The sequence below is a fragment of the Simochromis diagramma genome, unplaced genomic scaffold (assembly GCF_900408965.1).
Source record: "Simochromis diagramma unplaced genomic scaffold, fSimDia1.1 OVJJ01000483.1, whole genome shotgun sequence".
NCBI lineage: Eukaryota > Metazoa > Chordata > Actinopteri > Cichliformes > Cichlidae > Simochromis > Simochromis diagramma.
The window spans coordinates 7200916-7341126 of NW_024386835.1; the positions used below are offsets into that span (position 1 = coordinate 7200916).

The window sequence follows — 140211 nt, forward strand, 5'->3', positions numbered from 1 at the left end:
AGGACAATACTCGGTGTATAAATGCTCAATCAACAATTCTTTATTCCCATACAATTCAACACTTATGAGCACAAGCCATCCGGATGGGGAGACATGCATGAAGAGGGTCACAGCAAATCTCAAACTGGTGGAGGGTTACTCAAGTTCTTATAGCCTTTAGTGGCCCCCACCTAGTCGTAAAAGCCTAAACATTCACATTCTTTCTCTCACACGGCGCCTAAGTTATGACCTCGGCTCCTTATTTTTCTGCTCTCTGTAAAGGTGGGGGTATGGAATGTGGTCTGTTTCTTCTATTATCGGCACAAGGTCCTCTGCACACAACATTCTCTTCATGATTTAGCAGTCTGACATGTCAAGAAAGAGTGTAACACCTTCACCGCAGATCAAGGGTACAGGGTAATGCACACCTGTCTAACAAATCCAAAAATGGTCACATTCTTTTAACCCAAAAATATAATGGAAACTAAGCTACATACACAGCACACAATCTAGACTAAAGGATATTATATGACCTACAGCAGTTAACATAATTCAACTACTTTAACTACAGATATAAGATAACATATGATAAGAGAATAATCTCACACTACCTAATGCCAAATGTGTATGATTTAAAGTGGGTCATGTATTTGTTCTCACTGATGTGAGCTCATGGAAGAGCTATGGATAGGACCATGTGTTCAGCTTGAATGTGTTCCATTAAAACTGCATCTGGTAGAGCAATTACATCCATATGCTTGAACTTTTGCTTACTTGTCTCTTATTCTGCAAACTGGTGAGATCCCCACTCCAAGTCGATCAGGGCTCCAAAAAATCAAGCTTAATTTGAATAAATGAACACTTCCATCGTTCACCAGCCCAGATGGTTTGAATATGGATAAAGAGGTTGTCTGTTTAAATGTAATTTCCGAGCTAGCTCTGCAGACTAAACCTGACGGCTTTTTCTCCTCTTACAAATCTCCAAAGTTTATAGAGAGACGATAACAAAAGCTAGACAGTGCAAGGAAGAAAAAACAAAACAACTCCTCTTCCGATATAAGATTAAACCACGTGCTTGGATAGTTGAATCATAACACGCCTACTTAAAGCGGTGAGAGGTGGGAAAGCAGTCTATTTCTTTCCCGCGGACGTTAGACTCATCGGCAGGATGATGGCTTGGCTGGGTTTCTTCTATCACCCATTCTGGGCTGTTTCGACGGCGCTACTGGCTGCTGTTGTGCGCCTGCAGATGCGAAACCGCTGGAATCCACAAGCCTGCGCCGTGCGGCTGACAGGGAAGACGGCCATAGTGACGGGAGCCAATACTGGTTGGTTGAATATTAAGAGCCACTAACACAGAGCTGCAGGCGAATTTTGCTGTTAAAATTCTGAATTCTTGAGGTCTTTTTGTTGTTTGTTTGTTTGTTTGTTTGTTTGGGGGGCTTGGGGGTTATTTTATTTGTATTTTTTTATTTATTGTGTGTGTGTGTGTGTGTGTGTGTGTGTGTGTGTGTGTGTGTGTGTGTGTGTGTGTATGTTGGGGGGGGGGCTTCACATTCCATGGCTATGAAGGTTTATCCGCCAATTGTTGTGATCCCAGGGTGTGTCATCACTAAATTGAGGGTCTCATTTACAGGAATTACAGGAAATAACAAGGTAGCAGCAAGAACATGAAGAGAGGCTGTATTTGTTGCACTTCAAAAAAAATAAAAAAAAATATTACACTGAAAAGCGGCCGACATGCTTTGATGTTTAAGATCGTGTAAAAATCTGTCAGAGATTCTGCATGACCGCGACTTAAATCGAGGCAAAACTCTGTGGTAAAATGGAGTGGTTCTAACTCCAGCTTTCATTCCTCTCAGCTCTCAGACACTTACATGTGTGCATTCAGTATCCCTGCTGTTTAAAGTTATTAGGAGGTTTTTGTGGTCTTAGAATATAGTTCCCATTGCTGTTCATTATGACCAGTACCATGATCTATGCATCTATCTATATGCATCTATTTTAAAGTCATTCTAAACCTAAAATGCTAAATCTCATTCTTCGGGAGTTGCAGTGCTGCACTAATATAGATAAGGTGACCTTGAAGCATGTTAATTGTTTACTTGGAAGTTTAAAAAAAAAAATCGAAAAATTCCTTTTATTACTCCAGATCAAAGGGTGTTCAACAAAGTGTCATCTAAAATTTCACCTACATTAAACATTTATTCAAGGACTAACAATCTAACCTATGAGTTCTTGCGCCTTTATTAAATCTAAAGGTAACAGAGTTGTTTAGAGAATAGGAGAAGCACTAAAACCAGTATAGTAAAAATGTAGGAGGTAGAGGCAACAATGATTAGGAAGGAGACATTCAATGTTAGCTACACACCTTTTATGTGCCGTCAAAATGTTTGATGCTTTGGATTTTCATGCCCAGCACATCACCTAATATTTGAGATGATGATGAGATGAGATAGCCTTTATTTGTCAGCTGCAGGTCTTTTGCTCACAACCGAGATGACAGACCTTGCCGACCGTACATACACTCAACAAAAATATAAACGCAACACCTTTGTTACTGCTCCCATTCCCCATGGGATGGACGTAGAGACCTAAAATTCATTCCAGATACACAATATAACCATCCCTCCCAAACAGTGGTCACAAATCAGTCCAAATGTGTGGTAGTGGGCACATCTGCTATATTGAGATAATCCATCCCACCTCACAGGTGTGCCACATCAGGATGCTGATCTGACATCATGAGTAGTGCACAGGTGTACCTCAGACTGCCCACAACAAAAGGCCACCCTGGAATGTGCAGTTTTGTCTCACAGCAAAATGCCACAGATGCCACAAGCAATGAGGGAGCGTGCAATTGGCATGCTGACAGCAGGAATGTCAACCAGATCTGTCGCCCGTGCATTGAATGTTCATTTCTCAACCATAAGCCGTCTCCACAGGCGTTTCAGAGAATATGGCAGCACATCCAACCGACCTCACAACCGCAGACCTCGTGTAACCACACCAGCCCAGGACCTCCACATCCAGCAGGTTCACCTCCAAGATCGTCTGAGACCAGCCACCCAGACAGCTGCTGGAACAATTGGTTTGCACAACCAAACAATTTCTGCACAAACTGTCAGAAACCGTCTCAGGGACGCTCAACTGCATGCCCGTCGTCCTCATCGGGGTCTTGACCTGACTCCAGCTCGTCGCCGTAACAGACTTGTGTGGGCAAATGCTCACATTAGATGGCGTCTGGCACGTTGGAGAGGTGTGCGCTTCACGGATGAATCATGGTTCACATTGTTCAGGGCAGATGGCAGCTGAGAATGTCCCAGTTCTTGCATGGCCAGCATACTCACCGGACATGTCACCCATTGAGCATGTTCGGGATGTGCTTGACCGGCGTATACGACAGCGTGTACCAGTTCCCACGAATATCCAACAACCTCGCACAGCCATTGAAGTGGAGTGGACCAACATTCCACAGGCCACAATTGACAATCTGATAGACTCCATGCGACGATGTGTTGCACTGCATGAGGCAAATGGTGGTCACACCAGATACTGACCGGTTCTGGGTCCCCAGACCCCCAATAGCGCAAAAAACTGCACATTCCAGGGTGGCCTTTTGTTGTGGGCAGTCTGAGGTACACCTGTGCACTACTCATGATGTCAGATCAGCATCCTGATGTGGCACACCTGTGAGGTGGGATGGATTATCTCAATATAGCAGATGTGCCCACTACCACACATTTGGACTGATTTGTGACCACTGTTTGGGAGGGATGGTTATATTGTGTATCTGGAATGAATTTTAGGTCTCTACGTCCATCCCATGGGGAATGGGAGCAGTAACAAAGGTGTTGCGTTTATATTTTTGTTGAGTGTACAATACAAACATCACATTGGGGAAACAGGTCAGGCCAGGTAGCGAGGAAAAAAAAGATTGAAATGTGCAACACAAAAGGATAATACAGGAATGCACAGGTATCAACACACCATAACACAATAAACACAGACAAGCAACATGGGAAAGAGTTCCAGTGTGTACATCTGATCTGGGACCGCTGCAATCTTTCGACTGCGCCTCCAGCTGACCCGATGTCCACATCATGGGGGAGGTAAGCGTTGGAGGTGGCGTTGGATCCGGGGTAGGGAGGGTGATGCGTCAGTGAGTGCTTATCAGTATCAGTATACAGGGAGTGCAGAATTATTAGGCAAGTTGTATTTTTGAGGAATAATTTTATTATTGAACAACAACCATGTTCTCAATGAACCCAAAAAACTCATTAATATCAAAGCTGAATGTTTTTGGAAGTAGTTTTTAGTTTGTTTTTAGTTTTAGCTATTTTAGGGGGATATCTGTGTGTGCAGGTGACTATTACTGTGCATAATTATTAGGCAACTTAACAAAAAACAAATATATACCCATTTCAATCATTTATTTTTACCAGTGAAACCAATATAACATCTCCACATTCACAAATATACATTTCTGACATTCAAAAACAAAACAAAAACAAATCAGCAACCAATATAGCCACCTTTCTTTGCAAGGACACTCAAAAGCCTGCCATCCATGGATTCTGTCAGTGTTTTGATCTGTTCACCATCAACATTGCGTGCAGCAGCAACCACAGCCTCCCAGACACTGTTCAGAGGGCAGTGACCCAGGGCATTGTGTTTTGAGTTCAAAATCCTGGATCAGTAACCCAGAGGCCATGACACGTCCAAATGTTTTATGACTTTGTCAGTCTGGAGTGATCACATCACTGTTTTCTGTGTTTTTAAAAAAAATACAAATATCATGGGGTCCCTGAGGACCTCAGTCAAAAGTATCCATATTCCTACGCAGTCTTAAGATGGATTTCTTCACTTAATGTTTGGCATGGATGTTAAACTAAAGCATCACACAGTATCAAGGGGAGTACAGTCATTTTAAAAGAAAACACTATTATATATTATTTGCTATTGTTCTTAAGGTAATTTATTCTGATGTCCCAAGGAAGTTTATGCAGTTGGTAGTCTATGCCTGTTAAATATTTCAGTAGGATGAGGGTTAAATTGTAACTTTATCCACTTTGTTACTAGGAGCCATATAATCTGTTACCATTTCTTTGGTTAAATGGATGCAAAAAAATGCCAAATTCAGCACAGTCTGTCAGGCATAAATGTGTATGTGTGCAACAACAAGATTATTCCACAAAGAGCTAAAAAAATTCTGGGAAATGTCTGATTATCAACAGCCTCATTTTTTACCATTACCCAAATATGTTTTGGGTTTTTTTTAGAATACAGTCAAAGAAACACAATAGAACACTTTCAAAGTAGAAAGAGAGTAGAAACACAGAAAAGACTGCAACCATTTCAGTCTAACACACTGGATTATCTCTGTGTATATAAATATACAAATATGTGTATACTTAAACACCCATCTTCCAGCTTCTGAGGAATTAAAACACATTTTCCAGTTATGCGGGAATAAGAGCGTGGGAATAAGTGAAAGCACTGAAAACAGTAATACTCGCTTTGTGAACTGGGAGATGTGATATAAATAACCTGCTTATTGAGTCTATCCAACAGTTTTACTCTGAATTTGCACTTACAAAGTGACCCAAAGACAACGCCACTGTTAAAGGTGCTTTCGTAGCTCTTTGGAATGCTCGAATGCTACTGTGACCACAATAAAAGACTGAGGTAGAATATTTAGTTCAGTGCAGTAAAGGTAATAATACCGGACTGTCAGATAAACAATCAGACACAGTGGGAAAGACTCACTGTATTAATTGTGGTTTTTGTAATTTTGGTCATTATAGGAGTCTCTAAATCAAAGTTACTGATGACAATTATTACCTGATGTAGCGTTGCTTATGACTTATTTAATAAAAAACTTAGCAACATATTTCTGACTAAAGTGTGTTTAATTAAATTTAAACAAACTGATTCCACACAATGTAAATATGAAGCTAGCAAAGAAGTCTCTCCCGTGTGTGTGTGTGTGTATGTGTGTGTCTGCTACACTGATACACTCTCTATGATGGATAATTGAAAGAAAATGACAATTAGTGGAAATGTGGAAGTGTTTGTGGTTTAGATTTGTCTTTTGGAAGTTTTCCTTGCTGCTAATTTAAATGACTTCAAAGGAAGATAACTCACTGAGTGTGTACCTTTTTAAAAATCCTCTCAGCACACGTGTTCAGCATATGTGGTGTCAAAATTGAGGCCCGTTTGTAAATTATCCCAGATGATAACATGTGCATGAAGATGACAAAAAAAATGTTGCTTAATAAAACAAGTTTGCCCATAAGCTGCAGTGGATCATCCAGCAAAAGAAAAGATAATTCAGCTCCACAGTTCCTGACCGGAACATCAAAGTCATCCACCAACCAGACGTTCGTGGAAAGTGAGAGTTGTGGGAAACCGTAAGAATTGGGACTTGATTAAAACGTGATTTAGAGTGTGTAAAGCGAAGACCCAAAATGCAGAATGCAAAGACCAAATCTAAAACAAAACGCAAGCCACATATCTCAGTTGAAGATCGTCTGAACAAAAACCCAGAATAGAAACTAAAATGTCCCATTTACATAGTAACAGTATTCAGGCAATACAGTGAAACACATGTGGCTGTTTATACGAAGACACATTGAGGGTAGTAATGGGAAACAGGTGGGGAATGTGAAACAGCTTGAATTAATTATGTATAAAAAGACAAAGAGCACAACCAGTTACCAAAATAAAATAGGACGCCATCACTGAAATAGACAGATGTGACACTAAGACTTGACATAGAATGACATGGGGGGAAGAAAGCTGAGGGGGGGGGGGTAAAGACCTCTACTGTGAAACCAATTGCAAGTTTGCATTTGAGAAATAGACGCTCTATCTGCTTTTACAATTATGCTTAAAACTTTTCTTTTTGATAAAGTTTATCGTTAGGGCTTGATCAGGCGACCTTGAACTCTATAACCTCCTCTTCCATGGTTTACCTTTTAGCTCTTTCTCTCTGCTCTCTCCTCTTTCCTTTCCCCCCTTAACGTGATGCAGCAGCTAGCTCTCAGAACCTGGTTAATAATAAAACAAGGTTTTTCCTTCCCACTGTTGCCAACGTCTTGCTCGGAGGTGGTTGTGTTATTGTTGGGGATTCTTTCGACACTCCAGGATCAGTTCAAATTGCCTTGAGATGACTGTTGTTGTGAAATGGCACTATAGAAATAATAAAGTTGAATTTAGTTGCAACAAAAACCTGACATGATGCTCTCAAATAAAACTGTTTCCCTCTAAGGTTTAGGAGAGGAAATATTTTCCTTTCAGTTCTAAATGTTAAAGGGGTTTGGTTGTAATGGAGAACTGTTTAAAGATTGCATCATTTCATGATATCAGTTAACCTTCCCTCAGTGAGTGAGATAAGAACAACTATCTTTTAGTAGTTTGTCCTCACTTTCATCCTCGCTTTTTTTTTTTTTTTAGAAAGATTCGGGTCTTCACCTATTTGGGTATATGTTTTAAAACCACTAATATGCGATATACATACATATATGTGTGTATAAAACATGTCACAGTTTCTGAGCAATAAAGATCTGCTTCAGTCTGCTTAAGCTGCATATCTGCAAGCAAACACAGAACAAATGCCCAGATAATGTGAAAACTCCTTAAACTTAGAATAAAATCATAATGTTTGTTTTAGGTTTTAGACCTTATGTAAATCTGTCTTTTGATTAATCTGTTATTTAAGCATATTTCAACAAGTAATATTTTGTTTTGTTCCACTCTGCTAGGGATTGGAAAGTTCATTGCCCTGGACTTTGCACGTCGTGGGGCTCGTGTTATCTTGGCTTGTCGGAGCGAGGCAAGGGGCACAGCAGCACTTAACGAAATTAGGGAAAAAACAGGAAACTTGGATGTACATCTGCGTCTGGTGGACCTTTCCAGTATGGACTCTGTCCGAGCATTTGCTGAGAGGATTCTTAAAGAGGAGAAGGCGCTGCACATCCTCGTCAACAATGCTGGAGTATCAGGTGATACAAGCAGAGCCGGTCCGAGGATTTCAACACAACCACCAAATCACGCTCACTGCTCATAACTAAAGGAAGATGAGCACATACACACAAACTAGAAATAGGCAAATGAATTACATTTCTTATTTTATTTGAAACTGTTTGGGGAAAATATATTCAAATATGGAAAAAAAATCAAAATTTTAAATATTAATGGCAACATTTTTACAAGATAAAAGCAACACTGTTGTACATCACAAGGTCAAACCTGGAAGAATTTGGAACAATTTGAGCGTTTCATTTGGACATTTTGTGTTAAAATAGTAATCTAACACACAATGTTGTGAGATGTAGCAAAAAAAGCTAGCTATTATAAATTATCAATGAAAACGCAGTTCTACTAAAGTTGGCGAGCAAACAGCAAGTAAGGCTTGTTCTAATGTAAAACACATCAGCTGGCCAGGGACTATATTCAATTTAATTTGTCGAAAATTAAAAGCCAGCTCTAATATGCATAACAACAAAAACAAAAACACACAAAAACATGTCTGTTTGGGTTTTTTTGTTTAGTGAGTGAATCATTGAACAACAGTTTCATCTAGCATGACAGCAGGGATTGAGGAGATGCACACAGAAATCAGGGGCCTAAACAAATGGATCATTGTTGTGACTGGATACAGAAAGCAACGTTTCGCAATAGCTAAACAATCTAGAACAGGGTGCCAAAATCAGCCTAATAAAGACTTCAACCAGGTCTGCTGGATGTCTTTGGAAAATTTGAAGGATGGCATATATTTTGCACCTGAACTGTATTTTCATCAATTTGACACATTTATACACATCTCCCCCACAGCCATTCATACCACACCAAAGTAATAAAGTAATAGATAAACAATAAACCACAGAAAAGCTCCTGTTTCTTTTTCACAGCTATACAATTTTGTGTGTCCGCATTAAAATAGATAAATAGATAAATAAAATATGACAAATGTCTGTGAATTAACAAAAACTTTCTGCTTTATAATTACTGGACAGTTTAGACAATGGGCTACCAGAGCTTTTTCTGTAATTTTACACATTACTTTACATTACAACTCTACAGATTTCTTTCTTTTACTACAGTAGGATTTCTTTTTTATGTAAAGCAAACTGAGACATGCTGTTTAAATAGCACTTCTTTATCTTATATTGCCATATTTCAGAGATTAAATGTGCAGTTGAACTACTTTACACTGACATAAAGGGGAATTTTGATGGTCGCTTACGATTAAAGTGGCACATATGTGTCCCACGATCTAAAATCAATTTGACATTTCCGATCTCGAATTTGTATGGCAGACTTTGCAGGGCAGCAACACAAATATTTACAAGTACAATTCTGAAAAAGTTGGAATGCTGTGTAAAATGTAAATAAAACAGAGTGCAATGATTTGCAAATCTCATAAACCAATATTTTATTTTAGAAGATAGAAGACGTAAACATTTAAAGTATGGGGGGGTACCATCCACTCTTCTTTTAACAACAGTCTATAAATGTCTGGGGACATCGAATGCATCAAACTGCGGAGCTGCTAGACTTATTGGCAAGGAATGTTATCCCATTCTTGTCTGATAAAGTATTCTAGCTGCTAATTTCATGATATGCCAAATATTTTCAACACTTCCCATCTTTACTTCTGAGAAACTCTGCCTCTTTAAGATGCTATTTTTATTCCCGTTCATGTTACCATGTTCCTTCATCTGTTTCTTTTTAGCACCACTATGTTCTATGTTCCATTGCCAAACAAAGCAGAGATTTGTAAATCATTGCATTATGTAAGCAGTGTTCCAACTTTCTGAAGTTGTCTTGTACTAAAACACCACACAGAGTACCAGAGAGTGGTACACGGTGTGCTAGCCTTGTGTTAAACATCAAGCTTAGAAAACCTAGTCTGATTTATGACGTCAACTTTTAGATCAACTTTTAATTCTAGGGATTTAACTTTTTATCAATCAGGTTTACCAAGGAACATAACCAAAGATGGATTTGAGGAATCTTTTGCTACTAACCACCTGGGACCTTTTCTTCTCACCAACCTGCTGCTGGGTAAGACTGTGGGGTCTATTTAACACAGGGGATGTACTGTGTTGAGAAAACGAAATGCATAATACACTACTGCCTGCAATTGTCAGGTCATCCTAAATATCTGCCATTTTTTTGGTGTCTCCTCTTCTCATCGTATCCTTGCTGCCACAACGTGTTTCATATTCTTTCCAGACCTGATGAAGAGTTCGTCTCCATCCCGTATCGTCAGCGTCAGCTCAGTCAACCACAAGAGGGGTAAAGTGGACTTTTCTCATTTTCACGGCAAGAACCTGAGCTATTGCATGGATCAAGTCTACAACAACACTAAGCTGCACAATATCATCTGTACCAACGAGCTAGCACGCAGACTAAAAGGCACAGGTAGGCTACAGGAAAGCAAATATTATGAATGTACAGGAGGGATCTCTGCCATTGGAAGAGCACTGAAAGAAAATAAATGACAAAATAAGAAGCAGTAACAAAAGATGGATGATGATCACATTCAGATTTAAAAATACACATAAGCCATGGCTTTATGTGATTTAAATAATAATGCACTCTGATGATGATCAGTCTTTAAAATTATTCTCATAGGATCATTGTTTGTTGGGCTTCCTGCTCCTCTCTGTATTTGTATTGTTTGCCCCATACATTATACAGTAGTTTGTCTGTTTTTCTAAGAAATCTGAAAGATGAAACTGGCCTTGAATATTCATAAAATATGCTGGTAAAATACTGAGAGATTCTAGATTCTAGAAAGTATTAAACTTTCATTTTCAGTTTTTGCATCATGCTGAAAGTCAATCTCTAGCAATCATTAGAGGCTGAACGGTGACTTGTTGGATGATGTTATTTGATTACAGAAAAAGTCTCATATAGGTCCGCATCTGAACTTCAGTTTGTACCATCAAAAGCAGGCCAGCTCCACCTGCTTCACCCACTCCAGCCTCTAATACTTAGGATAAAATTAATTTCTCAACATCCTATCAAACCCTCAGTGCTTACCTTTTCAGTGACCATCTCAGTGTTGTTTTTTGTTGTACTTTTATCATTACATAGATGTAACTGCAAACTCCGTCCACCCCGGTATTGTGATGACAGAAGTAATGAGACACTATTCGTTTTGGGTCCGTTGGATTTTCAACCTTATTGGGTTTTTCTTTTTCAAGGTAAGTTGAAACAGGCAACCAAACTAAAATAAGATACCAAATCCAGACTGGTTTCAATGATGGCACAAACCAAACTGCTAAAACTAGAATAACAAGTTCAAGCGCTAAAACATTTCACATATCTGTGGTTAAGTATAAAATGAAGCTTTCCTGCTGTAGGAATCTTAGGAATCCTTTGTTCTTATTCTTTGCTTTTTTCCCCTTGTGGTTGTATCCTCATCTCTTTCATTTTTAGCCTTGTCTCTCAGATGTATACATCTGTTCTCGCATTTATATTGACATTTTAAACATGGGATAATCTGCTGCAAAGTGGGAAAAGAAACCTACAGTTAGGTCCACAACTTTTTGAACAGTGACACCAATTTTGTAACTTTACCTCTCTCAATCGCCAAAATAGATTTCATATTAAACAACTGAAGTGATTGAAGTGCAGACTTTTACATTTTCCTATCATTGTCAAAGTCTACAATCAAGAGACACCTGGAATGGAAATACAGAACGTTTACAGCACAATACAAACCACTGGTAGCTTTTAGCAAGGCCAAATGCGGCTTTGCCAGAAAACCTCTAAAGAGCCTACCCAGTGCAGTATTTGGTGCATTTGGTAATGTCCAAGGATTTTCACCCCCTTGAATTAATACTTCAGTCGGACATTGACTTAGCATTCACTGTGGTGGTGTGTAGAGGCAGAATTATTATATACTTGCACCCCCTAACATTACCTTACAATATATTGTAAGGGAAAGTTATTCATCTGTGACTTGTATCTGTAGTGTCATCCAGTGCTCAACAACTGGCTCTACTAGGCACAAAACAGGGCTGGGAATACATGTTTTCCAGCTGCATATTTGTAGCTCTAAGGATGTTTGTTGACCTTAATTTTCATGTTTCCTCTCCACCTTCCTAATCTCCCTTTCAGTCACCAGAAGCAGGGGCAGTGAGCACAATCTATTGTGCTGTAGCAGAGGAGCTGGAGGGTGTAACCGGAAAGTATGTTGATAGCGACTGTTCCCTGACTCTGCCTATCCCTTTAGCTCGGGATGCTGCCCTCGCGGTCAAGGACTTTGAATTCTGCGAAAGACTGACATCAAAGCTCTGAAACCACTAGCTGGGAGGGTTAGATAACAAGAGGGGTCAAATTCCAAAGTCATTCACACTGCACCTACTGCCTATGCAATTCTGCCACCACAATGTCTGATTTTTACTATTTTGCCTTAATTTGCATGCACATTTTCTTTAAATAACTGTATTTTTATTAATAAAGTTTACCCAACAGTGACCACTCAGTGCAATTCTTTCTTTTTAAAGGAACATTTAGTGAAATCTTACAAGTTGTGTCTGTGTCCCTTGGGATCATTGCTAAATAGCTTGAATGATTTTTCAGAATATGCATTACGTCTGTGTAACCGTCATGCTATAAAGGGTTATGAATTTCCTTGAGGTTTGAGAGAAATCAGTTTCTCCTGGGAAAGAGTCTGACACCCTGTGGCCAACAAGCCAACATGCTTTCACAGAAATTACAGCGCAAACTAGAATGAGTGACACAATCACTTCCCTTTATTGATTAATTCAGTAAGACACAATCATTCTGTGCTTTTCGAAGAATTTATACAGCGTTCATTCCCTCATGCTATCAGCCTTGTTACTTTGCTGCAGAGACAGACAGTGAGAGAACATTATGATTAACAAAGATTTGCATGCATGTATTAAGGTTCTTTAGATAAGATCATATTGTGGCTTTTTCAAAAATGTGACTTATCACCAATTATCTTGCACCAATCAAATACCTTTCTGACGCTCCTGGGTTATTTCATGGATGATCTCTTCGAGCACTGGAGTCACGTGATCCAGCTGTTTTGGTGAAAGACGGACAGAAATCTCCACGGTCTTCTCCTGGGCAGAATATGCACACATAAGTGTTAATGTCTGAAACAGGTCTCGCTTATAAATGAGACACTGAGTCTCAATTGGACTACCCGTATAAATAAAGGTTAAATAAAACATAAAAATAATGCCTTATGTTGAATTAAAAAAGTGTTTTAACTGTGACTGGATTGAAAATATTACACTAGTTGTGAAGGCAATTTGTTTGTCTGTGTGCGCAAGCGCTCACAGGATTTCCACCACGTTCTGTCTGAGGAACCTGTTGGACGGTGACTTCTTCAAACTGGCCATCCTCTGATCGAGGCTCCATGTCCTTTCTCCCTTCTCGCTCCTGCAGCACGGACACATGCACGCATAGATGAACAAAATGAGACAAGCTGCTCTTTTTAATTTCTTAAGAAGCTTTGTCTTCTGTCTTTAAGTCACAGTTTAAAATAACCTTTATTCATCTTGTGAAACAAATCGCAGTTCATTTCAATCTAAATTTTGTTTTATATCTTTCCTGAGGGTCAAGAACTACAAAACTGAAAAATTCTAGAGAAGAGTGAAAAATGACAGTCAAAATGCAGTAAAGTGATGCCATAAACTATACATAAGCTCAGTGAGTGAGCAAATTCTCCACTTGGACTGTTTCTCTACCGTGTGAGGTTCCACAAGGTGCAATCCTGGATCCATGATTATTTTCCTTTTCCATCCTTCCTTTAGCATGCATCGATCTTTGATTCAATTTTTTTCTGGAATTCATTTCTATGCTAATGATATTCAGATGTCCACCCTAGCTGACTGTTCATCACAGATTAGTCACTGGCTTTGGTAATTGCCTTGTTTTAAACTAACAAGACTGAGGCCATGATTATGGCTCTTCTTGAAATACATTCAAGAATCAGTCAAGTGATTGCTTCCTTTCGCTCATCTGCGAAGACCAGTGTTCGTTATCATGGTGTAACATTCGACTCCTCAGACTTTGAGTCACACATAAAATCTATCTCACATTCCTGTTACTTTCACTTAAGGAGCATTTCTAAATCGCAAAGTATGGTCCACACCTTTGAACTAGAGAAAATTGTTCATGCATTTGTGTCACCACACCTAGATTATTGTAACACCTTATTTACCGGGTTAGATAAATTACCCGAATTTTATTCTCTTTATGTTGGCTTCCAGTTGAGTCGAGAATTTGTTTTAAAATTCCCACACTTACATGCAACTTCTTGTTAAACGCCCTTCTGCTTGCTGTCTTCACTCACAAGCTCTACCAGTTGGTCCCCATACTAGACTAAAGACTAGGAAGAGACACAGCCTTTCAGCCTGTGGCACTAAAGCTCTTGAAGAGTTTACCACTCCAGCTCTGTTTACCCAACTCTGTGGAGTCCTTTAAAACAGGTAAAAACTTTTCTGTTTAGTGAGGCCTTTTGTTGACTTTCTTTAGTTATTTATGCTTTTATCTATTTTTATTCTGTTTTAATATGCTTCTCCATTGATTTTAATTTTAACTTTTAAATGTTGTTCATCCTTTGTGACTCTTGTCACTAAAAAGCATTACACAAATAGACTGTACTTACTCTGTTATTTGCTAGGGAAAAAAACAACAACAAAAACTTAATAGGCCAATTCTTTATTTGCTACATTAAAAAGTCTGTAGGCAATATTCCACAATATTTTCAGTTATTTCACAGAGCCTTTTGGTTTTTCAGGAACAGTAGTAATCAGTTTACCAGTATGTAAAAGGAACTAATCCTAACCTTCAGAAAAGTTTGGGATCATACACCAATGAGCTAAACGGCTGATTCATGACTGAAAATCATGACTGATTTTGTGGTCTGGATTGACCAATTCTTTCAGCTCTAGTTTAGCCCCAGCTGTGCACACATGCTGCTTACCTTCATCAGCATCAACTCTTTTGGGCTAAAGAACGTGATGTGTCCCTCCGTCCTCTGAACCAGCAGCGCCATCAGGCACACCAGCACCACACAACCAGCAACTGCTCCACGCATGCTCAATTTTCTCTGTCCCTTAGAAACATACACATTGGTATATACAGAGCAGAAAGTTCACACACAATACAGTCTGAAGGTGGCCAAGGGGCTCTATTTTGCTGTGGTCGACATCTGACATGACATGCAGCACGTAACCAAGAGCGGACAAAGAAACACAAGGAATCTCATGCTTATGTAATACAGATTTTGGGAAATACAGTAGAGATAGGGAGGGAGAAGACTGGGGGGGGGGGGGGGGGTTGGGGTAGAACAACAAACTCCTCCAGAAGCAAGATAGATAAGAGATAGATAAGAGGTTGGAGTCATATTTACAACCAGCAAGACAGGTCTGTGCACAAATGTGAGTAGATGAAAACAGAACATCAAAGAGAAAGACAAACGAGAAAGACCTAGAGGCAGAGAGAGACAGGAGCACAAGAAGCCATGAGTTACTCACGTGTTGTGTCAGCGTTGGTTAGTTGCTTGAGGAAGTGTGCTTTAAAATGAGCAGAGCTCCAGTGGTCTGAGTGTCAGCTTGTCGCTGTCAGCCTTTATATCAAGCCCTCTCCTGATCCCTAAGCTTTTTACTGTCCTCCCTCACATCCGCTCCTCAACAAGCTCCTTCAAGCATAGTCCTGGAAACACAAATATTGCTCAGGAACGGTTGGCTCATTTTTTTTTTTTTTTTTTTTTTTTATTTATTAGGTTAGTATGCTCACCTAATCTTCACTGGTATGTATAAATTATAAGATGAATGTATACTGTGCAAAGTTTTAAAAAAAATCTAAGTAGTCATTTAATCATTTATTTTTACTCATTTCAGGAAGTAGAATTAACTCATGTATGTATATAACACATCCTACAAAAGACAAACTGCAAACTGAGAAGTAAAGCTCAATTTTTACGTGACTTTCGTTTGAGGCACTGAGTTAAATATAGAAACAATTTCGACAGTCTATTCAAAGAAGTCAGTCATATATCCTTGGCTCCAAGTAATTATCTAACACATTCTGACATTTATGACCTGCTACTAATTTGTGTTTGTGCACATACAGAACCACATGCATCTGTGCCTTGGAAACCTCATGACTTATTTCCTGCACGATGGCGAAATGTTACTGCAATTTATTTTTATTTTGTTGTCAGAATACTCAGCAAGAGTGTTTATTACAGGCATTGCTATTGTTCTGTGTGGTTTATTACATTTTAGATGCATAGATGAAGCTCTGTATGCCTTCTCTAGCACTTTATATAACACCAGCACTATGACACACACTATGACTCTTACATTTTTCTAACACCTAGAGTATGTATTTTAAAGTAACATTTAGAGATTTAGAGTCTTCGGGATAAATTATGGAAATTGTATAACCTTTATATTATAATACTAGTAAAGAATATGTATAAACAGTTTTTTTTTTTTTTCATCATTGTTTTTATTGCAGATTTTCCTTTAACAAGACAGTGTCTCGACATTAGACACAGAACAACAAAACAGTACAAACACAAAACGTACACAACAGCTCTTAAATAAGGCATAATACAAGATACAAAATACAAAATATAACATACAAGAGGTGGTGAGTCAGTCTTACAGCGCCCGGGTGATGATCACGTGCGTAGTAGTCCTTTGAATAAGATAGCGGAAAGGTCCGGTCCAATATAGTCCAAAAAGGGGTGCCACATCCCGTAGAACTGACCCACACTGTGGTGTATAACGTGTGTGAGGTATTCCAGAGGAATCAGTTCAAAAATTATTTTGCGCCAGCCACAGACAGTGGGAGTCCTATCGTTGATCCATTGTAAGAGGATATTTTTCCTGGCTGCAAATGTTAGAGTGTTATACAATCTTTTGTTGGCCGCCGCTTTCAGGCGGTCACTTGGAAGACCTAGAATCAGGGATAAAGGATCCATCTCTATATCAACGTGGAAGATTTTCCCCAGTTCACCTGTAATGTCAGCCCAATATTCTTGAAGCTTGTAACAGGACCAAAAAACAGTGAGTTAAAGTCCCTACATCAGTTTTGCACTTAAGACACACAGGGGAAAGAGAGCGGTTGAAGAGGTGCCTGCGGTGAGGGGATACGTGTAATCTGTGTAAAATCTTAAGTTGGATTGCTCTTGTCCGAGTACAAATTGAAATCCTTTTTGCGAGAGACCAAACGGTATCCCACTTATCTTCATCTATGGTTACCGACAGTTCCCTCTCCCACACACCTCTAATCCCCTGCGCATCAGTGGTAGTCAAAGCATTAAGCACATGGTAAAATGAACTCAGAGACACCTTCAGCTGCTGCCTAAACAAAATTTTCTCAACATCAGATACTTCAGGGTGCTCAGCAAGGGTTGTACTGTGAGTGATATAGTGTCGTATTTGCAAAAAACGAAAGAAATCCTGTCTAGGCAAGCCGTAACTGTTGGTAAGTTGTTCAAACGACATGAGTTCACCACCCGAGAAAAGGTCACCAAGAGACTTAATATTCTTATCAGACCATCGTTGAAAGCCGGGGTCCGAGGAACCCGGAGGGAAAGCAGAGTTATTCATTATAGGGGTAAAGGTTGATGTTATTCTCGATCTTCCCTCAAGACGGCGGACAATTCGCCACGCTTTTAGGGTGTTGATTGTTACAGGATTTGTACAAAGGGCCTTAATTCCGTTAAAATCATTACAAAATAATAGATCGCTCAGTTTGCATTGTGACAGAGCTGTCTCAATATCCGACCAGATTGAGGTTTTACCCCTAACCCAGTCGCTCACAAATCTTAAATGGGCAGAAAGCTGATACAATCTAATATTAGGTAGATCCAAGCCGCCCCTGGAGCTTGGCAGATGCAACACTGCCATCTTGAGCCTGGGTCTGCGCTTGTTCCAGATGAAAGAGGTAAGCCAACCATTTATGTCCTTCAGTACTCTCTTAGAGAACAAGACGGGGATCATTTGGATAGGATACAATAGCCTGGGCAGCACATTCATTTTGATCAGGGCAATGCGTCCTAGCCAGGAGACAGGAAGTGACGCCCACCGCTCTAGGTCCTGTTTGAGTTTGCCAAATAGGGTGTGAAGTTGGCTTTGTACAATTGGTCAAGAGACGGGGTAATAAAGATCCCCAAATACACAAATCCATTAGGAGACCATTTAAAAGGAAAAGAAGGAACAGTAGCCGGCATTGTGAAAAGAGTACCGAGAGGCATGGCCTCTGACTTAGCCAAATTGATTCTATAACCAGAGAAACGGCTAAACCTGTCAATCACCTCAATGAGACTGGGTACGGATGTTACAGGGTTAGTCAAAAGAATCAAGATGTCGTCCGCGTATAAGGTTATTTTATGACACAGCTGTCCAATCTCTAAACTACGTATTGTGGGTGTCGCCCTTATGGCCTCAGCAAGAGGCTCTATGGCCAGAGCGAATAGAAGGGGCGATAAGGGGCAGCCCTGCATAACTCCCCTATGAGTGTTGAAGTAATCAGACCTAAGTCCATTAGTCAGGACTGCTGCCTGTGGATTATTGTAGATAACTTTGACCCATTTTATAAAATTCTCCCCTAAGCCGAATTTGCCTAGAGTATACAACAAATAAGACCACTCAATTCTGTCAAATGCTTTCTCCGCATCGAGAGAAAGCACCAGGCCGTCAATAGATTTTTGCTTGAAAGCTACAATAGCGTTCAGTAAGCGTCTAACATTGGTGGCTGAGTTTCGACCCTTTATAAAGCCTGTCTGGTCCTCCCTTATCAGCACAGGTAAAAAATTTTCTAAGCGGGAGGCCAGAATTTTAGAAAGCAGTTTCCTATCCACATTCAAGAGGGCTATAGGTCTATAGGATCCGCACAAATCAGGACACTTCCCTTTCTTTAGAATTAGGGAAATGTTGGCTTCCTTCAGTGTCTGCGGGAATTCACCCATAATGAAGGAGTGGTTGAACATATCAAGAAGCGGTTCCACAATAATATCCCGAAACTGTTTATAAAATTCACAACAGAAGCCGTCAGGCCCTGGTGACTTTCCACTTCGTAGTGATTTAATAGCCTTAATCACTTCGGTCTTAGTTATAGGGCTATTAAGGGCAGTCTTCTGTTCCTCTGACAAATTTGGTAAGTCGAATTGGGTAAAGAAATTATGCATCAGCTGCTCCCCCTCCGGGACTTGTTGAGAAGAGTACAAGGCTTTGTAGAACTTCTTAACACAGTCGTTTATCAGTTTGTTTTCATATATCTTGTGGCCACCTTCATCAGATATCGCTGCAATGGTATTAGATTCTGCGCGCTTCTTAACATAGTACGCCAGACATTTACCGGCCTTATCTCCATGCTCGTAGAACCTCTGTCTGGTGTATTTAAGTTTCTTCTCTGCATCTCTGGTAAGAAGGCAATTCAGCGCTGACCTGAGTGCAGTTATTTCTTGCCATAATGGTGGTGATGGGGAGGCAATATATGTTTTCTCCTTATCCATCAATTCGCTCTCTAAAGATTTTTGTTCCTCCATCCGTTGTCGCTTCTTTGTCGCAGAATACGAAATAATTAGGCCCCTCGCATAAGCTTTGCATGTTTCCCACAAAACAGAGGCAGTACTAGCTGAGGGGGTGTTGATATCCAAAAACGCTTTAAATTCGGCAGAGAAGTGAGAGGTAAATTCCTCATCCTTAAGAATAATGGTATTAAGCCTCCAGTGACGGGACCTATGAAGCGCAGCGATCGAGATCCATGATTACTCTAGCGTGATCTGAGATGATTATACTTGTTATGTCGCACGATACTACTGAACCCAAGTCAGTTTTCGGGAGAAAAAAGTAATCAATTCTAGTTTGGGACCTATGCGGAGCCGAAAAAAAATGTGTATTGCTTATCGGAGGGGTGAGTATATCTCCAAGCATCAACAAGTCCAAACTCGTCGCATAGAGCGTGAAGCGCTTTGGCCTGAGGAGAGGGAGTTGCAATGCTATGTGGAAATCTGTCCATAAGCGGATTTAACATTAAGTTGAAATCACCACCAATAATAACGGTAGAGTTAGGAAGAAATGGGGCTAATTCCAGAAACATTTTGGTAAGAAAGGTAGTCGGGTGGGCAGGTGGAAAATAAACATTCAGTAACAAAATATTTTGGCCTTGCAAAATCCCTTTGACTATCACGTAGCGGCCCTTCAGATCCTTAACGCAATCAGTTACTACAAAAGGTACATTTTTCCTAATCAACACTGCCACTCCTCTACTTCTTGTAGTGAAGGATGAAAAAAACCACTTGTCCATATAATCCTTGTTGCAACTTCAAGTGCTCATTATTATCAAGATGTGTCTCTTGTAACATAGCAACATCTACACCGTCCTTTCTTAGACAAGTAAATATCTTCCTCCTCTTAATAGGGCTGTGAACCCCTCGTACATATTCGCAGCCTACTCATTATTAGACTTATTCATGTATCATACAAAGCATATTGAGCCAAAGGGTTCACCACACCCTGGTTGAAAATAAAACAGCAAAAAAAAAAAAAAAAAAAAAAAAAGGCAAGAAAGAGCTGTGTGACGGAACATTGATTTGGCAACAGCCCTACTAAACATGTAGGGAAAAACCAATCTCCTCCTGCCCGTCGGGAAAGCCGAAGGGCAATGCACGCACGTAACTCACGCCTACCCATAGACGAAAACACAGTCCGTTCGGTGCCCGATGGGGTGGAAGATTTCACCTGGTCGCTTATAAGCAGCGAGGACGAAAAAAAAAAAGAGTCACATACGCCTAGATTCGGCAAGTACTCACACCGGTTCATAAGGCATAGTGTGAAGAAAAGGAGTACTCCGGTGGTTACGGGGATTCAGGGCAGCGAGTCCGCGTAGGACGCAGCTGCCTCCGGTGTGTTAAATCTCTTCTCCTTGCCGTTGGCAAACAGCCTCAGTGTGGCGGGGTAGAGAAGCGCATAATCCACATTCTTCTTCCTCAGGCAGCTTTTCACCTCGTCGAAAGCCTTGCGTTTCTTGGCTACCGCCGCTGAATAATCATTAAAGAAGGAGACTTTGATCTGACCTGTTGGTTGGTTCGGCTGCGTAGCCAGGCGCCGAGCTGCGGCCATCACACGTTGTTTATCAGCAAAGTTGTGAAGCTTCATAATGATGGGTCTGGCGCGCTGGCTGGGGCCCGGCCTCGGTGCTAGAGAGCGGTGAGCGCGGTCTAGTTTGATCTTCCCATTTTTAGTTGTGAGCTCGAGATAGGAGGGGAGCCATGACTCCACGAAGGCGACAACATCATTTCCCTCCGTGCCCTCGGGAAGCCCGACCAGGCGAAGATTACCTCTGCGGCTGCGGTTCTCTAAATCATCCATGTGGTCTGCCATGTCAGTTACTTGTTTTTCGAGTCGAGCCACTTTCGCCTGCAATACACCTGCCGTGTCTTCCACGCCTGAAATCCGTATCTCGGCGTCTCCCACCCGTGTCGCCAGAGCCTGGATCCGAGACGTCTGTTCACGGATTGCGGCCAGCACAGTATCAACTTTAACATCCAACAAAGTTGTAATGCTGTCAGTTATCTTACTCAGAGCCGCAAGGATATTCGGGTCGATATCACTCCCAGTTTCCTCAGCGTCAGCGGAGATTTCTGTGTCGCTGGCGTTAGCTTCTTCAGGCTCAGCCGCCATAGGACCCACAATGTCGCTAGCTTGCACAACCGGAGCTGTCTTTTTCTTAGACCTGACGTTAGGCATTTTAGAAAAATAGTCGTCCAGACTCATTATAGAGTTACTCCCACGCACATTTGTAACATTTCACCAGGTGAACACGTATTTTAGACGGATAATCGAGGGACCTCACCGGAGCACAGCGAGATGGGTGTTCACGCTAGGACGCCATCTTGCCACCTGCTTGTATAAACAGTTTAAAATAAACCATGCTGTATATTTTCAAATCTACATTTTAAACTTTGGCGTACAGAATCAAAAACCACAGCAAATGTTTCAAGACATCACTCACTGGGTACTGAATTTGGGATTTTCCCTTTAAAAGGGGAAAATCTCACTTCCAGTGCCATGTTTTTACTCTTGATTGATTGATTGATTGATTCCAACCATCACTAATGATTAAGAGAACAGCTTAAGACTCACTCTCCCAGAATTGAGGTGGGGGGCACACTGTGGGGGGACTAGGAAATTCAGGGGGTGCATTGCATTAACTTTTTAGGAATTACAGTCATTGATATCTAAAGTCCCCCATTTTCAAAGGATCAAAGGTAACTGGACAGGTCCCTAACAAGCAATTTTCTGCTCCCTTGTTTCATAACAAATAAAGCAGCTGGAAACATTTGGCGTTAATTCAAGTGCTTTTGACAGTTAATCTCAATAAGAGGTGTTGATGCAACTGAAGGAGTTAAAAAAACATTCACAAAAACACTTGACTTGGTTAGATTTGGTAACCATGTCATTGTAACAAGTCTACGATCAAGAGAGCTGTTCATGGATAAAAATAAGGTGCAAACCACTAGGTACACTCAGGAACAATGCCATTAAACATATAAAAAAACCTGCAAAGTTGAGTAAGTGTTGTAAATGTTGACTAATTATAGCACAATGACAAGAAGAGAAAAATATGGAGAGAAATACCTAATGATTATTAAAGACGTAATTCTGTAGTGCACAGGGTGGTATTCTGTTCATATTCAGCCAAATACTCCAAAACTGATTAGTCAGCACTTCACAGTGCAAATATATAATGACCCAAGGGATAATGCAAAAGCAACCAGTGAGCAGTGTTGGTCAAGTTACTTGAAAAAAGTAATCAGTAACTAATTACTGATTACTTCCCCCAAAAAGTAATCCCGTTACCCTACTGATTACTTATTTTCAAACGTAATTACTTAGTTACTTAGTTACTTTTTAAAAACATGATTTACAACCTGAATAGGTGATAAAGCGATAGATCTTTCAGCCCAATTCTACTTTTTCTACATAATCCATCATACAAAATGTAATCAAATGGAAAGGTCCCTTTTTAAAACTTGTTTTATTAGTTTTAATCTTTTAACTTTATGCATCAAGCAAAAATTTAATTATATGCAACATTCTCTGACTGGAAGAAATTTGTTTAATATTTAAACCTAATTTCTGCACATTCCAGCACATAATTTTTTGTGTGTGTGTTTACACTCACTCTTTCAAATAGATGGAAGTAAAACACAGCAGAAAATAAATAAAATCAAAGACTAGCGGTCCTTTTGCTCTATTTTCACCTGTAAAGCAGGAGTAGGGTAGGCGGAGGTTTACCCTGGTGCAGGTGTGCCGCAGCGGTCAGTGGAAGAATCCGGGAGTTTTCTGTAAGTTTCCCATTACGTCGTTGCGCACTCGGTGCTTGCTTGGAAGTTTAGGGGTTTTTTTTCGCTGTAAAAAGAAGTTTTCTTCCCACGCACAACAGACGCTAATGTTTTTGTCACTTTTTCTGGAATCAAACTTAAAGTAAGGTCAGTACTTCCACGCTTTAAACGCTGCACGCTCATACTCTCTCCCGCACTCGATATATGATCCACTGTTGATCTGCAGACAGCTGTTGTCACGAACGTCGCACTTGCTTACGTCACTGTCATGAGACATTCTCGCAAAAAAAAAATCAAGGTTTTAGTAACGCAGCGTTCCTACGCAGTGGCGTGTCCAGCGGGGTGGCCTGGGGGGGGGCACAGGCCACCCCCCAACCAGACTGGCCACCCCAGGTGCCACCCCAAAGGCAAAACAATAAAATTCAATCAAATATCAAATGTACGATTATGTTTTCACGGTGAAGCTCAGATATCCGAGTGTAAGTGAATGGAGCATCGGCTTCTGCGTTATCACGTTAGCAAAGGTAGGAGAGCCAAGCACGAAAGACGGCACTACAGGAAACAATTTTTCGGTGAAAGAAAATGAGGACAGAATAAATGTCCCGGTAAGTAATATTAAGTTTGTTGAGTTTAGTAAACTTCGGTGAAATTAGAATACCAAGGAAAAAATAACACTTAAAGAATTATTGCAGCCGTGGAATATATCAGACAGTATGCTACTGAGGGCAGCTAACATAAGAGTTATGAGTTATAAGATATAATCTAAGTCGTAACATTGCTGTATGGAGCTGCAGATTTGGTTGCAGGTTAACATAGCTGGACTGGCCATCGGGCATACCGGGCATATGCCCGGTGACTTATTTTTTATTTTTTTTGTAATCGCATGAACAATGAGAGGTGGTGGATTGGCCAGATGCAGGTCGATGTGTAAAAATAACTCAGTTGTTTGGTGGTGGCTATGGCGGGGCTTCCACAGAGGCCAGCAGGTGGATGAGGGAAGGGGAGGCAGGAGGAGAGACCCGAGGCAGCCGCCGATCCGAGTGTCAGGTGAACTGAACTTCAGGTAAGAAGTTATGACCTGCAGTCTATCTGGGTCAGATATAAACCAAGTTTAGGTGGAGTTTGTTTTCGATGTGCTGACTTTTTACCGTCAGTTACAATAACTCGTACTGCGTTCTAGCCAGCTTGATGGAGTTTTTATACAGTACAGCTGGGTGGGTGCTATGATGTTACTGATAGTGAACTTTACTTTATTCATAAGGTTAGTTAGTAGAGTTGCCAACGGCTCCTTAAAAAAAATGGAATGGTCCCTCATTCAGAGAAAATATTACGGGTTTCGTATTGAGCTGAGAAGAGACGCAGTTTGTCCCGTACTTTCGCTATAATGAAAAAAAGACACAAAGCTGGATTTATTCTGTCGTTACGCTGCACAGCTGCCTCTTCTTTTCTCATTCTCTCCCCTGCCTCTCCTGTTGCTACTTCAATCATGAAACTGATCAATGATCAGCTGATCGGCTTTTCTCTCTTGTTTGTTTATCGCTCACTTTGCGCCAGAAAGAGGAAACCAGCAGATGTCGCGCTAAACAACAGCTGCACGTTTAAGCTTGATCAGCTGTTGTTAGAATTTATTTAATATTAATTTCTAATATCAGCTGATGTTTGCTGGAGCCACAGCTGTAAAGCTGCTGGTCATGATGTCGGTTTGGATATGTGGTGAGAGGGAAACATGAAGATGAAACCATGAGATGTCCTTACTGGATCATCAGAGCTGAACAGGTGATGGAGAAACAGGTTTACCTTTTAGGTGACATGAATGAGTTGAAGGGAAGTTATGAACTGTTTCTGAGAGACAAATAACACCAGGATCCTTTTCTAAGTAGCTGACAGCTGGTAACTGTGCAGGGGCGGGTCTAGCAAAGTTTTGCCAGGGGGCAGGTAGGGCATTAACAGGGAGAGGGGGGCACAAAGAAATACTTTTCTTTCTTATTCTCATTTAAAATATCTAGCTTTTATTAAATAATTATCTAAATCTTACAACCAAAGTTTTTATCTGACGTAAAATGTATAGAAATCATACATATACCAACAAGACTGTACATCACTGTCACAACAGGGTTTGTTTTCAGTCAAAGTCTTTATGGCTTTAATACCTGGTGGGCCGGTCTCTAGTCAAAATGCCCAATTTTTTGTCCCAGTCCAGTCCTGCAGGTTAATACTGGCAGTGTCACCATGCCAGCAGACTGTATTTCATCATCAGCCAGTGTTGTTCTTTATACATCAATATTACCAAAGTTTACCATAAGGCAGCATAGAAAGTATTTACTTGCTTTCAGGTTTTATTCAAATGTTAGTCTTTTCATTTGTTTCCCCACTTTTTTCCTGTTTCAAAATCAAACACCAGTTTGTGAGAAGATTATCTTCTTTTTTTTAACAGGCACATAAAGTTTTACATTGGAATTGGCTAATTTGTCAATTGTTTGTTACAAATGTTCGTATTTTAATATTCAAAAATGTTTTTGCCTAAAACATATGTGCACTACATGTCAGTAAAAATACTATGCAAATATTGATGTCCTTGAATGCTGAATAAACACTGACTGATTGTATCTCTTGAACTTTATCAACGCAGTATCTAAAAACTTTGCACCGTAGTGGTTAAAATCTCATTCTAATAAGAGTTAAAAGTGCATTCGGTTGTTAGGTTTATAGGGTTATTGAATTATGCTTAACGGTTGGTAGAATTTTTTTTAAACATTATCTGCCAATTACATCTGCCACCCTTCTCCAGATCTGTGCCCCTACCTGCCCCCCCCACAAAAATTGTCTAGACACGCCACTGTTCCTACGGGAAAGTAACGGTAATCTAATTACCGTTTTTTGCAATTGTAATCCCCTACTTTACTCGTTACTTGAAAAAAGTAATCGGATTACAGTAACGCGTTACAAGTAACGCGTTGCCCATCTCTGCCGGTGAGCCATGGCAATGAAATGGGACATTCTTCAATTGCCTATTTATCCGATCCCAACCTAATATAGCATTTCTTAAGTAATTAAACACAAACCTGAATCCAGAAAGACCCACACACAAGCAGCAACCAAAGTGGCAAGAGTGCCAGCATAACAGAGCATCTCAAGGAAGAAAAAAGCATTTGGTGATATTTATGGTTCACAGACTTCAGGATAGGATTTTCCTTCAATTAAAAATAAATAAATCTTATTTAAAATGATGCTACTTTGTGCAGTTAGTTTTTAACCCGGGGGGACACTGTATAAAAAATTGCTGTAACTCCTAAACAGCTAATGTAATGCTTTTGTTAAGCGCTTCTAATTAAAACTGAACGCCTGGACTTCAAAATCGCATATTAATTGTAAGATTTGGAATCAATTGTGGTAGTCTGTATTTTTTTTAAACTACAGTCCCTGGCTATAGATATTTAGAACCTTATATTTTAATATTTGTTTCTTCAGCATAGGAAATTGGGGAAAGGAAGCAAATTGAAGCTTTCTCGGTCGGGTCTCGCGATGTCAGAGCTGCTACCGCGGGATTTGGGGCGGTGCTGCAGTTTGCTGAAACGCGTGGACGCAGTCTTTTTGCTGAGGTGAAGCAGCCTAGTAGACACGAACTGCGTGCTGCCGCGGAGATTTTCCAATCATGGTAAGCTGAGCGGGGTTGGATATTTTGGCATGACTGCAAATTGTTCGTTAAACTATACACTTTAAGTTTCTTTGCAGTTACTTGCGTTTTAAGAGTACAAATGTCTAGTTAGATTTAGTTCACTTCTGTCGAGCTAAAGGCCCTCCGACATTTGGGGAGCAGTTCCGCTAGTGCTGACATTAGCTGGAAAAATATCTTACTTTAAAGACTTAAAGTGACTAATGATGTGTCCAGCTGTGTTAGTCGCAGTCGTACCAGAAGCACTGTTATATTGACAGTGCTGTAGCAGGTATTGTACTTTTCTAGGGGCCGTGTTAGCACAAGCTAGCTCATAGCAAGCACGTTATACGCGGGCCTAGGTCGACACGTGGGTTCATCGAGACTGCAACGTGGTTACGTGTGAAAGTTACGACAAAGCAATGGTAACTAAACCTGAAGTAGGAAAACACTTTTGAAAAAGCTACTGCACATTTATGCCTAAAATTGCAATCTTAGCTTAGGAATTAGTCGAAAGTGAAGTTAGCTTGTGTCTCGCTGGTCAGCACGTGGGGACTAATAAACACTTGATCTGAACGTAGTTTTAGAAACACCTTCCTGTTTTTGCTGGCTGCAAGTGTTACCTGTTGACATCTGTCGTCTAACTCGATTGTGCACGATCACCTTCCCTAGGTGTTGCTGCACGTGTTGTTCGAGCACGCGGCGGGCTATGCGCTATTCGCCGTCAAAGAAGTGGAGGAGATCGGCATGCTGCTGCCCCAGGTGCGTCCTCTTCCCTAACTCCTGTGTACTATCTGTTTTGTGTGCTCTTTAAGCAGAGCACTGATAATTGTGCTTTTGTGTCGTGTCAGGTGGAGGCGAGCGTGCTGAGCCTCGGAAAGTTTAATAGCATGGTGAGCTTAGCCGCCTTCTTCCCCTTTAAGTCGGCCCAGGCTGCCCTGGAGAACATGAACGCCATCTCTGAAGGTATGTATGATTATCATTTTTCTCTTTAAAAATCTTGTGTGGAAAAGTCCTCAGCTGTAATGATGTTTTATAATCTGTCAATCCACTGAGTTATTGTGCTGACAGTTTCATATCAACCCTGAACACCTGAGGAAAGACTTGACACGGACAGATTTTGATTTGTTCTTTTATCTGTAATAATTGTTAATGAGACTACTTTAATTATATATCCAATTTGTTCTGAGATGGCAAATTATCGGGCTTTAATATAATAATATCACAGTAGTCCGTGTTGCAGCTTATAGATGGCTTTCCATCTCAACCACATGTCTACAGATATAACTCTTCCATCCCTTGCAGGTGTAGTTCATGCTGACCTGAAGCTGTTCCTAGAGACCAATCTGCCCCAGTCTGGGAAGAAAAAATCAGTGTTGGGGGTTTCTGATGGCAAGATTGGAGCAGCGTTACAAGAAGAACTTAGCAGTTCAATCCAAACTGGAGGGGTGGTGGCTGAGATCACACGAGGTGAGAATGTTTACCTGAGAGTTATTTCGAAATATGCAAAACGATACGGTTTATAAAATAATGTGGACTGTTGTGATGTGAGCTTGTGATCCTGAAACTCGTGATGGTTCATACTGAAAATCTGAACAGCCGTTGGACCTGCACTTTTCTGTTGGTGTTCTTCTTAACACTCAGCAAACCTTCTCAATCTGTCCTGTCCCGTCAGGTTTGCGTCTGCACTTCCACTCTCTGGTGAAAGGTCTGACTGCCCTGGCTGCCTCCAAGGCACAGTTGGGTCTTGGCCACAGCTACTCCAGAGCTAAAGTCAAGTTTAATGTCAACAGGGCAGATAACATGATCATCCAGTCCATTGCTCTGTTGGATCAGCTGGACAAAGACATCAACACCTTCTCCATGCGTGTTCGGTAGGAAATTTTCATCACACAGTAAAAGGACTGGTTAACTGTTTTTTTGCATAAAATTAAACAGTTTAGGGAACATGTTAACCTTTCATGCTGTTAATCTTTCACTCTTTTTAATGTCAACCTCTAGTTTTGTGGCTTTTCTGTTGACAGATTTGCATCAGGCTTTTTGTAGTTCGGGGTATCGCACATTTTGGGGCGTCCTCCTAATGCTTACCACAGACAGCACACCTCAGAGTGCTGACTGTATAGAAACAGGAGGTACATCAGGTACTCCCAACACTTCTGCTCTGCCAGCTGTTATCTGGTGAGGCAACACTGTTGGGTGGAACATCGTGTATATTTACTAGCTCAGCATCTTGTAGCTGTTTGGGGTGTTGTGACGCATGCATTCATTTTGGTGTGAAATATCCTGGTGCAAACTGTCAGTGCAAGATCATCTAGAACATTTAGGCATCAGTTATTGTCAGCTTTAGCATTCAAGTCTTAAAAGCTTTAGGCTTTTCCTACTGATACAGGACTCTGTGAATAGAATTGGATATCTAAAGAGGAGAAGCTGTAATTTTGAAAGGGATATTTTTCCAGCAGTCTTGAACTTTGTGCCATCTTAATGGGTAGTTCTGTTTTGTACTTGAGAATAAAAGCCTTGGTTATTGAGTTTGTTTTAAAGTAGTTTTTTTTTTTTTTTTTTTTTTTTAAATGTGCAGCATTTAAATGCTTAGTCCAAAAATCCTGCACTCAGTTTTAACGCCCTCTTGTTTATCTACAGTGAATGGTATGGCTACCACTTTCCGGAGCTCATCAAAATTGTGTCCGACAACTCGATGTACTGCCGCCTGGCTCAGCTCATTGGAAACAGGAAGGAGTTGTCAGAGGAGAACCTAGAAAGTTTAGAGGAGGTGGTGATGGACAGTGCCAAGGCTCAGGCCATCCTGGATGCATCGCGCTCCTCTATGGGTGAGTACACCACACATTCAGAGTATGTGCTGCATAATTTCACAAATACACATCCTGCTTGGGTCAAAGTTAATTTCATCCATATCCAAAGTTAATTTATGCCAGCTTGACTCTGGTTCATCCACATACTCCACATTGTGCCCCTTTTTTGCCCACTCTGGACTACAAGTGTCCTTGGTGTCTAACACAGGGGGGTAGAGTAGTTCTCTCATAAACCTGTAGTGAAGGCATGCATCCTCACTGCGGATCCTGTCGGGAGAAACAATCTCACGTTTCATGCCATGTACTGGTTTAAAATGTCACAAATGCAGCACCTGCTAAATGTATAATGCTGATCATCCTCTGGTTGTTTGGTCTTCAGGTATGGATATATCTCCCATTGACCTGATTAACATCGAGAGGTTTTCGAGTCGTGTCGTGTCTCTGGCTGCCTACCGGCTGGAGCTGCAGGAGTATCTGCGGTCTAAGATGAGCCAAGTGGCTCCAAACCTGGCAGCCTTGATTGGAGAAGTGGTGAGTCGAAGTTTTATTTTTAACCCCGACACACGGACCAATGATGTTATACCAAAATCTGTCAATCCACTGAGCCAGTGTGATGAAAAATGTATTCAGTGCTGATGGTCCTCATACTGTGTTGTGCATCCAGTGTCAAAATTGTGATTTTATTTATTTTTTGCTTAAGGGGACCATAACAGATTGTCTTATCTCCAGGTTGGAGCGCGTCTGATCTCCCACGCCGGCAGTCTGACCAACCTCGCCAAGTATCCAGCATCCACGGTTCAGATCTTGGGAGCAGAGAAGGCCCTGTTCAGGTACTGGGGCACCCCCTCCCTGCTGGGGAAAAAAGTGGCTGCAGTGATGGCAGGGCTGGGCTGGAGCAGAGCTGGGTGACTGGAGAAGACCCAGTCTCCTCTGGAGTGATCCTGCTCGCCCAAATGCACACCCACAGTCTGAGCACCCACTCACAGCACAGAGGTAGAAATTTGGCTAACAGTACAGAATGTTTGAAGTTACCATCAACAGTGTCTAAAACTAAATTCTAGCGATAGCGTCCACGTAGCTGCAAAGTTAAGTCGTATGAAACGTGTTCTTTTAAGTGCCTTCCAATGTGCATATTTTAATGTTGTCCACAAGAGGGAGCTGTTAAGTTGCTGGCATATCAGTTCTATATGTTAATGTGTGTACTGCCATTTGGATGTGGCTGAACCTCATGTCAGTGGTAGTTGTCCTTCCTGATAAACTGCATGTTAAACCTGCGTATTTCAAGTCCGGTTAACTGCTGTGTGTAGACTTTGAGCAATAGACTGTGAAAAGGTAACATTTCACACCTGCCGTTCATCCTGATTGTGAAAGCAGCTGTATTTTCACAGAGCCCTGAAAACGCGTGGAAACACCCCCAAGTACGGCCTCATTTTCCACTCGACTTTCATCGGCCGTGCCGCTGCCAAAAACAAAGGCCGCATCTCCAGATATTTGGCAAACAAGTGCACGATCGCCTCACGTATCGACTGCTTCTCAGGTGAGTGACCCACCACACGCCTGCATCGGCTTACATACATGTGGCATCATTGCAGTGATGCTCATATTTTTCGTCAACAGTATTCAGCCTTAGGGTTGGTGTTGAGAAGCTTTCTCCTGAGCAGAGCCGCATGTCTTTTAGGGACGCTGATTAGTCAAGTGTAATCCGCTGCTTGTTGATTAAGCTGAAGTTTTCTCGCTTTCTTACAGAGTTGCCCACGAGCGTGTTTGGTGACAAGCTGCGTGAACAGGTAGAAGAGCGGCTGTCTTTCTATGAGACCGGCGATGTACCACGGAAAAATGTGGATGTCATGAAAGAAGCTCTCAAAGAGGTTAGCTTGAGATTTTTATTATTATTGATTTTTAAATGTCTTGTCAAAGGTCCAACAAATGGAGAGTCAAGTTCCTGTAAGACATTTCAAAAGTATCTTTGATTCTTTCAATCTCTGTATGCTGTAAGTGATGAGACATCTTTCCCTGACATCTCGGTGAGGGTAAAAGCTGATTTAATGAGCCTGATGCAGCCCCTGGACCTCTGGGGAAAAATCTCATTGTTTTACCCTGATTTAACTGAATTTGTCGTGGGGTTTTTTTTTCTCTCCCCCTCTCATCTTAGGCTACTGATGTTGCAGCTGAGATCAAACGCAAACTAGAGAAGAAGGAAAAGAAACGTAAGAAGCGTGAAAAGAAGTTACAAGAACTTGGAGAGAATGGAGAAGCTAACGGTGACGCAGAGGTAAGTGTTTTCTGTGGCCTTGGCATGTTATGATTTGAGATGGGACCCAAACATGGTCTCTTCTCAGTGTACGGCATGCAATATAAGAAGACTCCGAACCATTGGCTGGTCCTAATCAATGGGCTTGATCACTGAAGAGAGTCGTACATTAAAGCTGTATCACAGGCATTAGGCTTTCAGGCTTCCAAGCATTGAAAAGTGTGTTTCTGATATTTAAATTTATTTATTTATTTTTTATCTGAAGGTGGAGAATGGAGAAGAGGACAACACTCTTAAGAAGAAGAAAAAGAAGAAACAAGCATCTGAGGAGACGGAGGCACAGGCAGAGGAGGCCCCCTCTGGAGAAAATGGAGAAGAGACTTCAGCCAAGAAGAAAAAGAAACGAAAAGCAGAGTCGGAGGAAGCTCCAGATGCCGAGGATGGAGCTGAGGAAACTGAGACTCCTGCAAAGAAAAAGAAGCGAAAAAGTGAAGCTATGGACACACAGCCAGAGGAAACCCCAGAAACACCCGTGACTGAAAAGAAAAAGAAAAAGAAGAAAAAAGATGCTGCAGAGTAAAGAATGGATGTGTGGACAATAAAATTCTTATTTTTGTGTACAGTTTTTGTTTTAATTCAGATAACCCCTATATGAGGGCGTTAACTGTATGTCTAGTATATCAGTAGCTTTGTTGTACTGTCTCTTATTTTTGTATGAATGCAGGTTATTTTACTAATGAATGCTTATAACTGTGCCTTGGAGTCGGTAGAATTTACCTGCACTTCTGAAAATAAATTGCCTCTCAAGCTTTTTTTTAGCTTTTTTTTTTTTTTTTTTTTTTTTTTTTTGGGGGAGCAGCATTACTGTTAACAGGTAGTCTTTCCTGAAAACCATCATTGGGAAGCTTTCCAAAAAAAGTAGTCGTGTACTACTGTAACATACCCTGTCCAGTCGGTTCACCTGTCACACATGACCTTGATTATATAAGTTGGCATTTAAAAGTCACTATACTGAATGTCCTCATTGTTATGGAGAGGAGGCAGGCACATTTCAATACAGCACTGCTCATCGAGGCTAGTCCACATATTTTCGTGTGGACTGTTGACATAACTAAAATAGTCATGCGTGCACAGACTTTCTGAAAGGCTAGTTTTTGGCAATTATGTGCAGAGGGTAACTGAAGCTTAATCATAACTTAAGAGTACATCAGATTTTCTTCTTCCATTGTCTATAGATCTTCAGCATATTAAATTTTTAGGTCCGAAACAACTGCAGTGTGTATTTATAGAGGGTGCACTTTTGTAAGCGCAGGTCTGGACAGTGGCAAAACCGTTGTGGACTTTCAAAGTTGCTGAATGTCAAAACAGAGTGTGGCCACTGTGTTGTAAGATCATTAATCTATTTAACAAGGAACAAAAATGCTTAGTTTCTGCTGAACTGCTTCAAACAATGCAGATACCCATACTTCCTGTTAAATGTCAGCCCTGAGCAACATGGTTTGATTACACATCAACAGTCCTTTGTTGTCATACTTTCCAAGTATCAGTCTGAATTCATAACCTCCAAGTGTAGTAAGCAAATACTGATGCCAGATCGATAGAAACTGTTCATTAATTTTAATTTGGACAACAAGGATTAAACCAATGTTAAAATGACATCAAATCCAAGGCCTGGCTGGTCAAGCCAACCAACTAGTAAGAGTCAGGGAATGAGAGACAAATGGAAGTAAACGGGGTAAAAGAAAAGTCTAGCTATCAACTCAAGTCACCCTCAATATAAGGATTCACAGATGCGGGAGACCAAAGTTACAAAAAAAAATATTTCTTCTAAAATTAAAAAAAGGCTTTTGCCATGAAAATGATGGGTATAATCTATGTACATCATTCTCAGTTCATGTATGCATACAAAAAAATCCACATCACAAGATGCTTGTGTTCAAGTATATTCACCATCTTCATCTCCATGATTTAGCATTCTCATCTTTCCATTATTTTGAAATAAAATGTCCTTCAAAATAAAAACAAAATGCAGAAAACCACATTTTATGTCCTACCAATACATATATACTGTATAAATACATACATAAATATATTTTACATACAACAGCCATAAATTTGAAAAGGGGATATACAGAGCAAAGGGGAGGGGGGTGGTGGTAGTGTGTGTGTTTTAGCTTGTGTTGTAAATCGTTTGTCCCTCTATGATCTTGTCAGTCAGATATACTGGTGTGGTGCACGCACACATCACAGGTGTAGTCGTTCTCAGTTGGCCCAGTAAGGGGAGCTGCCGTAGCCCGACTTGTTGACTTGGCTCTTCTGCTGCAGGCTACTGGACTGGCCACGCTGGCTCGGACCACCCTGAACATCAAACATCAATAAACAGGTAAACATCCCAAAACAGATAAACATGTATGAAGTGACAAAGATGAAACCCAGGAGACTGCTGGGAAGTATCTGTACCTGTCCGTCCTGAGCAAGATGGTGGTGCAGCAGCTGTGAGTGTGGTTGCTGGTGAGGCAAGATGTGGAGGAATGGGGCAGGTGCATAGCCTCCAGGAGCTGCTCCAGGGTTCAGAGGCCCTGGACCCCCCAGCGCTGATGGCAGACTGAAGGGAGGAGGGGTTCCTGCATGGAAACCCTGCTTATCAAAAGACTGCAGATAGAGGAGAGATGATTTATTAGTAAAGGCACAAACAGCACAGCAACACAACAGGGTGGGTGTGCAGCTGACATTTGTCACCTGGGTCTTATTGTAAACACTTCCACTGATGTCTGGCACACCGGAGTTACTGGATGTCACTGAGACCCCTGGTAGAAAAACAGTACAATTAAAACTTGGACTTTGAAAATTCAAATTAGCAACAGTGTCTTTTCTTTGTACCTTTCCCGGGGCCAGTAGCAGCAGATTTGGCTTGTGCCTGTGAAGAGGAGTTGTACCCTTTACTGTATTCCACTCCCGCCGGCCCTGCTGTCAGCTCTTCGTACCCTGGAAAAGAAAACATCTTGTCTCATCTTGTCAAACAAATCACAGTAACAACCCTGCTCGAATTGCCAGTGCTGACAGGCATCGGCATCGGTTTTTAGGAACCTGAGCTGAAGGTGTGCTGGCCATAGCCGCTGGGCTGCTGCTGTGTCTGCTGCTGGAAGGGGCTAGCCGAAGGGTTTCCCAGGCCGAGGCCCATGCTGTGCTGCTTGGCCGAAGCTGGTCCTGGCCCTCCAGGAGGAACAAACATAGTGGGGCCATATTGGAAGGTAGCAGCACTAGGTACGGCACCGGGCACTCCAGGGTAGTAAGGCAGGCCTGTGTAGCTGTAGCCTGGCGGCAGAAAGGCCTGCTGACTGCTGTGGTGCTGTGGCTGGCCCTGGGGCTGAGGCTGGGCCTGAGGAGGCTGAGGCTGGGCCTGGTTCTGTCCTTGGCTCTGAGCCTGGGGAGGCTGCGGCGCCGCAAGGCTTGTGGGGGGAGCTGGGGAGGTGGAGTCATTCCTGCCAAACTTTGTGACTTCACCTAGCAAAAACAGGAGAGAAGTCAAGTGAGAACAAACACTGGATTTTAGGATTTCAGCCAAGAGTTAAGGTGCTTTACCTGAGTAAGGGTTGTTGGCAAGGCTCCCGTCTCTGCCGGAAAGAGTTGCTGCGGGGCCAGGGAATGTTATTCCATAGTAATCCTGCAAAGAGGGCTAAAGGAAGAGAAGAGGATCAGGAGAGGATCCACGACAACCTAAAAATCTGAACAAGCACTAAAGAGATGACAAACAAAGAGTTGTCCCACAAGCGTAACAATTCATCGCACCATTGGCAGTCTCGACTGGAGCATATGCAGGTCCTCATAGCCATAGATCTGCTGTGAGGCACAAAAAACAAGAAGGCTCAGTCACACATCCTACAGAATACTGCATGTGTAAATACAAAAGCCCAAGCACACAAAAGTGACTCTGGATCTTAGAAGGTCTACTTACTGGGTAAGCAGGCAGCAGCCCCCCCGGGCCCATAATGTACTGGTTGGGCAGTAGAGGAGGCACACCCTGGGACAGGTTAGGAGGAGCTTTACCTGTCAATACAATAACGCACGTTTACTTTAATGTACATCTAAGGGCTCCAATTAGAGCCACTTAAAAAGATGGTATCATGGAGCCAGTGGTATAGGTGAAAACAATGCCCTTAATGCATTACCAGTGGAGGAGGAGAGCAGGGGTGTAGTCCTTGGAGCAGAGAGGTTGGATGTGGCAGTAGCTCCATTGGAGCCAAGTCCCAGCACTGTACTGCTGGTGGCGGTAGCAGCTGAGTGAAGTCCGCTTGTACCAGCAATACCGCCAACTGTGCTGCTCATGTTGTTGCCCATGCTGGGCATGTTGGACAGGTGGCTGATGCTGCTGCTACTGTTGCTGCTGTTGTGGGCTGAGTGGAGTGCTGAGGCTGTGGGTTGGGATGACGTGTAAGAGCCAGATGAGGGAGCCAGAGAGCTCACATTGCTGCTGTCAACACTGGTGTACTGTAGACAAAGAAACAAAAGAAGTGGCTTGAATTGAAGTAGTTCTATTCGATTTATTCTGCAGATTTCATTTCTTAAGGCATGCTGCCTATACTGGTTATTAAACTGGAGACACTTAGATGGCAGGGGGTCCTTTACCTAGGATCCCCTCCCCAAATAATCAAGACATTTATGCTTTTAAGCCTACTTTGGCTTTATTTTTATTAGGACTTTGGCACATTAGCCTGTTATAATTCCATGTTATTAAGCTGCAGAGGAAATCACACAGAGAACAAACAGGTACTTACAGTGTGAGAGCTGGAGCCCAGAGCTGAAACTGAGGAATGACTGCTGACATGACTGCAGAGGGAAGGCACAGTGGAATGTGTGATCATTAGCAAGTGTACAAGGAGGCACTACAAGTCAAGAGGTTGGTTTTTTGTTCGTTTGTTTTGTTGTTTTTTTTAAAGATGACACACTGAGAAAAAAAATCTTTCAACCATTTGGAAGAAACAGCAGGCAGATGGTAACGGGTACCCAAACAGTATGTATTCTCTTTCGGAGTAGGGAACACAAATGTCTAAATTAAAGCTATACTAAGTTACTGTGTGTGTTTAAGTGTGTCACCTGTTGAGTGAGTTGAGTTGGCTGACTGAGGGCAGGTCCGCTGCCAGGCCGGAGAGCGTGGTGGAGCTGTGTGGAGGCATGGTAGACGGTAAATGGGAGGAAGGAGCTGAGGCGCCGTTGGTGCTGATGTTCATAGACGGTGACTCTGGTTTTGGTGTAGAAGAAGCTGATGAAGCTAAGATTGGGAGTACATAATCGTGTAAATAACCTGAATGAGCTTAGCCAAATGAAGAATGTTGACATTTGTAAAGAGCAGCAAATATGCATTCAACTGACCAATTAATCAAAAGTAACTCACTGTCCAGAGCAGCAGAAGTCCTCACACCATTCAAACCGTTCTGGTGGTAAGAAAATATAGAGCAGCTGTGTTTTCATTCACTGATAACAGATAAGAACGTTTACAGCATCTACAAACACACTGTATCAACAAAACTTGAGTTCAATTCAGAGTTGACATTATTTGGCAAGACAGTGGAAATCAACCCTAAACAAATTTATCATGTTTGACAGGAAGTTAGTATGAGACTGAGCAAATGACTCATGACCTGTAATTTCTGAGTGACACTGTTTTTACAACAGGAAGTAATACTGTCTGGTTGCGTTGATGACCAATGACCTCAAAGATAGAAAATGGTCAAAGATTAATTTATCCCCCCTCTCCATTCAAAGATTACCACCTTTGAGGACAGACTTTGTGAACTACTGCTCATTAGTCCCTTTTACTCACCATCACTGGCCCCGTGGCCTCTTTGTTCTGAGAAAATGCCAGTCTTGTGTGAGGGGGCATGGTCCCATCATAGCTCCCCCCCACCGTGGAGAAGGGAGATGAGGAAGGTACAGAGGCGGAGGTGGTTGAGGTTGTTGAAGAGGAGGAAGGAGTGTTGGTTGAGCTTGCGGTCCCTAACGATGAGGAGGTGAGACTGGGCAAAGCCACTGTGGAGGAGTGATAAACTGGCTCTGATGAGGAGAGGGGCAAAGACAGGGCCACCGAGAGAGGGCTGCCCAGTGACTCACTGCAAGGCACCAAAATGAAAAGAAGTACAGATAGGTTGACAGTTTAAACCTTTATGTACCATTTTCCATTCTGAGTCATCTATGATTAAATCCATCTTTTACACAGTATCTGACATACACAGTGTTTTGGGGATACATCTTGTTAAATGCGTCGTTCTTGCATTGTTTTAGAAAGATTTAATAAGTGATCAGAGGCGACACAGTACCTGAGCGGTTTAGAGTACAGGCTCGTCTGGCTCTGTGCCCCCGGTCCTGTTGCAGGTGGTGCTGAGGCAGGGGCCGACGCGGACTCCCTCGACGCTGCACTCACGCAATTATCCACGACTCCAAATTCTGGCAACGCCGACTCCGAGCCAAAGTCTAGCGCTCCAAACTGGAGGTTCAGTCCAGGAACATCTGCTGAGCCTGGCATCTCTACTGCAGTGGATGGGATCTTTCAGAAAGAAAGTGAAACAAGTTTTAGCACCTGGATATAAAGTGTGTAAAACTGATGACTTTGGTTTGACTCAAAATTAAAATTCTAATAATAACAGCACACTTAAGGATAAAAGAATAAAAATAAAACCCCATGCGGTCCATAAGGTTCGTGAGTAACTAAATATTTATCTGAGAGCTTAAGGCCATTGCTATCTGTTTACCTTTGACGTGGGAGGTATCCTTCGTTTCTGGCCTTTGAGCTGTACGCGTTGCTGCTGTGTCGTGCTGTTGCCCTGAGGGTCCAGCCCTGCATTCGGGGCAAGAGGTTTAGCACCAGCAGGAGCCATCACCGGGCCTGCCTGTGCTGGCGTGCTGGTGTGTTGGGGAGCAGGCGAGGCTGAAGCAGATGGTGCTTGCTGTTGCGATTGTGGACTCGTCTGACGCGCCAAAGGCAAGGAGGGGCCCGTGTGCCTCTGAACCAGCTGACTCAGCACAAGAGAAGGCTCTGGCTGCAGACCAAACTCACCTGCGGATTCACAACAACCAGAAGGAGCCGGGAACAGATTTGAAATAAGTGAATATAAATGCTTATGTAATAAACAAAAAAACAAAAAAAAAAAAGTGAGCACCACTTTTCCATTTGTACACCTACGGCTGTACTGTGAGGACAGTGAGGTGGTGTTGGATTCTGAAGTCTTCATGTCCCAGCTAGAGGAGGAGGGTGGAGGTACAGGTGCTCCCAGGCCTGGCAGTCGACCAATAGAAGTGTTGCTTCCTTGGGTACTGACAGGAGGGGTTGCCTGGGATGAGGAAAGCTGACCCAAGCCAGGACCCTTCAGCTGTTCCAGTATCTGAGCTCCAGGGCTGGCCTGAGTCCTTTTAGCCTGGCCCAAGTCCCCAAAACCAGCTCCCAGCACTGATGACTGGCACAGAAGAGGAGAAAACAGAGTCATCAATCTTTGTTTCTGGATCTCTGTACAACACATGGCAGAACAAAGACCATGTGACATGAGAAGGAGTGTAGAGTGTATTTTTACCAGAGCAGCATGTGCGTAGCTTGTGCTACTGGTGGCACTGCGGCTGTGGGGCTGCTGCTGGTGATGATGGGAGTTGGTAAAGACCAGACTCTGAGAGGAAGAAGACGGTGGTTCTCTTGCTCCAACCACAGGCTTCTGCAGCAGAGAAGCGAGGTCCAGACTAACAGACAGAGTCCATTCAGCCAATTAGAAAATATATTACAGCAAAAAAAGAAGAAGAAGCAAAAATTTAATATAACATCTCTTAACAGGAAATTCTTGACCCCCCGCCCAAGAAAAGTGTAAAATATAAAGTTACTACGCACCTTTGCCCAGGGGTGATGTGGTTCTCAGCAGCAGGTGCACATGAGGAGGTGAACACTTTGGTCTCTGAGAGCTGCAGAAGGACACAAAGACAGACACACAATTGTTACACCATCAAAACATACCTGCTACTACCAGTCTGTAATGTGTGACACTGTGTCAACTCACACTAACATCCTCACTCCAGTCCTCAGCTGCCCAGTCTTCCAAAGTATTCCTCCAGGCAACTAGAGGACAACCAGTAATAAGTGAGAAGCGCAGACAGAATAAGCAGGTGTACAAGAAGCAGTATGCAAACTCTGATAGGGATAACGGTCCTGTCTGCTCTGTGGGCACACACCTGGATATATAAGCCATGAGCTGTTTGTATGTGAATGTGTGTTCTCCTGAGCTCACCTGTTCCATCTGTGCTGTTGTTGGTCGTTGTGTCCCAAACCTCTGTTTGTGTGGTCCCTGTCCCAGCCTCTGAGGTATAGTCAGCAGGATTGAAAGTCCTGGAGAAGATTTAAGGAGACAAATACTGAGACAGACACACAAACACACACACACACACATAAAAAGTGGTTTTCTAGTAATAGAAGTAATAGAAAATACTGCCAGATGAGAATGTGCGTAGTTACAGGGTTTTAAAAAACCTTAACAACAGGCTTTTTTTCCCCCCTCCTGGCTGCTTGGCCTTCAGATTTCTGTCAGAATGCATTTATCCTGTTAGTTTCTAAATGAAACATCTTCATTCTCATTGAAAACGTATTAATTTTCACCTAAAACTCTTAACAGAATGAAACTGTGTGTGTGTGTGTGTGTGTGTGTGTGTGTGTGTGTGTGTGTGTGTGTGTGTGTGTGTGTGTGTGTGTGTGCGCGCGCATGTTGCCAGCATACCCCATCCCCTGGGCTGAAAACCTGCTTCCTGTTGGTGCTCTCCCTCGACCTCGAACTCCAGATCCTGTGTGATAGTCACACAAAGGTTAACAACTTACCCTCAAGTGTTCGCTATACTGACAGTGCTGTGTTGGTGCATCTGCTCACCTCTTCCACCTTTGACCCTCCGACCTCGATCCGAGCCTTTGTCCACTGGTGTCACCTCAACACCGTTCTCCTCTGGACGTGCTATGTATGTAGAAACAAAAAAGAAAAGTGACTAACATGAACAGTAGGACAAACAATACTGGAAATTGAAAAACTGAAGTTCCTTACCCTGTCGGCTCCGACTGGCACCCTTGCCTTTGCGGTTGCCAGTGGCACGACCCTTGCTAGCCTCCCTTTCGCCCTTCTTCTCCCTGTTCTCCTTGTTCTCCTTGCTTTCTGATGGGCCTTCTTTCACCAAGGGCTTCTTCTTTCCCACTGTTTCCCATGAGGTCTGAACACAGAAAAGGATTTTTTTAATTAAACAATGACACCTTAAATAAACAGTACTGGATTAATAACATAATAATAATAATAATAATACATTTTATTTCAAAACACCCAAGCAAATAAGAGCAAATAAGACAAGCATAAAAACAGGAAATGAACACAAGAAGTTATACAGAGTAGGCTATCTTGAACAGGTGGGTTTTGAGGGTGGACTTAAAATGGGGGAAAGAAGTGATGTTTCTGAGGTCAGGGGGTAAGGAATTCCAAAGTTGAGAGGCAGAGCAACTAAAAGCCCTGCCCCCCATGGTAGTAATAAGACAAAAGGAAGGAACAGAAAGAAGAAGAGAAGAGGAGGATCTGAGGCACCGGGATGGGGACCTGTACCAAATCAAAGAGATATGGTGGGGTAAAACAAGATACCAGCACTGAAGCATTCAAAAGCAGCTTTAATTTAAAAGGAAAAAAACAAAACAAAAGATACTGAATAACATTTTATCTGTGATTGCAGCTGCAGACAGCAGCAATTATTATTGTGAATAAAATGAAGGGTATTTTACATCCTTTTCCAATGAGCTACTGATGGCAGACTGCCCAATTTAAAAGGTAACTCCTAGGTAGTGTTTTCAATTGAGGTTTTAGGTATTTTAACCAGCTGCTTACAGCCCTCCTTCACCACCACTTAACTGAATTAGTAATCGCAATCCCCTCTTGTTCTTCCCGTCAAATGGAGTGCAGTTAGCGAGTGCTCCGGCTATGCCTGGTTAAACTGTTTGTTTACTTTTGAGTCACACATGCCTTCTTAGGTTGATTCTACTCAATGGTATGTTTTTGCTTCAAGTGGTGAAACAAGTTTGTTGTTCCCACCTTTAGCAGGAACAGTTTTTTCTTGAGTATTTTGCCAGAGCATTGTGCTTTGTTGGAAGTTACCAAAGTAGCTCCCTTTCTTACTAAAAGCCTCTCACTGTCAGACATGTTTGAGCTTGTCTGCTTGTCCATGCTGGGAAACCTAAGTCACGGCGTCCTCATATCACTGGTACCGTGATATGGCACTTTTGTCGTATTATAGCAGATGATATGATATGCCACAGGCCTAATGGTAACCCAACATGAACTTGTGTATTTTGCTCCAAGACATGCCACGCCAGATATTAGAGGGCACTGAAAAACATGAAAAAGAAAGCTGCGATGTTGACGATTTTTGACCACCCCTATGCAGTGACGTGTAAATAAATACAATAAATACCAGAACAATTTTCCTTATTGTGAAACTACTCCTACAGCATAAGAAAAATGTTTCAGAAGCATCTCTTTCTTTATGACATAGTGAACAGTACAGGTTTCAGATTACGTAACAATGATAGCATTACAGTAGAGGCTTCCAGGTAAGACGGAAAACCAGCTATTTGCTATTTTTGGGCTTCCATGAAAGCAAAAACAATACTGATAGTCGAGCCTGACAGTCTTTCCTCAACATCTGAGCCAGCTGGTATTTTTCAAAACTGCTGAGACGTTCAGACACAACACCCAAGTGCTTGCCAGGCATTTAGTGGCCTGTTTGACCTTGCGCTCGGAACAGAAGACCGAGGAAAATTTTGTACAACAGTTCATGATAAAAAAAAATAAAAAAAGTCACACAAGTATTCACAGGGACACAGCGCAGCTTAGAGACTGATGTTAGTGGATATGTGCATATCTGACAGAGCTCAGATGACACTACTTAAATTCTATTTTAACCAATAAGGTTCTCTTCAAATCCAGAGCAATGGCTCACACTCCACTTTAAGAGTACATGAAAATTTGAAAGTGACAGTACTGAACATTTCACTATACAGCCTGAGTATACACAATGATAGCAGTTAGCAAACCCTGATGATGCCATTAAATGACACCAAAATGTTCATGTTTCATTTGTTTTAAAGTTTCAGCAACTTGTTCTCAACAAAAGAAAAAAATACACATCTCAAAAACCATCAAACAGAGGCTGTTATGAACAGTCAAAAGCAGATTAAAGGCTCTAAATGTGTACTTTGCATTTATTCCGTTTATTTCACCTAAAGTTGTCATTTACCATGTCTGTGTTGCTCTCCAGGAGGAAGTTGATGGCTCTGCTGACATCCTCATTGCAATCATGGAGCGCAACCATGCACTCATCCTGGTTTTTCCCCGTCACTTCCATCAGCTTGGTTAAAAAAGAAAAAAGAAAACATTAGAAAACAAGATTAGTAATGTCAAATGATAAAAACAAATTGCACAATGTAGATTAACGGAAGAACATGAAAACATAGCCTGATTCTCCCTAAGAGTCTGACATAAGCCCCACACAGTCTGACAACAACTTAAGGGTCACTAACCTGGTTAACTTTGCCCTCAAAGTCAGCATCATTCTTGTCATAGATCATCTGAGCAAGCCGAATCTGCTCAGCAGTAGCCTGTAACACAGAAACAATTGGACAGCTTTTACCAAGAGAAAAATGAGGAATAATGTGAAATATAAAGAGAATGAATTCAAATGTTTGTTTTGTTTTGAATTGTCTGAAATCACTTTATATTGTCACAATATAAAGTGCATGATTGTGAAGCTGCAATCAAAACAAAAGAAAATACTTTTCAGTACTGATCGTCAGATAAATTGCTTGTCATGGTTGTGTTGGGGTTTGTTTGTTTGTTTTTTTTGCTTTTTTCTCTTAAAATGTCAGCATTTCAAAGAACTGTGGTTTTAGGTATGCAGTGGCTCACCTGTATTTGTTTCTGTGGTTGTGATGTGTGAGCGGAAGCTGGCAGCGCTTTTTCCCGAGGGCCCCGGGCCTTGTCGCCGCCCAGCGAGCTCATCATATACAGTATATACAAAACTCTGTATGTACAAAATAGAAAAATCTGCAGAAGGAAAACACAACATGTGTTGATGAGTGAACGGAAAGAAAAATAACACTGCAGTTACTGTGTTGCTAGAATAGAGCGTCAGTGTTTGTTTTTCTTGAATAAGTCCGAATGCCAAAAGTATGTGCTGTGGGTATACCTAAGCCTTATTGGACAAATATGAATACTCCCCTTATGGAGGCTGTAAGCCCCACAGTTGGCCTGGTGACGCAACAGCTTTGCTGAAAATCTGGGTCAAGGAGGGAAAGCAACCCAGTGTCCTCTTACAAACAGCACAGAACTCTGTGTGTGCGAGGCAGAACAAACACTACACACCCTGACCCCACACCCCTTGCTTTTCTAGACAGTTTAAAGCAAATTTGTTGTACACACTCCAAGCACCAAACTTCTGCAGTGAAATACTGAATTCTTCTCTATACTTCTATAGTCCTGTGCAATATAGATCTTGTTTTACATTGGCACCAGCTAACATGTTTTTAAAAGCACATAGTAAACAGTATCAGAACCACTTCCACAAGGAGGGCTTTATTTACCCATAAGCATATGGCCAATGTGACTTCTCAGTACTCTGTACTGCGACGTTTACCAGTGAATTTTCACTACAGTGTCCATCATAAGGACGACTACAGATGTTCCCACTCACCCATTTGTTTTATGTCAGAGAACAATAGCAAGTGCCTGAATGACGTTTGCAAATACAAAGCTGCCATTGGCTACTGGACTGAACAAAGCTTAATGCACAAGGACGACCAAGCTTCAAAAGGAATTTTAGCTTTTAAAAAAGCAAGAAAAAAATAAATATATTTATGACTTTGGGAATATATGAAGTATATATAATAAAAATATTTAATAAAAAACATATAATAAAAATATTACTACATCGCAATTACGGGTATCGACAGTCATGGCCACAAACGATAACAAAACAATAATCCACTAACAGTATTTCGCAATTCCTACTATATTTATGTTGGCAACCAGAAATATCAAATCAGAGACAAGTTCCACGAAGCCCAGTGTTTATATACATTAACTTATATCTGTTTACAAATGTCTAAATTATATTTATCTACAGGTTATTATTCCAGTAACGAAGGAAGCGGAGGGTTGTTTTGAACCAATGCTAACATTAGCCCGCTGCTGTTACTTATATTTCGAGTTTAACAATGAGACACTTTGGTAACGGCTAACATCCCATATCGCTCTTCGAAAAATAAATCAGATTCACGTAGCATCGTTTTAGATTGAATACTGACCGACTTTGTGCCTTTGGTGTTATGGTCCCCTTTGTCCTCGCTAGCAAGAACTGAAGTTAGCTACCAGCTTGCTAACGCTGAGACCGTAGCGTCGAGAGTGAACAAACGATGCAGTGGGATCGCGGATAGCTAACGATGCTATCTAAATCTGGTCCAAGTTGATAGCCAACGGCGGTCTAACTGGCTTCTTTAAGCTTTATAGGCATTTAAAGGTCCACACCGCCATGTTATGACAGTTGCCTTTAAACCAGACGTGCCGCAAACATGTAAACTAGACGCTAACCAAGCTAACAACAAAGGTACACGAAATCTAAAGCAAAGGCCTCGTAGCGAAGCACAATCCCATCCCGACATTGCTCGCCGGGAAACAAGACAACAGAAAAATTGCGAAAAAAACATCCTTCACAACCTCGAGAAAACGAAACAGAAAAGCCAGCGACCCGGTGCTTCACCAAAAAAAAGACAACAAGCACGTAATTAAAATACCCGAAAACACATAAACCTAAGTTGAAAATCGCAAGAAAATATGTTTTTATTACCTGCTAACACGCTTCACTCGGCCAGCAGCAGACAAGATGATCACGTGACGCGTGGTGCCGCGGTGGATGCTCATCTCTTGTCTCCAGGTCACAACTAAACTTCTCAGGTTTTACCATCAGCGATGTCCAGCAAAAACGCAGATTTACTGGATTTTTAATCGTGGTGTGCTTTTTGAAGACGCACACAGTTACGTATATCAGATAATGCTATGATAATGTACATAAGTGCAATGATATTTGCCAATCGCCTACACGTTTGAGATATTTGTTTATAAGGCATTAATCTCGCCAGTGTCAAGTTTACATTATTAAGCTATAACTGAGCGAAAGTGATCAAATGTAAGGCTGGATTTAAGGGCATAAAGCGTCTGCACTTTCACATTGCTTACATCTCTTGCCTGTGTTTCTTTGATTTTGATTTCTCTCCCTCACTTATTATCTGGAGAATTTTCAATTTGCCATTTTTCACAGAGTTAACGTCATCTCTCATTTTTCAGCTAATGTGGAGGCAGAATTCATCCATATGCGCATTTACGCACTGTGCCATGTACGCAAACTGTTCCTCTTTGCAATGCTGTCTTTTAAAGTTAGATTCAGACATCAATCTAGACATACTGTAGATCTTTTTGAGCTCCATTAATTACAGCATTTTGACAGACATTTTACTGCTGAATATTAGAAGAAGAAAGCAAACTACACGAGTGTGGTGTTTTGTACTGAGCAGTATGACTTCACTTATGTTCAATATGGAATGATTTTTGACTGAAAATCTTAAACAGTGCAAATCTTACAAATACACATGAACTGTAAAAATAACTATTACTGGCGCAGACACAGCAGGTATTTTGGTGGTTGGCCTTATTGTATATGTAATTGTAAGAGTTTCCCTTTAACGGCACAGAAATTTGAGAGGAAAATATTTAAATGACTCACACAACCCTTATTTACTGGTTTGCTGCACACTGCCTAACACTCAATTTAATGCTGAAAGAAGCAGACGTTACTTTGTTTGTGATATTCGTCAAAGCTTGAGAGTTCATTTCTTTTTAATGAGAGGGGGAAATGTTATCAGAGTGCGTAATTGTGACAGGTTGATAGCTGTGAACGCAGTGCTAAACCTTTGCTCTGTCCTGTAACACTTCACCTAGTCCTCACTCTGAGTGTTTACAGCTGTCTCCCTTTCTGCCCTTCATTAATAATACCCGTAGGTTACTTTAGCCTGTTTACTTTAGTTCTCGCCTACTTTAGTTCAGAATTAAAATGTGTATGCATGTCTCAGGAGTGCGCACAAAGAGCAATTTACATGTACTTTGTTGTTGTTGTCTGCCTTTTTTTTTTTTTACTTCTCTCTGTCACACCCATAAATACCATGAATCCATCAAAATATAGCAAATATGGCAAAGTTTGACTGTGTTAGTGTGTTGGATTAATGCATCACTCTTAAAATATGCAAAATTGACTTCATAAGTTCCATCAGCCTCACACAGCCTGTAGAAAAACAAGAGCATTGTGTATTTACGCACAGTAACAGGGGGCTCAGGATCTGAGGGTAAATAATCCCCCCCATATGAACATGTCCATTCTTCATTGGTGACTCTCTCAAGTTCCTCCTGATTTGACAGTCTTCTTGGACCTTGGTCTTCAGTTCATCACACATATTCCTTCTTTCTTGACGAGATTCCTAGTTCCAGACTGACTAAAGCATCTCCACACCATAATACTCCCACCATTGTGTTTCACTGTGGGGACGGTGTTCTTTGGGTTGCTTGCCCTTCTTTCTCTAAACATCAGCAGCATTTCTTTGGCCAAAGGACACACTTTATAGTATGCATAATCTTTCTCTAGATTGACCTTAGCATACTTGAGTCTGGTTTGAAGGTGTCTCACCTGCAGAAGTGGAGTTTTTCTTGGTCTGCAACCTCGTGGTCCAGTCCTTTGCAGGGTTCTAGTGACGGTTTTCCTTAAAGCTACAATGCCTGACTTGGCTAAGTGACTCTGGAGTAAAGGTAAGAAAGATGCTAAAACTTGAAGTAAAACTTAATGTAAAGTGAATAACTGGAATAAATGTCAAATATATATAGGAGCCTTTATTTCACAATCATAGCCAACAAATGAACAACCATTAGTGGCTCCTTTTAACTTTGTTTTTAATTTAGCTTTACTGTCTTGATGGAATTAACCATAGATGCACAATCATGTTAACAATGGCAAACCATTGTCATACCTACCTGGACCATAGAGCTGTTGCTGCTGCTTCTTCAGTTGTGAAAAATAACTGTTTTGGCTTGGCTGGAGTCTGCTGGAGTATAAAACTGTGAAAATGAAAACTGTTGAATGCTGGAAAAACTGAAAAGCCAGCGCTCATGTATGAGGATTCTATAAAGCTTTGCCAATACTTCCAGGGTTAAGAGTCAAGTTTCAGGAATAAGAACAAGCCAGCCATACTTGAGGCTTCTTTTGAATATTATAGTGAAATCTGCACAACAATCCAGTCTGGAATGGAAAACATCCATTTGCATCGTCCTTCATCATCTCTGCCTGCTTTACTACATGTTTTTACTTAACCACCAACTGCAACCTAGATAATGTCCTTTAACACTATCACAAGCAAACAAGTCTCTAACAGCTGACAAGAGTGCCACCTGGTGTGGTTCTTTGATGCTGTCCCCCATCGTTTTCTAGGTGTGACATTATTTCAATCACAGAGGCTCTTCTGCATACACTTTCCTGTTCTTGTACTTTCTTCATTTGCCATTTATCATGCCACAGAAATAGGATGAGTAAACACTAATGCATGTATTTCATAATAAAATCAAGGTAAATGACTAAAGCAGTGGTTCTTAACCTTGTTGGAGGCACTGAACCCCACCAGTTTCATATGCGCATTCACTGAACCCCTCTTTAGTGAAAAATAAAATATGATTTTTTTTCAAATTCAAGACATAGATATGTTTTTTATTGGTGCACAAAATGAGCCGTGCATGTCACGGTGGAGGCTCTGCCGAACCCCTGAGACCGACTCACCGAACCCCTGGGGTTCGATCGAACCCAGGTTAAGAACCACTGGACTAAAGTGAGTCTTTTCTTGAATTTTTATTTTCTAATAAAGGTGATTTATTCTTGAATGAAACCACTAGCACCCTTATCTATCTGTATCATCTTACAGTTTTTCTCCATTGGTTTGGCTCATTTCTTGAAACAGAAATTACATTCTCAAAATAACATGGACAAACCTCCAAACCTCTTGGCAAATGTTCACAACAGAATGGCATTTCTCATTCATTTTATCAAATGGCAAATGCCTTAGTACATGTTTCAATTGTCTCAGTGCATCTTTGCAAATGATTAAGTACACGTAGCCTACAGTTATACAGTTAGCCCACATTTAGCACATTTTCCAAATGAATAGATCCTGTAGATCTAAACTGATTAGTTGATTCTCAGTCTAATGATCATTCTCTCCTAAACATGTCAGCATGATTTCATTGTATAAGTACTCGCATGCACAACTGTCTGTTCAATTGTCAAAATTGGTCAAGAACATAATACCATGAATACCATATATGAATTTCTTTGAATATTTGATAAATTGATGACACTCATTGACAGTCAGGTGAAACTAGACTAACGAAGGGGGAGTGTCACACACAGGTGTTTTCCAGGTGTTGTGTGCTGCCAAACACAGATATATAGAGCTTGACCAGAGCCAGTCCGATCTCTGAACATGGATAGACAAGGCCAAGCAAACGGACAAGGGGAAGTTCTTCCTCGAGGAGGAGGAGGAGGAGGAGGAGGAGGAGGAGGAGGAGGAGGAGGAGGAGGAGGAGGAGGAGGAGGAGGAGGAGGAGGAGGAGGAGGAGGAAGAGGAAGAGGAAGAGGAGGAGGAGGAGGAAGAAGGAGGAGGAGGAGGAAGAAGAAGGAGGAGGAAGAAGAAGGAGAAGAAGAAGGAGAAGAAGAATGCGTGGTGGAGGAATAGGGGGAAGAGCCCGAGGAGCGCGAAGACACTGTGCTGTCCCGAATGAAATTCGGGCCACAATTATAGACCATGTCATAAACCATGGCCTCACAATGGCAGAGGCAGGTCGTCGAGTGCAGCCTAATGTGCCTCGCTCTACAGTCTCCTCCATCATCCAAACCTTTCGCAGGGAAAACAGGTATGTACTCTATGTAATCTATGATGGAATTATATGTTGTATAGGCAGTGTTGGGGAGTAACGGAATACATGTACCGCCGTTACGTATTTAAAATACAAAATATGAGTAACTGTATTCCGTTACAGTTACCGTTTAAAAAGGTGGTATTCAGAATACAGTTACTTTGTTGAAATAAATGGATTACACTGCGGTACTTTCCTGTTTCATTTTGTCGCGGGTCAGGACTGTTTGGGTTTTGTTTGACAGCTACGTTCTGCTGTTCCAGGCGGCAGCGTTACGGTTGCCATGGTTACAGGGCGACGCTCTCTCTCTCTCTCTCTCTCTGCGACTGTGTGTTTCCTGGGTGAGAGAGCGCCTTTTCGTTGTTGTTGTTGTGCTAAGCTAACAGGCAGAATGCTACAAGCATAGCTCTAAAGAATGTAGCATCATGGGCAGTGTAGTCCGTGTTGCAGGGAGAATGCACTGCCATACACGTTATGGGTCTGTGAGCGCGAGGAGGGAGAAAAAGGGGAGTGGAAAGGTACGAGTTGTCATCGAGGAAAAACGGGAGCTGGAAGCATGTAAATATAATAATAACCACTTCAGCCAAGAAGAGTGCCTGACGAGCCCAGTTGTAAGTAAGCTATAAGACTCGACTGTACACCGTGTTCGTGTTTTCCTCCGAAAACAATAAGTTCCGTTGGAGCAGCCTTTCAACGCCTCTCTCTGTCTCTCGCAAGAAAAGTTGACCCACACAACAAAGTTATAATATATGTGATAATATATTAAGTAATCCAAAGTATTCAGAATATGTTACTGTCATTGAGTAACGTAACGGAATACGTTACAGAATACATTTTGGGGCATGTATTCTGTATTCTGTAATGGAATACATTTTAAAAGTAACCTTCCCAACACTGTGTATAGGACAGGGCACTGAGCGTGAGGCAAAAAATGTATAACTTACTGTAGAGATTTTGTGTGCATCTGGCTACAGCAGTAGGTCTATACTAGCAGGTGGAGAGGACTAGTGGAATGTTTTGATACTAAATATGACGAGAAATATATTGAACAAATTACTGTAAACTATGGAATTACATAATTTATACAGTTTAGAGTAGTATTCCAGTCACTGTGCAAAGTTGCATTAGGATTGTGGTGAAGTTACTGTGAGTAAAACAATAATACAATTACACTGGTAACTTACTGTATTCTGTTCTTTGTGTAGGAGTGGACGACAACCTCGCGTGGGTGGCAGAGGAAAACTGCTCAATGAACAACAGGAAAGACAGATTTGAAACATGGTGATGGCAAATAATGCCATCACATTGAGACAGATCTGTGATGCCATCCTTCAGGACAATCATATATTCCAGAATATAAACACAATAAGCATCTCCACAATAGACCGGGTTTTGAAGAAGCATCAGATGACAATGAAACAAATCTACAGGGTACCATTTGAGAGGAACTCTGACAGAGTGAAGGAGCTGCGCTACCAGCATGTAAATGTAAGTCAGTTACTGGTTGTCTCTCATTATAACCTTACCTGTAATCACAGTAAGCAGTAGTTCACTTATTTGGTTTCAATACCTCCTTTACCTGATTTCAGAATCAGTATTTGCTTCATCTCACTTCAACAATTTCAACAGAAAACTGCAGAGACAACCTCATTTCTTTTATACAAGAAATATTTTTACATCAAGCTGCATGCTGAATTTTGTATTTGTTAGGGTTTCTCGCTCTCAGACATGCACCATGCATCTTTTAAATAGGTTTCCCTAAATTCTAAATTTTGTTGTCTCCCAATCAAATTTATCTAATACTGTAGGTTTTACTGTAACATCTCAGTAAGTCATCAGTATTTCCCACTCCCCTTTCTATCAAATACCCCTGCAGTACTTCCTCATAGGCCTATCCCTCGTTGTATCGCAAGAGAAAGTATCCGCTGTGGTGTCGACGCGAATCTGTGGCCAGACGGACAACAGCGTGTAAATAATCAGGAGGGTGAAGACAGTGGACAAGAGCGGGAGAATGAGTACAGCGACCACTGAATAAGTCCTTGTTTTTTGATTTTGTGTTCATACAATTTACTACTGTAATGTACATTTTCTTTTTACATATGTATGAAACTTTCTTTGCGTGTGAATATAAAATGGTTATAATTTCCTTGGTAGTGTGAGTGCAATCTGTGATGTCAAACCTCGGAGGCTACTCTTTTCTGTTGTATATTGTTGGTCCTCTGCCATAGTGACAAAACATCTAAACATTTTGTATGGCAGTACTCACACAATGCCAAAGGGACGATGCATTTTGGGGGCACTGACTATTCAGATTAGAAAGAAATGTAGTTTTGACACATGAGTGAACTGTTTTAGGGGAGATATGAGCTTTTGCAGGTGGACCATGTTGTTGTGATCAACCATCCAGGTTTATTTTGACAAAAGCACCAAGAATGATGAGAATGTCCAATCTGTGTCGAGAAATGAGCCAAAGCTATTGAGAAGGATCTTTGCCATTTTGGAGGCACTGACTGTTTAAATGAGAAAGGGATTTAGATTGAAGCCCGAGTGAACAGTTTTGGAAGAGATATGAGCTTTTGCAGGTGAGCTATAGTGTTGTGCTAAACTGTAAGAGTGTTTTGCCAAATGATCTTAGAGTTTTGAGAATGTAATTTCTGTTTCAAGAAATGAGCCAAGAAATGAGCCAAACCAATAGAGAAAAACTGTAACACAGGGAGTCACGTTCAGTAAAGCTCAGTTTAACTTGTTCGGCTTTTCTTGCTTATTGCTATTAACATGATCAGCATGACTGGTTGACATAGCTTTAAGCAAATACATCATATGACTGAACTTTCTTATACACTTAACCAGTGTTGGGACTAACGCGTTATTAAGTAACGCGTTACAGTAACTACGTTATTATTGTGGTAACGAGCACGGTAACTAGTTATTATGCCAAAATCAGGAACGCGTTACTCGTTACTGGGATTTAGATAGGGTCGTTACTTCGTGTGGTGGCTATCGCGGAGCTTCCACAGATTCAGTAACATTAGCAAGTAGTGGAGGCCAGCAGGTGGAGGAGGGAAAGGGGACGCAGGAGGAGGAGAGACCCGAAGCGGCCGCTAGTCCGAGTGTCAGGTGAACTGAACTTCAGGTCAGACGTTATGACCTGCAGTCTATCTGGGTCAGATATAAACCAAGTTTAGGTGGAGTTTATTTTCGTTGTGCTGACTTTTCCGTACTGCGTGCTAGCTAGCATGACGGGGTTTCTATACAGCTGGGTGGGTGCTATGATGTTAATGATGTTGAACTTTATTTTGTTCATACGGTTAATTATTAGAGTTGCCAACCGTTCCCTAAAAAACGGAATCGTCTCGTATTCAGAGGAAATTATTACGGGTTTCGTATTGAAGTGAAAAGGAACAGTTTGTCCCGGACTTCAGCTACAATGAAAAAGACACAAAGCTGGAGTTATTCTGTGTCTTTGCTGCACAGCTGCCTCTCATTCTCTCCCCTCCCCCTCTCCTGCTGCTACTTCAATCATGAAACTGATCAACGATCAGCTGATCGGCTTTTCCCTCTTGTTTATTTATCGCCCACTTTGCGCCAGAAAGAGGAAACCAGCGGATGTCGCGTTAAACAACAGCAGCACGTTTGGTCAGCTGTTGTTAGAATTTATTTAATATTAATTTCTAGTATCAGCTGATGTTGGCTGGAGCCACATCTGTAAGCTGCTGGTCATGATATGGTTTGGTTATCTGGTGAGAGGGAAAGATGAAGATGAAACCATGAGATGTCCTTACTGAATCATCAGAGCTGAACAGGTGATGGAGAAACAGGTTTACCTTTTAGGTGACATGAATGAGCTGAAGTTATGAACTGTTTCTGAGAGACAAATAACACCAGGATCCTTTTCTAAGTAGCTGACAGCTGGTAACTGTGCAGGGGCGGATCTAGCAAAGTGTTGCCAGGGGGCCAGGTAGGGCATTAAAAGGGAGAGGGGGGCACAAGGAAATACTTTCTTATTCTCATTTCAAATGTCTAGCTTTTAATAAATAATTATCTGAGTCTTACAACAAACGATTGATTGATTGATACATATATACCATCAAAACAGTGTACATCACTGTCACAACAGTGTTTGTTTTCATTCAAAGGCTTTATGATTTTTGCTATAATGGTGGGCCGGTCTCTAGTCAAAATGCCCGGGCCAATTTTTTGTCCCAGTCCAGCCCTGTATGCAGCTCATCTGCAGTCTGGTGTTACCTACATCTTCCTATTCAGAAGGCAGAATTTCTGAGTTCTGAGTACAATCAAAGCACCACGACTGCAGTTTTTGTGTTGGATGTAAAAAGCGCACATGACGCTGTGACGTAGGCTAGAATCATGGCGGCGGTCAACGACGGTCCAGGCGTGGGATTTCTCTCGTGGAAATATGCACATTATTTTTTCCTTTGGTAGGTGGCACAGTGCACTTGTGGTAAGTAAGCAAGCTAGAAGACTGGCAGTCTTGCTGGGTATCCAGTTAGCAACACATTAACAAGAGAAGTCTGAGTAAAACCAAAGTTACTTTCCCTAGTAACTAGTTACTTTGAAAGTAACGAGTAACTTGAAGTAACTGAGTTACTTTTGATGGAAGTAACTAGTAATGTAACTAAGTTACTAATTTAAAGTAACTTACCCAACACTGCACTTAACACATTATGCAGAGAGGCAGAGATATGTAGAAATATGATTAACTGTGTTTAGTGATCTCCCCACCCTTTGTTCACAAGGACGTAGAAACATGTTGGGGGTTATAGAGGAAATTAAAATAACAACATAAAAGTGTAATGGAAGGGTAGAAGGGCAGAAGAGGGTGAAGAAAGGAATAAAAAGTAGAGGGGGGAAAAACAAAAATCCCCTATGAATAAGCAGTAGGCAAGAGTGGGAAGGAAAAACTTTTTTCAAAGAAAACAAAAGAAAACAAAGGGAGACAGGATGAAGAAGAGAGGGAAAAGGGTTAATAAAGGATGGAGGAGGATGGGAGGAAGGAGAAGAAGAGAAAGGGTAAATGGAGAGAGAGGGTGGAGGGAGAGGAGGCTACTCTTGTCCAGACTGAGCTGAAGAAGCAGCAAAGTGCTGCTTATCATTTTCAAGCACAGTTCTTGTGGATCTGTCTGTGCTTCAACATTTTTTATCTTAACGCTCTTTCTTCTTTTTTTAATATTGCTCTTACTTTCGTTGCTTTGTGCATGTCTTTATATCTCTGTTGTACTTTTTTACAGATGGCTTATAACTCCTGCTTCCTCCTCTCCATGTGTACACTGAGCATCTTTATGTGTTTATGGCCATCCTCGCTTCTCCTCCTGCATTTCAGTGTTTCTCTCTTGTACTTTGTTATACAGTCCTTGGATCCTTCAGATGTTCTTTCTGTTTCTTGATTTCAATGTTGTTGTTGTTTTGTTTTTGTCCTTCTTTGTAAAATACTTGCAAATCTGTATTTTTCTTCTTAAAATCTTGGATATTTTGCATCTCTTTGCATTTCTTCCCGTTGTTCCTATGTCTGTAGGTGCAGTGCTTCATTAATCATTACTTGCATATCCTCTATAACTGCTTGGTCCTGTTGGTTCTTCTCCCCAAAACTCATGAGGAGTTCATTGAGAATTCAGGTTTTAAATTTCAGTTTCTATCACAAGTTATCCTTTTTGCGTTTTGTGCTGGCACAAACAAGTTACTAAATATTGTCACTAAATCTCATGATGAGTTCTGATCGTTTTTATCTTTAACTTGTTTTGCTGCAGTAAGTGACCTTTCTGCACCCTTTATGTCAAGAGGAAATCCTCTGGGTACTTATGTCAAGTACAACCCCCCCAAAACACAAAAGCACATTACATCAATATACATCCTATTTTTTTTTATTATTTATTCATTTTAAAGATTTAATAGCTTGTTTTCCCGAAATGTTTATATGTTACAATATCCTCAAATTCAGCCATTTGTAAAAACATTCATGAGGTGTGTGTATATATTTAAAAAAAAAAAAAAAAAAAAAGGGGGGGGGGGGGGGGCATCACCAAGTAGACACATCAATCCACACTTTCTCAGACACGTACATAAAAATGTATGCAATTGTCCTTATGTATTTTACACATACATATACACGTTTATATATAAAATACACTTCAAAAGTGTTGGTTATTTGTTCAATTGGTCGTAATTAGGATTTTTTTGTTTTTTGTCAATCATTATCATGAAAACTGGAGAAAAGTTCCATGTAGAACAGGAAAACTATGATTGCCTGTGGCAGTCTTTCACAGAAAGACTTGAAGGCAAAAACTAAACTCAAGCCTACCCTGCCTCTACCAAACAAAAGAAGAAGAAGAAGAGGAGCAGATTCACCCGCTCCTCAGTACAAAAAAAAATAAGAGGAAATAAAAGTTTTACAACTGATAACAAGTGTATGTGCCTGCAGCATTTAACTCCAGGGTATAGCCCAAATTCTCATTAGCTTTCCTTGCATCCTCATAGCTGGACGGCTGAGAAGACCAAACTGAGCTACTACACAGCTTCTTCCCAGTTCCTCGAGGAGCCCGAGAATCACATGAGGTTTGAGTTCACTCATTAAAGGCTCCTCTGTCTATTAATCATCATACTGGATGATATTTAACTCGCTACCAAAACCTATAATCTTAGAGTAAACTCTCTAGTAACACAAGAGTGATTACACGTTAGGATTTGTACAATTTTGATCAAAGGGAGTGGAAACATTGGAGGGGGGGGGGGGGGGTATAAAAAAAAAAAAAAAAAAAAAGGAAAAAAAAAAAGGAAAAAATAAATACAAAGCAAATCAGAATATCAGCAGGGATGTGCTGGTCTAATCACACAGTCCAAAAAAATTTAATATGCCCTTTTTTTTTTCTTTTTTTTTTTTACCCCTAACAGAACAACACTGCATTCAGCAAGCTTGAACATATCTCCTTTACATCATCTCAGCGAGGATAAGATGAACACGCAATCCCACTTTGATTGGATCCTTCTTTTATACTTCTGACTGGAGAAGTTCTTTGTGATTGTTGTGGGCTGTTCCGACATCAAACAGTTCTCTAGTTCAGTCCATTTATATTAATAGTCTCTCCAACCCTTCACCCTCTCTTATTGCTGTCTGTTTAAAGACATGGTCATTTTTCACAGAGAAAGTGGTAAAATGCCATCTGTATGTACAAAAACAAACCAGCAAAAGACCACAGCCTAATCCCTGCAGGTTGAATGTAAATCTTTTAGATGATGAGAACTTTATTCTTAATGTTTTCCAGAACTCTTCTGACGTCCTCAGTGGCAGACCTTGCAGCAATTGAAAATTAGTAATAGTCTGTACATTTTTTTTATATATATATATATATATATATATATATATATATATTAAAAAAACCCAAAAGAATAACAAATAACCAAAAAAAAGTAGCTGAAGTGCAAAGGAATCGTTTAAGGAGAAAGAACGGTGGAATGGAGGACAAATATACACAACAATAATACTGAAAGCCGTGATACAATGAAGAAAATATCATGCTCCTGAGTCCAAGTGTGAGCAAAACAGGGTGACAAAAGGTACACCGAAAACAGAGAAGGTTGGAAGTTGAAGAGGGATGGAGGGACTGGATGAGTAAAGATCTGGATGAAGATGTAGTGACAAAGTGATGGGGGAGAAGAGGCTAGCTCCACAATCCTGCGTAGTTGCCGTGCAGGCCGGAACAGAGCGGTCCACCTGCTACAAACAGCTTGGTACCAGAGTCGTCATAGCAGTGGGTGTACACTGCATTGGGGAAGGAATGAATGTCTGAGAAGTAACTCCTCCACGTCTCATCGTGATTCTGAAAGGAATATTAGAGGGTAAGTGGGCAAAGACATTGCACATGTACACCAACTACAGTTTGACTGACCACAGTTCACTGCTTGATTTGGAAAAAACAAAAAAAACAAAACTGCATACCAGCCAGCCTTTTCCCGTAGTGAGCTTGAGGATGCCATCTCCAGGGCACTTCCGATACCCTCCGTTTGGATTAAAAGGGTTCTCCAGGAATCTCTGAGCCCGGATGTCATAGAAGAGAAGAGAACCTTGGCCAGTACCCACAGTCACGATGTGCTCATAGAAACTCACTGAACGGATGCCTGCACAGGCAGAAAGAAAAGCTACACAGTCAACATCTACCCTCCCACCGTTTGAGCTTTCCAACTGTCTGAATCCTCTGGAACCCTGCTTTCATTTCTAACCAGACAGAGTACGTTACAACTTTTATATCACGGTGAAAAATACAGTTGTTATGGATATGTTTGACACATTGGAAGGCAATCATCATTTAAACTTCATACTAAGCAAGTATGAAGGTGACTTATATTGTGCCATCAGTTGAAAACTAACTTAAAGGAGAAACCAGTAACACACCCCAGTGGTAGTGGTACCAGGTCAATCTCACACACACAGTCCAAAGATGTGCATGGTAGGTTAACTTGTGATTCTACATTGGCTGCAAGTAAAAATGCAAAGTAAAAAGTTTTTTTTCCCCTCGCTGTCGAAGACTAGTGTTAGTTGCATTGACCAACAAGTCTGAGTGTGGAACATCCTCTGCCCTTTTGGCCACCTCTTTCAATTGCAAGGTTTGCAAATACCTGCCGTCTATTTTATAAACCCAGACAGGTTGCCAGCATACTGCAATCAATCTGAGTCAGTCTGCATCACTGAACGCAACTCATCTGTGACATGCCTCTTTGTAAAAGGGGATTCACCTCAACTGGTTGCTAACTGGTGGTATTCGGGATACCTTTATATATAAAGGCAAGGCTGCTGAGCACTGTCATTTTGTGATTAAAGCGCATTATTACAGTAAATATGTCATTACTTGTGGAGGAATTTATCAATTTCAGTTTCAAATCTGAAGTTCTGGCTCCCCTCTGAGTGCTAGCAGATACAGTGGCTTGCAAAAGTATTCGGCCCCCTTGAACTTTCCCACATTTTGTCACATTACAGCCACAAACAGGAATCAAGTTTTATTGGAAGTCCACAGTGAAAGACCAATACAAAGTGGTGTACACGTGAGAAGTGGAACGAAAATCATACATGATTCCAAACATTTTTTACAAATAAATAACTGCAAAGTGGGGTGTGCGTAATTATTCAGCCCCCTGAGTCAATACTTTGTAGAACCACCTTTTGCTGCAGTTACAGCTGCCAGTCTTTTAGGGTATGTCTCTACCAGCTTTGCACATCCAGAGACTGAAATCTTTTCCCATTCTTCTGTGCAAAACAGCTCCAGCTCAGTCAGATTAGATGGACAGCGTTTGCGAACAGCAGTTTTCAGATCTTGCCACAGATTCTGGATTGGATTTAGATCTGGACTTTGACTGGGCCATTCTAACACATGGATATGTTTTGTTTTAAACCATTCCCTTGTTGCCCTGGCTTTATGTTTAGGGTCATTGTCCTGCTGGAAGGTGAACCTCCGCCCCAGTCTCAAGTCTTTTGCAGACTCCAAGAGGTTTTCTTCCAAGATTGCCCTGTATTTGGCTCCACCCATCTTCCCATCAACTCTGACCAGCTTCCCTGTCCCTGCTGAAGAGAAGCACCCCCAGAGCATGATGCTGCCACCACCATATTTGACAGTGGGGATGGTGTGTTCAGACTGATGTGCAGTGTTAGTTTTCCGCCACACACAGCGTTTTGCATTTTGGACAAAAAGTTCCATTCTGGTCTCATCTGACCAGAGCACCTTCTTCCACATGTTTGCTGTGTCCCCCACATGGCTTGTGGCAAACTGCAAACGGGACTTCTTATGGGTTTCTGTTAACAATGGCTTTCTTCTTGCCACTTTTCCATAAAGGCCAACTTTGTGCAGTGCACGACTAATAGTTGTCCTATGGACAGATTCCCCCACCTGAGCTGTAGATCTCTGCAGCTCGTCCAGAGTCACCATGGGCCTCTTGGCTGCATTTCTGATCAGCGCTCTCCTTGTTCGGTCTGTGAGTTTAGGTGGACGGCCTTTTCTTGGTAGGTTTACAGTTGTGCCATACTCCTTCCATTTCTTAATGATTGTTTGAACAGTGTTCCGTGGGATGTTCAAGGCTTGGGAAATCTTTTTGTAGCCTAAACCTGCTTTAAATTTCTCAATAACTTTATCCCTGACCTGTCTGGTGTGTTCTTTGGACTTCATGCTGTTGTTCCCAATATTCTCTTAGACAACCTCTGAGGCCGTCACAGAGCAGCTGTATTTGTACTGACATTAGATTACACACAGGTGCACTCTATTTAGTCATTAGCACTCATCAGGCAATGTCTATGGACAACTGACTGCACTCAGACCAAAGGGGGCTGAATAATTACGCACACCCCACTTTGCAGTTATTTATTTGTAAAAAATGTTTGGAATCATGTATGATTTTCGTTCCATTTCTCACGTGTACACCACTTTGTATTGGTCTTTCATGTGGAATTCCAATAAAATTGATTCATGTTTGTGGCTGTAATGTGACAAAATGTGGGAAAGTTCAAGGGGGCCGAATACTTTTGCAAGCCACTGTAGAGTGAATTTCTGTGTATGCAGACAGCAACAGATGCTGATGGACGATTTCTGCCTATTGAAACACAACCTGATCATCACACACTTTCACTTAGTTCCATTTTATTTCCATCCTGATGCACCACAGTCACTTTCAAGACAGCAACAGACTTGATGCCGTTGCAGATGAGTTTGTTCCACATGGTCATAGTAATTTTGGTCATGCTGCGGTCTCCAACCTCTTTTTTTCCCCCAAGTGTTACTGTAGCATAAGTGCACAGAATGAAGTGTTGTAGAAATATGTATGTATGAAAAATAGTTTGTCAAGTACTTTGAGTAAACAGGCTGATAAAATCAAGTTCACGCCACTGTAAATTTATTGCCACCAATATGGAAAATATGTTAAATCACAACTTTACTACTCACAGTGCCAGAATGACATTTTCTAACCTGACTGAAAGCACACTTAGTTCTACAACATGCAACATATAAATAACCTCAGTCAGCGTTTTAGATAGCTCAACTAATCTTTGATTGTATTACTGGCTCACTTCAAAAGCCAACAGGTGACTTACCACTTCCTCTCTCTCTTGAACTAACTGACTTGATGCTGTGCGTAGGTTGCCGTGGATCCAGAAAAGAAACATGGGCTTGAGAGCCTACAGCATACACTGACCAGTCCTGTCCATATGCCAGGCACACATTTTCTTTGCAATGAGGCAGCTTGGTGGACAGTATCTAGAGAAACCAACACAGACTGTTAACACTGAAGAAACTGAATTACAAAATCCTAGCATTATTAGATTTATCATTTTGATCGCATATTAAAAATAACTAGCACTTTGTTGGAAAAAGAATTACCAATACATAAAACTATAATTTGTCAATCTATGTATTGTACCTTGCACAAGTTATGCTCAGCTTTCCAGAGGTGGAAATAGCCATCCAAGGAAACAGCACCCAGTTCCTGGAAAAAAGAAAAAGAGGAAATTCAAGAGGAAAGGGCAGGTCATAATTGGCTTAGGTCTAGAAAAACTGACACACTCCTGAAGGCTTCAGAATTCTAAGAGCTGTCAGTCTTCCTTTCATAAATGACTACCCTGACTTAGCGATGGGTAAATTTGTTTACTGTTTTAGATGCCATTAGATACTGTTTTGAGATGCAATTTGACAAACTCAACCTCAGATTCAAGTTTATTTATTAACCTAAATAACCTTAAAGTCCACAAAGAAAAGAAGTTGTTTGGTGCATCCAATCTTTTGTCATCCCAAAGAGCAAATCCACCAAAAGGAGACTTTGTTGCACACAACATTAGTCGTGTAGGTGAGTCTTACTTTATGGTTGTTATTGAAGGCCAGAGCACGGACTTTACAGTTGTATGGGTTGGTGTACTCCTTGGGGATGTCCTTGAGGGCACGGTGGGAGATGTGGGCATAGGAGGGCACTGTCTCCTCATTTTGACTCCTCTCAGCCTGGCTCATTACTTCTTCTGTAACCTCCCACAGTCCCATGGAGCCATCTCTGGACCCTACAGATTAAGACAAACAGAGCTAGACTATGTGCACCTTAGCATATGCTACTTCCGGTGGGGAAACTCCTGTAGGGCGCTTCGTTTCCGATATTCGCGTCTTGTTTACGGTCGGGTTTTCCAAAAAAAGTCAACCAAATGGATGAATCAAGCGGCGATTTACATTTCTCAAGATGTCTTGGGCATTTACCGAATATATCTGTAGATGATGCTCATCGACTTGTCGATATTTTACCCTTGCGCCTCAGAGCAAAAGAGAGAAGGGATTGAAATTTCTCAGTACTTGTATATAGAGTTCCTTCGTTTATCGCGGGTGTTACGTTCTAAAAATAACCAGCGATAGGTGAAATAGCCAGCTTTATTTTTTACAATTATTTTAGATGTTTTAAGGCTGTAAAACCCGTCACTACACACTTTATACACTTTTCTCAGACAGGCATGAACAGTTTCACACTTTTCTCTCTTGTTTAAACTCTCAAAGTTCAAACCTTCGTAAAAAAAAAAAAAAAAAAAAAAAAAAAAGTCCATTATAGAATGAAACCAAAGATCAAAACCTGTTTTCAGTCCCAAACATTTATTTGAGAAATAAACATACAGTTTATTTGTTTTTCTATAAATAATAATGACAGATTTTAGAACAAATGAATTTAACTTTAAGCGTCATTGCTTAATTTAAGCTTAATGCACTTTATAATCCAGTGCGCGGTATGGTAAAAAAAAAATAAAAATAAAATAAAATACAGTGCAAAATTGCACTAAAAGAATCTGCGAAACAGCGAGGCTGCAAAAGGTGAACCGCGTTATAGCGAGGGACCACTGTAATTGTGAAGATAAGTCACAACATACCCTTCGTAAATACTAACATATAGAGACCCTTACCTGCAATCATTCATGTATTTTTTTATATCCTCTGGCTTTTTTTCACGGTTTGTTGACATGCTGTGTAGGTGTATACTGATATCGACATAACGGGGAAACATCTGGCTGGACATTGCCTGTTTAAATCATAAGAACTGTCACTATACTGTGCTTCTGAGTGTGGACGATGTGTCTTCTGCATGCAGTAATGCAGTTCTGCTTGTGTTGAGTGATGTAAACAAACAATCGATCTACGCTCTTCAAACATCAAAATTGATCATTTGATTTTTTATGACACAGCAATGGTGAGCGTTCCCACCCACTGCTCTTTGTAACTTAACGTAATCTTTCCATTTTTGTATTTTAGACATGACTTTTGAGTCCACCTTCGCAGTAGCAATTGACTGCAAAATAAAGCTACTGGAAATGTACAACCCTACATCCGGTCTTAAAACAGGAAGTTAGCATTTTCTCATGCACAGGGTCTATTATTGCCTAGACTACTGACCGACCTACCACACACACACACACACACACACACACACACACACACACACACACACACACACACACACACAGTATTCCCCTACCTGTCACGTCACACAGAGTAAACTGATTAATAGCCATGTTCCCTCCAATGTGAATCGTGCTAACTCACCAGAAACTGCCATGTTGTCACTGATCCATGCTATTGAGAATATCCAGTCATTGTGACCGTCCTGAAAAAACAAAACAAAAAACAAACAGCTACAATGTCAAAGATATACAAGCTTGTACGTTTCAGGCTGGATTTCCAAATAAATACTGCTACAGTATTAGCAAAACATTATTTCAGCATTTCATTCTTCTGTGCCTGAAGGAAAGAGAACCTTAGGAAACCTGCAAGGTCTGAAGTGAAAAGCTCACAGTTAGCATGTCACAATATTCAGGCACAGGCTGTTAGCATTCAAATACACACTTAAAATTACTTACTAATCAGTGTATAGTGAACTATTTATTGAGTTCAACATTTTTACAGTGCCTTCTAAAAGTAATGTGAGTACACTACGCTCACTTGGCCACCACTACACCTGTTTAACTGCTTGTTAAGACAAATATCTAATCAACCTCTAATCAAGTCATGCAGACATGGTCAAGACGATCTGCTAACGATCAAACAGAGTATGAAATGAAAGGTGATTTCAGTGACTTTGAACACGGCATGGTTGTTGGCTGCCTAGGCTGAGTAAAAAAAAAAAAGGTAAATGGGCCTGTATTTATATAGTGCTTTACTAGTCCCTAAGGACCCCAAAGCGCTTTACATATCCAGTCATCCACCCATTCACACACACATTCACACACTGGTGATGGCAAGCTACATTGTAGCCACAGCCACCCTGGGGCGCACTGACAGAGGCGAGGCTGCCGGACACTGGCGCCACCGGGCCCTCTGACCACCACCAGTAGGCAACAGGTGAAGTGTCTTGCCCAAGGACACAACGACTGAGATTGTCCAAGCCGGGGCTCGAACCGCCAACCTTCCGATTACAAGGCGAACTCCCAACTCTTGAGCCACAATCGCCCGAGTAGTTCAGAAACTGTTGATCTACTGGGATTTTCCCACAAAACCAGCTCTGGGGTTTACTGAGAATGATCTAAAAACAATAACAAAAGAAAATCGCCACACTGCTTCAACCTGATTAGACAAAAGAAATTTGAAGAAGAAGAAACAAACAAATAAAACATTGCCTTGTCTCGAAAAATGAGAATTTTCTAGTAAAGAACAAGCATGAACCATCCAGCCTTGTATGAATGCTTTCGGGTGCTGGTGATCGTATTATTGTGGTGTTGAATATTTTTTTGCCACTCTTTGGGCCCCTTAGTACCAATTAAGCATTGTTTAAATGCAACATCCTATAAGAGTATTGTTGCTGACCTTTTATGACCACAGTGTGCCCATCAGCTGATGGCTGCTTCCAGCAGAATAATGTGCCATGCCCCAAAGCTCAAATCATCTCACACTGGTTTCTTAAACATAACAATGAGTTCACTGTACTAAAACGGATTGAGATCTGGTGACTGTGGAGCCACAGTCATCAGATCTCAATCCAATAGAGCACCACCTTCGGGATGTGGTGGATCAGCAGATTCGCATCATGTCAATATGCACAGCAAGGATCTGTAAGGAATATTTCTAGCACATAGTTGAACTCGTGCCTCAAAGAAATAAAGCAGTTCTGAAAGCAAAAACGGGACCCAACCTAGCAGTGCTTCACAAAAAGTAGCACATTACTAGTTGTCAGTATCCTGGCACTGCATACCATCAGTCACTGTGCCAAAGGAAACATGACAAACTGACAACAGCAATTGTGCAGCAGACATGATAATTGTGCTGCAAATAACAACGAAGAGACAATGATCAGTGTAGTTAGGGCTGCTCAATTAATCGAATTTTAATCACGATTACGATCTGGGCTTTCAACGATCATTAAAAATGACTGAGCCGATTATTAGCCCCTCCCTCATTTATCCGCGACACCTTAAAGGCCGGTCCGTGAAAATATTGTCGGGCATAAACCGGTCCGTGGCGCAAAAAAGGTTGGAGACCGCTGATTAAGAGGACCCGAGGGAAGCTCGGAAAGCTAAGCAGAAGTTATTTGGAGAGTGACTGCCGTTGGTTGAAAAGAGAGTTTAAAAAAAAAAAAAAAAAAAAAAACTTCAGTGGTGTTGCACACCATTTTATATTATTTTTTTAAAGTCATTGTTAACCCTTTAAAGCCGGTCAGAGCAGCACGCTCCGTTTTGCGTAACTATTTTTAAATCCCTGTAGAACCTGAACCGTGTAAGCTAGCGCAATAATTTGTTTTGCATATGAAACCGGAGGAGTTGTACTTACATCTTATGCCATCAGCTTGTCCTCGGTCACGGTTTCGTTCCACATATAGCTTTGCAAAAATTGCATAAAAAGCGCTTGCAGCAACAAAAACATAATATTCCAGAAACACGCTTTGCCGTTCCTATCAGCTGTTCGTAACACTTCCCACAGTGAAATGATGCACATGCTGTTTTCTTTGCAAATTTGCATCATAGGATTGTTTTTTGTTTTTCCTGCAGTATATAAAAATTGCAGTATCTCCAAAATAAAACTATGAAGACACTCAAAATAAATTTCCTGTGGTGGGAAACTATTTTTTGCAACTTTATTGTATTTAAAGTTTTGAGGGATAAACCTCTTAAATTTCTCCAAGTAGAAATATATGTAAACAAAACAAAAGCGATTTTCAAATTTTTTTTAGTTTATTGCACTTTTTTGCAATTTATGTAATTACTATGGACTTAATGCATACATATTATTAAAATATGGGCTATAACAGTTGTATTGATGTACAGCAACTTGAAATGCTCCCACAAATGGCACTACAGCATGTAAAAAAAAATAATAATATAAGCTCTGGTGGACTTGGTTCTATAGTAGGTCTTAAAGGGTTAAATAAATATTGTCAAATAATCGTGATCTCAATTTCAGTGAAAATAATCGTGATTATCATTTTTGCCATAATCGAGCAGCCCTAAGTGTAGTGACAAGATATATTTTTCATTTTGTTAAATAGCTCACTATACATTCCTCTACATACAACTGCCTGTATATGAAGTATTTAATCAGTAAATTGTTTTGGTCTTACATAAGTTGTAACATGTTATGTTGGCTTCATGTTTTAAAAAGATATGATGATCAGACAGACTTGTCACTTCATTAGACTATATTCATTCATTCAGACATTGTAACACTTAACTCTATATAGTTTTAATGGCCAAAACAAAAATGTCCATTAAAGTTCTAACCATTTTCCTCACCATTTCTTTAGAATCTACATCTGTAGCTTAATGACTGCTATGACATGCCTGCCAATCAACACAGAAAACCATCTGTCAACACAATCCCAGACCTACTTGATTTATTGACATCTCAAAAGACACTACGTGATCGCACCTCTGCAATCTTGGAAACGAGTACGAATGAGCAGAGTGGTATTACAAAACGCTGGATTTAAAAGGGAAGCTTAATGCAATTATGTGTTTCCAATGAACCTTTTATTTTACAGTGACTTCACTCTATTTGTGTGGAGAGGGTACCATGCAAAGTGGAGCAGACATGGAGAAGGAAAACAGCATTACTGTCATTACAATGACTACTCATTATACTACTGAATAAGTGGAATTAAAGCATCCCAACGATTTTGAATGCCTAAAATCCCTAGAACTGTTTAATAAATGTTGTCTGGTACATGGAAAGTTTGATATCATTTCTAAAGCAGGAAAAGTGGATTAATCACTATTATCAATAACCAAATGTCAGGAAACAACCAAAAAGTTCAAACTACTTACATCGCCAACACAAACAGGGTCTAGTGTAGGGAGTTGGTAGATGGCCAGGCTGTTAGGATTGTCTCCTCCTGTGGCAAGCAGTGTCCTCGAGGGGTTGAGTTCAATAGCGTGGATCCCACAGCCTTGCTGGTCCAACCGGGTATGGGCGATTTCTGTTAAGTGATAATTGCGACCAGGCACCACTGGACCCACCTCCCCAGAGCCTCCATCACGACACTCCCTGTCTTTCAGCATGGGAATGCGTGTGATCTGTCCTGTCAGTACATCAACTACAAAAAGCTGAAAGTATATGAAGAAAATACAGCTAGTTGGCCAAAAATGTGTGAGGACAATTGAAAAAATTCTGACTAAGCTCACTCAAGAATGTTTACTTGATTTAGAGCTGATTTAAGATCGATCTTTATCTCTTTATAATGAAATTAAATGAGATCATGTAAACCTACTGATTAAGTGGGATTTCTGGCAAACATTATTATAACATATGGAAAAGCCTAACTAGCTAATACAGATCACAAATAAAAAGGGCATCTTACCGTGTTGCATTTTGTCCCACACACCACCTGCCGATGATTGAGCCACTGTGAGGCAAACACTTTGTTGAGCCGCCCGAGAGAAAACTCCCTCTCCTTAAGAATGCCGGGGAGCCTGCCGGCTGCAAAGCCACGCAGGCTCCTCTGGAGCCGCAACTCATGCTGTTGTTGAGGTCTGAACTCCCGCCCCCGCAGAGCACATACCACAGAGCGCCGACTGCACCACCACTGCTGGGCATGACGTGAAGAACAAGAAACACGGCTTCGCTTGTGTGGCGCCTGACACCAACCCAGCTGTGAAAAGAGAGGGAAATAAAATCCTAGGATTATTTGCGGAAAAACAAAATGTCTTAGTTATTACGTCGAATGTGCAATTTTGGAGATTGATTCATAAAAATGAAGAGATTACTATTACCAACACAAAACAAATGAGATTTGAGTGTATGTGAATTTCAGACTTCTTCGTGCCTATTTCAACGTCTCAGCTTATTCATGCTGAGCCATACCCATCTATCTCCCACATGACTGTGGACACAGCTTGTACACAGAGACTTGAGAGAATTATCAGAGCATTTACATTTGAACAGGGTTTTTGTGGGGTCTAATGACAAACTGTAATATCACTGATGATAAACATTTTTCCAAAAGGGTTTTGATCAAGTCATGTTTGTGTGATGTTTGTCCATTAATACATTCATTTAACTTTTGCAACAATTAGTGGCTTTCCTGGCCAATGAATACTAAACTCTGGTCATATGATTAAAGCTCTATCCACATTTTACAGTTTACAACCTCAGTGCTTAAAATGTTAAATAAACAGAAACAGAATCGGACTCATACTGTGTGCAATAGCTTTGGGGCATTTCAGATCCTGAATATGGGCTAATATGTAAACATATAGAGGCACAGGGTCCCCAGGACATCATTCTCACTGCTATTAAGTACACACTAGTGGCAAATCAGACTACTAAAAAAAAAAAAACATCTCATTTTCCATCCAATACAATTACAAATGTTGATTAATAATTCTCTCACACTAAGCAAACCAATTATAAGCCGGATCACAGGTCTTGAACAATGGAAGAAAAACACTCAGTATTTATGACTTTGTATGTCAAAGGAAGCCATTGTGCCATGTTGTTTTTGTCGTTCTTTCTTGTACTGTTTGAACATTTTGCCGGTTTTGTTCAATGCTGGAAAACTATTCTGACAATCTGACTCAAATCTACCGATGACGGTGGCTCCATGGGCCTGAGAGGTGCACTAGAAGCAGGTCGTGATTACTGTGACCAGTCTCACACGTTCTGGTTCAGGTCAAACACGTATTTTTCTGATGTGCTGGACTCAGTACTGGCTATTTTGGCATGCCTACTCGATACGGTATTTCATTTGTCGACAAACGTCCAATTCGGGGCGTGGACGCAACCAATCTACGGTTAGTCCGTACATACGGGAAATGGCTAGTCAGCTTAACAGTTAACGTTTCAGCTAGCGTTAGCTGTATAGCTATCTATGCCTGATAACACTACTCAGATATTTATAAGATCAAATCTGCTTTTATTTTTGATCGGAAGGTGACGAGAGACGGCAATATTAGAGAAAAGGACTTCCAGCAGTATCCAGCCAAATCTGATAAAGAGAATAATAACACAAATAACGTGGCTAACATTAGCTGTCAGATTGACAACGGACTGCCGTTGGCTAACGATATGTTAATATAAGCGGGTACTTTCAAATCGAAATATATTATGTTATTTTAAACAATACAGAATTGTTACTGTTTGTTGCATGCTTTTCCCATATAGCGAAGCTGTTAAATGTTATAATGTAAGTAAAAATCTGTCATAACATCTTATATCAGCTAAATCTGGCTAACTCACTGCTAATTAGCATCCCAACATAACAGTTTAGCTAGCTAATATGGACCCGCACCGGTTTCCGCCTACCTGTTGTTGGTCCTTGGGCTCTCCTGCCTTCCTTTTCCTGCTAACTGTTTTCCTCGCCATAATCTGACACACACAGTTCCCTCACCCACATGGAGGGTAAAAGTGACGCTGGACACTGGATCATATAATGGCGATGTCTATTTTGTTCCTTGGCCCTCAAAGGCAGCGTCCAGCGACGAGGAAAGGCGATCACATACGGGTGAGGTTCGTTAAATCGCAAACCAAAATTATCCCCGAACGTCCTCAGATAGCGTACTTGCTCGCCTCTCAAAAATCTCTACACTCAGTCCGTGTAAACTATTCACTGCCGAGCTAGTAGCTTGCTCTTTTTCCTTGTCAGGTCGCGTCAGCGGGAACGGCGAAGGCAGCGCGCAGCCGCACTGAAATTAAACATCAACAAAAACAAGGTCGTACGTGAACGTCAAACGTGCTCGTTCACGTTAAACTGCGTGGTACCATTGACCCGATCGTGTGACGTCAGAGCTGTCGTTTGACACACTAGATTACTACTGTATTTTCGTTGTTGTTTTTAATATGGGTATTTTAACATTGATTGAAATTTATATTCAATATATGTTCAATTATTATGTTCAATAATATAGAGCTGATATCTATAACTATTTAATTTGGTTGAAATAGCTATTAATAGTTTGTTGAAACATATTCTGTTTACTCACAGATGGTATTTCTAAACATTTTACACATTCTTATGACAGAGACAGTGGTGTAGGGTGGATTGTTCTCCAGTTGGAGTTGGCTATCTACCCTTCAAATGCCAACGCATCCCTGGGAAAGAAATCAACCCCCGAGTTGCTCCTGTTGGTGGACAAACACCCTATATGTGTGCGAGTGTGTGAATGTAAAGCCCTTTGTAGAGCCCCAAAAGGAGCTGTACAATGTTAAAAGGCACTGTACAGAAGCAGACAATTCACCATTACAGGCGGCTTACTGGATTTTTCCGAAGTTGACTTATTGTTGGCATGAGCACCCAAGTATGGAATCACAAAGCTGATAAGCACTTTAACTCATTGAACAGGACTCTAGTCTTGTCCGTTTTTATACCTTGATAAATGCAGGCAGGATACGTTTGGCCTCTCTGCTGTTGTATACTCTGCTGACTAGGCGTCAGAGTTGGATGTTTCCAGTTGCTAGTGACAATACCAATTCTCTGTATTTACTCTGTCTCTTCCTCTAAACAGAGAGAAAATAAATATAGACATGTTTCCTAACCTGAGAAAAAGAAAAAAAAAGAAAAAAAGCCATCTCACCACTCAAAGGATGTGCACATTTAATCATTTCCAAATGATAATGAGGAAACTGAACATTTTCTGAATCACATTGTAGGACTTTGGGAAAGACACTTACCCACCATTTATTATAATATTAAAATATTTCAATGTTCATTAGATGGAGACTGATCATTGATGGAGATTTAAATATATAAATGCTTAAATATGATCGCCTAAATGAGAAACCAGTTGCGCTTCATCCTTGCACAACTCCGATGTTAGAATGAAAGAAAAGGTCAATTGGAAGTTCAGATTAGATTTTTCTCTATAATCTCTCCAGGGTGTGGGGCTGACAGAGAAGAGGCAAGTGGACACCAGCTTTACCTATAATTAACAAAGCCACGCGAAAGTCAAGTACGGACACTATAATACCACTTGTGTGTTTGTATGTCTTCTTTAGCTTGGTAAATAGAAAGGAAGGCAATTAAAAGTTAAAAATAAAAAACTGAAACTTACTTGTTGACATTTCAGTTTCGAAAGGCTGGATGATGACGTGACGCCTTGCTGAAACCAATAATGCAAAGTTTTAACCACCCCAACACTTTGGGAATTTACTGCAAACGTGTTCATCTTTGTTGTTTGAATGGTACCGTGTATTTTTCAGACATTTGTCACTAATATCTTAGTAAAATAATTTCCCTATTGGCAAAATAAACCAAAAAAACAAACCAAACAGACTGATGGTTAGAAGTGGTCTCCTCTCATTTGAGCTAGTCCGAGTAAAGTTTCAGTTCTCTGAGTCACCCTTTGCTTACATTAAGCCCTTAATTGTTACCATGCCTTTCACAATCCCCATCAAACCAGACACACTTTTTTAATACCGAACTCAGCAGGTCCATTACCACGTGTATAAAAGATAAAACAGGAATTCTTTTAAACAATTTCAACCCAATTGACATCATGGAAAATGTTTTCGACTTTTTCATTTAAATGTTCCGTTTAAGACTATGGAGATGTCGACCAAACTAAAATCTGAATGAACACATATCTTACTCGTAGGGAAAAAACAGTGAACCAAGAAAAAGTATTGTTTGCGTTTGTGGTATGAAATCCAAAAAGCAAACAAACAAACAAAAAAAACAGTGTGTGAATGACAGAAATCACTAAAATCGAAGCTTTTCCGGTAAAATTTCCAGCAAGGCCAGCAGACCATTTCTCCTCTCCCAAAAATCACTTGAGGCTCAAAGTGCCAAGTCAAAAGTCAAACAATATGAAATGACTCTATTGCACTGTGACGTGGCTGCAAAAGCAGCCCTCACATTTCTCTGTCTTTCTTTAACCCCCCCCCCCGTTTTCCAGTGAAAGTTAAAACCATCACTTTTGCAAGTTAACATATCTTACATTATTATATCAACCTCTTTATTTTTAAATCAAAGTGTCAGTGTTCTATTTTAAATAAGTTGATAATTATGAAAGGTGTGTGCCCGTGCGGTATGTGACACATCGGTGCCAATACATCATGGGATATTTCTCAATTTCTTACACCTCTCCTACTCCTTCAAGCAGGCTTTCCAGTGCAGGTCAAAGAGCACAATGGGGCAGTAGTACTCTTGTGTTCATACTTATGATGACAAATGATCTATTAATGCAATTCCTAAAACAGAAAGCAAAGAAACTGAATTTGAAACCAACATGAAAAGTGCCCAAAATGAACTGTAAAAACCAACAAGAATGAGTGAAAGCATAAAGTAGAACAGAAACAGGTGCGGGCACACCAGCACAGAGGTCACTCCTTGCGAGTCAGTTCTCTGTCTGTGCTTTTCCCCCCTCTTTTGTTTTTATTTGTTAATGTAAAACTGTTCTGTTTGAAGAAAGCGTCCACAAGCCCACCTATCCCCTCCACTGTCTACTAGGTCTGCTGTGAGCAGTGGAAGATGGCAGGTTATTTTTTTAGAGATTCTAAAGTTCAAACTGGTCATTCGTGGATGAACCCAGAGTTTGTAACCAGCTCCTCCTTATTCGGCTTTGCGTTTAGTTTTGTTTTTTGCCTGCAGTCAGATAAACACTTCCAAGTGGAAGCAAATCAGAATGGCATCAACTGCCACAGCTCAGTTATTCCTCCTATTCACGAATATCCTAGCAGTACCAAATCCTGGAACACCCTCAAGAAGCATGGTTACAGTTTAACCTCCTCCACTCTAGGCACAGTTATTAAGAAGTGCTGACACACAATGCGGTTTAGCACAGAGAGAAATACAACAGTCTCCCAGCAGTCCCTTCCACAGCCAAGGCAAGGACAGGGCATGGTATGATAGGGCGGGTGGAAGGAAAGGGGCTGTTGGGTGGTAGTGGGAGGCATGCCCTGGGTAGAGCTTTGGTTAGCCGACTGGCTAGGCTCAGCTAGCCGTGGCACGAGCCATCAGGTCCTCCAAAGCCTTGTCCTGATCGTTGTTGTGGACTAGCAGCACCTCTTTGATGGTATCCCGCTCAAATCCCATTTCACCAAATCTTGACATCAGCTCAAGAAACTGCAATGCCTAGGAAGAGTGAAAAATATGTTGAAATTACATTGTTGTTGTTCTTATTGTATTCTTAAACCTTTTTAGCCTCTCAGGTCCACTGACAGTTTTTCCTCATCTTTTTGAGATGTATATTTGGTCGTACAAACCTTTTCTTCTGAGCACTGGTACATCTCTAAACATTCCTCCACTGCACTTTCATCAAAGCCACGTTCACACAGACGACCGTGGACAAACAGATAGTCCAGTACCTTGGACAGACAATAAGTAAATGTTTATTATGTGTGAAGTAAAACAAAAACTAATTCAAATACGCACATAAAAGACAACTTTAATAGCAATGTGGTACTAATAGGTTTTGTAAGGTTTTACAGTGAACCGAAATAACATCATATTAAAGTTCTTACTCTGTAATTCCTGCTCTGTGAGCCTATCATCTCACATTACTGAGTCACAATTCTACTTCATTACTCAAACTTCACCAGGTCAATGTAGATCACTTATACCACATTTACTCATAATTTTCATAATCATCTAACCATGGACAAACATTGTATCATTGTTTTAAGTATTTCATACTAGCTCTACACAACCTGATCTATTGCCTTAACTTTTCACAAAACATTTATTTTAATGCATGTGCACACTGACAAAAACATATAGACAAAACAAAGTGCTAAGCATCAGGCAGCAAATAGGTTATGAATCCAAATTTGTGCACGTTGGAGTAGGAGGGAGTCACACCTGCTCCACGTTCTGCCCTTGTCTTTGCATGGCCCGCAGGACGCCTTCATAAGAGTAGCCCATGCCCACAAGCGTCTCCACACACTGACGCTCGCTGGGAGTCATGCTGAGGAGGGCTCCACCACACGGTAGACCAGCAGATCCTGACCCTGGAATGGCCTAATGGCGGTGGGGGCAAAAGCATGAATATCAATACAGCTCAAAGAACTGTTTTTAACCATCCCTTGATATGTACTTTTAATATTTTTATGTATCAAACATGTCGAGTCTTCATGAAGGGAAATGTATGTTTTCTACTTGCACAGTCAGCCCGCACGCAGTGTACGGTTTTGGGACCAAAGACAAAGCAAAGTTTGGGCATTTTTTAAATTTTTAATTCTGCAGGTTTTTTTTTTGTTTTTTTTTAATATGGCACAGAAGCATTGAAATTCTGTAACATGATAAGTTAACATCTAAAGTGCATGGTAGACTATTTAATACACCTAAAGCAAAAAGAATTTCCCATAGAGCCATATTATTATTTTATTTTATTTTTTTAAAAAGGAAAAAATAGACTTCACCTTGCATAAAAATAAATAGGAGACTTGCATAGTTTCACTGTTGCAGAGTAGAGCTCTGCAGCGTGCTCACAACACTTGTGTACGCTCTTGCCTGGTTAACCAAGTTTCATTATTATAGTGGAAGTTGCAGCTGAAGTGTTCAATGTATACACTGAATTATACTCACAGGCTTTGGTGTACCACTCTTGGTGTGGCTGGCTAGCTCAGGAGGAACAATAACCTGGGCCTTGGGCATGGTTGGTGGGCTGCCATTGGGCAGGTTCTGTCGGGGAGCAGGAACGGTGGTGGGGAGAGGAGTGTATCTCAGTGGTTCTGGGTCACCAGAATCAGAGAGCTTGGGGAAAGTCAGAGAGCGAATGTTACAAGGGCGATCGTCTGTGTCAAATGCTGCTCTTCCAGGATGCCCAACTCTGTCCATGTCTAGCAAGGCAACCAACCCGTTGGGTTTGTGGGCAAAGCCTGGTTTGGATGAGAGGCTGGTGTTGATGCTGGGTGGGGATGGGCTGTTTCCACGTGATGTTGGCCCTAGCTGAGAAATCTCTGGTGGGGAAACAGAAGGAGGATGCTGAGGCTGAGGTTGAGCTTGAGGTTGAGGCTGACTCTGGAGGATGTTTCTCAGTTCCTCCTTATCGTCTAAAGTTTTGAGTTCCAGCTTGTCAAAGGGATCTTCTTCCCGCTCAAAATCAGCTAAATTGAGGCTGTGTAGCTGAGGAGTGCTGGGTTGGGTGTTCCGGTGGTCAAAGCTTGGAGCAGGCAGTGGAGTGAGGATGGCATTATGGCTCAGCCCTGCAAGAACAGGGTTCAGCGCTGGTGGTGGAAGGTCCTGGTCCTCTGCAGCAGACTGGGGTTTCTTCCCTCCACCACCATCAACCTCCTGGGCCTTGGCCAAATGCTTCCTGCTCTCTGCCTCCTGCTTGGCTGCAGCCTCTTCTGCTCTGGCTTCTGCCGCTCTGGCCTCAGCCAGTTCTGCCCCCCAGCGCACACTACGTTTCTCGAGAGAAAAGTCATACTGTGGAAAAGAAGAATGATAGGTGTTAAGGGGTGAACAGGACACAAAGTAAAAGAGAAAATATTTACTGTAATAAACTGAGAATAACAGTAACACAAATGATTTCCTCGTATCTCATCTTCAACTACCAAAAATGATGTGCAGAGCTGCATTTATGCCACAGCTAACATCTGTGGGAAAAAACCCACCTTTGTGTTCGCCAATGCAGAGCCGAAGTCTGGCAAAGAGAAACCAACAGGCAGACCCACTTTGGCTGGACAACGGAATTTATCATTTATCTTGAAGGGAACATCATCAAGATAGCTGATGGGTCCTGTGCACATTAAAAAACAAGGAGAAAGTAAGTATACTTTACAGAAAGCACACTGCAGATAAAGGCACCAACAGAGCTAACAGTAAGACAACAAAGTACTAAAAATAAGTCCTTGCCATTGTTGTATGCATCTGAGCCAGACTTCCTTGCAGCCATTTAGAGTCTGAAAACAGAAATAAGCACGCTGGTTAGTGGCCAGTGAGAGTACCGTGATTTTTAAAAAAAATTTAGTGATAAAAGAGAGCAAAGGGTTATAAGCTATAGGCTACCATATTTTAAAATGTTGTGCCACTATGAAACCAGCACAAAGTAGACTCCCACAGCCTTTCTTCCACCAGTTTGCCAACAGATGTAATATTTTGTCTAATATGGGATATTTGCACTAAAGTATGTTGTTTTGAGAAATGCCTATTTGACATGTCTAATTAAAGCACAAGAGAAATAACATGCCTTCATATTGTAGTGCAATTCCTTTTAAATTGGAAATAGCTTCATTTGCCTTTGTGCATTATGTTGCCCAGTATCTTCAAGTTATATAATCCTTTATTTGGTAATGCTGTGCAACAATGCCTGACATTATGAACACAGACGTTACTGTTTTCAAATCTGCGAAACAGAGAACTTTGATCTGTGAGCTGGTGTGCAGACCAGCTTCCAGCAGAAAATATTTTGAAGCCGATTTAATTAACTTTGAAGTGCTCTGTGTTTTAAAAGAAAGAGCATTTCAGATTTCCTCAGGCTAAAGTGGACACAAACACTGTATCACCTGGTTTACTGACACACTAGGATAATTTACCTGGCACTTCCTGAATAAATGAAAATGAACACCCAACTCTACAGATGTTTACATGTTTTAGTTCCGTGTCACTTCCAAACAACTGAGACAAATCAATCATGATCACAAGACATCTCGTGATTGGGGTGCATCTATTTTATCAGATGTCTTAAGTACGAAGACGTTAGCTTAGTAGCGCCACAATAATTGCTAGGGTGTAGTAGTTGGTGATAACGTTATATAACAAAACACCGAGTCAATTGGTCCTCTATCTACTTTCACAAATGATCTTATAACGATTTCCTTCTGGCTCTGGTATAATGTTTCTGCTTCAAACCACGATTAGAGTTAAAACATATTAGATATTATAAATCACACGATTATAGTCATTTATAATATCGCAGACAGAGGTGGCTGACTCATGAAGGTAAATAAGTTTGAGTAACTTAACTGCGAAGTTAAAACGAGAACGAAAGCACCGCGATAATAGTCGAAAACACATTTTCAGACAGCGATGAGTTAAACCAGACTATTGCAATAGTCCCATCTTACACGTATGTGTCATAAAATATTCCCCCAAGTACAATATATTCGTAAGCTAGTGGCACTAAAGTTATGATAGCCTTAGCTTCAAGCTAAGCCAGTCTACACTCTTAGGGTACTTCCAGCTCAGCGCACTAACAGTTTCACAGTGACGGTGATAGTTAAACAAGCCAGCGTCGGATATAGCAGTAGTTTACTTGACATTTTAGGACTCTAAAAGCCAAATTATTTAACTCGCTGACAGTCACCACTAGATAGTGGCTAACTATCTTGGTGGAATGACATTAAACCTTCTTTCGGCGGCTCCCTTATTTACACGGGGTCGCCACGACGGAAGATCCGCATATTTTGATTTGGCAGACACTAGATGCCCTTTCTGACGCATCCCAAAAGGGATGCGTGTCTCCACCTCGACTCGAACCATATAACCGTCGGACGTTAGGCGAATATGTAAACCACTATTCATGCTAATAAGCTTAGCTTCGCCAGTGGCCTGTTTGTTATGTGGCCGGACAGGACAGGCTGCTGCCTGTGCTGCCACCGCCCCTGACATTAAACCGAGCTCACAGAAAAGAACATGCCGCTCTCACCAGTATCTGCTCCGTCTTGTTCTTTCAAAATCCAAACGACGCTTTATAGCGCTGCCACTCCAATTTAAGCTAATCTCCGATTCGGTTTTATTTATACTGAAACCTCTTTCCTGCTTCAGCGTAGGTCGCCATCTTGATTTGTCAACCTCCCCTCCACTGGTTCCTGTCTGACGTCACTCGGATGCATGGCACAACGGCAGGCAAGCGAACACAAAATCTGTTGATTTAAACTACACAAAATGAGTATTTTAATAAACAGTCACAGCCAGGTTATAGAATAACAATGTTGAGTGGTTGCTATATTATCGCAATGCTTATTTGACGTATGGCTATGGAAAGATTAAATATCAATTTAAGTCAGGGCTGGACTGGGACAAAAAATCGGCCCGGGCATTTTGACTAGAGACCGGCCCACCAGGTATTATAGGAAAAGCCATAAAGCCTTTGAATGAAAACAAAGGCTGTTGTGACAGTGATGTACACTGTCTTGTGTATGTAGAGGTGGCCCCATGATCGGAAGGTCGGGGGTTCGATTCTCCTGAACAGCTACCCTGAGGTACCCCTGAGCAAGGTACCATCCCTACACACTGCTCCCTGGGCGCCCAGTGGCTGCCCACTGCTTCACTGAATGAATGGGTTAAATGCAGAGAGGAATTTCCCCACGGGGATCAATAAAGTACATTTTCTTTCTATTAAAAGCTAGACATTTTAAATGAGAATATGAGAGAGAGATCCGCTGGTTTCTTCTTATTGGCACAAAGTGGGAGATAAACAAACAAGAGAGACGGGACTTGTGACAGAAAAGCCGATCAGCTGATCATTGATCAGTTTCATGATTGAAGTAGCAACAGGAGAGGGAGGGGAGAGAATGAGCGAAGAAGAGGCAGCTGTGCAGCGTAACGACAGAATAACTCCAGCTTTGTGTCTTTTTCCATTCTAGCTGAAGTACAGGACAAACTGCGTTCCTTTTCAGCTCAATAAGAAACGCCTAATATTTTCTCTCAATACGGGACATTCCGTTTATTACAGGACGGTTGGCAACTCTACTAACTAACCTTATGAATAAAATAAAGTTCACTATCAGTAACATCATAGCACCCACCCAGCTTTTTATTATTTTTCCTACCGATGAAGACCTCCACCATGGTCATTCCTACTATGCCAATGAAAATCAAGTAATAGATAAGCTTTTAAAAGATATTAGATGTTTTTTCCAATATCATCTCATATAGAAACATCCTTTTTTTTTAAATAATATAATTTTACTTTTGTTATTATTATTATTATTATTAGTATTAGTATTAGTATTTGCAATGGGTCCATTATAAAAAAAGAAAAAAGAATTAAAACACAGTCTGAACAATGAGCTACCAGAACTTATTCTGTAATTTTACACATTTATGTCTTACAATTTAAGTCCAAAGTGTCGTGCTGACTGGTTTTATTTGCTACAGCAGCAGTATTTTTATCATGTACAAAATTGAGATATACTGTTCAAACTGCACTTCTTTTCTTATATTGATATATTCCAGATATTAAATGTACAATTAAACCTGTTTGCACTGACTGAAAGGGGGATTTCACTGCTCCTTCTCACTTGAGATCAAAGTAGGAGTCATATGGCCCACAATGTACAGTAAGTGACATCTGTGTTGTAGATGCTCTGAGAATTGCCAGTGAAGGAAATTGATTGAAAAAAAAAAACATTAATTGTGATCTCGTCAATATATACACCCCAACTAACCAAATACTTTATATGACATTCTTATAAGTAATAATGTATGGGGATATAGTTAAGGACAGGAAGTAGACGTAGGTTTAATGAAAATTACAATAATGTCAATAATGTCTGAGATCTAATATTAATGCCCTTATGTATGTATGTGTGAGGATTTCACGCTGCTGATATTTAGTATTAAGAAAGAGAGCGAGGGAGCTTAGATAAATAATGTAACCAACTTACATAAAAATAATAACATATTATTAAAATATGTTTTACAAATATGTATTTTTGGAATCTAAAACATAAAAATGTCACGCGAACGAACATGTAAAATAACATCGAGTGCGCGCACGTCACGTTCAGATACGCGCTTTACGTTCTGCAGACACGCGCAATGATAGCCGGAAGCATAGATGGGAGGAAAATAAAAATCGATTAAATCCACTGTAATTCGCGAGTATAAACCTCTCACTTACTGTCCTTTTAGCGACCGCGGGCTCGAAATTTTCAGTCTTTTACACTGTAACTGTGCCGGAGAGACGACAAAGAGCAGAAAATCTGCTCTATTTGAACGAAGTTGCTCGGTAGGGGTTTAGCTGACGTGTGGAGAAGTTGAGACTGCCAGAGAGCAGATAAACAAACATAAACAAGCAGAGATCAGCTGGGCGCCTGTCCGAACCGAACCAGCAGCACGGAGAGATGGCAGAGAGAGCCAGAGTCCTGTTTTAAAGCCAAGAATGATCCGCAGGAGACCGTGACTTACACTGATATTTGCTCCATGTCAACTGTCAACACTGGCACACAAAGAATTTCGGAAACACAACACGAGGAGCAGCCATAGGCTTTAGCAGGAAAAAAAAGCCACTGCTATTGTCACTGTCTCTTTGTCAAGGCACAGCCAGGTTAGCATGGACAGCCAATGAGTTTATCCTGCAGGGCTCAGCTGTAAGGAAGCGAACACAGTGCAAGGAGACAGAGGTAAACACTTTCTGTTAACTTTGCTTTTTTCCCCCACTATAATGGGCCTGCGAGCCAAACCACTGACATAATCAGGCTTTGCAGGCCACAAATCCTGAATGTTTATGAGCTGTTTTTGTGTGTGCGTGTTTTTCTGTTTTTTTGTTTTGTTTTTTACATGTAGGGTTTAATTTCACAGCGTTTTGCTTTTCCTATCGTTTTTGTTAGAAAGACTCCTGTTAATGAAAGCAAAGCTAAGACACTGCAGCTGTTTTCTGAGTCAAACTGGTCATGATATTAAAAATGCATGAAAAGTGAGTAGAGTCCTGACAGTGTCATTAAACTGGTAATATTTCTGTCCACTCCACAATTCCTGCTTCCTCTCACTGATCTGTGCGGCTAACTGTTGTCAAGAAGTGTGGAAAAGAACATGGCCCACCAGTCAACCCCTAGTTCCCAGAAGGCCCTCATGATGGAGCTGAAGTCTCTGCAGGAGCAGCCAGTGGAAGGCTTCCGCATCACTCTGGTGGAGGAGTCTGACCTCTACAACTGGGAAGTGGCCATCTTTGGTCCCCCGAATACCCTGTATGAGGGAGGCTACTTCAAGGTGGGACAATCACTTCCAGTGCACATATTATGTGAAGTCATGCTTACTTAAAGAGTTCATATGAAGCTATTCATTAGCGAAAAAACACATACAATAAATATGTTTAGGGACCAAATATATTATCGGCTAGAATTTCTTTGTAATAAAATATATGTCAGGGCTTGCTACAATTCTTAAGACAGCTTTGTAGTTTAGCCTCCTTCTAAAATCTGTACAAACTCAAACTTTCAAACTAGATCTTTTTCACTTCTTGAAGCTGTAATTGAAACGTGGTTTGCCTCTAATGGGCGAGGAATTTTTAGGCTTTATATTATATTTTATTCATTTTCAGTCGTTCTGTCCTGTCCTGTCCTTCTCCTCGGCCAGCCCTCACCCACCTCACTGTAAGATGGTTGTGCTTGCTATTTTTAGCTACGAGACTGATATAAATGGCACCTCAGTACAGAGAGAGAAGGGACATGATTAGATTCATTATATTTTTTTCTTTAAATATGTTGCATATTCGGTGAAACATTTAGAAAATGTAGCATAAAGAGCACCTGCTTTCAGCTTGGTGCTACGCAGATGATGCTGTAGCCTAGTGGGAATGGAAGGATAAGACAGAGCAGGTATTGCTGTAGTATACTCTTTTAACTGGCATGTCTTTAGCCACAAAAATTTGAGGAACATCAGCACTAACAAATGTCAGGATTAGATGCCACAAGTAAGAGTGAACTCTGGGCTGGTTTTCCAGTCTATGTAATAGCTAGCAAACAGGAAATGTGGACTTCCCTTTTTTTAAGGGACATGTATACTACTCGTTTGTTGAATACTTTGGCAGCCAGTGCCTAATGACATTAATAAATGACTTGTTTAGTCTTGTAAATGCCCGACTGGTGGGTGGTGCAGCTGACCTTCATTTAATGAAAAACTGGTGAAAGTGAATTGTAGTACGATTCAGGTGTTTCAGTGTAACTTTGTTTTTACTGCGTGGTTCCTGCAGCCTACACTATACACAATCATGCTTTTGTACAGGGATGAGATATTTTGGGATATCTTCAGTGTCCCCTGTAATTATACTGAGAGTAAAGTGAAAGGTGTTTGGATTTAAAGTCAAGCAACAGCTTTCAATCATTCCCCAGAATTCTCTGTGTTGTGTTGATTGCCCTCACTTTAAGGTATACAAAAGTAATTTTAGGATAGACTATGTGATGCAGACAGAAAAATAAAGAAAACCCAGAAATCCAGACGAGCTCAAAGTGATAAAAAGAGAAAGATGCCCATGAAGGCAACTACATGTTAGACTTTACTGTTACTTTGACACCAATCTGTTAACTTGTGTTTGCACATTTAAAAAGAAATGTTGCTTCAGCGACTGATACTAAGCAGTGGAACTCATGCCAGTGTGTCATGACGTCTACGTGTTTAATGTCACACAGTTGCAGTAATTTAGTAACTAGCTGTGGAGTAATGATAGTCCTATCAGACGGGCAAGCAGTTCAGTGAGAGTTAGGGCGGAGCTACACACACCCAAGCCTGCCATCCTTTTTCTCTGATAATACTTTGGAAAGAAAGAGCCAGAAGCACCTGATGTTGTGTCACAGTGAAATTAATTAGGAACTGATGACAATATAGGGTGATTCACAGTCTAATTGTTGGTATGGCTGGATGTGTAACTATTTCTCTGATGTGATGTGGTTTAAAATATGACGGTAAAGGAAGCAACTTTGTGGCTGACCGAAACCCCGTGTCCAAAAAGAAGTTAGGATGCTCTTTAAAATGTAAATAAAAACAGGAACTTAAAAGGTTTCAGCTGCTAAACTTTGTATATATTTTTTTTTCATAATGCCCCAAATGCCAGTTTAACACCCTTCTAAAAGTTTAGGCTGTGGCGTTACAACAACATAACTTTGGCGTTTGACCTGCTTAAATAAGCAAGACCTTTCATATGTATTGCTCCAATACGCATAGAATATGAATATTTTACATGTTTTCACAAGAGTCCGGTAGCACCTGAGTACAATAGTACTGCTTTCATAGGAATTAATAGCTGTCAGGTGCTACTGATGAAATGCTTTTTATTAACTGATCATCGGGAAGTGTGGCCATCTCTATAAAAGCAAGATTTCTTTGCAGTTTGCAGATCTGATGCATTCAGGAGTGGATAGCCCAGCAAATTCACCCCAGGTCAGACTGTGCAATGCTCAAACATGAAACCCAAGAACTACATCTCAGATTCTACAGACTTCAGTTAACATGTTAAATGTTAATGTTCATGACAGCACAATTAGAATAATACTGAACAAGTATGTCTTTTTTTGGAAGGGTTGTCAGGCGAAAGCCTCTTCTTTCTAAAAAGAAATTGGAAGTTTGGAGAGCTGCATCATAGGTCAATGTCCTCTGAATAGATGAGACCAAGTTGACACGTGTGGCCATAATGAACAGCACCATGTCTGCAGAAAAGCAGACATGTGATACCAACTGTAAAGAACGGTGGTGGAGTAGTGGTGATTTGAGCTGGCTTTACAGCCACAGAACCTGAGCAGCTGGGCACCTTGCAGACATGGAGGTGGCTGTGAGCTTCTCTGTATACAAACACGTTCTAGAGTTAAATGTGAGGCCTTCTGCCTGACAATGGGACAGTGATCCCAAGCACAGCAACAAACTGTACCACAATGGATGAAAAACAAAAGGATCGAGGTGTTGCAATGCCGTCGCAATGAACTTAGGCAACGATGCAAAGAGTGGGCCATAATTTTTTAAATATATTTTTTATTTACTTTATATGTGTGTATGAATTGTCCCCATAGCAACTTAAATCTCCTGTCAACATCTACTTAATGTAGCTTTTTGATTCCTTTGTCCTACTTTTTGGTGAAAATTGATAATTATAATTTATTATTACGCAAATAAAAATACACACGTGCAGTTTAATTGGATAGTGGGTTTTTTTTCACATTCCAGATGCTTTCTCCTTGAAGTTAAGACCCCAGTGATCTTAAATGGCTGAAGCTTAGTTACAAGTAACTGAAGTCAGACTTCTGTTTGTTCTTTCAGGCTCACATCAAGTTCCCAGTTGACTACCCATACTCCCCACCAACCTTTCGCTTCCTCACCAAGATGTGGCACCCCAACATCTATGAGGTTTGTCCTGAAGGATCTTAATGCTTTCGTGTTTGCAGTTTGGCATTTATTTCGTTTTTTAAATGGATTTGTTTAAAGACGCTGCCGCGTTTGTGTTTTCCTGACAAATGTTCCTTTATGTCTTTTGGTCTTCAGAATGGAGATGTGTGCATCTCGATCTTACACCCCCCTGTTGACGATCCTCAGAGTGGGGAGCTGCCCTCTGAAAGGTGGAACCCCACCCAGAATGTCAGGTAATTTCTTAGCAAACCTTCTGGTCCAAGTTCACCTTCACTAATTTTACACCTTTAGGCCTGTTGATAAGTCTTGGGGGTGTCTTGCATGTACAAGCATGAAAAGAGTTGTTTAGAGCATACTGTAACACCGGTGGGAGCTGTATGAAGCCTGATATACTACCTCAAGTGATGTCAGTTTACAGTTGTTTTAATACTGCATGTTTGAACTGTTTGAACATGAAGAATTCAGCGGCGGGGACAAGTTAGACAGGCATGAACCCACTAGACCCCTCAGTTTCTGATTTCTGCCAAAAACTAGCAGATCGAGTTTAAAAATGCTGCTGCTAGGAACAGCTAGCTGTGGTTCAGTTTCCTTTTGGCTAAATTAGACATTTTTTGTGACACAAAAATTGGATCTAGGTCTTATTTAATTTTCATAAATGAAATTAAGAATTGGATATAATTATCTTCTACCATTTCTTTGTTCTGTATTCTATCTGTAGCGGTAGACACCACTGTAGGGTAGGTTTCTGAATTTCTTCTAAATTTAGCATATCAGCAAGAAACACAGAGTTGCATTAAAGTGCCGAGTCTGTGTTTGAAAACTTGAGCAGATTGGGTGTAGAATGTAATTGAGCCACGAGGGGAAAGAGGTGAGGTAACACCTCTCTCCGAGCTGGGATACAGCTTCTGAGGTTTCAAAAAGCTCGTGTAGAGGTTTTCTTTCATATGACGACGACATCTGATATTACAGTGTCCTCATTTCGACTGTGTGTGTGTGTGTGTGTGTGTGTGTGTGTGTGTGTGTGTGTGTGTGTGTGTGTGTGTGTGTGTACATGCTGATAATCAGGACCATCCTGCTTAGTGTGATCTCTCTGCTCAACGAGCCAAACACCTTCTCCCCAGCCAATGTGGATGCCTCAGTTATGTTTCGCAAATGGAGGGACAGCAAAGGCAAGGACAAGGAGTATGCAGAGATTATCAGGTACAAATGAACACACTCTTACTAGTGTGTGTAGTTACTTTGAAGAAATGTATTTTATGCAACATGGAGAAAAAAAAAAAAATACACCTCCTCCACGTTTGCTCACAGGAAGCAAGTGATGTCAACAGCAGCAGAGGCGGAGCGCGACGGCGTCAAAGTGCCCACCACGCTGGCCGAGTACTGCATCCAGACCCGGGTTCCTTCTCAGGACCGCAGTTCAGACCTTCTCTATGACGACCTCTACGACGACGACATGGAAGAGGAGGACGAGGAGGAGGACGAGAGCGAGATGGAGTCTGTAGGTGAAGCCGGGGGAATCGGCACCGTGGAGGACTGCGGGACGTCCACCAGATGTTACGACAACCAGGACGACTCTGGCAACGAAGACTCGTGATAATCTGGATGATAACTTCTTCCTGCCAACTCCACCACCCTTCTTCTTTTTTCTGTGTGTGTGTGTGTGTATGTGTGTGTATGTGTGCACATGTATATTTGCACATACAATGGGGTCAAAAGTCTACTGCCAAAAAAAAAAAAATCTTTCATCATTTATTAAACTAATACAAGCGTTGGGTCAAATGCAATTCCTTTGATGCTGTTACGTAACTTTTCAGCAAAACGTTGTAGGTAGTGTTCTCGCTGAAAGCAGAATTTGACGTTTCCACCGTTTGCCTTAATTACAGCTCGCACTCTGTGTGGCAACAAACGTTTTATTACTCCAGCACTGTTTGAGAGTGTCCTGAAGGTGTTTATTGATTTGAAAACATGTTTCACATTTTTAAAATGTGCCATGGAAGAGTTTGAGGGTCTGGCCTTTTCCTCATTACCATAAACCACAAAGATGGCGTGCTTCTGCAGACTTGAACATTAGAGTGTTTCTTTATTGTTAGCATGTGTTCAATCGCATCCAAGTCACAAAGTAGATTATGCCTCGCTGTATTACAATCTCATTTAGACAGTTGCTCATATTACCTTACTTTAAGTTATTTGGTTGTGGTTAAGTTTAGCCTTCAGCCATTAAATTTCAGTGTTGTCTTGCTAAACCAGTCATTTTGTTTTAGAAAGAGTAGGTTGTTGAAGTCACACCTTGGTTTTAGGAAAATCAGTTTAGCCAACAGCAGCAATGACATAATAAATATTACGGTGTAGTAGGTGTACACATATATTTGAATCCTACTAGATACACGGTAAAACAAAATCTTCCAGTATATCAATATTTCCTGCTGCACATCTCCTAAAGCTAAAAGAACTCTTTGATTTTGAATAAGTAAGTAAGCAAATTGTCTTAGCTTTGATAAATGATGAAAACAAATAGTCCTTGTGGTGGTCTCTTGAACTCCGCTGTCACTGGCCAGCTCCATGACGGATTGTTTGGTTTTGGGTTGGAAGAAAAGTTGGATCTATCCACTGTGTCTGTCCTTGTTGCTGTTTTTATGTGTTTATTTGACCGACACATTCTTCACTTGTATTTTCTCAGAAGGCTCACACAGGCTGGTTAATGGACACTTACCCCTTTGGCTCATTAACCAGTCGATGAGCTGGCCGGCTCGTCACGTCAGTCGTTCATTCTGCCCCCCCCCCAGCAGAATATCTCTGTCCCAAACGCTAGCCTGTTCGATTTTGATGCAATCAACCTAAACGTGCAAACGCAGGCTCTGGCGTTCCACCTTCTTGGATACACCTTCAGTAGTACCCTCATTTTCCGGCAAAGCAGCGTTATTTCATTAAGGGTGTGGGGGGGGAGAGTGTTCTCGTATCGCCTCCTGCACCTCTCTCTGCCTCGTAAACCTCAGGGCCTCAGACTTTCACTGAGAGAGAAAAAGCAAAGAGAATCTTAAGACACACCTGCTCCTCACCTCCGCCTCCTTTTCTTTATATCTCACTTGGTCTCATTAGAGGGCTAAGATTGCTCTGAAAGTTTCCGATCCCTCTTCAAGCATTTACACATCACTGAATGTTACTGTTAGTGCAGACTGGCGTCCGTTAAGTCATTCTGTTTTCGGTAGGGTAAAGAAAATCAAAATGCATCTCTTTCTCCCCAATGCAATGCTCGCATTACGTTGCGATAGATGTGAAAATCGTCTCTTTTTTTGTGCCCTGTGACTCCCAATTGATGCTTCAATGCAACTTAGTGAAAACTGGATGTTGTTACTGTGCTACACCACATCCAGAGTCTTGTTTATCGACAGGGACAAAGATCAACATGCAGCTTAGATACACATTTGCATTTGAATGAATACGACACTGATTGCCTGTTATCCCCGTGTGTGTATATTTACATTTACTATTCATATTGACTATGATGTCAGGGTTTTCCTTTGTTTCAGTAGTCCAGTTGATGAACCATTCAGTTTGTAGGCACTTTGTTCAAGTGCTGTTTCTGGAGGCGTGAATCATCTGAGGATTTGACTGATTTAAGAAAAAAGAAAAAAAACACACACATTTTGAGTATTAAGCTTTTGAACACACTGAACAGCATCATTGTGCCGCATCGAGTAAACCATGCATTTTGAGCTATGTTTTAAGAACCTGTTGCTCATTGAACACAGTGGAGCACTGGGGTTGTGACTCCAATGGATGGATTTTATGCCAAGGAAAACAAGTCCAGCCCCACATTCATTCATTTTAAAGACTATGGACGAATGGATGCATGTAATGGATTTAATGCAGAGTGAGTAGACTCTTAGAGACATACCTTTTTGGATTTTAATGTGAAGCCAAAGGAGTGAAGTATTGTCTCCTGGCCTTGTGCTTTGGAGGTTTGCAAAGACTGGATTCTGTTGAGAACGGCGACAAACAAAATTCACTCCTAAAAGACTGAATGGATTTGATACCAAGCCACGAGAGGAGGTGGAAATATGATTGAGATTCTGGACTTCTTCTTGTTGTGATCACCATTTTTGCCCATTACCACGTAGAAAGAAGTAAGCTCAGTAGTAAACAATGGAAAGTACAAATCTCACGTGTGTCTGCTAAAGAGAGAGCTGAACATTTTGGGAAATGCATGCTTTCTGATGCTGAGGATTGATATGAGAACGTCTAAATTTTGGATTGTAATCAAAGGTTATTAATTATTACTTTTGTTTATTTAACAAAACGTCTTTAAGAAATGTAAAAATGAACTGTTATATCAATCTTCTAGTCTCAGTCTCAGCACAAAAAACAAATAATTGCATTTCCTAAAATGTCACGAATGCTTTAAAGCCAGGTTTTTGCCTTTCACCCAAAATTTAGAAATCTGAATTCACATTAGAGAAATAAATAGATCTAGTGTAGCCCTTTTGGTAGCAATTTGATGATGAATTTAATCAGCTTCAGTATTAGAACTCTCCACTTCTTAAATAAAACGTATGCCTTCTTTTTATCCTGAGGGGAGGTGGAGAAATGCTAAGGCCGCGGACTATTAATGCTAAAGATGAAGGAACAAAAAAAAGAGAAAAGATTAAATAAAATGAGTCGCAATCCATAATTTTAACATGTTATTCCACACACAGTTGCATAGAAAACTGAATGAAATCATTTACTTTGTTTATTCTCTGTGTGTGAGTGTGAATCACAAGCGTGTATTTTCTAAAGTGTGGGTGGACACAGTGAGGTCATCCTGAGACATTCGCATGGTCCCACACTCTGCTGATTGAGCTGTCCACAATGGTACCACAGTCTGTCCACACCTAATGATGTTTATGCTGTCCTTGTCGATTTCATCTTATTTCATTTTTTCCCATCATTTTGTTTGTGAGGATGCAAATGTCACTCAGTTTATATTGTTAAAAAGAAAAAGAAAAGAACATGACGTTGTTGGGTTGTTTGCAATATGGCTCAGATATCTGTTGCTGCTAAGCCCACATGTCATGAAAAATGGACAACACAGCAAGTTTGATTTTTTGACTAAAATTAGGAGTGATATGCAAATGGATAGTAATGGTGGTTCAGTTTGAAAATCATAAGAAATAAAACAGTATGTCATCAAAGCCTATTGAAAGGATTTTCACCTTATTTGAGCCACTGACCCTTGATTACTCTCAAACTAAGTAAATGATACTAGTCAATTTTTGAGTGTTGAGCTCTACAGGATTTTTGCCTTGGTGCTTGACATCAATGTATAATAATCAGATTGGTAAAAATGGATTTCATTCTCATTAGTTACATGTAGTTCCAACATACATTTACAATAAGGTTTGTGGTGTACCCACAGTCACAAGGATATAGTTTTTAGCAAGATGTGTTACTGTAGGATTTCTCTTTCCCTTCTTCGTTTACAATAATAGATATCTCAAGAGATTTTCATAGTAACGTAAAGATCCTCAACTTTTAGAGAGAGAAAACCCAAACACAATTCTCTATGAGCAACACTTGGCAAAAGTGGGGAAGAAAAACTCCCCTTTCACAGGATGAGATCTCCAGCAGAACCAGGCGCAGGGAGGGGCAGACATCTGCTTTGACTGTTTGTGTATGAGGTGAAAGGGGGGGGGGGGGATAGTGAGAGACCAAAGTCAAAAACAAGGACTAAACAAACTGAGAAAGTGGATAAAAGTTAACTAAAAAGAGGGAGTAGGGGAGAGGTCCCCTTCTCATGATGGGAACTCTCCCATTAGTCTGAGGCTAAAGCAGTATTACTAAGGGATAGTTCGGATCATTTGACCCAGTCCTCTACAAACGTTATCGAAAAGGGAAGTTTTAAGCCTCATCTTAAAAGTACAGAGGGTGTCTCTACTCTGTGTCTCCTGAATCCAAACTGGGAGCTGGTTCCACAGGAGAGGAGCCTGAGAGTTGAAGACTTGGCCTCCTATTCTAGTTTTAGAAACTCTACGAATCACAAGTATGCCTGCAGTCGAGCCTGCTCATTCCAGACTTTGTACCCAAGGATATGGATTAAAAAATCTTCAAGGATTTTAAACTCTTGATATCTTTCTTATATCACCCGTTCAGTGCCTGAGTTTTCCCAATTTATATGTGTAAAGAAGTAAGTCTAGAGACAAAGCTGGTGAGGGCCATCACTATGGCTAAGGTGACAAAGATACTAAAACAACTGCTGGATGACTGTGCCACTGGGTGGCTGGAATTCACCCTGACTTCCTCAAGGTTCATGATGTTTTGCGGCTTTGTTGGTTAAATCTCTTCTGCAAAGTCTTTATGGAAGTCTGGAGCAGTGACTCTGGATTAGCAGACTGGGGCGGTGATACGGGGATTCCTGTAACTGGCGCCACCGGACACTGGCGCCACCGCCTCACCTCTGTCAGTGCGCCCCAGGGTGGCTGTGGCTACAATGTAGCTTGCCATCACCAGTGTGTGAATATCTGTGTGAATGGGTGAATGAATGGATATGTAAAGCGCTTTGGGGTCCTTAGGGACTAGTAAAGCGCTATATAAATACAGGCCATTTACCATTTATTCTTGTAACTGTGTGTGCTACATTTACATGGGAATCACACTTCTCAGCTCACCTGGAAAGGTCTTGCCAGTGTACTGAGGCGGTGGGTCCCTCTGTTAGAGTGTACTTGGAGAGGGCATATAACTGCGTCCTTTGGGGTGTCCGGGTGCTTAGGGAGAATGGTGCACCTGGCTCATTGTCATATTCAGTCCCTGTACAACCATCACAAAAGCATGGCGTAGTAACACTCTTCCCAAGAGCGTCTGCACCTGGAGCTGTTGAAGGAATTGAATTATCTTGGCTCTCCTTCACGAGTGAGGAGTGGAGTGGAAGATAAATACGGTTTTGCGGTGTTGAAAAGTGAAGCTGTCAATTTACCAGTCTATCTATCTACAGCCATGAGCTCCTGCTAGTGACCAAAAGAATAAGATCACAGAAACAAGCAGTAGATGTGAGTTTCATCTGAAGTGTGTTTGGGCTCAGCCGTAGAGATCGAGTGAGGAGTCATTTGGAAGTAGAGCTGCTACTTTTCTTTATCAAAAACAGCTCACTGAGGTGATTCGGTGTTCTGACGAGGATGTCTCCAGGGCACCTTGTAGTGAGGTGTTTTTGTCATAGAACACCAGGAAGATACCTCGGGGAAGACCCAGGACACGCTGGAAAGACTACATGCCTCGGGTGAGTTGGGTGGTTGGTTGGGTGCAGAGGGGGGTTCTGGATTACTGTGCGAGATATAATTATGATATTAGGAAACACCATAGCATAAAAAGAAGCTAAAAAAGTAAATAAATACTTCACTGTTAATGTTTACTCGTGAGGGTAATTTCAAATCCATTAGTCGGCTTTTAATATTTGTTGGAAGAGCTTGTAATCTCTTGACAGACATAAAAAAATCATTACTGACCTACCTTTTTGTAAATATTATATTTTCTAGTATATTAAGGTAGATGTATCGGTGTTTCAGTGACCTCCACTTACATGATCACTGCCGTTGCCCGTTTGTGTCTTCATAATGACAGATGACAGGTAATTAAAACCATAAGCGCTCCCATTCTGCTTCTTGAGTTGAAGACACACATTTTTTTTCCTCAAAAACTCTCATTTTATCCTTTCAAGCAAAGGCATAATCCTCTATCGTGAAATCCAGAGCAGACTGTCTAACTGTACTTATATAAAAGAGCAGCAGTACCCAAGAAAAGGATGTTTATTCTCACCATTTGCTTCTGAGCAAATAAATGTATTTAGATCCAAAGATGTTGTTTTTTTTAACTGTTATATTTAATGTAGAACTTTTCCTCGTGACAGTGATGATGTTAGTTATCTGTTGCAGCTCTGCTATTTTATGCTTGTGATATCAAATGTGCAGCTTTAGGGAAAAAAACTGTTTGTCCCCACCATGTGGCAGCATCTGCTGTTTACAGTTTATTTTTATCATTAGTGTTTCACTTGACTGTTCTATTACTAGCCCAGTATCCCCTTGCATCTTTGTAATACATGTTTAAAAAAAAGAAGAAAAAAACCCCAATCCATTCAGAAATGATGTAAAGCTGAGTAAGTATCAAAGGTAGGAGAAAACTTTCATGTTGGTCTAAATTTAATTCAAACTGGAGACAGACCGGAAAAAAAAATGACCAAAAAAACAGCTGTAATGCACAAACCTGCAATACAGCTTATTTACAAACAAAAGCGCATCATTTATGCATTTAATCCTAGCGTTCAACTGTTGATTTTATTTTCTCTCTGATTTTTTGTGACTTAAGGGAGTCTTTCTCTTACATAAGGTTCTGGAAAGTATTTAAAGAAAGACAAGGCAGGGAAAGTCAGACTCATTCAGTTAAAGGAATTAGGAGCAGTGCTTTCAAAACAGATGCTCTTCCAGAAAATGGTACGATCCCACATACCAGCAGGCAGTTACTTCCCATTTATGATCTTCTCCTCTTTGACACATCATTGTTTGTCCTGACATGCCTCTAGGTGTCTGTGTGCTGCTCTCAGTGTGTCCTGCAGGTCTTTGTACCGGGCCAGAGTGCAGGCTTCCTCTAGCTGGGCCCAGCGGTAATCCTGGTGCTCATCAGACAAAGTCACAGCAGTCCCTGGGTCCTTCAGCTCAGCCAACCAGTACAGCACCTCTTTGGGTTTGCCACGCACCTCATAGTGCAACTCCTGAACAAAGCCTTTTATCACTTTCAGGTGCTCTGCCCCAAGCCCCGCCTCCTCCTTGGTCTCTCTCAGTGCTGTGGTGAGGTCATCCTCACCTGGGTCCACATGACCTTATGGTGAATTTATTAGGGGAAAAAAAGACTCATTAACGTGTAATTTTCTGTAATAAAGAAAAAAATCAATCTAGTGTTTCTTAAACACACCTTTCGGTGGCGTCCAGTGGTGTTCCCCATAAGATGTCTGCAGAAGGAGATACTCGATGTTGCCTGGAGGAGGGATGCGGCCGACTAGACGACGAAATATGATAAAGCCACAAGCTCGGAGTACCATCTTCCTGTTAAAGCAACTTATACACAAACACAATTCCTCTGTTATTGTGTGTTCGCTTTCCAGAAAACTAAGGACTTTATTGGATGATGACAACATTTTATAACCGCAGATATAGAACAAATTTAAAGTGTCAAACCACAAACTCATGCATCCTGCACTCAACTAAAATATAACATTTCTTTCAACAGTGCCTTAATAAAAGTCCAGTGCTAGTCATTTTTTGTTGTTTATGCATCATGTTTTGCATTTGTTACATAAATGTGTATTTTACAGATAAGGTGCACATGCCCACACATATTAACATAGACAAATGTACATATACTCACAGGCCACTTTGTTAAGTACACTTGCTCAACTGTATTAATCCAAATATTTAATCAGCCAATCACGTGGGCACAACTTTAAGGTCAAGACGACTTAGTGAAGTTCAAAGTGCGTGTCAGAATAGGTGATTTAGGTGGCTTTTCATGGCTGTTGGTTCCAGTTGGGATGGTTTAATTATTTCAGAAACTGCTGATCTACTGAGGTTTTGCCACAAGGCCATCTCTACGGTTCACAGAGAATGGTCTGAAACACAGAAAATACGCTGTGAGTGGCAGTTCACTGCTTGACTATACTATGCTGATGCCAGAGTTCACAGGAATGGCCAGACTGCTTTGAGCTGACAGGAGGGACTCAAATAACTGTTCATTACAACCAATGTATGCAGAGGAGCATTTCTTAATCCACAGCATGTCAAACCTTGAAGCAGGAACAAGAAACTGAAACAACAATTTACACGGTCTCACCAAACTTGAACAATAGAAGATGGTCGTAAAAATGTTGCCAGGTCTGATGAGTGTCGATTTCTACTGCAACATTTGAATGGTAGGGTCAGAATTTTATGTAAATAAGATGAAAGCATGGATCCAACCATACATCAGGCTGGTGGTGATGGTGTAATGGTGTGGGAATTATTATCTTGCCACACTTTGGCCTCTTGGTACCAATTTTAACTTCACAGCCTGCATGTCATTCCTTTTAAGACCACTGTGTACCCATCTCTTGATGGCTGCTTCCAGGAGGATATTGTGCCATATCACAAACTTCAAATGATCTCAAACTGGTTTCTTGAGCACGACACGTTTTAAGCCAGGCTATTCCCTGTATTTGAATGGCCAAAAAAGCTCCTTTGGGATATGCTGGAACAGGAGATTAACATTATATTGACATGCTGTCATGTCAATATGTACCACAACCCATAGAAGAATTAAGGCAGTCCTGAAAACCAAAGGGGGTTCAATCCAGTACTAGCAAATTGTGTATATCGCTTTTTGTTAGTTAGTTACTGCAAAGATTAATGATGGGTACATTTATTATTGTACATGTGGTACTAAGTCCTGTGAAAATAGTTATAAACACTCTAAACCAGCTCAGTGCAGGTTTTGAAATGTAGCTTTGCGGGAAGACTAATTCTTTTATATATTTATTTTAAAATCAAGCGACAGTTAAAGACTAATTCTATACCAGATTCTATGGATTTATTTTGTAAAACACAGTCGCGACGATTAAATATTTACTGACGGAAAGAAATGTGTTAGTATTTACAGCACACGGTTAGCTAGCTTTCAAATCGGATGTGAAGCCTAATATGAGCTTCAACCGCCGCTTTTATGGTGGATGTTTCTGCTCCACCGGACGCACTGCTGATCTTCACCTCATGCTCACACACTGCACGAGGCCATTATAAGTCAATTATTTTCAAGAAATCAGCGCAAACTACTTACAGTGAATGATTTGACAAGGAAGAGAGAGCGGAGCGCCGAGAAAATACTCCGGGCACTCTGCAAAGAATGACACAGATAGTTCCGGTTTGTAGAACAAAAATTATCAAATCAAGTCTAAACCAATCAATAAATATAAAAAGTATTCTATTATTGGCTTATATAACGTATGTTAATATAGCATTACATCACTAAATTATTCCTGTTAGCATATATTCTGTTGTCTCTATAATATAATGTCACTATGCAAACCGGTTATTAAGTCTATAATAATGTATTGTGCATAATGCATATATGTAAAATATATCATTATATGTTTCTTTCACATGAAAAAAAAAAACTCTGACCAATAACGTCAGCTGTAGAATCAAAACACTAGTATAAAAGCCAGTTTTGATTAAAAAAAAAATTATCTCCTAATTTTATAAAGCTACTTTCCACCACCATTACTGCTCGTTTTACTTATGATAATTCAGCTTGAATTATGTTAATTTGGGGGTGAATCCCAAAGCAGTTAAATGCATTGGACTAAAATAAAAAAAATTAAATGTACTTATATGTGATTTAAATAACTAGTTTTTTTAAAAGAAAATGATAGAAATCTCTCCCAGTGAAGGCTTAAACCAACACGTACGCATTTCTTTACAATCTTTGTAGCTGATGTGCCTGAGAGAAACTGATAAGAAATGTATCCAGTGTAGGACCAACCAACAGACAGCTTGTGTCTGAAGATAAAAGACACGAGCCCCCATTTTTCCCACACAACCCTGGGCTGTCAGCTGTACACTTGTTCAGCTTGACAGAGGCGATACAGCGGCTGACTTTCAAGGTAAGGCGATGCAAAAGTAAAATGAGTTATTTTTGAAGCAAAACCACCATATGAGGAGAGAGAGGGGCGCAGAGGTACTGAAAGTCCTTAAAGGATCACTTGAAGACTTTTCTTCTTCCTGATATTTCATTATATTTCCTGCTTGCTCATTTCAGCTTGCTGTGCTTTGGCCACAGGCTTCAGGGCATGTGACTTTCGCTGCTACTACTACTGTGCTTACTCATCCTGTGTGTAGGGCTCATTATTCCACTCCACTATACATGAACATGAATCATCCTCACATTCAGATATTTTTGGTATATGCTGCCTACAAGGAGATCAGACGTGGAGATGATGTAGCACTCTGATCTTTGGATAACCCATTCTTGTGTTGAATGATGACAGCTGAATCTCTGTCAGTTTTTTTGTTTTTGTATTTCCCATACAGTTTGTGCCAATTCATGTAGGTCATTTAGCGAAATCACTGTTCTCTTGTGTTTAGCACAGCAGCTTTATTTTCTATACTACGATGGATACCAAATAATCATGAGACAGATAATAGGGCTTAAAGTTCAGGGCCTTGGTGTGTTTGGAGCAGAGCTGATCAGTGCCAAGAAATGTTCTTACATGAGTGTTCTTGAGTTGTTCTGGACTTAATTTAAGCTGACAACTGTGAGGTGAGGTGCCAACACAATAATCCCAGTGACGAATCCAAAGCCCACACCTTTTTTACGTGTGTGGATTCAGTTAAGTTTTTACCCTAAAATACATCATAGTCAATTTGGGCCACATATGAGAATGATGGAGGGACAAATACACACAACCTTGAGAACTGATGATATGACCTTCTTGACCTCAAAGCAGCATTTGGCAGACACATGGAGGAGAACGAGCAGTCAGCAAGAGGCCTCCATTTCGTAGGCAAGAAGGATGAACTTATTGAAGCAAAGCGGTCTTTCAGATCAATAGAAGATCGGGATATACTGATTATCTACCACCAGGGAGTCTTCTATGCTATGGATTCTTACTGTTACCGTAAGTGCAATTTTTCTAGTGAAAAACTCATAGTGGTCACTGCAGAGAGAGGAAATACACTGGGACCTTTAACACTGGGCTTCATTATTTAATAAATTATTGAACAGTTTAGCACATGTCATCTGGAAAGTGTGTCCTTTTTAGCAGACTGTTAGTGTGTTTGTTTATTTTGTGATACACTGATACCCCGTCATTTCGGCAGATGCTGGAGGAACGCTGAACAACGGCGACATTGAGGTGAGTTTCAGGTTTAAATTACGAGGGTTAGATCAAGACAACATTCCAAAATATCAGAGCAAATATCTTCTACAATCACTCAAGCAGTAATTTAACTAAACACATGAATACTTAACACAGTTTTCATATCTGAATTTACTGCCATTCACTACAAAAGCCTTGAACAAATAGTGCCTCATCTCAACCATCTCAACTGATCTTCTCTAACTTCGGCTGTTTTTAAGAAATGTTATTGATCACTACTGCTTTTAAGTAATCTGGTATCTGTATTATTATAGTTATTATTTCTTTTTTCTTCTCTCCCCCCCCCCCCCTTTAAACCACCTTGAATGACTATAGCATTTAAGGGTGATATATAAATAAACTTTCTTTGCCTTGGCTTAAGTTATTATCTCATTCCTGATTTAACATATTCTTGTATCTGCACCAAAATGACTAAAGGCAAATGCTGGGCTAAGGCTGTGAGGATATTGTATTATTATGTTATAGTGCAAAGAAACCTAAAATGACATACACACAAGGTCATTTATCTGCCTTTTGTCCACATGCAGGAAATTAACGGCAAGCTGTGCATAATTTGTCCGAAGCATAAGTACAAGCTCACTCTAGCCAAAGGGGAGTGCTTATACAAAGGCACCAACCCCAAGGAAAAGCCACCTGTGCCCAGATGGTACTCCAAGGGTGTGAAGCAGAGAACGCACACAGTCACAGAGAACAACGGGGAGATCTATGTCAAGCTCTCCGATAACCCAAATTGGATCGAATCAGATTACTACCAAGGAGAAAAAGGCAAGATAGAAAGAGCCAAAGCTGAGGCGTCTGAGAAGGAAACATCTTGACAGTAATGGATGAAGATTGCACCCAAGTGTTTTCTTTTTGTCTGCTTTGATCTCCTCTAAATAATTGCATGATGACTGTATGGCAAGGTTGTTAGTGATGACATGCACTCTGTGGTCAATTTATAAGCACTCAGTTGGATAGATAGCTCTAAAGTGGCTCTTGTTTTTGGTCATTTTTGACTGTATTTACACGTTTGTTTGGGTGATGGTTTATTTCAAACACTGGTAAAGCATTGCCATTTAACATTGATGTCTGTTTGTCAATAGCATCATCTCCATCTCTAAATAAACATTTCTAAGGATGAATTTGGATTTCTGTGTCATCCATCTCATATAGGACAGTGACATCCAATACTCTTTGTGTAGTATGCATACAGGGAAGGAATCAGTAGCACTGATGAGATCCTAGAGTGGAGTGGTTTTGCAGTATCCAAGTCTCTGTATTGCTTCAAATGACTTTAGAACGCAAGTATATGATCTCAGAGGCTGCATAGATTTACGTATTTGGGATTATTGTCACATATTTTTTTCCCCAGTAACTGCAAGAAACAAAAAACTGTTTGCTGAGAAATTAGATAATCCAAGAAGTCTTGGAGGGTTGCAGATACAGCAGGCATTTGTCTGGCTCTGCGGCCTCTGAGGGGGCCCTGCATATTTTGTATAAAATGTATGGTTTTTGTTGGGGATACTTTTATTTGTATCCAGTATTGTATCCAACTAGATTTGGTGACCTGTCTAGGATACACTCCACCTCTCCCCTATGACAGCTATGGTAGGCTGTAGCTCAACTGCAGGCATTAGCTGGATAAGCAAAAGAAGATGGATGGACGGATGGATTAACAATTTCACAAAGCAGGGAAAATACATACAGTTAGTGTTATTATTATCTATTTCATCACATGTCAGTAGAATTAATGTGACTTAATGCATGGCTTTCCTATACTTCACATGCAGTGCAAAAGAATGAGGCTGTAGCATTTCTTAACCATTTGATATGACGGGTCAAGGCAGCCTGTCACATTCAGATTATTTCTCTGTTTCTGTACCAGAATTGTACAATAGTGACATTGGTTGAGAGCACAAATGCTGTGGGGTATAGAGCCCCTCTGTGCATGAATGATGCTGTTCTCTAGCTGGCTTATAGCAAACTCAGTACTGTGTGACTCTTCAGATACAGTCAAGAAAGACCCATGGTTTACATGGAATAAGGGGGCAGTTTAATTACATAATCAAGTTGGGAGTCTTGACAGAAGGCAGTGGCCATTGTCTGCAGGTGGTCATTTGCAATAGGTCAAGCGGTGGGCTGTTCGTCAAGATAAAGAGCAGACTGTGGGGAAAGTGCTTAGCAGGGCCAGTGCATCTGCCAGAAGGAGAGCATGTAAGCAACACAGATTTTCAGTGTAGAAGGGCATTCAAACTCAAGCCCTGGTTTTATGTTATGCATTATTCATAATGGCTGCGAATGACCCATGAGGCTCTGATTAAGCCTTTAAGGGTCAGGCTATTCTTCCCCTCAATTCTCAGTGGATGCCCTGGAGCTTTTCCAAGAGGGCCAGCCAGATTTTATTATTACCTTTTACCTACCTCTCCCAAAACAACAAAACACCTCCCGAAAAAAAGCTGGTTTAAGCATTTTAAATGTCGTCGCAGTGTCAGCAAATAGCCGGTCGCGTGCTCACTTTGGTGGTCATTATTGTTATCCCTGTCATTAACACTGAGCCCCGTGCTTCCAGCTCGAGGTAATTAACTTTTGTGTGAACGCCTGTGGAGGAGTGCGGTGACAGTGTGGGGCAGCGGAATGGTGGCAGGCGCACACACGAGCCGTGCAGAGGGGCAAAGCTGCGGTGAGGCAACAAGGTGTAAGTCCGAGTAAACAAAAACGGGTGAGGGTGTTCGTTTGTGCGCGTGTGTTGGCGCGTGTATGTCCGCGCGTGCGTGCTGCTGAGTCAGACGCGGCCGCTCACGGTTCAGTCAGCCCTCCTCTCTCTCTCTCTCCCTCTCTCTCTCTTCCTTCCCAGTTGTTATTTTGCTAGCGACACTTTGTTTCATCCACCGACGTCATCCATACAGTCTGGACACCGAGGCGCGAAGGTACCCTCCCTCTCCGTAGTTAATTGTTTCCTACCGACTGACAACTTGTTCGCCTGTTAGCGCACTGGCTGTCTGTCCATGGGCGCTGCTGTTTACACACTCTGCTGCTCCTCCTCCGCCGGCTGGGCTGTCCGGTGCGCCTCTGCGGTCGGTTCGGGACGGTGTCGAACTCCGCTTTTATGAATGAATAACGAGACGGGGAAATGCCCGTGACTGCGAAACTCCCCCTACAGCCGGGCTCCCGGGGGGCCAGCCACCGATGAGAGGGATTAACGACGGAGCCGAGCCGCGGCTCATTGCGGAAAAAGCGAGCCTTGACTGCAGATTGGCGTGGAAAGGCACCGTGAGAGGGAAACGGGCTCCATAGCATAAAGCAGCGGAACGAAACCGGGGTGACCACAATGTAAGTTCCTCTGGAGCTGCAACTCATTAAGGCTTATGAAGAGATGGGGTTCCTGGTTGCATGCCTTATTGATTTTTTTTCAGTATATCACTGCTTGGAAAACACACAAAGATAGCGGGAATAATTTGTCCATCTGAATTATTCTAACATAATACCCACTCAGGTGTGATAATGAAGGCCTGGGCGAGCTTCTCTTCAGTGATTTTCAGTGACATAGCCGTGATGCACTGTCTCCGTGAGAGACATGAATAATAAGGTCCAGTGCAAAGAGAGGAGCCTCCGCTCCCTCGGTGCTCTTTGATCATCACCATCATCTACCTGTGTGATGCCTTCAGTTCACTTTCAACCACGAGTTGTCTGGCTTGCAGGTCCATCCACATCGTGGCGCTGGGCAGCGAGTGCCCCGGAGGAGTCGGTCCAGGAGATGAGATGTTGGGGCAGGGGCAGCTGCAGGGGGGGTTGCTGTGGAGCTACTTGGGTCAGGGAGCCATGGTGGGACCGTGCGACCTAGAGAGCAGTATGCACAACCCGGCTTTCATGGAGTACACCTCACGTGTCTTTGGAGATGTCACGGTAGTGGTTCGGGATTGTCCCAGCTGGGTAAGAGACAGGTGGTGTGTTTGAGTGAGCAGACTGAGAGAAGCAGAGACACCTGCATGAGTCAGCTGTTACATTATGACTTTGGTTTGTGCATGTATTTGTGCACTGTAAGTCTGATCTTAAAGTGCTATTATGGCTCTTTTCCTCTACATTTACATCCTCTTGATAGTTTGTTTATTTGTTTAAAATAACAATCTGCAAATTTTATGCCAAATCAAAGGCATTTCCAGAGTACTGTGAGAAAATGTGAGTTACTTAATGTATATGCTGTTTACTTTTCAGTCTGCTTCTGTTTCTCAGAAGATACAGCCTTCTACAACATTTCAACTTCCAGCAGCCCTTGCCTTGCAGCGCTGATTGCAGGCTTTATAAAAACGTCTCTATTCTTAGGACGCTATTTTAACATGCATTGCAGAAAAAACCTGATGAAAGAACTTTTGTTCTTAATAGCATATGCACTGTTAGGGTTTTGTATGCATCCTATTATAGGCCTGTCTAACCCCGTCAGGGGTGTTGCTGGTGGAAGTCTGTTTGTCTAATTCTCCGTCTCTGCCTTTTATTTTTAATTCAAAATGCTCAAAGCTTTCTGAAGTGTTTTTCCTTCCTAATGGGTTGAATTAAGTTGGTTTAGAGTAGCTAGCCTCATAAAGATCTCTAGGGGGTAAAGTTAAAAAACCCAGTTACACTGAGGAATTTGTACTTCTATGAGAGGAAGCGTTAGGTTTATATGAGGTGTGGTGAAGACAGGGGTGTAGATACATCTCTGTGTATGTCTTTGCTTGGGTCTCAGCCCTCCATCTATTTACAAATGTCATCCTTTCCTTGCCTTTCTAGGACTTGCTGGACAGCGACTGGGCCAGTGTTCGGAAAGTTCTTGAGCAGGCGGACATTTTAGTTATTAAATATTCAGTCACTGACAAGCTGGCTTTCCAGCAGGTCAGGAATGGCTATGCTCCGAGACTCCGCCCACTCCTGAGGCACTGGGGCGTGCCCGTCATCCTCGTTGCTGTGGGAGCGCGGCTGAATGGTGAGGATGCCTTTTGTTCTGTGTTTTTGTTGGAGCAGGACCTAGTTTAGTTTAGCCAACATGGCTTGCCAACCCTCCAACTGTTTATCTTTGCTGCATATGAGCTGTCACTGTACTGGATATCCTGGCAATTTCAGGTCAGCTTACTGTTACCTAAGCTGTTGGTTTTGGTTTCGGGACAGCATTATGCTCTTCTTGCTGAGATCACTCAGTGAGTCTTGTATCCTCTAGCATGTCCACACAGCAATGAGGAGGATGCTCATGATTAAATCTCCTCTTGGCTGCCTTCAGGCTGTCAGCTCACATGCTTCCCCACAGGAAACACTCCAAAGAAGTACAGTGTACAGGACAACTTTGGGGCTTTTCTGTTCCAAAAAAAAGAAGCCTTGCTTGTAGACAAGAGTTCATTGTCGTGGTGCAAAAAAAAAAAGTGCACCAGAACAGAAGTATGTGCCTTCAGCAGGATAGAGCACACATTTACAGCCTTACTGGAGGCTGCTTAACAAAATAAGCATTAACATAACACACATGTGTTGGCATCTCAGTGAGTGACCCACACCCTGTTAAAATTAAATCCTGTAAACAAGCCCATCAAATATACCAGGTTATATTTTTAGCACGTGTGCTCAACATACTTTGAAATCCTGTCAGAGCACTGCAGCAGCGTGATCACAGTGAAAGTCAAGTCTGAAGAGAGAGAAAAACGAGAGGGGAGTGGATCACTGTAGACCAGAGCTTTTGTTTGTGTTTGTGTTTTTTTCTTTTTCTTTTCTTTTTAGCAGCTGCTGTGAGTAGTTTCATGCAAGCCCCCCCCCCCCCCCCGCCATTGTGACTGCAGAGAATGACGGCTGAGGTCTGAGCGCTTCCTGTCTTTAGACCACCTAAGGCACATCTGTGGCAGGGGGAGCGCTGCCGCACGTGCATTAATGCAGCCATTAAACCAGCGAAGAACGGAGGAGCGCAGACAGATTTATCCAAGGGCACGCACGCACACCATTGCTCGCACAAACATACCACTGATATGCCAAGTCACAGCCGCTCCGATGCTCACGCGCGCACTTACACACACTCCTTTTCCTGCTGCCACCCTTGCACTCACTCACACGCTCTCAGCCTGCCATCGTCTCTGTGTCACGCCTGTGGGTTATTAGCAATATGATTTATCCAGTGCCTCGGGACTTGGCTGTATGTCCTGCAGATTCTGCCTTTCTCTCTCCTCCTTTGTGCAGCCCTTGCTCTAGTCTTTTTTTTTTTCTCCTTCAAGATAATCCCTCTAATTTTCTGTCTGATTCTGTCTCTGTGGTCTCCCTGTGCACACATGCCACAGTACAGCCAGTCCTAGTCCACGTGCCACTGCAGATTTTACACATCTATATGATCTTGCTGTACAATTACTGCCCCCCCCCCCCCCCCCCTATTAACTTGCTGAAGAAATTGCAGCTTGGGGTGTGCAGCAGAAATATTTTTAAAATCCAAGCGTACGCATGCATGCTTTCCCTTTTAAAAACCCTCGCTAGCTCTCTACATAGTCACCCAGAGAAAGAATTGAGGAATCGGGAAAAAGGGCGAGGCCACACCATAAAAGCCACATGTGGTTGTAGCATCTGGTTCATATGTTCTGATTTGTGAAACATGCTTTCCATTCTAGTTCAGTTTGCAAAATGTATTTTTTGCTCCAGCAGCACTGACTAACAACACAACACTTTTGCATTTTGTAAGACGGAAGTAAGGGCATTGTTTTTTGTTTATTATTGTTTATTTTTCTACAACTTTTTATTGTAATTATTGAGGAACATTGCTCATCTGAACAGGTTAAGTGTTTGCCATGGAAATTTCAGTCACCTGAGGGGAGGGTGTGTTTGTGACTATTTTAAATCAAATTATTTCTTAGAATCTGTTAAATTTTGCTGAGTGCCCTTCAGTGCGCTGCTACTCCTTTTGTCAAAGGCATGTTATTCTTTTCCACTTCCTCTGTGCTTGAGTGGTTCAGTAGAACTCACTGAGTCACACATGGATCTAGTACTGCCTTAGTAGGTTCATGCTTCTCAAAAAGGATAATGTAACATCAACAGCACATGTATTCCTTCACATATACACACATAAACTAGTTATTAGTAAAGTATGCATTACCTCATCCTTCACTTGAATCCTTCTGTTTTCAGATGAAGGCCCCCCTTGTACGTGTCCACTGTGTGCCTCTGACTGGAGCAGCTGCGTACCTCACAGTGAAGGTTTGCAGTTGTCCCGGGACTTGGGGGCCACCTATCTGGAGTTGCCCTCCCTCAACCATGTCTTCGTGGGTCGCTACTTTGGCAGCGTGGTAAGTGATGATGCAACACTGGAGTCAGAGTTGATGCTGTGGTGTGTTTTTGACTCAGCGTCCCCAAAGAAAAGAGAAAAACACATCTCACGATGTTCTTTTCCTTCAAAGTAGAGTAACTCTGCGTTTCCAGATTGTAGATACGGTGTTTAGCAGGGGAGACAGTGACAGGTTGGACGTCCCGGGAAGTTATTTCTAAAGCAACAAGATGATGATGTAACTTCACTATCTTTGTACAGATTTTGAAATAACATGTATGTTGTTTGTGTTGTTTAGCTGGAGTACTTCATGATTCAGTGTCTGAAACACAAAGCCAAAGAGAGGCCAGAGAAGAGGCGAGGAAATAAAGTGAATGAACTTCGCCCCCCTCACTTAGAACAGCCAGGTCAGAGGAATACTATGCCAAGCAATGAGTTATCCTGGCTTTGTTTCAAGTGTCATACATGCCTGCCATTTTTAATTCATTTAAGCAGATTTGTAGCCTGTGTGTGTTTTTTAAAAATATATTTCTTAATTATATATATTTTTGTCAATTGCCGTGTTTATGGTGTTTAGAAACATTCAGTGAACTGGATGGATTGTTACCTCTTGAGCTTACATAGCCATAAAAAGAGCTGAGCACAAAGGTTTTATCTGGATCAATACGCTCTGTTCCAAACTGGAAAGACAAAGAGCTAGGTAGACTACTTTTATTCACTGACATTTGAATCAATTTTAGCCTGAGCAAACAGAAGCAGTAACAGCTGAGTTCCCTGCGTTTGGTGGAGGCAGCTCAATGATTGTTCTTATGAGACTGTGGGATTACTCCTTAACCTCATCTTTTAGTGAAGCCCTCTCATGTTGTCAGTTCAGCGCTTGGTCCTGTATGTTATGTGTTTTTAATTTTTCATGCCTATTATTGGAGTTAATTATTCACAATATGTTTCCCCCAACAACAAAAAATTATCTTTATAACCAAATAAATGTGTTGATTATAATGATTTTTGTCAAGGCAATGGTGATGAGCTTCTAAAATCTAGAGCAGCGGTCCTCAACCTTTTTTGCGCCACGGACCGGTTTATGCCTGACATTATTTTCACAGACCGGCCTTTAAGGTGTCGCGGATAAATACAACAAAATAAAACTAGTACCGGTACCGAAAAAAAGAAGATTTATTCATAACACACGTGAAAAGACCCAGGAAAACCGAGTTAACGATAAAAACGATAACAAAATAACGCTGAAAACCGATAAACCCCCTGAAAACTATTCATGTCACACCTGAGCCTCAACTCTCGCGGCCCGGAACCAAACAACTCCGAGGCCCGGGGGTTGGGGACCGCTGATCTAGACTAGAGAAGAGCGATCATGGATGTTTAAAAAAACAAAGAAAGACCAGACAGTTTCTCCCAGTTCTCTCTTTAAGTCGCTCACACTACAAAATGACTCAAATGGTCCATTATAAATCAAAAAGTTGCCAGTTAATTGCTGACTAATTACTTAAGATGTTATTTAGTCTTAGTCTGCTTATCTGAAATTCAGAATTTTAGATGAAATTGCAATTAAGCTGCAAAAAGCCACTCATGTTAAAAGTTCTCTCTCTCTCTCTCTCTCGCTTTTTTTTTTTTTTTTTTTTTTTTTTTTTTTTTTTTGAGGCCCTTGCAGATTTATTGCAGACTTAATCAAACTGCGTCTTATCCAGTCACATTCTGCAAAAGACCGCAAATTATGAGGAGATAAATGATCAAAAGAGGCTAAACCTCACAGAAAGGCTGACACACAGCAAACAGCTTAGACACAGCGAGTTTGATTACTGTAGAAACGCTGAAAAAGAAACGGGCTGAGCTGGAGTGCTCGGTGGCTGCATGTCTGCTGCTCTTCCTTTCTCTTAATGCTCTGCTTTTTTGGACGCTCTTTGTCCTAATTGGATACAAGAGAGTCTGATTAAAGCTGCAACTGGCTGCTGGATGTTGCCACAAACTGAAAGCTTTCTGTGCGCTGAATTTGAAACCAGGAAATTAAAAGTAACAACTCCAACACCTCGAGTAGACGAAGTAGTCTGGTGTTGTATTCAGGGAGGGGGTTAGAATACAGAGCTGCACTCCTTGGTTCACTTTTCTTCTCCTTTCTGCTATGGCCATTCCTGCATGCAAAGTCATGCTTTTAAAAAAAACCCAAACACCTGAACATATTTAACACAAACTACGCCGTTAAACCTGTGTTAAATATCGATCCGAGCAGGTTTCCGCTTCGCCTGTTTAAATCTGACTGACATTTTTAAGTGCTGCCAAAAAAAATGGCAGCAAGTGCCTGCAGGATTTATTGGTGTCGTTCGACACTGCTTAGCTCCCTTTACGGTGTAGCTTACATTAAATATGACATACGGGGATTAAGAAGCGGCACAGTTGTCATGGCTAAAACAGAGCACTCATAAAAAAAGAGATGAGCTCCACAGAGGTGCAGTAAGTATTAAGCATCAATAGGAATATAATAGGCCAATGATTAGTGAAGCTGAAGCTCCCTCGCCCTGCCTTCTTTGTTCCCCTGCTCAGTGCTTTTTCACTTTTTACTAATTTGACTTCATGAATGCATGAATCACTGAGCGTGCACAGCTTTGCCTCCCATTTTTCCAAGAGACGCTTTGTTGTGGTTTTCTTCATTGCAATTTTCTGTGTATTCACGTTTGTCACACAGTTCACTGCAAATCGTTGTCTTTTTTTGTTGGTTTGTCCTTTTTGTGTCTTCTTCATTTATTAGATTAGTTCCAAATCTTTTTAATCCCAAAGTTTTGGGGTGTGCTGTTCATTTTAGTGTTTTATCACCAAAACAATTTAAAAGTAAAGTTGACAAATAAAGGTCAACTTCAGGTCCTTTTTCAGTCTCTGACCAGACCAGACTAGACCAGAATTTCACTGCAGCAGCCTTGAGCTGCTTTCATCTTTTAAGGACTGTTATTAATGCAAAGACAAACGTACCTGGAAGCCGTTCTTTAAACATGAGCAACGAGAAAGGACAAAAATGACCTGTCTCTTTTTCTTGGCTTTAAAATCTCACTGTGCTGTTGCTGACAAAATCACTCCCTCGACCTGCATTGTACACCCCAATTTTTCTCTGAGTTGTCAAAACTCATTGCCAACAGCCTCCCAAGAAAACACAAGTACAAGTAAACAAGGCAGACTGAAGGAAAATTGAGTACACCAAATATCAATACTAAAACACTCCTGAGAGGCTTTGAACATAACAAACCCATTCAATATTCTGTGTTATTCTTTGATATGGAGGCAAACTGAATTTCAGCAGTAATTGCTCATCATCTCTGTCCACTCTCACTCGTTTCTTTTGTTGCTCTCTTCTGTTCAGCTCGTCTTCCCCCTATTAGAGTGGAGGAGTCCAGCTTCTCCCAGGACATGCAGTGGTTGTTGGAGCGTGGCGTGCAGTTCGCCGATGTGGCTTTCTATGCCGGGGATTCTGGGAAAGAGCTGGGTTGGGCGCATGCCGCTGTGCTGTGTGCTGTCAGCCCGTACTTCAGACAGCTGCTCCTTGGGCCCAAGACCAGGTAGGAGAGATATTAACCTCTTCACAGCATGGGGTTTAATATCCTATTTCACCACCTGAGTCTGTAGCCAGCGAAAGCCCAACTATTTCGGCAAACTTCTCTGTAACTGAAACATTTTCTTCTATCTCTGGTTGGACAGGGAACGTCCACAGTCGCGGTGTGTTTGCAGAGAGCGTGACGGAGGTCCCCACTCGCTGCTTTCCACCTGGGATGGGAGTATTATTGATGACATGCCGAGATCAGATGGACACCTGACGGGACGTCTCACTCGTTTGGTGGTGAAGGACCCCCTGCTGTGCATGTGCTTGTGGGAGACTCTCATGTTCATTTATAGAGGTAAAAACCTCCATCCAAAGAAAGATTTGTTGCTGTTATCCTAAATCTGCTGTTATGTATCTTTATAGAAAATGCCATCATGTCCATTTATCCAATTTAACAGCCACTTGTAAGCTCTCGAGGTACTGAATGTGGAAATCCACCTGATTCCTAGTGTGACTGAATGAAATCGAACAATTTGACAAATTAGCTGATGGATGTTTTCTAAGGTCAAAGAAAATGAAACGCTATATCACAAACCTCTCTTTTTCCAACAGAAAGAGAAGTGGTGTGATATCCTGTACTGTATGTGTTGTACCAGCTGACAGAAAACTCACAGGCCTCACAGACGTAGCTGCAGACTGCAGATTAAAGGTTCTGTAATCTGAAAAATCCCTTCTTTGCTAGGAAACTGTTCTGGGTACGCTTTGGGTACATTGCTCATTGCTCGTATTAGTAATATATAGACAAAAGCAAAATGCATGAAGGTAAATGGTTGACAGGAAGAGGGTTTTGTTTTTTTGTTTTGTTTTGTTTTCCTTACCTTTAATTTATAGTCTGATCATCTTAGAAAGGCTTCATTACCCCACACAACCCTGAATTAGTGAAGAAGATGGATGGATGTGTGATTGGGCATTAAACTAGTGTTGCTGTAAATGTACAGGCACCTATATTAGTTAGAAAAGCTATTTATAAGCAGTAACACTGATAACAAGTCTAGTAAAGCAATTATTATTAGGACTGACGTAGCTATCATGATGTCACTCATTCGTTTCTGGAGTGTGCATTTATGCTGGAGTATTGGCAGCTGCCATGCTGTTTTTTTTGGTGCCAGAAATGACCGTATTTGGATGAGAGGTTGGAGAATTAAGTTATAATCTAACACTAGTCAGCTTGGTTGGCAAGCTGCATCCTTAAACTGTACAGATGCTCAAATACAGACATGTACTATTTAGTGCTAAGCAACAGACTAAGAAAATATTACAGTTTCACACGGCATTATGAACACAGGCCAAAGATGAAAATGTTGTTAGCATTACTAAGGGGGCAAATTTTTCTGGCTGACTGGCCAGGGGCGGGCAGCTGAAGGGAGTTTTGTTCTCGCAGATTTGCTGGATGAGGATTTGTGGCAGATTTGTGCAGTTTATGCATCAGAGACTGTTCAATAAACTATGGATATAATTTTGAGAGATGTTTGCAGACAGTAAATTTAAAATAACAAATGTTGGAGCCTGGTTTGATTGCACCATTGCTTGGCAGGATTCTTAGTCTTCATCTCTTGGTTGGCTTTTCCTGTGCTTGTGAAAGATAGAAGCTCACCATAATCTGATGGATTTTAACCGTCATGACGTTTTATTGTGGTGTAAAGTAGGTAGCTGATCTATAGTGTCATTCCTCCAGCCATGCTGCTAGTGTGGCTGAATAAAATGAGAGTTTTTTGGTAATTAAGAACAGTTATACCAGACTGCAATCTAAATACTGTGGTGTAGTTTGTGTTGCTAAATAATTTCTGTGTTAAAAGCTGGACCAGCTTAAATGGAAACAACAGATAAACCACAGACGAGCCTCTCATCTCAGCCGATTAGCGGCCTGTGATTTCACCAGCATCGAGTTGCCCAAACGGACACCCTGGCAGCAGGATCACATGCACAGAAAGTGCCAAACAGAAATTGGAAATCAGAAAAGACAAAAAGTGTCTCCAAGCATTGGAGTCTAAACAAAGTACTTTATCCAGATAAAACTCAGTCATTTCACTTCCATGGCGCTACATGATTTCTGGAAAGTGCACATTGAAATTATTATTTTTACTGAATACTACAGGCTTATTAATATTTGATCCATTGTATACATTTATGACATATTTAATCAATGCAGTCCTGTAGTGATATTTTTTTATGTTGCCAAGGCCAGTGCTACATCCTTGATGTTTCCTGTTTTGCTAATTTAGACACATTAGGTACATTACAACTGGAGCAAACATAGCTGGACTGACATTCACAGGAAGGGAAATCTATTCCCTAAAAGCAGTTACTCTTTTTCTAATAATTTAGATGTGATGATTAATGGTCCTGTGGCAGCAGAAGGCAGTTTTCCTGCTGCTGGGCCTTGTCCAATGTTCCATTACGCCGAGGAACAGAAGTCAGTCAAGTTGAAAGTACTTAATAGTAAGCAACTGTAGTATTTTAATCTAGGACCAGATCAATCATTTTGTAGTAGTGTGATCTTGAACTCCTTTCTGGAGCTACGTTTGCACTTCCCTTGGCTCCCTCAGGACATGTGTGTGTCTTTTGTCTCTCTCGTAGGGTATTTCTATTAAACATTATGGAATGACAGCAGGAGAGGTTGGCACACTGGTACATCATTGTAATTGTGAATGTGATTAGCTGATAGAGTCAGACTCTGCCACCTGTTCCTGGGGGCTTATATTTACATCAAGAAATGATAAAGTGCACCTGTCTTGTATAATTTCCAATGCCATCTATTAGGTTGTTCTCACGGACTAAGCATGCAAGCACAAAACATCTGAGGCACTGTAAACACTGAGGCAGTTGCATCCAGTGTGTTCTCGAGTCGGGTGTGAAGCCAGTAAAACAGGCATGCAATATTTTCTTCAACTTTAGCAATGTAATAAAAAAATCTTCTCGTTCCCACAGCTTAGAGTCTGTGGTGCTGTGCCTGCTGCATGTCAGCTCGCAGTGCCTGCTAGCTGGCACTTCAACACAGGCTGCACGGTGTGCACAAATCCTTATGGCAAAAAAAGCTGTGCAAACATCTGATTCCTGGCTGCCTGTTAACGTGCATGTGAGTCGCGTCGATGCTCTGACACACAAACAAATCAACAGCAGAAGTAGACACACAAACACGTAAGCTGAGAGTGTATGCGGCTGGTGGAGGGTAAGCAGAGGAGGGAAGAAGATTATAGAGTTAGACTGATTCTCTCTGAGTGACTGTCTGAATAAGAATAAGAAAACCAGCAGTTGAAATAAGGGGAGGGCAGTGTGTGTGTGTTCATGTGTACATAGTCCTTGTGTGTTTGTGTGGATATTTTTTGAGTAAGAGAGGAGGAAGATGGGATAGTGTGGAGTGGAAAAACTGGGACCAGGGGGAAAATGAGAGGGGAGAAGAAAGTAAGACCCTGCTCATCTGCAGATAATGTGATGGTAAAAAGCTGAGCACTACCGTTAGTTTGTGTGTGAGTGTGTGTGTGTGGGGGGGGGTGCGCTTGGAGAGAATAGCAGGAGGAATGTGTGTGTGTGCTGAGTGGACTATGAATACCCTGTTTTCATAAAAGACTGCAGGGAGACGGTGTTAAGTCTCGTGTAAAAATTGACTAATGTTAACCTTCAAAATGGTGGGTCTCACTGTATGTTTAAAGCAGCTGACCTCATATACCGAGTGTGTGCTAGTGTATTTTCTTGAATTGGCTAATCAGATGTGAATGAACGTCTTCTTTGCCCACAGAAATATTCAGAGCTCAGCGAGCCAATATTTGTTCATTTGCAGTAAATCCACAACAAGCTGTACTTTGCCTTTCCAGAGATGGGATAGATATTTTTTTTTGACTGTGATTCAACGACTGGCAGTTGCTTATTTTATTTGGCTTTCCAGAGCTAATTTGCATAACAATATATCATGTATCAGTAAACACACACACCCATGGTGTTATTCCAAACTTGGGGTTTTTGTCACATGAGTGTGAATGGACAGTCACAGAGGCCATGACTTTGCTTGTGTGATGTTAACACTGTGAGACTCTGTCTCCTTGTGTATTGTGCTGCTGTACTATTGAATTTGTCACTTGGTTGGTGTGGTGTGTATGTGCATGTTTAACACGTTTAGTACATGTCTGTGACACAGATCTGTGTGTGTGTGTGTGTGTGTGTGTTCGAGGACATTCAGGACCAGTTGTTTTTTAGGGCATCTTATCTCAAATTATCTTAGAAGTTTGATTTGCTGACCTTGCTGCTGTGTTATTCGAATTTAGTTGAAGTTAAACTTAAGAGCCAGGAATGAAACTTCTTGGAAATGTCTTTGTGATTGTTGTTTTTTAATTGTTTACACATGATTTCTTCTCCAACTTGTTTGCCTGTCCACTTTTTGTCTATTTGAATAGACAAAAAGTGCATCACAGTTGCATCACGTAAAAGCACGACAGCGCTTGAGCTAATCTCTCGGCCTGCGTATGAGGTGTCTGCACCACACAGTTTCATTATCCGGCCCCGCTTGTTGAGGTAATCCCTCTATCAGGCCAAATACCATCATTATGAACTAATGATGAGCTAAATCCTGACCAGTCCAGCTCCCTTCTTTCCTCGACAGCCTGTTTATGTCCCAGTGAGACAGAGTGTGCCACCCCAATCAAGCTACAGGAATGTGCAGCGTTTATAAAGCATCTACAATTTAAGATTGTAGTACACTGCAATGAAATCCAGCTGTTTTCTCCAGATGTCTCAGCTGAGGAAGCAGCATGAAGAATTTTATTTGTTTTTCTGCTGTTTTGTGCATTTTTATGTTTAGGTTTATCACGTTCATCAGTGCTGATAATTACTGGGTCGTTATATTTTACATCCTGTTTTATAGAAACCTCTGTGCATTAAACCCTGACAATCTGTTCTCGCCCTTGTTTAATGTTGAGCGATCATTTTCAGCTGCATTAGTGGTGTGGCTATGAATATTTTGGCGCATTTATGTGTTTGTTTGGTTGGTTGGTTGACCTCTTAGGTCCAGGGTGAAATATCTGCAACTGCTGAATGGATTGTCATGATTTCTTTTGCAGACATTCAAATTTTCCACATGGTGACTCAGTGTGACTTTGGCAATCTCTTGTGTTTCTTGTTACTCCCACAACAGATTTTCACAACAGCTACTGAACATTTCTGTCAATGCTTCTTTTCCTTTTAATTGAAAGTTAGGCATCACCCAGTCAAAATGTCCAGTATGTGTTTATCATAAAAACAAATGAGATTCTCATCAGATACAGCTGCACTTTGTGCTTAGTCCTGTTTAGTATGCACACATGGAAACCGAAGATACAGTGGCTTGCAAAAGTATTCGGCCCCCTTGAACTTTCCCACATTTTGTCACATTACAGCCACAAACAGGAATCAATTTTATTGGAAGTCCACGTGAAAGACCAATACAAAGTGGTGTACACATGAGAAGTGGAACGAAAATCATACATGATTCCAAACATTTTTTTACAAATAAATAACTGCAAAGTGGGGTGTGCGTAATTATTCAGCCCCCTTTGGTCTGAGTGCAGTCAGTTGTCCATAGACATTGCCTGATGAGTGCTAATGACTAAATAGAGTGCACCTGTGTGTAATCTAATGTCAGTACAAATACAGCTGCTCTGTGACGGCCTCAGAGGTTGTCTAAGAGAATATTGGGAACAACAGCATGAAGTCCAAAGAACACACCAGACAGGTCAGGGATAAAGTTATTGAGAAATTTAAAGCAGGCTTAGGCTACAAAAAGATTTCCCAAGCCTTGAACATCCCACGGAGCACTGTTCAAGCAATCATTCAGAAATGGAAGGAGTCTGGCACCACTGTAAACCTACCAAGACAAGGCCGTCCACCTAAACTCACAGACCGAACAAGGAGAGCGCTGATCAGAAATGCAGCCAAGAGGCCCATGGTGACTCTGGACGAGCTGCAGAGATCTACAGCTCAGGTGGGGGAATCTGTCCATAGGACAGCTATTAGTCGTGCACTGCACAAAGTTGGCCTTTATGGAAGAGTGGCAAGAAGAAAGCCATTATTAACAGAAACCCATAAGAAGTCCCGTTTGCAGTTTGCCACAAGCCATGTGGGGGACACCGCAAACATGTGGAAGAAGGTGCTCTGGTCAGATGAGACCAGAATGGAACTTTTTGTCCAAAATGCAAAACGCTATGTGTGGCGGAAAACTAACACTGCACATCAGTCTGAACACACCATCCCCACTGTCAAATATGGTGGTGGCAGCATCATGCTCTGGGGGTGCTTCTCTTCAGCAGGGACAGGGAAGCTGGTCAGAGTTGATGGGAAGATGGGTGGAGCCAAATACAGGGCAATCTTGGAAGAAAACCTCTTGGAGTCTGCAAAAGACTTGAGACTGGGGCGGAGGTTCACCTTCCAGCAGGACAACGACCCTAAACATAAAGCCAGGGCAACAAGGGAATGGTTTAAAACAAAACATATCCATGTGTTAGAATGGCCCAGTCAAAGTCCAGATCTAAATCCAATCCAGAATCTGTGGCAAGATCTGAAAACTGCTGTTCGCAAACGCTGTCCATCTAATCTGACTGAGCTGAAACTGTTTTGCACAGAAGAATGGGCAAAGATTTCAGTCTCTGGATGTGCAAAGCTGGTAGAGACATACCCTAAAAGACTGGCAGCTGTAACTGCAGCAAAAGGTGGTTCTACAAAGTATTGACTCAGGGGGCTGAATAATTACGCACACCCCACTTTGCAGTTATTTATTTGTAAAAAATGTTTGGAATAATGTATGATTTTCGTTCCACTTCTCACGTGTACACCACTTTGTGTTGGTCTTTCATGTGGACTTCCAATAAAACTGATTCCTGTTTGTGGCTGTAATGTGACAAAATGTGGGAAAGTTCAAGGGGGCCGAATACTTTTGCAAGCCAATGTAGTAAATGATACCTTCTAAACATCAACATGGAAGACTAAGCATGTTAGCATGCTCATGTTGGCATTTACCTGAAAGGAACATTGTGCAGTACAGCATGTGAAGAACAGGTTCACAAATTAAACTAGTATCTTATATATCCATCCATTTTTGTATCAAATTATCCAGCTCAGAATCATGGGGGCTTGAGCCTATGCCAAATGACTTTTGGCGAGAGGTAGGGTATAGCCTCGACAGACACGGACAACCACACAGTCTCACAATCATACCTAGACAGGCCTGAGCTCACCAGCAGGTTTTTATCAGAAAACTTCTTGTGATTAGGCGACAGTTCTACCTACTGCACCGCTGTGCTCCTCTTTTACTTCTGTCACTTGTGATTTAACTGTAATATTAGAATAGAATAGAATAGCCACTTATTGTCATTGTACATGTACAACAGAATTATAAGTGCTCCACACCAAATGTGCAGGAATAAAATATAAATAATGAGACTACAGAAATAAATAACAAATGGGAGAAATGTATAAAATCAAGAAGAATATATACAAAACAATAGAAAGACGCACATTGGAGAGCAAAGTGCTTTAAAGCAGTGCAAAAGGACTTGGTCTGAGTATAGAGTCTGTATATGAGTGGCCAGTGTGATGAGGGTTACACAGACAATGGCTCACACTGGTGAGGTGGGTGGGCAGGGGTGGGGGAATAGTGTTTGTTTACAGCGGAAGGAGCTGTTTGTGAGTCCGGAGGTGTGGGACCCGATTGACCTGAGGCACCGACCAGAGGGCAGCGGGTCAAACAGGTTGTGGGTGCGTGGGGTCACCTGTGATGGGCCTGGTTTTCCTGAGACTGGAGGATCTGGCGATGGCCTCTAGAGGTGGTAGAAAGCAGCAGAGGGTTTTTTGGGGAGGTGTTAATTACCCTCTGTGCAGCGTTCCTGTTCTCAGTTGTGGCCCCTGCGTAATAAACGCCCAAGCAGTAGGAGAGGATGCTCTCCACTGAGGAGCGGGAGAAGGCCAGCAGGAACGTCTTGTCCAGGTTATTCTTCCTCAGGACACGGAGGAAGTGCAGCCACTGTTGGGTCTTCTTTACTGGGGCGTTTGTGTTGTGGATCCAGGTGAGATCAGCGGATATGTGGGTGCCCAGAAACCTGAAGGCAGAAACAGATTCCACCTCTTCTCCATTTATAATGACAGGGGAGTGGACCTGTCTGTGCTTCCTGAAGTCCATTATGAGTTCTTTTGTTTTAAGGACATTCAGCTTCAGGTTATTTTCTACCACCATATGTGTTACTGTGCTATATGCTGTCTCATCTCTGATGGAGATGAGACAGCAGCATACATGACTACGACGTTTGTTGGGTGGGTTGATGTACAGGGCGTACAGTAGGGAGAGGGGAGGTGGGGATTGGTGAGGCCTGATTGAGGCTGGTTGGTGAGGAAATCTTTGATCCAGGTTGCAGGGGGAATCTGAAGGTCCAGTTTGGGGGTGAGGATGTCTGGGATTATGGTGTCGAATGGTTCACGAAGAGCATCCTCACTTAGCTCTTCCTGTTCTTCAAATGGCTAAACGCTCTGTGGAGTGTGATGGTGATGGCATCCTCTGTGGACCGATTTGCTCTGTAAGCAAACAGGGGGGGTAGACAGTCTCTGATGTGCTGAGACACTATCTGTTTAAAACACGGATAGTGTCTCAGACGTGAGGGCTATAGGTCTGTAGTCATTGAGGCTGTCTATACCAGCCACATCTGAAAATGCTTTGATTTTTTTTTTTTTTAGCATGTCTAGTACCTTTTCTGATTTGTATGGACTATGCCAATATTTCTATACAGGAAGACAGAGTGATATAAACAGAGGGTACAACTTTCAATTGTGTGCTTTTACATTTATGTCTCACCAGACTTATATAGCATGTGCAGAGAAGACTTTTAGTGGTCCTCAAGACTCTGATATGCTGCAGCATTGTGTTGAGGTCTGATTAACAGACTGGAGTGGTGGCTCACCTTTTTAACAAAAGGAACTGGAGAGTATGCTCCAAATTTTGGGATCACACTCCTGGGCCTCTCAGGAAGTCTGTGCTGGAGTAATGGCGAGGAGAATCCACTGATAAGTTGAACCTCAGATCCAGGAGAAACAATGAGGTTTTGCTCATTGCTCACTGTATCAGCTCTTCACCCTCTCAATGATAATTGAAGGTCTGTGGGAGTTTTCCCAGCCAGTGTACATGGACTTGTATTATTGGATTGGATTGTTTCTCAGGGTAGTCTGTGGGGAGTATGCTGGTAGTATGGGCTATTGAACCTGTTGTTAAAGGCTATTTGGTCCACGGGTGGCTGGGTGTATTTTTATTTGTTCAATAAGGTCGATTGCTATACAATACAGTTCTGAACACTAGGTTCTTTACTTGCTGCAAAGAACCTACAAAATGTTAAATGTGGATGCTTCAACAAATTTTTAGCCTGTGAAAACAGAAGATGGCAGATCACTAATTTAATATGTGACTAAATGTAAAGTAAAATGTAAAAGATGGTCACATTCACTCCTTCAGTACCAGACTTATGTCTTGAATAAAGGTCAGAAAAGTGTTGCAGTGTTAACCTTTTGATATGAAATGTCATCACTTCATAATTTTCTCCTATTAATCATTTGTATAAATCTTTGCCATATTAATTGACCTTCATTAATTGTTGAATTATGGCCTAAAATGTGTTTTGTGAGATCACAGTGACCTTTAAATACCCAAATCAAATTTTTTTTACCCAGAAGTCCAAGTGAGTTGAGGGCATTTTGGACTTGTGTGGACTCTAGGCCCAGCTCTTCCTGGCACCAGGTACACTGACGTAAATGAAAGTAAAATATGAATTAGTAACCAGGTAGTTTGAAGGCAGATTTACGATTTGTTCTACAAATGCCTTTTTTATTCACTGTTTCTGAGTTTGCTGGGTGGAATCTGGACTGGGCTCCCCACCCATAATGACAACAGATTACATAAACAGAAAAATTTTAGAACAAGCCAACTTTGACAAAAACAGGCCTCAAGTGTTTGGTGTAAGGTATGTGGGCGGTCAGAGCACAGTGCCAGCTAGAAAAGTGTTTGCCTGTGTGTTTCTGTAAACTATTGTGGATCCATAGAATTGGGTTGTTTGTGGATGTTTTGTAGGAGCGTGGGAGTGGGACCACCTCCAGGAGGCCCTGGATGAGAAGCTGAAGAATTCTCTCGCTGTGGCTCAGCTTATAGACCGAATACGATCCCTCATCGGCAGAGAAAGGGTGAGGACAAATTTCGCAATAATAAAAATCTTGTTTAAGGCTCGACTGTGTGTATGACACTGATACTGGTCTGTCCTTAATAAACAGGTTAAATAACTTTAATGTGTTAAATCTGCTCTTTGAATGTATAAACATGTGTTTTGCATTTGCAGACTAAGAGTGCCTTAATTAGTGCGACTTGTTTGGAAACAGCACAGTAATAATGTTGCTATAATTAGAATATTTACATAATTACTGCCTGTAATCACCTCTCGGATACCGTGGGAATTAGCAGAAAGTAAACAAGAGATACCCTCCAAGGAGCAAAAAGCACAACACAAGAACACATGCACACTAAAATTATTTTAGAAACTGCAGCGTCACGCCTGTAATGTGTAATTGCAGCTGCTCAGAGAGCATGACATGGCTCTATGCTACAAAACAGCAGGCTTTAATATTTAGAGTGGGATAAAGAGATGTGACATGGCTGTGTCTGACAAGCCTTTGGCACCACGCATAGTCTACCAACCCATCTGGATAGAACTAGTTCTTCTACCTGAGGCGGTGCTGGGATGAGCTGACACACCGAGACGGCTGGGCCACTTTAACGCAATGAGATAGCCTAATGTCTTGTCATGATTTGATCGCATCATCTCCAGCACCTCCGGGGAATCTGACTCTGTGAGACCTGTATAAATAAATTTCCCATAATTTTTCCATGAGCTTTGATTGATTTATGAAATTTTAAGCCTCTTGATTTTGTTTCTGCCTCCAACTTGAACTGTGTGTGTTGATCTTGCTCTCTGTCTCACTCTCTCACTGTGAAATTATGGAGTTCTTTGCGCTTCAGTTGACTGAGAAAGGTCACATAGTGGAAATGGGATGCTTTGAAGGCACTCTACTGTGGACTGAAATCCATGTGTACACATACACTTTGCAAAAAGCACAAACACACACACACACGCATTGACAGATTTTCTTATTCCACCAGTTTCACCCGCTGTGCAGTACAGAATACATGAACGTGTTGATAACAGACAGTTTGGACTGCCGTCTGCTTCTCACTGTGTTCTGTGTTAGCCAGTTCCACTCATGACATTCTTGGCATTGCAGTTCGAGCATGTTTGGGTACTGCTAAGCAAGACTGGCAGAGACGCCATTAGTATTCCACAGGGGATGTGGGATAGATGCACAGAATGGCAATTGTGCTGGTAACGAGTACCTGATGTGCAGCAGAGGAATTTCAACTCTCACTGGCCGATTCTTCTGTCTTCTTCTCCACTGTTTGCGTGTTTGTGTGTGTGTGCAGGGCACCAGGGACACACCGAGTGCGAGGGCAGCTCAGCTTGGTCCCCAGACTCTCGTCAACCTCTTCAATTCTCCTCTATACTCTGATGTCATCTTCATGGTGCAAGGTAAGTTCACGTTGATCCTATTAGACACACCCACATTTACAAATGCATGTAATACAGCAGAAGAAGGTCATATTTTATTGCCGTGATTGAATTAGGATCTCCGTCCCTGGCCCGATCATCCATTTGGAGACAAAATAAGATCAAATAGCCCCAGCAATGGGCTCTCTTTCATTCTGGTCGTGTTTCAGCTCAGCAGAATCTCTTTTGCATTCAGCATTTCTCTATGAAATCGAGAAATTTAGAAATAATGCTAAAAAGCCTCTCCTAATCAATATTTATCTCATAAAAATTGCAGCCAGCTTTTCTTGTCCTTGTGCCCTTGAGCTGTGCGCTAAACTTCATGGAGAAAATCTGTCTTGTTAATGGTACTCGATGATGAGACTTGTGTCATTGAGAGGTTGTACAATAATTTCCTGTTCATTTAAATGGGCAGTTGTGACCGAACACTCATTAAAAGCCGAAATTACGTTTATACTATACACTTCTGCTATATTAGCAGGAATGTCTGACTGAAGTTAGCTTGTGTTCATGGCGGCTGTTGAAGTTTTTCATGCCGATGCATCAAGATGAAACATGTTACTCACAAACACTTCACACTCTGTGGCTGCCGAAAGGCTTCATAGAAACTTCAACTTTACATGTTAATTTTCCACACGTGTGATTTAGGGAGTGTGCTGCCAGCCCACCGGGCAGTGTTGGTGGCCCGCTGTGATGTCATGGCCGCCATGTTCAGCGGGAAGTATGCAGAGGCTCGTAGCCGAGTGGTGCCCATCCACGGCGTCTCCTCAGACACTTTCCTGTCTTTCCTCGAGTACCTCTACACCGACTCCTGCTGTCCTGGTGAGTTTCCTTCACTTAGTCAGCAGCAGGCATAGCTGTACTGGTATGACCACTGTCTCGTTGTACACAGTACACAGTGAATGATTAAGGTGGCTAAATATGGGAAACTAGCCCTAGATATTGCTTCCTTTTAACGGGGGATGATAGATCTGAACAGAGATTTGCTTGATTTTTGAAAGAGATGAAAGTCCCGAGTCTGATCAGTGTAATGATAACAGCCCAGCAACAACTGGAAATGGAAATAATCAGCGTTACCAGTCATAAAACACTCGAGAGAGGTATGTCAGCTTCTCTTCTGGGCTCCGCTTGCTCAACACAAACCAAAACTAAAGTGCAGATGACAAGTCCCATCAACCATCTGTGTGACTGCCACATCCTGCCAGTGTTGTTCTCAGGAGGTGCTCTGAAACCAGCGCTGAGCTTAAAATTAAATTAGATTTACTGATGACAAAATCAACTCTTGGCATCACTGCTTTTAATGGTGCCAAATCACGGCCCCAGACGTCTTGTTTTTGTTTTCCTGTCGCTATGTGACACGCTGTGTGTTATGTCTTCAAAGTAATTAGTGCTGGTAATTCTCTCTGGTGACGGTGGTGAGCTTTAGGAAAGAATAGAAATAAAACACACTGGAGGCACTTCTACAACATCAATGCTGCATTAAGCAGTATTTTTAGAACTTACTCCCTATCATAATAAAAACTTTATCTTAAATATTGGACTTTTTGCTGCTTCTTCTTCTTCTTTTGTTTGGACAGATTGTATATAAACCTTTTGGAATAAGATATGAATAAACACTCATACATTTTTATTCAAATTCTAAAATGCCTTCGTCACCATATTTATGTGATATTCAGGCTGGCTCTGCTCCATGTTTGCAACTCTCAGCTTCTGGGTCAGTTAAAACATTTTGTAACTTGTGTTTTATTCTTTTTATTTATGAGTTTTTCTGCCCCCTAATGTTAAAAGATCAGTCGGTGCAGCTGTGAATAAGTGTGTTTGCTGGGGTCTCTAAAGCAGCTTGTATCTAATCTGGACCTTATGAATACAAATTGAGAAAGAATAATGTGCTACGTTCATTGACTAGAAGTATAAAAATGATCACTTTAATGTATAGTTGCAGAGTGATTTACTGCAACACTGACTGTCACCCTCCTTTGTAGCATTATATAACAAAGCTGCTGAATAGACAATGCAAAACTTCAGAATAATCAGCTTTGAATAACAAGCTCTCTGCAGCTCACAATCCCATTATTCTGTGGCGTGAGATCTTTTGGTTAAAAAAAATAAATGAAATGATGAAAAAAATTCAACAAGCAGTCCTTATGATCCAGCTTAGATCAGGGTATGATAAGCAAGCTTTTTCCAGAGATACAGCTCCAGGTTGAGTCATGGGAACAGGAAATTAAAGACATGAAACTGCTTCAGAGGCTGCAGTCGCTGTAGTGTTATGTAAGAGCTCGGCACTCAAGGTCAAATCAAGGTAATTCCACCAGTAGCAGCAACAACAACAAAAAAAAGAAAGAAAGAAGAAGGGTGTGAAATCAAAAGTAAAGAACCATCAGAGTATTTCCCTGTGTTAAATAATGTATACTGTACATATGAGGGATGCTGTGTTAATGTTCATTTGGGTGATTGTGCAGTGACATAGAACAAACCCTCTTGTTTTGCTGCTGCTCAGCTGCGTCCTGTCAGGGACGCACGCGGAGGATCAGCGCTCACGAGTGAGTGAAGGATGCTGAAGGTGGTGTTTGACATAAACGGCGGGAATCTGTTTGCATCAGGGGTAATTTAATTTGACATTTTGACATTACAGAAAAAGATCGACACCGCTTGTTTCGTGCTTGCTGCATGCAAGCATGTAATTTGACAGCACAAAAAGAGCGATGGGTAATTATTTATTTGAGCATTAAGTGATTTGACTAAGGAGCTTTATTTAAATTCACAACCGGCTGAGATTTGATGTTAATATCTGATGATGAAATGTGTACACTGTGGTGCAGTCTGTGTTGCACCAATACAAAAATGGCAAGCTGGAGCGAGTATATAATGGGTTTTAAGGATGTTAAACAAGTTCTGAATTAATACACATTTGTTTGTATTCTTGGGTTGTGATTAAAGAGCTTCATTTAATTATTTGTCGATATTTAGCCTTTAAAATTTCCCATTATGATTATTTATTACTCTCTTTGTTGTAGCCCCCTCCGGTTTTTGCAGTCATCTCTTTATACATGCAGCAGTCACAAAGCAACTTTCTCATTATTTTGAGGTTCTACATGTGCACCTATGGCCGACCCTTAAAATAATTTGACTCTTTAATCCAGCTAGTCGCCAACCTTGTGTACAGCTCGGCAGGTAGGACAGCCGCATACTTCTCAGAAATGTGGCTTACGTGCTAAGAGCTCAACAAAAAAGGGAGGGGAACAGGTTTCAGATTGTCCGATCCATCGACTGTATGGGTCTAAGCTTTTTTAATCACTTTGCCAGTGCTTGGCTAACATTTGCACATTGCAAAACAATGAGAACAAACTCATGTCAGAGGAGTTTTCACATGCAATCCTTTGTCTACTCTGTTTCTACACTGTGTTCATAATTAAAGGTAAAAAAAAAAAACAGTTGGAATGACAGTTGATTTAAAAAAAATCAGATCTATATGTGCAACAAGTATTTGCATGGATGTGAATGAAATCCATCTGTAGAACTAAAACAATAAAAGTGTGGTCTTTAAAATGAAATCAGTCTTATGAAAGATCCTAAAATGCTTTGAGAGAAATGATAGAAACAGCAGAGCTGAGTGATCATTTTTGAGCTGTGTGCAGTTTTACTGTTTTGGGAGCAGCTGAGCATTCAACCGTATCACTCCTGTCTGTGCTGTGCAAATGCAAACCAAACTATGTCAAATAATGTTGAGTTTAAATTCTGCTGGAAGTGGTTTGGACTGATAGCACTTATGTGTTAGAAATCTGCTCTTCAGATTCTAATTGTGTGTAAAATAGACCCAAATCGGTTTTATTGTGACAGTGTTTGATTGATTTAAGCTCATTGTGGTGCTTTACCTGAATGATTTTTGGAACAGGAAGGATAAGAAAACATTTCAGCTTCAGGGAGAATATGTCCAGCTATTGCATACATCTAGAACAAAGTCGGATTTACATTGGTTTAATATACGTATAATGCTTTCACAGTATTTAATGTATACAATAACTAGTAGTGGTGGGAATCACCAGACACCCCACAATACTATATTTTGACAATATATCAGTGTGATACCTAACATTTTATGATTTATTGATTAGTGCAGTAAAACATATTGCGACTTCTCACCCGTTTCCAGCTACAAAATCTGTCCTCAAAGTTAAAAGTTATCTCACTTCAGTTTTTTTCTGCAAAATGAGATTGCCAAGCAAACAAACACTGCCACTAAAACCTGCCATAAATGTTGCTATGAGACTGAGTCAGTCTGCAATCAATCTGGTATCAGCCTGTGATTGATACATGCAATCTGTTTCTAATAATACAGCAGTTAACTGTAAAAATGTCACATATTTCTTGCTGTCTATACAGACAGATATTCACATTAAACTATTAAATTTGCACTCGTCAGACTTCCTGTTCTATAAGAAGATAACCAGAATACAACCAGCTCGCAGCCTGCTAAGACAAGAGTTGGGTTGTGCTCAATGATGACAACTTATTCAGACTGATGGCAACATGTTGGTAATCTGTCTCTGTTTATAAATGACACAGAAAAAATTTGCACTCTTTCCACAGTCTCTCTGAGAGTGACTGCAGTCACTCCAAGTCAGACTGACTGTTTGCAGAAAGGTTGTTTCCTGTCAAGAAATCACCTTGTGATCAAAAGTAGTTGTGAGTGTGCAACACCCTCAGGCTCTCGACAACAATTTAGTAACTGCAAGTTACAGCTGGTATGTGAATTCAATACAATCAATTTTGTCGATGCTAGGTCGCTGTCCTAATTTTAAGTGACTGAGCCATTACCTTGCTCTTAATTAGGAGGTAGCTTTGTCAAGCTAAGTGTGTCCCTTGTTGGATGGTTTTTCAGTTAAACCAGTCTGATCTAAGTTTTCTCAGGATGGTGGTGCATAAGATGAGCCCTTTTGTTCATACTATTCAGAGTATTTTAATTTATATAATAATATATCAATATTTGGTGCCCATGTATTGATATTTCTCACCCTGAGGCAAATGGGATAAGCTCCAGCCCCCTGCAACCCTGAATTGGATAAGCGGAAGAAAATGGATATCAATATTTTATTGCCATGCAAAATATTGCAATGCTATGCTGTATTGATTTTTTTTTTTCTTTGCCCTAGTAAGCAGCATATCAGACAGTGCTGTGTGTTTGTGTGTCCAGCCAGTGTGCTTCAGGCCATGGCTGTGCTGGTTTGTGCCGAGATGTACCAAGTGAAACGACTGCAGCATCTGTGTGAGGTCTGCGTATGTGCTTACCTTCAGAGCATGCCCAGTAGAGAGCTGGCATCAACAGGCATCAGTGTAGTTCGACTACTCCGCAGGGCAAAGGTGAGTGAGTATCAAAGTATCCAGTGCAATATTTTCTTGTTGAAACATAGTCTGTTAATCAGCAGCTGCCTTAGGCTCCATCTCTAGCAGATGCTCATACAATTTCATTTAGGAGAAGACCTGCATTTCATATAGTGTCTCTATTGATTTCCAGTGCCACAATGCAGAGCAGCTCTATATCTGGCTCCTCCACTTCATCGCCAACAACTACCTAATCTTCAGTCATAAACCTGACTTCCTGGAGCTCTCAGGTCAGTGTGCAATTTTAAAGGGATAACTGTTCTAAACACTATTACAGGTATCACCTGCGAATAAGGGAGCAGCCTTTGCAGTGTTGAAACTACCCTGTGATTAAGTGCTTTGAAATAAAGTGAAGGTGTCCCCCCCCCAAACACCAGTCCATCCAGCCAAAATCACAGACTGTATAGAAAAAATGGAAATTACCTCGATCAAGATTTCCAATTTTATTCCCCAAATTGAGCATTTCTTGCTGTACCAGTCTTGTTTTGAAACCAGATGTAAGGGATCTGAGGGAAACTAAGAATTAGTCACTCACACAACAGTGACACAAAATAGCCATGTGCTAAAGCATACCTTGCTTTACTGTCCATTTGACCCTAATTTACAAAATTAATATTTTGTATTCAATAACAAACTAGTGATTGAGATCATCAGCTCATCAGGAAAGTGTTTACTGAGGTCATAAAACAAGTAAACAGGAGGTTTGTTTTACCAGACTTATAAACAATCTGAATTTTTTTTCAGCAGAGAAGTCGTCCCCCTGCTGGACAGAAAGAAAGCAGATTTAATGCACTTCAGCACCAGCTTCACTTCCCAGAGACAGGGCGGGACAGTCCCACCCAGAGACTGTCCCGCCCTGTCTCTGGGATTTCTCCTTTTTCCTTGTCGATATAATTATACAGACTACAGGCCAGCTTGACCAGCCATTGCACAATAACCCATTCACTTATTTGCATTGACCAATAAAATCTCTTAACACACCTGGCCCATCCCTTATCTTCTCTGTGTGACGTAAGGGATGGGCCAGGGACAGAGTTTAATGTGGAAGAAGTGGTAAAGATGGACAAACAAAAGTGAAAAGGTGGAGCTTAAAAGAGAAAAAAGAAACTACAAATAGATGCAGCAAAACATGTCAAATTAACCAACATGTTAGCATCTGCACTGTCGACATTAGTACCAGAAACAACTAGTATGAAGCCCCCTGTTCTTTTGTTATTTAAAAAAAAATAATAATAATATAACAAGCCCTTACAGTCATAGGAAACTGTTGCTCGCTTTAGTGGGGAAGAAATGCAGGAGGAGGGACAACAACTGTAAATCTGTGGCTCAACAACAGAGTATAATTAACATGGTAAGAACATAGATGAGGGGAAATAATTATAAATAGAGAGATTCAAGCGAAATTAATGGCTACTTTGACCACGTGCTACTTCTAATACCTAAAGTGTAGCTTTTAATCGTCACATGCTGCCCTGCAGTGCAATTAATGTGTCCTAACTCAACAACAATCTACTGATTAAAAAGAGAAACTGCTTTACTATAAATAATCACACTGAAATATATACATATACACATCATTTGCATACATGTAATGTATATAGACCTATCCTTTTTAAACAATGGTTTTCCTTTATACATATAAACAAAAAGAGAAGAAAAGGATTACAGATGATCTGTACATTCGGGATAATTAGCCTGTACACTTAACGTTGTGAAATATAACAGAAAAGAAAAAAAGTGAAAGACACAAAAAGAAATAACACAAGTATTTCCTCAGATAACATAGTCCCTGCAAAATAATCCCATTTGTTGTTGTTTTTTTGAGTCAGGGCTCCGTCTAAAACTACATGAGGTATAATCAAAGTGCTCATCAGTTATGTGTGAATTGAAATTGAACCACACTGAACATCCACTTGTTTTTAGATAATAAAATTAAAATCATTAACTTACTTTTTTTTTATTTTTTTTTTTAAATTGGAGAATCAAGCATGGTCCTGGAAACCTGTGGAAACCTCCCATACAGCATCATAAAGCACCGTGTTTGTAAATTAGATTGTGACCTGTCAGACCTTTAAATAGTGACTCCTCATACTAGGTTTAGTACTATAACTTTACCCTTATATTAAATATAATATAAGGGTAATGTTTGTGCATATTACTGACCACATCAAAGTAGATAAAGACAACATCAACAGCAAAATGGTGTAGCAATCCCACTGTTTTATTGTCATCATAGGTCATACAAATATCAGCCTCCTTAAAGGCCATTGGACGGATATTACAGGGCAACAGCAAGATTACAAAAACAAAAGCCCAACAAGTTCATATTCCATATGTGTCTGAGTATTGGTCAAGTATGATAAATCTTCCTCTAACATTTTAAGAACAAAAACATCCAGTAGAGTACAAATTAGTCTAACATGTGATTGCGTTTATATGTGTCCAGATGAGGAGCGCGAGCAAGTGGAGAGGCTACGATGGCCGTCCAGAGGCTACCTGCAAGAGCTCAGTGAGTACCAGCAGCGACGCCGCAAACTCCGCAAGTCCCGCTGCCTTGTCATGTGACCAAACCTGGACGCCAAAACCATCTGTGGGGAAGAGCAAAGGAAGACTATGACAAAAGAAAAGAAAGGATTCCAGTGCACATCGACGTGTGGGAAAACTGACAGAAGACATGTTTTTTTCCTTTTATCCTGCTGCATGAAGGGCTGATCGAGAGACAACGATGCAGAGGAAGAAAAGGAAAGACTTGTTAAACTGCTGCGACGCGCCTCTCCTCCCTCAGTGGACTGACTGGCGCATCCTTATATGACTATTCCTTCGAGGGCAATAATAAAAAAACTGATCCATAAAACCCAATAAGACTTTAATATGACTGGCCACTGGCCGAATCTCTGTGAAAGATCGCATTTCTAATGGCGTGCAAAGCTGTGGATTTCAATATTGACCAGTGACACAAAATGGCTTCAGTATAATTACTGATATATCAAATGACCACACATCTGTCAGGAAAACAACCAGGATCATGTGCAAACTATTTCAAACTACATTAACGGGTAATGTGACTTCAGGTTGATTAAACAGGAAGATCTCCTCAACACTCAATAGCTTCTGTGTGTCTTCTGTAGGATTGACGCAGGACCTCTCTGTCATAGATGAAACCCTTGATCACTCATGATGCATCCCATCTGATCTAAAGATTGTGAACTTGTGAAAACAGTTTCTCAAAGTGCCCATATATAGCTCATTTACAGGCTCACAGTTTTATTTTGAGGCTCCTCAAGAATAGGTTTACATACTTTATTGTTCCACAACATGAAAGCATGCAGCACATTTCTGAAACGCTCCCCTTTTTCTGTTCATGGCTCCTGTCTCTTTAATGCCCCTGGGGGGAAGTTTCTGATTGGCCCAATGAAAAGCCCTCTAAGATTTTGTTAAGATCTAACAAAAAGTCATGGGAAATATTACTTTGTTTTATTTTTTGCAGCAACGTTCATTTTATGCTGTTCAACTCGTTACTTTTCAGTTTGTGTGAATAATTTTAAACAGTGAGCTAGCTATCACCAGTAAGTCATGTGACAGAAGTACGGGTCTCCCGTTCAGTCACATGACCAAGAGATGGCCTATCTGAGTTACCTTTTCACTCATTCACTCAGTCCTTGTGTGTCATTAAACTCTGGTTCATTCACTGTAGGTGTCCAAGTCAGCTTCCAGCAGATTTGCTCAATAACTCCACTTTTCACTGGCCACAGCAATTTAGTAAACACACCTGGGAAGGGAGGGAAGCTAACCTTTGTGTACAACATCTCTATAACAAAAGCTCAGTGTTCATTTAATTTATTTTCCATTCAATCCAGAGCCTTTTAAAAGTCTCTGGGGTTATTGTTACTGTTTTCATGTCACCTTTTGCGCTAAATTACATCCTAAAATTTCCTGACAATACAGATGAAAGATTCCTCCCAGTGCCCTAATCTTAAACAATCCAGATCTGCACCAAACATCATTCTTTCTTTCTTTCTTTGGTTCTGCTTCACCTCTCCCCAGGTTTAAGAAACTGGGTGAGGTTGTATTTTGAGTGAGTCAGTTAAACAGCACTGAAATAATAAATTATTGACTCTAGGGTAAACAAATGGTCACGATGCAAGTCATCCACAATTGCTGCTGTTAGCAGCGTCATATGTATTTTCATGTGTAAGCAAATGAGCAGGACAGGTTTAATTACAACACTTTAGTCGATCCTTTCACATCGATGACACAGCCTCATAAACTGTCTTGCAGCCAGACTGATTTTTATAACCACACAGTAGAGTACATAGGTGTCAAATGAAGCAGTTACACTATCATGGAGAAAAGGCTTCAAATGTAAGCCTCAAATCAAACAGCATCTAGCCTGTAATTAATATCTGTAAACCAAATCAGCAACAGTAATAACATTTTTCTTTAAAAACTCCTTTTTAAAATCTACTGAGGCGGACTTTTACACGCTTTCCTTTGCGGGTTAATGAGAAAACATGCTTTTCTGTTTGCAATAATAAATAACGACCTGTCGCTGTCACAAAAAAGAAGAAGAAGAAGAAGAAAAAGAAAAAAAAAAAAGAGCACCATATTATGAACATGAGTTAGTACAGTAAAAATCTCAAAGCCTCTGGGTGAATACGAAATATTTCTTTTATCTTTTTTTTTTTTTAATTTAAAATGTTTTTTAATCATAAAGAGATTATGATTTATTGGTGCTCAATTATTTTTGTAAACTATACCGTATGTGGACATGATTTTTGTTTTTTTTAACATTTGGAGTCGAGACAAACAGGGTGGCACTACTTTCCAGTCTAATGTTTCACGGCTGTTTACTCGATTTTTAAAAAAGGGGAAATGGAACATAACGGCTCAATTTGTTAAATAAACCTTCACCTACGTGAGGGTGAAAGCGATCAGCAGTGACAGCTAGCAGATGGGTGTTTTTTTTAATCTGTGGATCACAATCAATCAGGAAGCGGCGTGTAATGCTTTCATATTCTATTTCTGCAGTATTAACAGAAATTCTGTGTATATAGTACAAGCAAGCTCCCACTGTCAAGTTTTGACAGTGTGCAGTTGGTATCCTTTAACCAGCTGCTGCACAAATTCCACTAAATTCTGTGTGTAAATATCCTCGAATACATCTTGATCTGCTAATAAACAGGAATGCAGCGATTTATTGATTGATAGTCGCCTTGTAGATATATACATCGGCCTATTGCCAACATAGATGACATTCACCAATAACATTGGCGAATGTCTTCGCTCACAAGAGTTTGCCGTTATCATCTCTGGGATCCACTTTCATAAATATGTATGACTGAATTTGTGCTCACTGCGAGATAGTGTGATGAAAGGCTGAAAGACGCTGAAACAGTTCACTTATTTATTTTTGTCCTATCACAATAATAAATCAAACTAACTAGGATCAGAAATCAGCCAAATTGTTATTTTAAACATTGGCAAAAACCCAGAACGTTACAATCCTGGTGGTGCATCCCTACTAATACGAATCAGCAAACAGCAGGTGAAACTGGACTGTGAAACAAAGTGTATCCCAGTGCTGCATCCACACCTAGTGTGGAGACACATGGCTCCTCTGGGCCTGTGCTGTACAGACTGTAGAATACATGGCGTCTGACTTTAAATAAAGACATGTTTTAACATACCGCTGACTCCATCACTGTCTTCACTGTCAAGTTACTGCTTATATGTTTGTTTGTTTTTTGTCTTTCCCTGGAATTATGCATTTTACACTAATAATTTCTTAATAATCATACTGTAATGATCATAGCGTATGTTTCCTCCTGAATAAGTGGAACGATCTTAATGAAATGTTGCATAAATATTAGAGTGATGTGATTGCAAACAGCTGTATGATGTATACAAATATTTTATACAAATCCCACAATCGTATATATTTGTACATTTTGAGAGTTCAACTGAGTGCCAAACGAAGACGTGCGCAGGTTTGCTAGTACCTATTAATACCAATTTCCAAACCTAGTGACAAGCTAAACCCTGATGGGCCACAGGTATATACAAAAAAAAAGAAAATCACCCAGCTGTACTGTCTGCCTTTATATTTGTGAAAGAATAGATTACTCTAAAGAGCTCTCTGAATTCAAGTGTGGTAACAGGAGGCCGCTGCTGTAACAAGTCAGTTTGTGAAATTTCTTGAATCCTAAATATTCCACCAATAATCCCACTCATTACCCGCACAGCGCCAAACACCAAATGTTATTAATATCAGCACAGAAACTGTGTGCTGGGAGCTTCCTGGCATCAGTTTCCAGCAGATCCAGTAGCAGCTTTTATAAAATACGTTGAAACAAACTATATAACTTATAAAATTATTTTTTTAATAATACGAAATGTGATTTGTAAACATCACCACTTTTTTTTGTTGTTAAATAATATTTTCCTTGAGTATTCCTAATTTACACTTTCTAAGCAGTTGTTATTATTTCGAGCATTAGTAACAGGGTGTGTGCTGTACTTTAAGGTGAAGGGAAGCTACATTCTCACAGTCCATGCCATACCTGGAGACCTTCAGGTGAATCACTGCAGGGCCCCAATGGATTTCAACTTGCCCTCCAGTTTGCCACTCCTCTGGAGGGCCGCCACGTCACTGCCACCACCGATGCACTCCTCACCGATGAACACTCGTGGGACCTGAACCAATACAAGAAAAAAGGAAGAAATTCCCTTTCAGCTTCGTGCACAGGGTCAGTGATCTGTGAAACATGTGCATGAATATCGGAATATCTGTGGTACTGTTGGTCTGCCACGGCTTCTGCATCAAAGGCAGCATGCATGAGCAGCAAAATCTGATAACGCATTTTATCTCGTCACAATCAAAATCAGCACAGGGAGCTTCTCTCATGTTACAAACGCTTGATTTTCTCAGTTTAAGTGAGAGATGGGGGTGAAGTCGGGTGACTATGAAGCTTGTGACAGTCAGAACTTCCCCGAAGGGACCCAACCCCAGACTTCTTTCTCCTGTTTGTCTCATTACATACTCCCTCGTGTTACTGCCACCAATCATATGCTAGAACACTTCTCGAGTAGTTACTTCTACCACAGTACATTTGCTTTTTGCATAAACAAACACATAGATAATAAAAAAGCAGAACAGATCCAAAATAATACTTTAAGGACAAAAAAACTGTAGTAGCTGGCGTGTGTTGGATTTGAAGAATGTCATAATCAGGAGGTGAAGTTCCTTCTTGAAATTGTGATTCATGTAATAATGGGGATTTCCAGATTATCAAATGGGCATTCTTACTTGGGGTCTGATCTACTGGGATTTTCCTGAACAACCATCTGTAGGGTTTATAAAAAATGGTTTGAAAAAGAGAAAATATCCAGTGACTAGTAGGAAGGCAACAGTAACTTGTTAGAGGTATGCAGAAGAGCATCTCTTAACACACAACATGTTGAACCTTGAAAGCAGGCAGGCTGCAGCAGCAGAAGAGCACACTTGGTCACTCCTGACAGGAAAATGAGGCTACAAGCCTGACAGCCCAAAACAGATGTTTGGAAAAACGTTGCCTGGTCTGAAGAGTCTCTAAATGACCACAGTGTACTATCATCTGTTGGCTGCTTCCAGCAGAAAAAATGTGCCATGTCATGTCAGCTACTGTGTAATGTCATCATTTCAAAATGGACCAAAATCTCTGAGGAACATTTCCTGCACTCACTGGACATTTTATCTACCTTAATCCTATATGGAAAATCTGTATCTGCTTTATTTTCCATTTAATGCTTTAAGGCCACGATGCTTACATTTCATTTCCCACAAATACGTAGAAGTGTTCTTTAAATTTTGTGTCAGTGCCCTGAAGATACAACGATATTAACACTGAATTTATGTGTGTGTGTATTAAAGTAAAGCTCTTGCCCTGCTTGAGACGGAGAGGCTGTAAGCTTACCGTACGGGCTCCAGTAAGTTCCAGGAAGTAGTCCTGCATACTGTCCATTTCGCTGTGGTTGCTTATATCAACGCACTCATAATGTCCCGGCTTGAACTTGTATTTCTCCAAAACCTCTTGAGCCATGGTACAGTAAGGACAGGTGGGTTTCAGAAACACCACCACTTTGTCGCCCTTAATTTTCGCCTGGACAAACTGCTGCGCCATTTTAAGTTTCTCGGTAAAGTGACGAGGAGGTGAGTAGTTCCCTACTTCTTTCCTTTTTTTTCTTTCCAGATTAATTTTTTCAATGCAGAAGAAGAAACGTGATCTCTTTGTTTTCAACAGTCATTGGTTAAGTCAATCATTCCAAGTCACGCCCTCCTTCTTAAAGAGACAGCGCACAGATTGGGCACGAACCGGACAGCCACAAGAGTAAAACCACTGAGTAGGGAAGTGGTTGTTGGTCATCTGACACAAATCTAAACACTACTGCAGACGTAAGATGCACGTTGCTTGTGTGTCTGAAAAAGTAGAGCCAGTTCAGAAGTATCTTAAACCTGCATTATGTTTAACGGGCAGCAGGGGGCGACTCCGCTGTAGTTTGTAGGCTCAAGTGGTAGTTTCAGACTGTACTGAATGTAGGTGTGCCCATTTATCCTGTAACCATCCAGTGTCCTCCCTGAGGTTTCATAATCGGACGCCACAAACCAATAGATGACATCGCTGGTGCTATTGATATAGGAACAGCGATTTTCATCTCTGGCTCTCTTCCACAGTGCGTCTTTCTCCTCTCACTGCCAACCAGCTGCAACAGGAGACTGTCCCTCCCTGATCCTGGTTGTGCCTGAGGTTTCTTCTTGTTAAAAGGGAGTTTTTCCTTTCCGCTGTTGCCAAGTGCTTACTCACAGGGAGCATCTGATTGTTACTGCAGGGTCTTTACCGTACAGTATAAAACACCTTGAGACAAATGTTGTTGTGATTCAACACTATATAAATAAAACTGAATTGAATGTTTTATACTATCTATGTGTAGACTGCATTAGAGCATGGGCACCCACAGACAGCTGCAGCAATTCACAAAAGCACCAAGTTCAAGTTGTAGGAATTTGTTTTAGGGCTCTTCCCCCAAGGCTCACTTGCCAAATGAGTGTTTCAAATACAGCTGACAGCATAAAAACGTATAGTCAGTGATGTAAAGTAACTTGTTATGTATATCAGAGTTATACAGTTAGATTAAAAATTCATGTTATTTCAAATACTTAAAATAAAAATAAAAAAATCATGTTGCAATAACCAGTGGAAGCGTTGGTGATTACAGAGGGGTTACATCCAAGTCTATTCTTTTCTGGCTTCTCTGTGGATTATGTCTTCTCAGCCTGTGGCAATGCCTCGTCAGCAAAGCCACTGGGATAAATTTGAGACATCATAAAGGGTAGGAACATGTGAATGCTGAATTGTCATAGTGAGAGCAGTATAATAAGAACCAAAGTGATATTTTGGAATTCAGAACGGCATCTGTCACCGATTTAATTGAGTCTCACCGGTTTTCTTCCCCAAGCCACAGGGACAAGCTACATGGAGGCCGGAGGCATATTATGTATGCAGCTGTTTCCTTGTCTGGTGCAGGGAAAGCTTCCAGGCATATGAGAGACTCCAGGGACCACATGAATCTTTGTTAAACAAGGGATGTTATATCCGAACAGGTAGCCTGATTTTTTTTTTTGCATTTAGATGAGGGTGGAACATATATGAGTGTTTGCATTTTTGTTTCCAAGAACTGAAACTGAAGGTGTGAAGAATACAAGTTCTCACGCCACACATCTTAAAACGTACTGAAACATCAGATCAAGCTGCCTCTCACAGTGAGTCACAGGATGCATGCTACAGATTAAAAAGAATAAATGATGCCCCTTACTCCGTGTTTGTGGGTCAGACTCAACCATCATTTTGATCTCAACTACTCTGTTATAAAGTTTCATGATTATATCTTGCACATTTTTATTGGGTTTTTTGTGTGTGTGCCCATAAGTACCCATAACTGTTTTACAGTTGTGGGTATTTTTGAATACACCAGTCCCTCTAAGCTCTGTTATTACCAGCTGCATCACCGAGGCTGGTATTGTTTACACCTTGTGAGCTTGTCTGTCTCTTTGTGTGTATGATCGTGGCAAAATGTGCTGCTAGACACACTTACTTTAACCACAAAAGCAGTTTTGAGGACTTCAGCAGGTGTTTGTGTGTCTGTCTGTCCGTTTCTGTGCATGAAGCTGTTGCAACACTGTATAAAATGTTAATGAGGTGAAGCTGAAAAATGAAAGAATTGGAAGATGAGCGCGAACTGCTTGCTATATATCACTTTTCTGCTATACTGGAGTACTCAAAGTGCTTTACACAACGTACCTCATTCACCCAGGCAATTTTTTTCTAAACCTTTGTAACATTTAAACTGGTAAGCAACTTGGTAAGCAAGTATCTTGCTCAAAGAGACATACAGACTGGAGCAGCAAGGGATCAAACCATCAACCTTCCAGTTAGTGGACGACCTGCTCTACCTCCTGAGGGTCGTCACCCCCAGGTGTTGGCATTTATCTGCCCTGTCATCAAGTGAACAGAAATGCACCATCTGAATGTTAGTCACACAAAATAGATTAGACGAAACTTTATTAATCCCTCTGGGAAATTCAGTATTTATTTTTTTTTTAAGATTAGAATATCACAAATAAAATATGATCCCTTTCTGGACCCACTCAGTAACCAGGACACTAGTATCAGATAACTCATGTTCTACCTTGTGTTCATTGCTTGCAGACATTAATAGTAGGCATCTGCTCATATAACCGTTATTTCGTTTCTGAAAACTAATCTTATATTAAAATACGTGTGACGGGTCACAGGATATTTTAACATTAGTTGTACCTCTCATTGAAATTGAATTTTGAAACACTGGATTACTGCCAGCTAGCTTGAATCTCATTCCTATGAAGCCACTCTCTGATGCCATTAGAAAAAGTTATATTTAAGTACCTTTTAATTACTAACCCACTCTTAAGTCTTTGTACTATACATCTTTCTACTTTTAATTGTCTTTTGCATACAAGCCTTGTAAAAAAACAAAAAAACAAAAAAAAAAACACAATAACAATCCCAACACGATTTAATAATAACTATATTTTGTGATTAAAAGGGAAAAAAAAAAGAAGAAGAAAAATAAAAAAAAAGCGAAATATCTTTCAGGTAAAACTGTGTTGATTTTTATTGAAATGTCTTGTACATTTTCAGATGGGCAGAATCAGATTTCTTTCAGAATGGACTTGTGGCTTCTTGTTTAAACATTGCTGGGAAATCTAAAACTTCCTCGGTATTCCTCACTAAACCCCTCCACACTGATTCATATACTGTTTGTTCATTATATTCTGAATTAGCTCTTACAGGGAACCCCCCCCCCAAAAAAACAAACATCTTTGGAAGTTATGTGAAGTAGCCCTTTGTAGCTCTTAATTCTGGGAAATTATCACAACCAGGAAAAACAGTATAAATACCAGCCCTTTCCCCCACAGCGGGATGGACATTTTCCTGTTGTTGTGACACCTTGTAGATACAAGTGCTAATTATCTGTCCCAAAATAAAAAGTCAAGGAGTTTGCTATAAACCTAAATTGATTCTGACAACCAACCCAAAGAGCCAGTCTACTGCAGAGACTGACTATCTGACAGAATGCCACAATCACGTATAATGAAAAACAGGACAGAACAATATTCATTTTTGTGGGAAATGAAAATAAACAGTGCCACCCCCCCCCAAAACAAAGTACAGACTCTTGTCTGCGAAATATTTCACACGTCAACAGCACAATGACAAAGTTCCTCTTTTACATCCCTACATTTAAGGAAGTTTTATTTCAGTGGAAGAGAGACATTGCATAATCAATGACTTCTCAACATTAGCCCCAATCAGAAATTTGACTCCATGGAAGCATGACCAAAAAAACAAAAGGCAATTACATTTTTTGGCAAACATTCTAAAACAACTTAGTAAATAAAATTTCCCTCATTGAAATAATTTCATCCAAATCTGTATCAATGTTGAAAAAGAAATGCTCCAACTCACATCTTTCATTGCTGTGTGGAGCTCCAACAGAATCAAACACACTGACATCATAATACAGAGAAGTCCTCTGGTGGATGATAACATTTTGCTTCCTTTCAAACCTTTAAAAAAAAAAAAAAAAAAAAAAAAAAATCTGTTTGCCGCTGGATAAAGCTCGAGAGGTTGGAGGGGGGTAGTCCTTTGCAGGGTCTAGAGAAGAACCGAATAAGGATCTTCTTTCTTTCTTCAGGTAGGATCAGGTACTCTTACTCCAGCCAGGTCGATCCTGAGTGTTCCTGGCTGGTTTTAAACACTATAGCAGCTTTTTTTGTTTGTTTTCTATATTTCTTCATTTCTTCTCCACATTTCTATTTTTCCTTTCATTCAACATAATACACATCCATACAACTACACACACACAATTTGTAACACTCCTTCCAGACTTTACATCCCTTCCTCTCTCGATCACTGACATCTGCACACCACCCACCCACACACACACACACACAAACACAGACCTGTTTCTAGGCAGTTGTAGTTTCTTTGTACAGCCAGTGGACTCAAAGGCCCAGCTTGACATTTCCGAATGTAAACACCTTAAGGCATCCATAATGCACTGTGAACATTAAATATTGTTTGGTGCGGGAAATACTGCCCCCTACTGACAGGGTGGGGGGAGGGGTTGGCTTACGCCAACCTTCAACACCATTTCATCATTGCAATTAAATTCACAACCCATGCACACAAACTGTTGCTTCTTAATCAGCTCAAGTGATTTCTTCTTCCTGTCTCATTTCCTTCCTCTTCAGCTTCAACCTCAGCTTCGGCAGCAATTTATTGAAGTGTGGTTATCCACTGCCGTTTGAAGTGATGAGAGGAAATGAGGCAAGACAGGCATCTTTGTCAGATGAGATGACAGGTGGATCTGCGTTCAAAATGGCTTCACAAAGTCAAAACACATAAGGCCTGTGGTATTTTTTTTTTTGCATTGTTTAAAAAAAAATTAAACAATATATCATTTGCAGACTCTTACTTTGCACTACGAGTCACAAAATAAATAGATCTCCCTCTTTTTTGTTTTACTTAAATACATGTTAATATTTTATCTGATGCTCAAAAATACTTTTGTCTGAAGAGAAAGTCCTTCAAAAGTTAGAGACAAACCCGCTCACACATGCAGACTGCCCCTTCCACTGGTCCAGTGGTGTCAAATCCACAGGAGAAGAAGAAAAAAAAAATACTGCAAAAGCAAAGGATTGATGGGTAAAGTCAAAAAGCAGGATTGCAGGCACCAATGAAGCCTGTGGAATCAAAGGTCAAAAAGAAAAGGAGGAATGAAGCAAGAAAACAGGAGAAGGAAAAATGGTGAGGAAAGTAGGGGAAGGAGCTGTTGCGAAGGCAGCAACTGAAGGGGTCTCAATAGCTAAGAGACAGCTGGACAGATGCTCTTGGTTTGACCCTCCATTCTCAATACTGATGAGTGAAGCTGTTCTCTACTGTGCTCTCAGCACCAGGCCTGGGCTCTGCGCTGGTCAAAATCAGCTATGAGTCGCTTGATGTGGGCCAGCTTGTTGTGCAGGTACTCGCAGCGCAGTTTCTCTTTGTGGTAGTTGGGGCTGTGCTATTTTTTAAAAAAAAGAAAGAAAGAAAAAGAAAATGTCAGTTCACCAGCTGCACTCTGTTTGATTTTTTAAAGTACAGAACAAATTACACATTTTGTTCATCCTTAAAATAAAAGAAGTCAACCTGCTAATGCTCTGTTATTTCCTGACCAATCGTGGCATGCACTCTTCCTTACAGAGCACTTCAGAACATAAGACTTTTAGGGAGTCTTTCAAGAAACACTAAAAAGGTTGAAAGTTGTGAGTAAAATGTTTAACTTTACTGTGGATCTTTGTCTGATTTGCTTCACTGACCACAATTCTAGTTTATCCAGATTTTACTCTGCATACTTCAGACACTTTTGTTATGAATTGGCAGATAGAGTTCGCTTCTGAAAGCTCTCCTTTGACACCCTGTTCATGAACAAACACAGCAAAAAGGAAACAGTGCACTACCGTTGCCTGCACTACCTAAACATGCCTGACATTCCTATACAAATCCATGAGGAGGTGCTTTGTCTTCCTGCTCAGAAGTTAAGTTATCTCAGCATGCTGTCATGACTTCAGCACTTTCTCACAGCTGCCATTCCTTACTGGTATTTGTGACCATTCATATTTAGCCTGCTTTAATACGTTTTATAGCCATATTGAGTTGATTGGTATGCAAAAGAGGAGTCAAAGAAATAATCAGGCTCTAAACTCTAATAAGTTCACAGTTCCGAACGGTCTTAGGACAGAAAGAGCTTCTGCATATGTCCAATTATGTAATAATTTTTATGCACATGGAATATAAAGCAACAATACTGCACTAATATTTGAAGGATTTAATATTTAACATTAATGCACCTTTTCACATCAGTTAAAACACTGTCATTTACACAGGTGTGCACATACCACCCTGCCACCAGTACATGTATGCGTAGTGTGTCTAATTCAGATCTTAAGAATGAGCGTGATTATGGAGTGTGACAACATTTTGGCCAAACCTAATGCAACAAACATTCAAAAAGGTAAAGACTTGGTTATAGGATTCACATTGTTATTAGGTTATATCAGGGGAAAAGGCAGAAATGCACTCAAAGACTTAAAATGATGACAGCCTGTGTAACTTACTTGTTTGATCTTTTTGTACTCTTTCACGATTTCTTCTTGCACCTTCTGTAAAGATGATTAAAGTCATTAGTTGTTCCCAATGGACGTCATGTATAAACATTACAAACAACACGTGTTCATTCACTTTTTGTAGATAAATGAAATACTGACCCACCTACATTTACTTTAAGGAAATAAAAAACACAAAAGCTCTGATAGCTGGGGACAAAAGC

General features: G+C 41.0%; 11 protein-coding genes, 1 long non-coding RNA gene and 3 other non-coding genes across 25 annotated transcripts in view; 8 read left to right on the plus strand and 7 right to left on the minus strand.

The window, feature by feature from the left end:
* The first annotated feature begins 1087 nt into the window (after positions 1 to 1087).
* Positions 1088 to 12477, plus strand: zgc:64106 (uncharacterized protein LOC393348 homolog). The gene is made up of 6 exons (XM_040029111.1): positions 1088 to 1307; positions 7746 to 7985; positions 9961 to 10050; positions 10222 to 10410; positions 11089 to 11198; positions 12118 to 12477. The coding sequence occupies exons 1-6, from the start codon at positions 1148 to 1150 to the stop codon at positions 12295 to 12297; spliced, it is 969 nt and encodes a 322-aa protein (XP_039885045.1). The 5' UTR covers positions 1088 to 1147; the 3' UTR covers positions 12298 to 12477.
* Positions 12478 to 12732: 255 nt separating this feature from the next.
* Positions 12733 to 27728, minus strand: mlnl (motilin-like). 3 transcript variants are annotated; one of them, XM_040029117.1, is made up of 6 exons: positions 27620 to 27728; positions 15516 to 15693; positions 14963 to 15088; positions 13312 to 13413; positions 12986 to 13091; positions 12733 to 12848 (listed from the first exon to the last, which is right to left on the minus strand). In XM_040029117.1, exons 3-6 carry the CDS (start codon positions 15074 to 15076, stop codon positions 12841 to 12843), a joined length of 330 nt encoding a protein of 109 aa, XP_039885051.1. In that variant the 5' UTR covers positions 15077 to 15088; positions 15516 to 15693; positions 27620 to 27728; the 3' UTR covers positions 12733 to 12840. The 3 variants fall into 3 exon arrangements, with proteins under 3 accessions (XP_039885051.1, XP_039885049.1, XP_039885050.1); XM_040029115.1 differs by having other exon boundaries at positions 14963 to 15094; XM_040029116.1 differs by lacking the exon at positions 27620 to 27728 and adding an exon at positions 21853 to 21887 and having other exon boundaries at positions 14963 to 15094.
* nop56 (NOP56 ribonucleoprotein homolog) lies at positions 26872 to 32869 on the plus strand. The gene is made up of 12 exons (XM_040029099.1): positions 26872 to 26999; positions 27669 to 27758; positions 27848 to 27962; positions 28302 to 28466; positions 28672 to 28870; positions 29637 to 29824; positions 30186 to 30337; positions 30536 to 30636; positions 31195 to 31343; positions 31553 to 31674; positions 31959 to 32078; positions 32323 to 32869. Exons 1-12 carry the CDS (start codon positions 26997 to 26999, stop codon positions 32635 to 32637), a joined length of 1719 nt encoding a protein of 572 aa, XP_039885033.1. The 5' UTR covers positions 26872 to 26996; the 3' UTR covers positions 32638 to 32869.
* Positions 29068 to 29203, plus strand: LOC120731965. The gene has a single exon (XR_005695457.1). It is a non-coding gene; the product is annotated as a small nucleolar RNA SNORA51 (small nucleolar RNA).
* On the plus strand, positions 29973 to 30091 carry LOC120731966. Its single transcript, XR_005695458.1, has one exon. It is a non-coding gene; the product is annotated as a small nucleolar RNA SNORA26 (small nucleolar RNA).
* On the plus strand, positions 31797 to 31864 carry LOC120731964. Its single transcript, XR_005695456.1, has one exon. It is a non-coding gene; the product is annotated as a small nucleolar RNA SNORD57 (small nucleolar RNA).
* Positions 32870 to 33653: 784 nt separating the features above from the next.
* On the minus strand, positions 33654 to 46048 carry ubap2a (ubiquitin associated protein 2a). Of its 3 annotated transcripts, none has more exons than XM_040029096.1 (27): positions 45948 to 46048; positions 44012 to 44149; positions 43627 to 43704; positions 43344 to 43454; positions 41117 to 41279; positions 40949 to 41029; positions 40802 to 40865; positions 40319 to 40416; positions 40091 to 40149; positions 39925 to 39995; positions 39620 to 39779; positions 39235 to 39505; positions 38804 to 39108; positions 38372 to 38598; positions 37879 to 38164; positions 37450 to 37489; positions 37152 to 37326; positions 36833 to 36884; positions 36227 to 36545; positions 36013 to 36104; positions 35847 to 35897; positions 35640 to 35733; positions 35145 to 35561; positions 34938 to 35042; positions 34797 to 34864; positions 34518 to 34709; positions 33654 to 34415 (listed from the first exon to the last, which is right to left on the minus strand). In XM_040029096.1, the coding sequence occupies exons 2-27, from the start codon at positions 44105 to 44107 to the stop codon at positions 34320 to 34322; spliced, it is 3771 nt and encodes a 1256-aa protein (XP_039885030.1). In that variant the 5' UTR covers positions 44108 to 44149; positions 45948 to 46048; the 3' UTR covers positions 33654 to 34319. The 3 variants fall into 3 exon arrangements, with proteins under 3 accessions (XP_039885030.1, XP_039885031.1, XP_039885029.1); XM_040029097.1 differs by having other exon boundaries at positions 45409 to 45991; XM_040029095.1 differs by having other exon boundaries at positions 44012 to 45991.
* Positions 46049 to 49828: 3780 nt separating this feature from the next.
* LOC120731833 lies at positions 49829 to 52985 on the plus strand. The gene is made up of 3 exons (XR_005695424.1): positions 49829 to 50101; positions 51310 to 51592; positions 51981 to 52985. It is a non-coding gene; the product is annotated as an uncharacterized LOC120731833 (long non-coding RNA).
* A 3311-nt stretch (positions 52986 to 56296) lies between these two features.
* Positions 56297 to 70241, minus strand: dcaf12 (DDB1 and CUL4 associated factor 12). 2 transcript variants are annotated; one of them, XM_040029123.1, is made up of 9 exons: positions 69841 to 70241; positions 67898 to 68188; positions 67365 to 67643; positions 63658 to 63718; positions 61948 to 62141; positions 61514 to 61579; positions 61188 to 61350; positions 58053 to 58252; positions 56297 to 57933 (listed from the first exon to the last, which is right to left on the minus strand). In XM_040029123.1, exons 1-9 carry the CDS (start codon positions 69898 to 69900, stop codon positions 57775 to 57777), a joined length of 1473 nt encoding a protein of 490 aa, XP_039885057.1. In that variant the 5' UTR covers positions 69901 to 70241; the 3' UTR covers positions 56297 to 57774. The 2 variants fall into 2 exon arrangements, with proteins under 2 accessions (XP_039885057.1, XP_039885058.1); XM_040029124.1 differs by having other exon boundaries at positions 58053 to 58231; positions 69841 to 70236.
* An 865-nt stretch (positions 70242 to 71106) lies between these two features.
* Positions 71107 to 78298, minus strand: ubap1 (ubiquitin associated protein 1). The gene is made up of 7 exons (XM_040029125.1): positions 78123 to 78298; positions 76331 to 76377; positions 76090 to 76214; positions 75059 to 75901; positions 74333 to 74491; positions 73738 to 73839; positions 71107 to 73606 (listed from the first exon to the last, which is right to left on the minus strand). The coding sequence occupies exons 2-7, from the start codon at positions 76368 to 76370 to the stop codon at positions 73466 to 73468; spliced, it is 1410 nt and encodes a 469-aa protein (XP_039885059.1). The 5' UTR covers positions 76371 to 76377; positions 78123 to 78298; the 3' UTR covers positions 71107 to 73465.
* Positions 78299 to 80183: 1885 nt separating this feature from the next.
* ube2r2 (ubiquitin-conjugating enzyme E2R 2) lies at positions 80184 to 89703 on the plus strand. 2 transcript variants are annotated; one of them, XM_040029129.1, is made up of 6 exons: positions 80184 to 80823; positions 81220 to 81409; positions 84446 to 84532; positions 84668 to 84765; positions 85598 to 85732; positions 85841 to 89703. In XM_040029129.1, exons 2-6 carry the CDS (start codon positions 81233 to 81235, stop codon positions 86124 to 86126), a joined length of 783 nt encoding a protein of 260 aa, XP_039885063.1. In that variant the 5' UTR covers positions 80184 to 80823; positions 81220 to 81232; the 3' UTR covers positions 86127 to 89703. The 2 variants fall into 2 exon arrangements, with proteins under 2 accessions (XP_039885063.1, XP_039885062.1); XM_040029128.1 differs by having other exon boundaries at positions 80185 to 80823; positions 81217 to 81409.
* A 2799-nt stretch (positions 89704 to 92502) lies between these two features.
* nudt2 (nudix (nucleoside diphosphate linked moiety X)-type motif 2) lies at positions 92503 to 104634 on the minus strand. Of its 3 annotated transcripts, XM_040029130.1 has the most exons (4): positions 104527 to 104633; positions 95360 to 95416; positions 93467 to 93609; positions 92503 to 93373 (listed from the first exon to the last, which is right to left on the minus strand). In XM_040029130.1, the coding sequence occupies exons 1-4, from the start codon at positions 104529 to 104531 to the stop codon at positions 93051 to 93053; spliced, it is 528 nt and encodes a 175-aa protein (XP_039885064.1). In that variant the 5' UTR covers positions 104532 to 104633; the 3' UTR covers positions 92503 to 93050. The 3 variants fall into 3 exon arrangements, with proteins under 3 accessions (XP_039885064.1, XP_039885066.1, XP_039885065.1); XM_040029132.1 differs by lacking the exon at positions 95360 to 95416 and having other exon boundaries at positions 104527 to 104634; XM_040029131.1 differs by lacking the exons at positions 95360 to 95416; positions 104527 to 104633 and adding an exon at positions 101088 to 101194.
* On the plus strand, positions 99361 to 130951 carry rhobtb3 (Rho related BTB domain containing 3). Of its 3 annotated transcripts, none has more exons than XM_040029121.1 (13): positions 99361 to 99653; positions 101138 to 101369; positions 102204 to 102396; positions 104559 to 104716; positions 104993 to 105101; positions 108056 to 108251; positions 108391 to 108587; positions 118362 to 118471; positions 119760 to 119865; positions 120532 to 120705; positions 125078 to 125244; positions 125399 to 125495; positions 127712 to 130951. In XM_040029121.1, coding segments are annotated over exons 1-13 (1860 nt in total). In that variant the 5' UTR covers positions 99361 to 99651; the 3' UTR covers positions 127831 to 130951. The 3 variants fall into 3 exon arrangements, with proteins under 3 accessions (XP_039885055.1, XP_039885056.1, XP_039885054.1); XM_040029120.1 differs by lacking the exon at positions 99361 to 99653 and adding an exon at positions 99744 to 100769; XM_040029122.1 differs by lacking the exons at positions 99361 to 99653; positions 125399 to 125495; positions 127712 to 130951 and adding an exon at positions 99731 to 100769 and having other exon boundaries at positions 125082 to 125238.
* Positions 127466 to 133532, minus strand: glrx (glutaredoxin (thioltransferase)). The gene is made up of 3 exons (XM_040029133.1): positions 133218 to 133532; positions 131826 to 131958; positions 127466 to 127853 (listed from the first exon to the last, which is right to left on the minus strand). The coding sequence occupies exons 1-2, from the start codon at positions 133422 to 133424 to the stop codon at positions 131845 to 131847; spliced, it is 321 nt and encodes a 106-aa protein (XP_039885067.1). The 5' UTR covers positions 133425 to 133532; the 3' UTR covers positions 127466 to 127853; positions 131826 to 131844.
* Positions 133533 to 136427: 2895 nt separating this feature from the next.
* The window catches only part of ell2 (elongation factor for RNA polymerase II 2), a 14564-nt gene continuing 10780 nt past the window's right edge, over positions 136428 to 140211 (minus strand). Inside the window, exons 11-12 of the mRNA XM_040029119.1 lie at positions 140000 to 140044; positions 136428 to 138906 (exon numbers count right to left, since the gene is read on the minus strand). Of these exons, the coding sequence (XP_039885053.1) occupies positions 138790 to 138906; positions 140000 to 140044 (162 nt within the window). The 3' untranslated portion in view covers positions 136428 to 138789. The remainder of the gene's footprint in view (positions 138907 to 139999; positions 140045 to 140211) is intronic.

Coding starts and splice junctions, on each gene's coding strand:
- dcaf12 (XM_040029123.1), bottom strand. CDS start 69,900: ATGGCGAGGAAAACAGTTAGCAGGAAAAGGAAGGCAGGAGAGCCCAAG. Junction 68,189..69,840: donor AGCCCAAGGACCAACAACAG/GTAGGCGGAAAC, acceptor CTCTTTTCACAG/CTGGGTTGGTGTCAGGCGCC. Junction 57,934..58,052: donor CTACGGGAAAAGGCTGGCTG/GTATGCAGTTTT, acceptor TATTCCTTTCAG/AATCACGATGAGACGTGGAG.
- nop56 (XM_040029099.1), top strand. Junction 30,637..31,194: donor GCAGAGAAGGCCCTGTTCAG/GTACTGGGGCAC, acceptor GTATTTTCACAG/AGCCCTGAAAACGCGTGGAA. Junction 31,344..31,552: donor ACGTATCGACTGCTTCTCAG/GTGAGTGACCCA, acceptor GCTTTCTTACAG/AGTTGCCCACGAGCGTGTTT.
- ube2r2 (XM_040029129.1), top strand. CDS start 81,233: ATGGCCCACCAGTCAACCCCTAGTTCCCAGAAGGCCCTCATGATGGAG. Junction 84,766..85,597: donor AACCCCACCCAGAATGTCAG/GTAATTTCTTAG, acceptor GCTGATAATCAG/GACCATCCTGCTTAGTGTGA. Junction 85,733..85,840: donor GAGTATGCAGAGATTATCAG/GTACAAATGAAC, acceptor GTTTGCTCACAG/GAAGCAAGTGATGTCAACAG.
- nudt2 (XM_040029130.1), bottom strand. Junction 93,610..95,359: donor TCCTTGTCAAATCATTCACT/GTAAGTAGTTTG, acceptor TTTGTGTATAAG/TTGCTTTAACAGGAAGATGG. Junction 93,374..93,466: donor CCACTGGACGCCACCGAAAG/GTGTGTTTAAGA, acceptor ATTCACCATAAG/GTCATGTGGACCCAGGTGAG.
- mlnl (XM_040029117.1), bottom strand. CDS start 15,076: ATGCGTGGAGCAGTTGCTGGTTGTGTGGTGCTGGTGTGCCTGATGGCG. Junction 13,414..14,962: donor AAGAGTTGATGCTGATGAAG/GTAAGCAGCATG, acceptor TCCGTGCTGCAG/GAGCGAGAAGGGAGAAAGGA. Junction 13,092..13,311: donor CAGAACGTGGTGGAAATCCT/GTGAGCGCTTGC, acceptor TATTCTGCCCAG/GAGAAGACCGTGGAGATTTC.
- ubap2a (XM_040029096.1), bottom strand. CDS start 44,107: ATGATGAGCTCGCTGGGCGGCGACAAGGCCCGGGGCCCTCGGGAAAAA. Junction 40,866..40,948: donor GAGGGTCAAAGGTGGAAGAG/GTGAGCAGATGC, acceptor ACTATCACACAG/GATCTGGAGTTCGAGGTCGA. Junction 35,898..36,012: donor GGCTGCTGCCTGCTTACCCA/GTAAGTAGACCT, acceptor TGTGCCTCACAG/CAGATCTATGGCTATGAGGA.
- ubap1 (XM_040029125.1), bottom strand. CDS start 76,370: ATGGCTGCAAGGAAGTCTGGCTCAGATGCATACAACAATG. Junction 75,902..76,089: donor CTGCATTGGCGAACACAAAG/GTGGGTTTTTTC, acceptor TCTTTTCCACAG/TATGACTTTTCTCTCGAGAA. Junction 73,840..74,332: donor AAGGGCAGAACGTGGAGCAG/GTGTGACTCCCT, acceptor TGTCTGTCCAAG/GTACTGGACTATCTGTTTGT.
- zgc:64106 (XM_040029111.1), top strand. CDS start 1,148: ATGATGGCTTGGCTGGGTTTCTTCTATCACCCATTCTGGGCTGTTTCG. Junction 10,411..11,088: donor ACGCAGACTAAAAGGCACAG/GTAGGCTACAGG, acceptor ATCATTACATAG/ATGTAACTGCAAACTCCGTC. Junction 11,199..12,117: donor TTGGGTTTTTCTTTTTCAAG/GTAAGTTGAAAC, acceptor TCTCCCTTTCAG/TCACCAGAAGCAGGGGCAGT.
- rhobtb3 (XM_040029121.1), top strand. Junction 105,102..108,055: donor CCCTCACTTAGAACAGCCAG/GTCAGAGGAATA, acceptor TCTTCTGTTCAG/CTCGTCTTCCCCCTATTAGA. Junction 108,252..108,390: donor CTCCTTGGGCCCAAGACCAG/GTAGGAGAGATA, acceptor CTGGTTGGACAG/GGAACGTCCACAGTCGCGGT.
- glrx (XM_040029133.1), bottom strand. CDS start 133,424: ATGGCGCAGCAGTTTGTCCAGGCGAAAATTAAGGGCGACAAAGTGGTG. Junction 131,959..133,217: donor AACTTACTGGAGCCCGTACG/GTAAGCTTACAG, acceptor GTATTGGTTCAG/GTCCCACGAGTGTTCATCGG.